The sequence below is a fragment of the Mustela erminea genome, chromosome 12 (genome assembly GCF_009829155.1).
Source record: "Mustela erminea isolate mMusErm1 chromosome 12, mMusErm1.Pri, whole genome shotgun sequence".
Classification (NCBI taxonomy): Eukaryota; Metazoa; Chordata; class Mammalia; order Carnivora; family Mustelidae; genus Mustela; species Mustela erminea.
Window position 1 is genome coordinate 28,442,869 of NC_045625.1, and position 144,179 is coordinate 28,587,047.

Here is a 144,179-nt window from a genome sequence, read left to right on the forward strand (position 1 = left end):
GTGATATCTCATTCTAGTTTTAATTTGCATTTCCCTGATGGTGTTTATATTTTTCATGTAAGTCTGTGATCCATTCTGAGTTAAATTTTATGTAATTTTGTGGGGTTTAGGTCAAGATTCTTCTTTTTCCTGTTCATATTCAGTTGCCCCAGTACCAGTTCTTGAACACATTGTACTCTCTTCATCAAGCCGCTTTTGTATCCTTTTCAAAAATCATTGTGTGGATCTATTTCTGGGTTCCTTATTCCACAGATATTTTTTAATGGTATTTAAGATTATATAAGGTGTGCAGAGGCTACTGAGGTGAGTCAGTCATAATCTTTTCTTCAAAGTGCTGAAGGTGTTAGAAGAGTGGGGAATTTAATCAGATGTGCTACAATGTAAAAGAGACTGAGCTTGAAATGTGTATCAGTATATTTTTGGGTACAATGGAGGAAGGCCAAGTGTAAGTGGGAATTACCAGGAGGATACTAAAGATGAGGTTAAAAAGAATAATAAGTCAGAGGATAAAAAGAGAAATCATTTCAGGTACAAGAAGAAGCTAATGTGTATAGATGCTTTAAGTATGCAAATTTTTAGAGGTTTGAAGTGGTCAGGACATTTGGAGAATGGCAGTTTGGTATGGCCTAAGCATAGGGTCCAGAAGGACCTGCTGAAAGATGAGTCTGGAACCATTAAGAAGACAGATTATGGAAGACGTGTTTAACATTATAAAGGCTTTGGCCCAAATGAGATATTAAAAAAAATTTTAAGGTGGAGAGTGATGTGATCAGTAGAGAAGCAACTATTATGTGCTTCATATTCCTTTCTTAAAAATCAGTTATACCATATATTTGTGTGAGCCCCTGCACTCTCTTTCAGTTTTTATAAATGGATTACTGAGGCCTTGTACTTTTTGATTCCCTTTATAGAAATGGAATTCTGTCCATAGCCATGAAAATAAAGGCATTGTAACTCCTAGGTAAGGGAAGAAAGGGATATTGATTCAGATGCAAAAGAACAAGAAATTTTAGAATTATAGTCATTTAAAAGAATATTTTACATAAAATCAGAATCTAAAAGCATTTACAAAAATGAAATCCTATTCTGTAATTAGCAACCATGAACCAATCCTTGTAAAGTTACTGAATGGTTCTATTTTGTGGTATATGGATTAAAGTATCTCCTTTGTAATTTTGTTCTTTTTCTTGACTAGTGTATTAATGGGTCTTATTGAATATAACTAATATTGATGCATGTAATTTTAGAAAATTTCTTTGTAAGGCTCTATTTTCATCCTTATTGTGCATGAAGTTACATTTACTTATTTGTGTTAGATCATTTACTGTAAAATGCTCACAAAGGCGCTTTTTCTCAGGTTTCAATGAAATATTCAATTTGTCTAATTTAAAGTTATATTTTGGCTTTGTGGGGCATAAAAACAGGTAAATATAATAGGGGTACTGATCATGGCCAGACCCTATTTAACAGAAACTACAACAACACATGCAAAAAGTTACAAGTATTATAAAAATATCATGCTATTCCTTAGACCTGAGTAAAATTAAAAGACTCTTAGAAAATTCCCATGATTAATAAGAGATAAATTAGCTTAGAGTAATTGTATGGTAGATGTGTGGATAACTACCCAGCACATGCTAGTTACTCTGAGGATGATATTTTGGTACAGTCATCCATAAAACTATCTATAGTATTGGGTAAAATTTATGCTGATAACATGACTGAAATATTTAGCATTTACTGACTACTGAATAAGTCATAACTTTGATTAGAATGAATTTTATATACCTGGTTTTTGGATTTCCATTCTCACATGTATTTTTAACTTTGTTATTACTGCCTCCTTTCTTTTAGATTTTAGACCTGCTCAAGAACAGCAGCTTTAAATATTGACTCTACATTTGCCTCATTTTAGGTGTTTGGTCTTTCCTCTGTTTTGATCCATCACCACTGGATTCTGACGACACATTGCTATTCTTTACCTACGCAGGTAGCTGGTCCTCCTCAATATTTTCTACTGGATCATCTTCCCCTCTCAGACCTTTTCAATCTTAATACTTCTCACAATTGTTGTATTCCTGGTCAATTTTTTGTCTCATTCTGGTTTCTCTCTCTTGGTTTCATCCATTTTCATTGTATTAACTATAATAAATATTTTGTTGTTATATTCCAGACCCTGAGCTTTAAGGCCATGTATATAATTGTTAATGAACAAATAAGAGATGATACTTTAAAACGTCACCATTGGCAGCTTAAATAGAATTTTTCATTCACTAACTGCTGTGATGTTTTATGAATAAAATGGATCACAACAATTTCACAAGAATCATTTTCTTCAAACAAAGATATAAACCTTAGGAGTACTCTTATTATCTCATTCTACACACCCAAATGAATTAGGCTGTGTTTGTTATTGTTTAATCAAGAGAAGATTGAGATGCAGGCGTGATGGTAGCAGCTAAGAAATCCTCTGACAATTGGTTTCAACTTTATGAAACCATCATACAGACTGTCAAGTTTAAAAATTCTAGTATAGTTAATGTAGCATGTTATGTCAGTTTCATATTTGCAAAATAGTGATTCAACAACTCTGTTCATTACTCAGTGTTCATGATAAGTGTAGTCTTAATGCCCATCACCTGTTTCACCCATTCCCCCCTCCCCCACTCCCCTTCACTTCCACCTTCCATTCTGGTATCCAGCAGTTTGTTCTCTATAGTTAAGAATCTATTTTGGGTTTTTTTTTTCTTTCTTTCTTCATTTTTTTTTTCTTAAATTCTACATGAGTGAAATCATGTGGTATTTGTCTTTCTCTGATTGGCTTTTTTAACTTAACATTATACCTTCTAGACCCATCCATTGTTGCAAATGGTAAGGTTTCATGCCTTCTTATGCCTGAGTAATATTCCAATATACCACTTCTTTCTCCATTCATCTGTTGATGGACACTTGGGTTGCTTCCATATCTTGGCTGCTATAAACAATTCTGCACTAAACATAGGTGTGCAAATATCTTTTTCAATTAGTGTTTTCATTTTCTTTTTCAGATCCCACCAAAGTGGGATTACTGGATCATATGGTAATTTTTGATTTTTTGGCAAACCTCCATACTGATTTCACAGTGGCTACACCAATTTACTCTCCCACCAACATGCATGAGGGTTCCTTTTTTCTCCACATCTTCACCAACACTTATTTCTTGTGTTGTTGATTTTAGCCATTCTGACACGTATGAGTTGATATCTCATCGTGGTTTTGATTTACATTTCCCTGGTGATGACTGACCTTGAGCATCTTTTCCTGTATCTACTGACCATCTGTTTGTCTTCTTTGAAGAAATGTCTGTTCATATTTTCTGCCCTCTTTAAAAATTAGATTACTTGCTTGTGTGTGTGAGAGAGAGAGACAGAACACAGAGATAGAGATAGAGATATGTATAAATTCTTTATATATTTTGGATAACCCTTTATCAGATGTATCATTTGCAAATATCTTCTCCCAGTCTGTAGATTGGCTTTTACTTATGTTATTGATTCCTTCACTGTGCAGGGAAGCCTTTTATTTTGATGTAGTCCCAATAGTTTATTTTATATTGTATTTCCCTTGCCTAAGGAGACATATCTAGAAAAATGTTGCTATGACCAACGTCAGAGAAATTGCTACCTGTGTTCCTTTTTAGGGTTTTTGTGCTTTCAGGTCTCACATTTGGATCTTTATTCCATTTTGAGTTTACTTTTGAGTATGATATAAGAAAGTATACCAGTTTAATTTGTTTGTGTGTAGCTGTCCAGTTTTTCCAACATCACTTGAAGAGACTATCCTTTTCCTACTGGATATTCTTGCCTCCTTTGTTGACGATAAGTTGACCATACAATCATGTTTTTTTTCTGGACTCTCTATCCTGTCCTATTGATCTATGTACATATTTTTTGTGCCACTAGCATACTGCTTTGATTACTATGACTTTGTAGTAATCTTGAAATATGGGATTATGATACTTCTAGCTTTGTACTTCTTTTTCAAGATTGCTTTCATTATTTGGGGTCTTTTTTCGTTCCGTACAAATTTTAGGATTATTTGGTCTAGTTCTGTGAAAAATGCTCTTGGTATTTTGATAGGGATTGCATTACTTCTGTAGATTACTTTCAGTAGTGTAGACATTTTAACAATACTGGTTCTAATCCATGAGCATGGAATATCTTTCCATTTGTTTGTATCATCTTCAATTTCTTTCACCAGTGTTTTATAGTTTTCAGAGTATAGGTGTTTTACTTCCTTAATTAAGGTTATTTCTAGGTTTTTTATTGTTTTGGGTGCAATTATAAATGATATTGTTTTCTTAATTTCTCTTTCTACTACTTCATTAATTGTATATAGAAATGCAATAGATTTTTGTATATGATTTTGTATTCTGTGACTGTACTGAATTCATTGAAGAGTTCTAGTAGTTTTTTGATGGAGTCTCTAGAGTTTTCTCTATGTAGTATCATGTCATTTGCAAATAGTATCATGTCATTTGCAAATAGTAGAAGTTTTACATCTTATCAATATAGATGCCTTTTATGTCTTTTTGTTGTTTGACTGCTGTGGCTAGTACTGCCAGTTGTTGAATAAAAGTGGTTAGAATAGACATCCTTGTCTTGTTCCGCATCTTAGGGGGAAAGCTGTAAGTTTTTCCCTATCAAGTATGACGTTAGCTGTGGGTTTTTCATAATGGGCTTTATAATGTTGATGGATGTTCCTCTAAACCTCCTTAGTTGAGTGGGTTTTTTTTTTTTATCATGAATAGATGCTGCACTTCATCAGATGTTTTTTTCTTCATATGGAAATGATCATATGGTTTTTATCCTTTTTCTGTTGATTTGAGGTATGTTGATTTGCAAATATTGAACCATTCTTGCATCCCAGAAATAAATTTCACTTGGTTGTGGTGAATGATTTTTTAGATGTATATTTTTGGATTTTTTTTTTTTTGGCTGGTTTTTGTTTAGAATTTTTACATCCAAGTTAATCAGAGTTATTGGCCTATAGTTTTTTTTTTTTTTTGGTCTCTTCCTTTATCATTTTGATATCAGCATAATGCTAGCCTTACAGAATGAATTTGGAAATAAGGAATAGTTTGAAAAGAATAGGTGTTAACTCTTTTTAAATGTTTGGTGGAATTCATCTGTAAATGATCTTTTCCTGGACTTTGTTGGGAGTTTTTTGATTACTAATTCAGTTCCATTGCTGGTAATCTGTTTGTTCAAATTTTTAATTTCTTCCTGATTTGGTTTTGGGAGGTTTTATATTTCTAGGAATTTACCCATTTCTTCTACATTGTCCAATTTGTTGGTATATAATTTTTTACAATATTCTCTTATAATTCTTTGTATCTCTGTGGTGTCAGTTGTCATTTCTCTTTCATTTCTGATTTTATTTACTTGAGTCCTTTCTCTTTTATTTATTTTTATTGAGTCTGGCTAAAGATTTATCAATTTTATCAATCTTTTCAAAGAATCTGGTTTTATTAGTCTATTGCTTTTTTAACTTTCTGTTTCTTTTATTTTTTCTCTAGTCTTTATTAATTCTTTCCATCCTCAGGCTGAGAATTTGCTTTCTTTTTCAACCTCTTTTAGATGTCAGTTTAGGTTGTTTATTTGAGATTTTTCTTGTTTCTTAGGGTAGATCTGTGTTGTTATAAATTTTCCTCTTAGAATAGCATTTGTTGTATCCCAAAGATTTTATACAATTATGTTTTCATTTTCATTTGTCTCCATGTATTTTTTTTTATTTCCTCATTATTACCTGGTTAACCCATTCATTGTTTAGTAGAATGTTATTTCACCTCCATGTATTTATGTTCTTCCCAGATCTTTTCTTGTGGTTGATTTCTGGTTTCATAGCATTGTGGTTGGAAAGATGCATGGTATGACTTCTTTCTTTGTGAATTTATTGAGACTTGTTTTGCAGTCTGTTATGTGATCTATTATGGAGAGTGTTCTGTGTGCACTGGAAAAGAATGTGTATTCTGCTCTTTTGGGTGGAATGTTCTGAATGTAGCTATTAGATTCATCTGGTCCAATGTGCCTTTCAAAACCACTGTCTCCTTGTTGGTTTTCTGTTTGGTTGATCTATCCATTGATGTAAAGTCTGCTGCTGTTATTGTGTTACTATAGATTACTTTCTTGAAGTTTGTTAATAGGTGCTTTATGTATTAGTGTTTTCCCATTTGGGGTGCATATATATTTACAATTGTTGCATTTTCCTGTTCAGTTGGTCCCTTTATAATTATATAGTATTCGTCTTTGTTTCTGTTACAGTCTTTGTTTTAAAGTCAGTTTTTTTCTGATAACTTTTGCTACCCTGGCTTTCTTTTCACTTCCATTTGTGTAATAAATTCCCTTCTATCCCTTCACTTTCAATCTGCACATATTTTTAGATCTGAAATAAGTCTCTCCTAGGTAATATATAGATGGGTCTTGCTTTTTTTTATCCGTCCTTTCACCTTGTCTTTTGATTGAAATGTTTAGTCCATTTACATTCAAAGTAATACTGTTAAGTATGTACTTACACCATTTTGTTACTTTATGATTGTTTTTTTATAATTCTCTGTTCCTCTTTTCTCTTATGGTTACTGGCTTCCTTTGTAATATATTTGGCTTCCCTTTTCTTTTTTTTTTTTTGCATATGCCTTACAGTTTTGGTTTGTGGTTACCATTAGATTTATATATAACATCTCTTGCATATAATAGTTATATTCAGTTGATGGTTGCTTAAATCTGAAACTATTTTTTACTCCTCTTTCCTCCATGTTTCAGGTAAATGGTGTCATACTTCACATCTTTTTATTTTGTAAATTCCTTGGCTGGTTTTTATAGATATGCTTAATTTTATTGATTTTGTGCTTCCTACTTTTCTTACTCCTACTTGGGGGCAGTGCACTTTTAGTGAGTTAGGTATTTAATGTTGGCACTGCAGTGGTTCCAGCAGGTGTCCTGGTGTCTAGGCTGGGCTGCTCTGGACTAAAATCTTTCCCACTAGCTCCTTTGTTCCTGGAGAAGTCTCCCAATGATCCCTGACCATCCTGCACAGGCGTTGAGATTAGTGAATGGATTTCCCATATATCCCAAGCATTTTTTAAACTGTTGCATCTATGCTGTATCTCCATGGGGCTGTTTGTTGTGCTGCCTATTTAAGTGTGAGAACTATGTTTCCTATCACCCTCCCAGTTCTTCTAGAGCCAAGCTTGCTGACTTTTAAATTTCCAGGTGTTAAGCCCTGCTGATTGTATGAACTCATGAAATTATGCCTTTCTGGTTTTCAAGGTGCAGTGTTATAGGGATTCATCATCTCTATGCAGTTTCCTTGTGCCTGGAGCATTTAGTGTGAGGGTCCCACCTCCCCCAACTATGCCCTTGGCATCCATCCTTCCTGCAAATAGTCCCGTGGGTCTCTTTACCTTCTTCTCTCATCTCTGCCCTTCCTGCCATCTTTGATGTGGCTTCTTCTCTACATTTAGCTGTGGAGAGTCTGTTCTGACAGTCATTGGGTCAATTTCTGGGTTATTTACATTGATGTTGGTATTACCTCGTTGTCTACAGGGGACGAAATGAAGTTAGGATCCTCCTGCTTTGCCATCTTCCCAGATGATCATTTCTTTAAAAAACATTTTTTTTTAAATTGATGGTATCATACATACAAAAAATTGCACAGCTCCTAAGCCACAATATGGACATCTATCTGTAACTTTGTCTCATATAAAGAAATAAAATATTATCAGTCTCCCATTAACTCCCTTTTTGCCCCCTTACAATTACTAGACTTTCTTCCTGTTACTGTTTTTTAAAGTAGAAAAGAAATATGTAAACTTGAGACAGCAGTTAGAAAATCCTCAGACAGCTGGTTTCAACTTTTTGTGCCCTGCACATAGGTCATCATTAATTTTGACGTGCTGATTGCACATCATTGTTGAAGGTTCAAGCTCACTGGAGACAAAAGTAACTTCAGAAACAGAGTTATAATTTGTCCTCATCAAAATATATGCGTGTTTTTCCTTGAGAAAGTATATGTAGAGCAAGGAAGTCTGAAATATATTACTAGGTCTCCATTAGATTTCTGTGTCGGCTAAGGAGTGTGAAGAAGTAGTTGTGGTTTTGGACATGCTGTTTCTAAGGAGAATGCTTAGGTTGTCTCATGAATTCTTATGCTGAAGTACACAGTTTAGTCTGCAAAGACCTCAAATAGGCAACTCATTAGAAAACTTAAGGTAAAATTTTGTTCTGGGGAATGATGCATTTTAAAACCAGAGTTTGTAGGTTGCAGTTAATTTTGAAATGGTTCTGTTGCTAAGAGTATATGCTCAAAAGAAAAGGACAATACATGTGGTCTGGTTACCTGATTGTTCCATGTGATGCTTGTTTTGTCAAGATAATAAAATATATTTTAATATTTTCTAATGGGGGAAAAATAAACATTATGCTTACCCATGTAGGCCACTCCTTCCTACTATATATACTTAGTAACACATCATGTTTGTCAAGCAGAAGACAAAATCTGATCATGAAGTTCTGAAGGTGACAAATCTAACACTGGATCTCAAGTGGTATTTGAAGGTCTAGAGATCTGAGAGGTTTTACATGTTCCCAAATGCAATCAGAAAAGTCTGGGTTGAGTCTGCATAGAGAACACAGACAACGATATCGTAAGTAGAGGAAAGGTATAGAGGCGCAGGGCACATTTCAGTTTTATAACAGTCCAGACTCCTCAGTGTCTAAATAACACAAATCTTCATCATAGTAACAAAAGACTTTTCAAATTTTGAATGAAAATTTCTCTTCCTATCATAACTGCCACTGCACTCCCATGTTTAGGAAACACACTAACCATAAGAACCTGTACTTCCTGTACTCTCTACATTATGAATACGCTAGAGTAGTCCTTGGATGATTCTGAATAGATAGCTGTAGTGGCTAAACTTTATTCTTTAAGCATTAGAAAGTATTAACAGATTTCACATTTATAAACTATACATTCATTTGTGTGTTTAAGGGAGTTTCATATGACAAACATTTGAAAATTAACCATATATTATTATCTATCTGACCTACTTTACAGAGAAACTTTCTTTAATGAGAAAATTGGGGGATTATAGTATGTGCCTTGGTGATACATATATAATTTCTACAAGAGAGGCACATAATGTGTGAACCTGATAAAAGAAAATCTCCCTTATAATACTATAAGTACTTATGATTCCTCAAGCATTACGAATCCTTATGTTTCTAGAAGTACTGTAAGTAGTTAAGTTTCTCTACAAGCACTCTGTTTCTGGAGAATATAATTCTGGCTTGGAGGGGGCAGAATAATGCTTCTATCCCATGGCGTAGTCAAACTGTGCGACATATCTACAACAGTCTATTTACTCCTTACAGACTTGTAAGACACATTTTCAAAAGTATATAGCCATGAGTGGAGCCTCAAAACATGTTTTTAAAAAACTTTGTCTTCGAGAATAGTTGTGAACACTTCCAAAATCATTTATTTCATTATTTAAAATACTAAATACTATCCTAGGAATTCATATTGCACATTTTATTTGCACATTTTTCCTATATGTTCATCAGAGAAGAGAAGTTAATGGTGAGTTCAACTATGAAAATATGTAGTTAGCTCTTTTATCTTGATGTAAATAGTTTAGAAAAGACTAATTTGATAGCTAAGCGTGGGAAAGGATTAGGAGAGGTAACGGATATAAACTTTCTTTATTAAAATGAACACTATGCAAATATTCTATTTGTCTTTTATTTTAGCCAGATTAGCTGATGGTTGATTGCTTTTTTTCCCAGCATCTTAATGAACAATTTTTAATATAATTCTCTATCATTCTCAGTATTTAAGGAAGAATTACTTTTTCAAAATCTTCTTATAGACCTAAATTATAGCTCTATAATAAACTGAAAGTAGAGTATCATTTATAGAAAAATAATTGTTTTTAATCTTTATTTTTTTTAATCTTCATTTTCCCATCTTTTATGTCTCACAAAGCAGTTGCCTAGTGCATGACTTTTAGTTATCCATTCAATCAATTATTAATTATCAAACATTGCTCAGTTGCTCTTTAGCAGACTTTGCACTGTTGTCTGCATTTAGTCTATGACATTTTGTTGGAAATATTCCTTGGGTACCACCTCACCTGTGATTGGTACTGGGTTGTCTATGTGCTGTTTTTCTGTCATACAGCATTCGGACCTACAAGTGATACCTCTGAGGAAACCAGGCTTTCCCCCTTGCTCTCTGGCCAAACAGCTACATAGTCAATTAAAGCTTTTCCCTCCCACATTTTCTGGATTTAGATGAAAGAGCACACCACAGAATGTGAGAGCAGACATTCTGAGGACCTCTAAATGGGCTGCATAGCAGAATTCAGAATAGAAAGGGAATCATCTCCTGTGAGTTAAAGTTTGACCAGTAGGAATGGGGAGATAAATTTCCCCTCCCCTAACTCTCATAGTCTACACCAAAGACTAGTTCATCCTCCTAGTCCAATCAGACAAATCCTCTTTATAAACTGTGTAAGTCATATGAGCAACCATATCTCTCATTGCTTATAGTTACCAAGTGGTAGCAAGACTGATAATGCATCACTTTGTAATGTTTCCTATCTTTTTTTGCTTACATCCTATGCCTGTTTTTTTTTAACCACTAAATTTTGAGTATTTAATGCATTGCCTAGTATACACTAAATACCCGTAACTGACAACTTTCTTAATACTGCCATGTTGTATTAATTATTTTGTGTTTATAAAGGGCCTTTCTTAATATTAAAATTCCATTGTTTCTATCTGTGTAGAGATCAGTGCTGCCAGAAAAAAATAAAAATAAACTTAGCTCACACTGAATCATAATGAATATCACTTACCATAAAACAGTGTTAGTCAAAATAATTTTGGAAAAAAGAAAAAAAGACAACAATCCGGAACTTGAAACTCTTGGGGGACATTTATTGATTTGATTTACAAAGGATGTACTAAAGCAAGCCTAAGGGCTTAAGGAAGTTTTTTTTTTCTCTTTTTTTTTTTTCTTTTTTACTCTCCCACATCATAGGGCCCTGTTCCACAAGGCAAAACTCACAGTGGTAGCTGACCCATAGAGAGGTCAATGAATTTCATCTTCTGAATTATCAGCATCCCTCATTCTTCTAATGAACTGTAACAACTGTGCAATGAATCAATTGGCTGTGGGAAGAGGATGCCCTGGGGGTGAGCAGCAGAGCCCGAGAGACTGAAATCTCTTAAATGAAATGAAGTCTGTCTTCAAAGCCTATTAATAATTTGAATAAATAGCAGTGCAAAAGAATCAGAAAATACCTTCGTGACTAAGGAAAGCTTTTTACAAGTAGTTCAGAAGCTGTATGTGAGATTTAAGTAAAGGGTAGGTTTTTATTATTTGTATGCTTGTATATATTTAGCAATACAACACTTAAAAAGTATGACTTGGAAAAATAAGTTCTTTTTTTTTTTTTAAGATTTTATTTATTTATTTGTCAGAGAGAGAGGGAGAGAGAGCAGGCACAGGCGGACAGAATGGCAGGCAGAGGCAGAGGGAGAAGCAGGCTCCCCGCCGAGCAAGGAGCCCGATGTGGGACTCAATCCCAGGACGCCGGGATCATGACCCGAGCTGAAGGCAGCTGCTTAACCAACTGAGCCACCCAGGCGTCCCGAAAAATAAGTTCTTTACAAAATATTATGGAAGGAAAAAGACTAACATTTTTTGAGTGCTATGCAAGGTACTTTGCCTGAGTGACTCTACCAAATCTACAGAATAATCGCATGAGATTAGTATATTTGGCCACTTAGGAGAATTTCTACTTTCCTTACTTTAGAAGGGCTGAACCCTGGGTTCAGTACTGTATTTGTGTGAATCCAATATCTTATTGTTTTTCCATCATATCCCATAGCTTTAGCTTCCGGTTTTCTTCTTCCTTATAATACTATGTGTATTTGCTGAGATTAGACTGAATTTTAAATGAGATTTAATATTTTAAAAATTTCCTTAATGATCTTCTTTCAGTATTGCTAAATAATTAAATTTTCATTGAAATAGTTATTTCCTCTAAGTAGAAGTTGTTTTTTTTTTTTTTAAGATTTTATTTATTTATTTGACAGAGATCACAAATAGGCAGAGATGCAGGCAGAGAGAGAGGGGGGAAGCCGGCTCCCTGCTGAGCAGAGAGCCCAACACGGGCTTGATCCCAGGACCCTGGGATCATGACCTGAGCTGAAGGCAGAGACTTTAACCCACTGAGCCACCCAGGCGCCCCTCCTCTAAGTAGAAGTTTAAGAAAATTAAAGAAAAATAGAAATATTTAGAAATATATTTAGAAAACACTTAAAAACCTATTTAGAAAAGAAAAATATTTGGAAAAAATTTTTAGATCTAGAAATTTGCTGGATAGCTAATATTTCTGCAGTCAGAAAATACAGTCCTAGGGCACCTGAGTGGCTCAATGGTTAAGTGTCTGCCTTCAGCTCAGGGTCCTGGGATCAGCCCAGCATCTAGCTCCCTGCTCAGCTCGGAGCACCCTTCCCTCACTCTCTCTGCCTGCCTCTCTGACTACTTGTGATCTCTCTCTCTGTCAAAAAATAAATAAATAAATAAAATCTGTAAAAAGAAAAGAAAATACAGTCCTAAATTACATCATTCGTTTCTATTTAATCCTTTTCTGAGATACACATATGGGTCTTCAGAACCACTGAGGTAAGAGCAGCATGCCTTCAAATATATCTTGGCTTCCAGTTTGTATCTCCATTCCTCACTCTTCCCATTCAAATGGGTAGAAACTTGTGAGGCCACATACTTTTCCTAGTCATTCTTGGGTACCGGAAGTTGTGTAATTATTGTAAATTGCTAACATGATCTCAATTTAGTAATAAAAATGTTTTACTTATGTCATAAAAACTATGAACTTGTCTGAACTTCTCAGCAAAGTTTTGCTGCAGGCTAGACTTCTTATTAATTGACAATATATGTTGTCAATTAGTAAGGGTATAATTAGTACCCTTCCTATTAAGTGTATAATTATATACTGGTAAGTATATAATTCTCTCCTTCTTTACTATTTATGGGGAAAGGGGGAGGAAGTAGAGGTTAGAAGGGCAGGGGATTTCTTTATTAATATTGTCAAAAAATGCTTTCCTATCTCTGGGTTTAGAAGTTGTTTAAATTTCACCATTTCCTAAATGGGTAATCTTATTGGTACTTTTGAGAAGCTCCACCCTTTCCAACACACCGAGTATTCATGTTGGCAAATCCTGTCCAGTCTGGCAGTTGCTTGCTACTTTCTCATCCTATACACTGAATAGGTAGCTTCTAATTCCCATATCACCCTTTAGGTAGTTCTCAGGGCATGAGTAGGAAGCTTTGGTCCTACATGCCCCACAGCTGTTCCACAAGATCCACTCAAGCATTCTTCTCCTGAAATATTGCTGCAAGTGGAGGTAGATTCCAAAGCACCAACCGCTCCCTTTTGTTCTGCCACCATAGCCGAGAGCCCATCTCTCATCCTGGAGATTTCCCAAGAAGACTTAAAATACCTGTTCAGAGTATATTTCCTAAAGGCGAGGCAAGATATCAAGCTCTCCAAATAATCTCATTAAATCTCTTTTAAAGAAGGGTGGGACTCACTGTACAACAGCACTTTTTTCACCAAATAGATCTCCTTCAACGACTTTCTCATTTTCTAGCCATATAACAACGTAAATGCTCATGAAAACAAATAATCTAAATAAATCCTCCAATACTTTCTTGTGGTAGCCCCCATGAAAATCTGTCACTGAGTTGCTTTGCAGTTTGATATTGGCTAAATATTTGTATCTTATTCAAGTTTCAAATTTTAACATTCTATTATGATAACATAGATTTATCTAATGTCTGCATTTGGATGATGTTAGACATAGCCAAATTAATATGAAAACAGGTAATTTGCACTTCCTCTTTCTTCTGAGTATCAATAAATGTTTACATGCCCATTTATCTAATTGTGAAGTAATGACTTCAGATACACTGTATTTTTCCTTCCTATAACCCACCCCATATGTAACCTATCAGCAATTCTTTTTTCTTTTAAGATTTTATTTATTTATTTGAGAGACAGAGAGAATGAGAGGGAAGAAGGTCAGAGGGAGAAGCAGACTCCCATCGAGCAGGGAGCCAGATGTGGGACTCAATCTTGGGACTCTGGGATCATGACCGAGCCAAACGCAGTCGCCCAACCAACTGAGCCACCCAGGTGCCCTATCACCAATTCTTATTCAGACTACCTTAAAAAGATGTAATGAAATCTGTCCATTTCTCCATCTCCAGTGCTTCTACCCTAACCCTCTTTCATTGCTTCATTAGATGACTATAATAAAATAAATATTTTAGAAAAATATTTATTTGAGAGAGGGAGAGAGAGAGAGAGAGAGCATGAGTGGGAGGGGCAGATGAAGATAGAGAAAGAATTTCAAGCAGGCTCTGCTCTGAGACCAGGGCCCCATGTGGGGCTTGATCTTATAACTGAGATCATGACCTGAACCAAAACCAAGAATTCAGTGCTTAACCAACTGTGCCCCTGAGGCACCATTGTATTAATCTCTATGCCTCCACTTTTGTCACAATCTTCCCGTCCTCTTAGAATTAACTTACATCATCCAGAATGACTTTTTTTTTCTTACCATAGCACATACCCTCCCCAATGTCCATCACCCAGCCACTCCATCCCGCCCACCCTTCTCCCCTCCAACAACCCTCAATTTGTTTCCTGAAATTAAGCGTCTCTTATTTTGTCTCCCTCTCTGGTTTCATTTTATTTCATTTTTCCCTCCCTCCCCCTATGACCCTCAGTCTGATATGCTAATTGAAATAAGTCAATCAGAGAAAGACATTTTTCATATGACCTCACTGATATGAGGTATCTGAGAAACCAGAATGACTTTGAAAAGTAGCTCAGATTATATAATTTCTGTGTTTAAAAACTTTTGAGGTTTGCTCATCATCTTTGTGTGATAGCATAATAAAATCAAAGTTAAGAATACCTTCTATGACTAAACACATGAGCATCTACTCAGCTTCATTTTCTACTTCCAATCATACTACCTCATTTTCACTTCCGTAAAAATGCCAAATATTTCCTTTCTCAGGGCCTTTCACCTGCCATTCTATCATCGTGTGCATTTTCTTTCTGGATTGCTATTAATGCTGAATCCCATTTATTAAGTCTCAGTTAAAATGACATCACTTTTAAAAGACCTCTGATTATCTGAAACAAAACACCTTCTCAAAAAGCAATTACTCCCTACTACATCACTTTAATTTTTCTTTCAAAAAAAGCCTAATACACTTATAAGGAATTTTGTATATTTTTAGTTTACATTTGTTTTCTTTCCCTGTAAGTCAACATTAGATCTTCAAAGAAAAGAACCAGTGCTCTCTTACCTACAATTGCCTTTCTAGTTATAAACATTTCCAGTTGCAAACATATAATTCATTCATATTATAAAGCCTTTTTTACTTTCCACGAATATTTCCTATGGATAGTTTTAAATACTTGTTTTTAAAAATGTTATTCAGTAAATTGTTTGTGCATTGACAGATCTGTAATGATCATGTACTGTTCAATATTATACTAGGCATTTTATGTACAAAGGTAAGTGCAATGAGAAAGACACACAGATGATCTGACAATAATAAGTACATATATGAATGGTAGCTGTGTGGCAGAAAGGATATAGCTAGGAGGTAGTTAACTAAAGCTGATTTCTTTAGAATAGGCTTCAAAACAAGTTTTGGTTAAGAGCTTTCAAGGCAAAAGAAACTCAATAAATCAAAGGCTTGGGGCTAAATAAAGGCATGTGGGTATATATATATATATATGAAAGGAGTTAATATGATGGACAGTTATGGGAGAAAATGTATGTTGAGATATTGAACTTAAAATGACAAGGTATTAAATTATGGAATATTTAAATGCTAATTACATCTGATCACAGTTACCTTCTGAAAAAATTTAATTTTTTAAGAAGATTTTATTTATTTATTTGTCAGAGAGAGAGAGAGGGAGAGCACTCAAGCAGGGGGAGTGGCAGACAGCGGGAGAAGCAGAATGACACTTAGTCGCAGGGCACTGGGGTCCATGACCTGAGCTGAAGGTAGATGGTTAACCAATTGAGCCACCCAGGCATCCCTGAAAAGATTTAATTTGAGGCTTACAGATCATCAATAATGATCCACATCTGAAGAGTATTTCAATAACCCAAGTAAGAAATGGTGAAGACACCAACTAAGGTATGAACATGGATATGGATAGATTCAGGATGGAATTCTAACAATAAAAAATTTCAAGTGAGGTGATTATTAGGCTACAGGAATGAGGGAGAAGTGAAGGGTGACTCAGTTTCTGATTAAAGGGTAAAAAGATCCATAATGAGAGGGGGAATGTGTTTAAATTTGATCAGGTTATTTTTTACTGATTTTAGTATGGTTGACACATAAGTTAATTTTGAAGTGTCTGAAAGACATCAAGATTGAGATGTGCAGCAGGTGAGGGGTAGCTATTGAAGGTAGAGATTTGAGAGTCATTGCTATTATTTTGAAGACTTAGGTGAGTTGGATTGGGTAATCAAAGGAAGTGTGTTTGACTTCTATGTGGTAAATAACCAGTTTGAAATTTTGATGTTGAACTTTTAAGTCACCAAAAATGGTGATAGAATCTGAACTGAATGGAAAAACTATGAGCAATTTGACAAACTCTTTGATTAATGAGGAGTACCTACAAGTCCTAAATCAATAGATGACGCAGATGAGAACATTATAGTACAGGATAATTTCCAAAGAAAAAGCAGTATTGTTAGAAACATTTTGAAGATTAATAGTCTGAAATAAACTATGTTTTAAGCATTTTATCTCTAATTTAAAAACCTGCAATCTGCAGGGTTGAATTAGTGAGAAGTTTATTTTTTAGAGGATTGTCAAGAGGTTTCAGGAGAGGACTACTAGCTTTTTTGTGGCAATTTAGTATTTTCTAGGAACAGTTTGAGGTAGTAAGCATGCTGTTTATAATAAAAAGAGCCATGTAAAATAGGGTCAAGAATATAACTTGATTAAGTAACTGACTCCAGGTTTTCAAATGGACCTGTTTTCATCATTTTGCATTCAGGTTAACTTAGGGTGAAGCCTGTGGTGGAGTGATGGTAAAGCTAGCAACTCTACCCATGTTTTTTTTTTTTTTTAATTAATTTTTTATTTTTTATAAACATATATTTTTATCCCCAGGGGTACAGGTCTGTGAATCACCAGGTTTACACACTTCACAGCACTCACCAAAGCACATACCCTCCCCAATGTCCATAATCCCACCCCCTTCTCCCAAACCCCCTCCCCTCAGCAACCCTCAGTTTGTTTTGTGAGATTAAGAGTCACTTATGGTTTGTCTCCCTCCCAATCCCATCTTGTTTCATTTATTCTTCTCCTACCCACTTAAGCCCCCATGTTGCATCACCACTTCCTCATATCAGGGAGATCATATGATAGTTGTCTTTCTCTGCTTGACTTATTTCGCTAAGCATGATACGCTCTAGTTCCATCCATGTTGTCGCAAATGGCAAGATTTCATTTCTTTTAATGGCTGCATAGTATTCCATTGTATATATATATACCACATCTTCTTGATCCATTCATCTGTTGATGGACATCTAGGTTCTTTCCATAGTTTGGCTATTGTGGACATTGCTGCTATAAACATTCGGGTGCATGTGCCTCTTTGGATCACTACGTTTGTATCCTTAGGGTAAATACCCAATAGTGCAATTGCTGGGTCATAGGGCAGTTCTATTTTCAACATTTTGAGGAACCTCCATGCTGTTTTCCAGAGTGGCTGCACCAGCTTGCATTCCCACCAACAGTGTAGGAGGGTTCCCCTTTCTCCGCATCCTCGCCAGCATCTGTCATTTCCTGACTTGTTGATTTTAGCCATTCTGACTGGTGTGAGGTGATATCTCATTGTGGTTTTGATTTGTATTTCCCTGATGCCGAGTGATATGGAGCACTTTTTCATGTGTCTGTTGGCCATCTGGATGTCTTCTTTGCAGAAATGTCTGTTCATGTCCTCTGCCCATTTCTTGATTGGATTATTTGTTCTTTGGGTGTTGAGTTTGCTAAGTTCTTTATAGATTCTGGACACTAGTCCTTTATCTGATATGTCGTTGGCAAATATCTTCTCCCATTCTGTCAGTTGTCTTTTGATTTTGTTAACTGTTTCTTTTGCTGTGCAAAAGCTTTTGATCTTGATGAAATCCCAATAGTTCATTTTTGCTCCTGCTTCCCTTGCCTTTTGCGTTGTTCCTAGGAAGATGTTGCTGTGGCAGAGGTCAAAGAGGTTGCTGCCTGTGTTCTCCTCAAGGATTTTGATGGATTCCTTTCGCACATTGAGGTCCTTCATCCATTTTGAGTCTATTTTTGTGTGTGGTGTAAGGAAATGGTCCAATTTCATTTTTCTGCATGTGGCTGTCCAATTTTCCCAGCACCATTTATTGAAGAGGCTGTCTTTTTTCCATTGGACATTCTTTCCTGCTTTGTCGAAGATTAGTTGACTATAGAGTTGAGGGTCTATTTCTGGGCTCTCTATTCTGTTCCATTGATCTATGTGTCTGTTTTTGTGCCAGTACCATGCTGTCTTGATGACGACAGCTTTGTAATAGAGCTTGAAGTCCGGAATTGTGATGCCACCAACGTTGGCTTTCTTTTTCAATATCCCTTTGGCTATTCGAGGTCTTTTCTGGTTCCATATAAATTTTAGCATTATTTGTTCCATTTCTTTGAAAAAGATGGATGGTACTTTGATAGGAATTGCATTAAATGTGTAGATTGCTTTAGGTAGCATAGACATTTTCACAATATTTATTCTTCCAATCCAGGAGCATGGAACATTTTTCCATTTCGTTGTGTCTTCCTCAATTTCTTTCATGAGTACTTTATAGTTTTCTGAGTATAGATTCTGTGTCTCTTTGGTTAGGTTTATTCCTAGGTATCTTATGGTTTTGGGTGCAATTGTAAATGGGATGGACTCCTTAATTTCTCTTTCTTCTGTCTTGCTGTTGGTGTAGAGAAATGCAACTGATTTCTGTGCATTGATTTTATATCCTGACACTTTACTGAATTCCTGTATAAGTTCTAGCAGTTTTGGAGTGGAGTCTTTTGGGTTTTCCACATATAGTATCATATCATCTGCAAAGAGTGATAATTTGACTTCTTCTTTGCCGATTTGGATGCCTTTAATTTCCTTTTGTTGTCTGATTGCTGAGGCTAGGACCTCTAGTACTATGTTGAATAGCAGTGGTGACAATGGACATCCCTGCCGTGTTCCTGACCTTAGCGGAAAAGCTTTCAGTTTTTCTCCATTGAGAATGATATTTGCGGTGGGTTTTTCATAGATGGCTTTGATGATATTGAGGTATGTGCCCTCTATCCCTACACTTTGAAGAGTTTTGATCAGGAAGGGATGCTGTACTTTGTCAAATGCTTTTTCAGCATCTATTGAGAGTATCATATGGTTCTTGTTCTTTCTGTTATTGATGTGTTGTATCACATTGACTGATTTGCAGATGTTGAACCAACCTTGCAGCCCTGGAATAAATCCCACTTGCTCGTGGTGAATAATCTTTTTAATGTACTGTTGAATCCTATTGGCTAGTATTTTGTTGAGTATTTTCGCATCTGTGTTCATCAAGGATATCGGTCTATAGCTCTCTTTTTTGGTGGGATCCTTGTCTGGTTTTGGGATGAAGGTGATGTTGGCCTCATAAAATGAGTTTGGAAGTTTTCCTTCCATTTCTATTTTTTGGAACAGTTTCAGGAGAATAGGAATTAGTTCTTCTTTAAATGTTTGGTAGAATTCCCCCGGGAAGCCGTCTGGCCCTGGGCTTTTGTTTGTTTGGAGATTTTTAATGACTGTTTCAATCTCCTTACTGGTTATGGGTCTGTTCAGGCTTTCTATTTCTTCCTGGTTCAGTTGTGGTAGTTTATATGTTTCTAGGAATGCATCCATTTCTTCCAGATTGTCAAATTTATTGGCGTAGAGTTGCTCATAGTATGTTCTTATAATAGTTTTTATTTCTTTGGTGTTAGTTGTGATCTCTCCTCTTTCATTCATGATTTTATTTATTTGGGTCCTTTCTCTTTTCTTTTTGATAAGTCGGGCCAGGGGTTTATCAATTTTATTAATTCTTTCAAAGAACCAGCTCCTAGTTTCGTTGATTTGTTCTATTGTTTTTTTGGTTTCTATTTCATTGATTTCTGCTCTGATCTTTATGATTTCTCTTCTCCTGCTGGGCTTAGGGTTTCTTTCTTGTTCTTTCTCCAGCTCCTTTAGGTGTAGAGTTAGGTTGTGTACCTGAGACCTTTCTTGTTTCTTGAGAAAGGCTTGTACCGCTATATATTTTCCTCTCAGGACTGCCTTTGTTGTGTCCCACAGATTTTGAACCGTTGTATTTTCATTATCATTTGTTTCCATGATTTTTTTCAATTCTTCTTTAATTTCCCGGTTGACCCATTCATTCTTTAGAAGGATGCTGTTTAGTCTCCATGTATTTGGGTTCTTTCCAAACTTCCTTTTGTGGTTTAGTTCTAGCTTTAGAACATTGTGGTCTGAAAATATGCAGGGAATGATCTCAATCTTTTGATACCTCTACCCATGTTTTAAAGCCAAATCTATAATCCTAATCTATAGATTTAGAAGTTTAGGAAACCCTCCCTCATAGATTTATTCTATATCCTTTGCACAGAAATATATTTGGTGTAATGGCATATAAAAAGAATTATTTATTAATAAGAATCATAGAATTATAATACCAATAAAATTATCACTATCCTAACACTTTTATTACAATGAAAAAAGGTTAGTAATTTCTGCATAATTTTTTCTCTCACATGACAATTAAAGTCCCTAATAAAAAGGCTTATTGTCCAAGTATTGTCATGTGACTACCCCCTTGGGCACAGGAGAAGAGGACATATTTTGTGTAATCTTATTTTTTTTAATTTGGGGTTAAATTTGCATCATTTAAAATTAACCAAACAATTCAGTGATATTTATACATTCACAATGTTGTACAATCACCATTTCTATTTCTAAAACATTTTCATTGCCCCAAAATATAACCCCATACTTAGTAAGCTGTTACTCCTCATACTTCCTTTCCCATTGACCCTTATAACCAGGCATTTGCTTTTTGTCTGTAAATCTTTAGAGACATCTCTGTTATAACATGTATCAGTACTTCATTCCTTTTTATGGAATTATATTTCTTTTATTTTAAGGGGAGAGATGGGGTAGAGGGAGAGAGAGAATCTTAAGGAAGCTCCATGCCCAGCACAGAGCCCGATATGGGGGCTCAATCTCACAGCCCTAACATCAGACCTGACCCCAAATCAAGAGTCAGATACTTAACTGATTGAGCCACCCAGACTCCCTGGAATAATATTTCAATATGGAATAAATTTATGGAATATTTTTCCATTGGATGTATATATTATAATTTCTTTATCCTCTCATCCATTGATGTACATGGGTTTTTTTTCTCCCCACCACTGGCTATTGTGAATAGTGCTGCTATGTACAATTATCTGAGTTTGTATTTTCAAATTTTAGGATAATATATCTAGGAATGGAATAGCTGTGTCATGTGCTAATTCTGTGCTTAACTTTCTGAAGAATTACCAAACTGATTTCCACAGTGGTTGTGCCATTTTACATTTCCATCTGCAGTATGCAATGATTTCAATTTACCCACATACTTGCCAAGACCCATTGTTTTCTGGGTTTTTTTTTTTTTTTTTTTTTTTTAGCTGTGAAATAGTATCTAGTCATTTTAATTTGCATGTCCCTAAGGACTAGTGAAGTTAAGAATCTTACCATGTGCTTATTGACCATTTTTTTCTGTATCTTCTTCAGAGAAATGTCTTCAGCTGTTTGCCAGTATTTTGTTTTGTTGTTGTTCTCGTTGTTGAGAACAGGACGTCTTGCATGCTGCCAACAAAGGGGTGCATGCAAAGGAAAATAAAATGTTCTTATCTAAATGAGAACATTGGATTTTGAACAACCAAATAAATTGTGCCATAATATTTTTAGCTTTCCTGCCTCATTCAAGAGAGGATCTATTTTGGTATTTATTGCACTGAATTTTTTTCTTTGAATTTAGGGGGTGTTAAATGTGAGGGCCAGGTATGCTTCTTTGTTGTACTACATATAGTGTAATATTTATTGATTTGTTGATTTAACAATGACTTGTTAACTCAATTTGTTGGTCACTGAGTATACCTTTCATAAAATTATATTATCAAGTTGCTGAAACTCAGAATGTATGTGTCCTCTTCTATAATATCTCTTTCTGTGTTGAAGTAGTGATTATGTAATAAATCAGAAGTAAGCTTCCAGAAGATCAGTGGTTACACTTTAACAACTAGTTATTGGCTATTCGTAGGATACACTTATTTGGAAGAATCTTGTTGGAAAAAAAATGAGGGGTCAAATCATGATATTTCATATAGTCCACATAATACAATTCAGGTAGACAGAGCATTGAGTTAGAAGGACTCCAACCACATCACTTACTGAGTTGTTCTTGAGCACTTAAAAGTGAATTATGAAGGCCTGTTTGGAATGAAGAATGTCTTAATAGTGTGCATTTATATTTGATCAGTAGGAAAGACTTTGAAATGTGCGTATGTGGCAAGCACAGAAAATATAACACTTAAATGGACTTAAACATTTCTTTTTTTTTTTTTTTAAAGATTTTATTTATTTATTTGACAGAGAGAAAACACAGGTAAGCAGAGAGGCAGGCAGAGAGAGAGAGGAGGAAGCAGGCTTCTCCCGGAGCAGAGAGCCTGATGTGGGGCTCGATCCCAGGACCCTGGGATCATGACCTGAGCCGAAAGCAGAGGCTTTAACCCACTGAGCCACCCAGGCGCCCTTCTTTTTTTTTTTTTTTTTAAGCATTTATTTATTTGTTTGACAGATAGAGAGTACAAGTAGGCAGAGCAGCAGGCAGAGGGAGAGGGAGAAGCAGACTCCCTGCTCACCAGGGATCCCGATGTGAGGCTCAATCCCAGGACCCTGGGATCATGACCCAAGCTGAAGGCAGCTGCTTAACCAACTGAGTCACCCAGGTGCCCCGGACTTAAACATTTCTTACAGTGAATTTTGCAGCTTGTGAAACTACATTTTAGTCACCCAGGAAGAGAATACTTAATCCATTAGTTGGTTTTTTTTGTTTTTTTTTTTTACACTATGTATGTTCTCTCTGTGTACATGAGTGAATGAAATAGACTTGCGTGTTCCTTCTGTGGCTGTCATTATTAGCCTAAATAGAGCCAGGCTAATGAAAACAATTTCATGTTTACTGTCAAGGTAAAATGCAACTGATGATGTAGTTTTAATATGCTTGTGGCTATTTAAAAATGAAGTATCTCTCAGTGAATCTTAGTATTCCAGCCTATGGTTGAGATAGAAACCATTTTTTTATTCCCAACTCCATGTCTGACCTTAAATATGTTACAAATAATTCCAGCAATTGGATAATGCCTGTGAACAAGTGGCTAATGTCCCTTATCAGTTGGTAAATTAGCATAGTGTGCTTGTGTGAAAATTTTTGTTTTCCACCTACACATTTATTTGTTCAAACAATTACTGAGAAATCTCTTACTCCCTAAATGGAGAAGCAGCAATGAAAGCATGGTTTTTTGAGTGTGAGAGGTCCACATTTGAATTCCTATTCTTAAGTTTTTGTAGCTTTGTATCTTTGACAGATTATGTAATTTCCTCAGTCTTCTGTTTTTATATATTTGACTAGTAACTTAACTTTCTACCTACAAGATATTAATAATTTCCCTATTATTCATTATTCCTACATGGAAAACTACTTTGGGCATAAGGGCAACTCTCTTAAAAGTGGCTCATGCTATTAGAATGCTAGTGATTTAAATTATTCAGTCTGACAGAATTTCATTGGGATTTTAGTCTCTTCTGTCTCAGTTGGAAGGGCAAATTCAGTTGACCAAAAGTTATATACAAAAATGAACAAAGACTTGGAACTCTAAAAATTTTTATTTAGTTCATTATAAATAAACTACGGAATGTAGGTAACATCTGGAGGTGCTTGAAGCAACATCTATTCATATTTTGGATGCTTGCATATAGTTTTTATTTATTTGTTTGTTTGTTTTTGAAGATTTTATTTATTTGACTGAGAGAGAGATCAGAAGTAGGCAGAGAGGCAGGCAGAGAGAGAGAGAGAAGAGGAAGCAGGCTCCCTGCTGAGCAGAGAGCCTGATGCTGGATGCTGAGATCATGACCTGAGCCAAAGACAGACTTAACCCACTGAGCCATCCAGGAGCCCCCATCTTTTTTTTTTTTTTAATTATTAAAATATAAAATGTTATTTACTTCGGAGGTACAGGTCTGTGATTCATCATTCTTGCACAATTCACAGCACTCATCATAGCACATACCCTCCCCAATGTCTGTAATCCAGCCACCCTATCTCTACCCCTCTAACCCAGCAACTCTCAGTTTGTTTCCCGAGATTAAGAGTCTCTTATGGTTTGTCAGTTTTGCATTTTCCAGCTTTTTACTATTGCAGAATCAAACTCTTGCTGGCTATTTCAGGTGATATGATTCTACCAATATCTACTTAAAAATTTTATAATATTTGGAAGTTTGCTTCTTGCCCATCTAGTCTGAATACAAGTATTGTTTAACCTAGAATGTTCTTTTATGCAGTTTTTAAATATTTTTATTAAATTAAGATAACATTTTAAAAATCAAGACTTTCCCAGTAAAGATCTGATCTTCTTCATTTCTTGGGAAAGTGACCAGAAGATTTGGAAACATTGGGCCAGCATTCAGCTGGAGCTGAACTGTAATTACACAGTTTAGACAAAATAAACACTTTCTTGTGCAACAAAGTACCTATCAAATTTTTGCTTCCTTGATAGAGAAATTGAATATCAATTATAATTCATCAAATTTGTTATTTTTCTTGGATTAAGTAAATATTTCCCTATTTCTTTTTTTTTAAGATTTTATTTATTTATTTGACAGACAGAGATCACAAGTAGGCAGAGAGGCAGGCAGAGAGAGCGAGCAGGAAGCAGGCTCCCTGTGGAGCAGAGAGCCTGATGCAGGGCTCGATCCCAAGACCCTGGGATCATGACCTGAGCTGAAGCAGAGGCTTTAACCCACTGAGCCACCACCACCCTCCCTATTTCCCTATTTATATGTCCAACAAAGAAGTTTAAGTGAAAAATAAATTTAGAAGCGCTAATGATTTCAAAAAGTGGGAGAGACTATTTCTTTGGGAAATATGTATTTTTCTTATAATTTACAATGAAAACAAACTATTCAGCATTAAATATGTATCTTTTACCTTATACCCACTTTTACGTCTATAGGTAGTGGAATTTGTGACCTCTGGTTTGAGATATCCAACAATAGACATACTTCTGAATCTCAATTTCTATTATTTCAATTAGTTTTATTTCCATTTAACAGCAGAAATGGGGTTTATCAGTTTAACCCAGTTTTCAAGTTCGGAATGTCAGAGGAATGCATCTGCCATAGAAAATTAAGAAGTGGTCTTTCAGTACTTAATGGCCTAAGAAACTTAATCTGTTTACCCAATCACTTGACTTACTGTCTAGGCTCTTTCTTTTATACTCTTTCTCTTTCTCTTTTCTTTCTCTTTCCCTTTTCCTTTTCCTTCTTTTCCTTTTCTTTTTCCCACTGAGGAATATCAAGTTGAATATCTTATCCCTGCAGACTTCAAATGAAATCAGGCTGTCTTTTCTTTCAAACATAAATCCAATAATTAATATCTAGTCATCAGTCTCTTATATGGCTTGTTTCTTGAAAACTGAAAACAATAATTGAGTTTAAAATGCTGTACCTAACATTTCAGGGTAATACATGGCAAATACAGTGGAGAATCTTTTTCCATCACTGTGAATTTTGTAATGAAAATCCACTTAAGTGAGGGTCTATCAATTTGTAGTATATTATCTCATTCTAGTTAAGACCAAGCTTCATTGAGGACATGCCTACCCCCCTACTCAGAATAAATTGCATCTTGGCAGTGCAATTCTTTTAAATAAATATTTTCTCTTTTAATTTTAAATAAGCCTTTACCATCTGTTCTGTCCATTAGTTATAAATGCCAAAGTACATAACTTAATATTTTTTTAAATCTTATTTTACTTTTTCAGTGATCCAAAATTCATTGTTTATGCACCATAACCAGTGCTCCATGCAATTCATGCCTTCTTTAATACCCACCACTGGCCTCACCCAACCTCCCACTCCCCTCCCCTCCAAAACACTCAGTTTGTACATAACTTACTATGATGCCATTTATAAACTGTAGACAGAGAAGTAGCTTAGTACTTGGTATGCTTTTGTTCTTAATTCTACAAAAAATTTGTTTTCTTTTTCTCATGTCTCAAATATAATGGAAGATATTATTCTGTACTGACATCTAGAAGTCTTTCCCAGCAAAAACAGAATGCAGGAAAGAAAGAATGATTAATCTGAAAGACTTAACCAAAGCATATCTGCAGAAATGTGATGTACCTAGAGGATTATAATCATATTAGGCAGATGCAATACAGATTGTGTTGTAGCCAAGACTCTTGGTAAAGGAAACTCAATTTGTCTTCTAAGAGGGACAAGAGATTTTTCCAAAGAAACCAAGAATTAAAGATTGCGTTCATCCTGTCTACATCTTTGATAAGCTGTATATTCCAGGAGCTTAGCAAAAATTACCTATTCTTTTTCATTTCAAATTGAAGATCCTAGGAAAAGTCACCAAAGCATTCCTTTTACTTTCATCAAAATGTATCACCTGCCATATTTCTGATAGATTATCCATTGTTTTAATAAGTTCTTTAGAAGGACCAACTCTGTATCCAGAACCACTTTTAATCTGTTATTTTTAAGAAGTATAGAAATATGTAGTGACATATTCATTTAAAGTAATGAAGTATGTGGATAACATATATTCCTCGTGGAAATCAAGCTTGATTTTTACAAACTGCCTACTTCATTCTGACTTATGAAATGAAAGTACTGGAGTAATATTTTAAATAATTCTTAAAGAAGAAAAGAAGGTAGGAAGGAAGGGATGAAAAATATTGCTATTTACTTAACCTCAACCCCATACTTTTCAATAAATACTAAATTTTTAGATAGGTGTTACTATTTATTGTCTATGTTTCTGTGTCATTATTATTTAAATTAGCATTGGAAGAGGAATCTAAGCAAGAAGACCTACTACAAGAAGATATGTAAAGAGAGTGAACGCAGAAATTCTGAAGGAGAATTAAAAGAAACACTATATTGACCTCCAATAAGCAAAATGAAGTTTCCTCTCTGTTAGAATCAGAAAATGATGATCCACAATCATGTAGGGGGCATGGCAGACAACCAGGCACAATAACAAGGTTTTATTATTTACCCCAAAATGGCAAGGAGATAATAATTATGTTGAATAAGTTAAAAAATGTTTTGAACTAAACTTAAATCATGTTCTGTGTTTATCCAGTAAAATGGATACTTCTCTTTATTAATAGGGTTGTAGATTAGCACAATCAAATGAAATTTTAGGCATCTTTGGATTGAAAAAAAGTCACAAAATATATTCTAGATAGTCTAGTCTATTCTAGTCTACTAGACAACTAGTCTAGTCTAGTGTAGTAGACTAGAATAGTCTAGTCTATTCTAGATAACAGATGTTTACCTACCAGCAAATGAATTCTGAATACAGAAACATTGCAGGAATTTCTAGTTATGTTTGTTCATCCTACATATTTTCTGTAGACTTTATGTATAACATGTGATGTTGATTAAATTCAGCATGACTCAGTAATGACCACATATTTCAGATATTCTCAGGAGCTCTGATAAATGGGAATATGACTTCCAGAAATATATCACATTACTGGTTACTTTTAAAATCATGCAATAAATTCTATGTTAGCATAAAATGAAAACATTTATAATTATTAACTCAATATTAAGAATATATTTTTTCTTATATGAATTTTACTAATGATGTGAAATTAATGGTCGTTATTACTTACAAACGTTTATTATCAGTTCTTCATTGTAAATATTCTTCCTTTTGTTTTCTATGTTAGCTTTTTCAGAAAATCCTGAATTTACCCTGCTGCTCTAAAACATTTTTTTCTCTCTGAGAATGTAAAGAAGTCTCTATTATAAGATCCTGCCATTTTGTTTCTAAGTGCTTGTCTCAGAGATTTAACCCTAAGTTCCGCTAAGAATACTGCTCCTTCCCTCTATCCATACTCACTTGCTTCTATGTGGTCCTTAGACCAACCCAGGTCTTTTAGAATCCTTTCCCAAGATTTTAAACCAGGAACTAGGAAAAATAATCTTCTCTCAGATAGGTAGCCGCATTTGTGAAACTAAAGAGCCCATAGTAACCATGTAGAAAAGTGTACAATGACTAAAGAGAAAGCCACTTCATAGAAAGAGCAAGCTGTGAGACTGAGAAAGAGCATTCTTAGAGTTTAAGTACTTTACCATGTTTCCTTATATTTAATCAATATTTGCATCATGAAAGTTCCAATTCAAATTTATCTTTTCTAATCCTAAACACAAAACATTTCTCTCCTCTGTCCTCTAAAAGAGAATATTACATGGTGTTTAAGACCTTGAATGGAGACATTAGACAAATATTGTCTTTGGGAATACCAATGATAATCCTGCTTACACAAATGACATTATATGTCATGGATTGAGGGTATCATCAGGATATTTACTTGCTCAAAAATATTTCTTCAATGCTGTCTTTGGAACATTGGGTCCTGGTTTCTGAGATGGCTTAATAGATTTGTCTAAAAGTTACTTTTCTATCTGTTAATCCTGCTAACTTCATACTGCCATTGCCAAGGCAAAGAATATTTACTTAACCAGATTAGATCCTCTCTGATTCAAAAGCCTACAGAGAAACATGTAGCACTAACTATGAAAGATGAAACTGTTAAAAAAAAAAGCATATTACTTAAATAGATCGAAGACATGTAGTGTAAAAAACTTTTCCACTTATTTTTTTCCTTAAAATTTGTTTTTGTTATATAAAAAAAAGAAATTATGGAAATAAGAAGGACGAGTGAAAGGTTCTGAATTGGAGGATGAGACATGTGGTTTTTTTTTTTCATATTAACACAGTTATTTAATATCTGAGTGTCAGGTAAATGGGAACAGTAATTTGCTCTACCAAAAAACATGGTTTTGTTTGTAAAATCTAATGAGAACAAATTTGGTGAAAGAATTTGGTAAGCTATAAAAGATCGTAGTGGAACCTAATTTTACTTGTTTTGTTATATTATGGAATATATTATGACATAAAACCGTATCTCCCTTAGCACTTTTAATTCATATTGAAATGTTATGTAGCCCTGCCTGAAAATCATGAATAAAAATAACTGACTAGTACAGTTGCTGTTATTATAGTCTTCAACAGAAAGATTATGCATATTCAGAATTTATTTTTTATTCTAATTTAAAAAATGATTTACAATGTCCATGTTTTTTTATTTGCTTTGCTATGAAAATTTCAAACCCAGCTGTTTAGGTTATTAAAGGAACTAATTGCTCTTTCAGTCCTTCATCTCTCATTTCTGCTCCTGTGTAGCAATTCTTAGGTTTTTATTATTACATTTATGGTCTCTTCTTAGCAACTGGGAAGGTTCCCAAAGATTACCGAACCATGGCATGTAAGAGTATTTTAAGAATCTATGTATCTTAGGACTTTTTGAAATTGTTCATTTTATGGATTGTGAAAGGTAATTCAACACAACATTATGAATCCATTTAATTTTACGTTTCTCAGAAGTTCTTGGATTATGAGTCATGCAGGAAATCAAAACAACTCAAAATCTTGCCTTAAGTGTTAATTATTTCCCACATTTGTCCTTTGAATGTGCAAAGCACTGCAGAATATCTGAAGCCAACCTGGGAGCAAAGAATTATCATTTTTGCTTTGTTATATTTTGTTTTTCCTAATAGAAGTTCAGTTCCTTAGTTCCTGTGATTTGTCATGCTGGTTCTTGAACGTGCTGTCTAGAAACTATTCACTTTCACCACTACTTCATGGTGCCTCAGGCTTTATTCATCTTCTTTCACTGGCTAGGTGACTTATATAATGTGAATCCAGATTCCAATTCTTTGTATATTGCTGACCAGTGTGACCTCTAGCACTTATGAGAATCTATAGTTCAAAGAAGGCCCTCAAATAATATTTGTCAGAAAGATAAATTTGAACATAATTCTGATTAAGAAGGAAAAAAATGTAATCTAGGAAAAAAATTCTCAAAGGTGACCTAAGGAAAAGATAGTGTCTAGAAAACCATAAATAATATTTTTCAAAAGTATACAATAAGCAAAAGAGTAAATGAAAACATAGTAGGCTTAAAATAAAGCAACCATTTTAGGTTTTGGGGTTTTTTAAGATTTTTTTTATTTATTTGGCAGAGATCACAAGTAGGCAGAGAGGCAGGCAGAGAGAGAGAGAGCAGGGGAAGCAGGCTCCCTGCTGAGCAGAGAGCCCAACTCGGGGCTCGATCCCAGGACTCCGGGATCATGACCTGAGCCGAAGGCAGAGGCCTTAACCCACTGAGCCACCTAGGTGCCCCCACCACTTTAGGTTTTAAAGTTGGAAACTGACAAACTGGATTACAAGTAAATTTGGTAACTGGGTATCAGGAAAATTGGAAGTTTTCTCACAGTTTATTTTCTGTTTCCTGCAGAAGAAATAAATATTTTACCAGTAGTGTAAGGCTAACCCAGAACAGTAACTTTTAAGCAGATGTCTTGATATATTACTGTGCTGGTAATCAAAGGAAAGAAAGTGGTGGGAAAACAGTACCTTTCCAGAAATATCACATAAGCTTGAAGTCTGACTGATTTGTGCAGCAGTATGTAAGGAGCAGCTGTTACAGATTGGAGTATATTATACAACTCAGTGTAATATCCAGGAATTGCAAGGTGGTACAAATAATTTTTTGAAAAGAAGACTAAAAACTTCATGCCCAAACTGCTTAAAATCCAGCTTAATTCTCAAGTAATATACCCTATTGAGCATCAGAATTTGGGAATATTGTTTTTCTGCATCAAGCTGAGAATGTTATGCAAATGCAGCAAGTATGGTCTCAGAGAAAGCTCTCTAGAGACTCACTAAGAATGATTCAATGGTAAAGACCACAGAGTGGTCTTTACAAAGTAGTCTATAAGTAAGAAAATAAACATTTGAAAAAGAATACCTAATTGATCATATTTCTATCAAAAATACTGACCAAAACCCAGCTATCGTACATCCAAAAGTCTTTTCATTTGTATTCTTAGATAAAGAAAGGTCATTGTCTTGTTCATTAATCCCATTAGTGTGGGAAATCATAGTCAGGAACTCACAGGATATTAGAGAGGCAGGGAAAACATGCAATATTGCATGCATAGCCTTTAGAACTGAACATGGCATACTATGCCTGAGGGCATATCAACTAGTAGTAGATGTAGTAGTGATACAAATGTTAGGCATAGCTAAAAAAGGAATCAATTTGTATCATAAACCTGCTTTCCAATGAAAACAGAAAGAAATTTTATATCTATATCTATCTATCTATATGAAAATTGTTAGAGAATAAAGCCTAATTAATAGAAATCCTTTTCTCACAGAAAAGAAGTATTGGTGAGGACACCATCATTGAATGTATGCCTTATGGACTATTTCTGATAATATATTTTTCTGATTTTAATAGCTTGCTGCAGTTCTTTTTATTTGTATCACTTTCCATTTTTTATTCAAAGAAGTACCCTCAAATAATCTGTGTGCCATGGGAAGTATTTTGTCGTTAAGCTAAAACCAATAATGCAAATCTGATGCACTTTTACACTATATTAACTAAGTATAGATATTTTAATACCCTTTAATATTCTGTTTCTAAAGTGCGATACAACCTAAAACCATAGGAAGTTAGTTATTTAAGTTACTAGGGTTGAAAGAAGTACAGCTTATAAACTGCAAGTAGGAATAGAATTCACATGATGGGCAGTATGTTTTGGGACTCCATCACAGTATGAGTCTCTCCCAGTGCAGGGATCTTCTACATCCTAGAACATTCTATTGCCAAAGCTAAAAAGACCAGAAACAACATGCATGTGGTCAGGTAACCTAAGCTTGATCAATTTGATTCCACCTCCCAAATTTTGATAAATCAGTGCAACAATAGACAAATACCTTAAAATTCATTCTTCTGCTGGTAATAGTGATGTTTCAGTAAGTATGCCATTCTTACTCTCCAGTGGTGGAGTCATAGAATCAAGTTGTTCCTGAGTTATGTTCTTGGAATTCATGAAATTCATGAATTCATTTGTCTGCATATTCTTTCTTGATTTTTGTGTTTTCTTAGATGAATTTTCTAGCACTTTCTTGTTTCTGTGAGCCATTCCATAGCTTTCTAAAAAATTCCATTTCAGACAGTTATTACGGACATCCAGAAGTTTGCAATAGATAATGACACCCAGAATGAAGGAATTTGAGTGCTTTGGTTATCTCGCATATTTGAAGCTACAGGTAGCACAAATTTAATAATCAGAGTAAATAAAAGGATACATAATACATGATAGAGGAATATCCAAATAATCATCTATGTATTTATTTGGAAATAATTTCCCAATAAAAATAAGTGGTTAGGGCACATTGGTGGCTCAGTGGGTTAAAGCCTCTGCCCTTCGGCTTAGGTCATGATCCCAGGGTCTGGGATCGAGCCCTGCATTGGGCTCTCTGCTCAGCAGGGAGCCTGCTTTCCTCTATCTCTCTCTGCCTGCCTCTCTGTCTACTTGTGATCTCTGTCAAATAAATAAAATCTTAAGAAAAAAAAAAAGTGGTTAGAGAGAGAATTGCCAATTCCATACAATATTACGACAAGCAAAAGGAGTATCAGAGTGAGATAGCCACAAAAATTGGAGTTGGATAGCTTAAAAAGCAAAAACAGACAGACTGACACACACACACACACACTAAAACAAAACAAAACAAAACAAAACAGTTCAGACAATTAATAAACTGAGGCACCAAATGAATGCTTCAAACTTTCTATTTCTATCCAAGATTCATCTCTTGCACTCTGATGTTGCAAGTGGAAGTAAGTTATGAGACTGATTTTTCTCTCTATTAAAAAATTGTAATGTCCTGAATGTAGGGAATAATAAGGTAGATAAGGTAAATTCTCCTCTTGTTGTGGCATTATATTTATTCTTCTTTATCTCTGTAACTGTATCTAGAATTAAATTCAGACATGTTGGGAGTGGAGGAGCAATTCTAAAACATAAAAGAATACATAAAAAGTATCTGGAAGATTTTTAAAATTTATGTATGTAACATATATTTAGAACTTGTGTGGGGATAGATTTTGATGGTGCTTGACTAAGAAGAGAAGAATAACATTTTGAATCAAGCTGGTTTTGTTAATGGAAGTACATTTATCAGAATTTCTGAATTAGTTTCGCCTACTCAAGCAATGAGTTATTGTAATTTTTGTGCACTTACTGGTTGAATATTGGATGAAGTGGCAAGTAAAGTTGAGGTACCAGAATTTTCTTTATTTTATATTGGGAAGTGACTCCAGTGAGTTAGGGAAATAGAAATGATGTATGGACTTTAAATATGTAACTCACCTATTTGCCTCTCTCATCCTAGAGAACTCCATAAACAATTCCTCTAACAAAGTCTGAAGAAATGTATTGGTGTGTAGGGAATGCCCAATATCATTCCCAGATTCAGTGATTCACTGTGAGGACTCGCAGGATTCATGACGTTCAGTTGTACTCATGGCTATGATTTATTAGAGAGAAGGGATTAAAAAAAAAAATCAGCATAGGGAAAATGTGCATGGGAGGAAAGTCCAGAGGAAACCAACCTCAAGTTTCCAAGAATCTTATCTTGGTGGAGGCCCATAGGGCATGTTTAATTCCTTTAGCAAGGTGTTATGACAGCATGGAGAAAGGTTGTCCATCAGGGAAGCTCATTAGAAAGTCACTGCTCAATGTTTTTATTGGGACCTGGTCATATAGGCACCCTCTTCTTAGCAAATCCCAACATTTCAGACTTCAGAAGTAAAGCAGGTGTTCAGCATAAACCATATCATTTATACAAACCATCTAGGCAGAGTGAGGCATTTTTATCAGTACTAGGAATTGTGAAAGCCCTTCTAAAATCCAAGTCCTGGAATCTAACCAAATTCCAACCGTACATGTAGGTCTTTCTTTTTTTCTTTTTTTTTTTTTTTTTAAGATTTTATTTATTTATTTGACAGAGAGAAATCACAAGTAGATGGAGAGGCAGGCAGAGAGAGAGAGAGAGAGGGAAGCAGGCTCCCTGCCGAGCAGAGAGCCCGATGCGGGACTCAATCCCCGGACCCTGAGATCATGACCTGAGCCGAAGGCAGTGGCTTAACCCACTGAGCCACCCAGGCGCCCCTATGTAGGTCTTTCTAAGGAAGGCAGTCTCAGGCCTGCTATGTTAACTTTTTGCAGCCCAGTTAATGAGAGAACAGCATTTTTGAAAAATGTTTGAATGTCTCTGTTCTGTAGTTTTGCCTTCTGATGTAAGATTCTATAGTTGAGAAAGGACCTCTGATTTCAGTGAGGGTGAGAGAATAGCAGCGTGCCAGATGGAAAGTAGAGGCACTTAATTTCTACTTGTTCAGAGGCCATATGAATATGGGTTTGGTTACACCAAATGATAAACATGTTAAACAAAACAGTCTAACCCTAGCAGATCTTTCTTCATTACAATTGTTTACAGTGTCCTTAGGAATAAAGGAGATAAACAGATAAGGTGCTACTTGGAATTCATAATCAAAAAAGGCCAAGAAATATTTTCAGTTGCAGTGAGTCTGATTATTGAATCATCAAAATAGCAAGTTTCAAACTTTCAGTAGTTACTAATTCTAGGCATTTGTAAATAAAGGGAGACTGGGTTCACCTAAGGAACCATAATATAATCAAATCATAGATGCTCTGATTCTCCCTCTTATCATGCCCTAAAGTGATCTGTATCTCTTTATCCAAGTAACAATGTACACCATAAAGGAACATATAAAATTTGGGGAATTTTAGATAGTTGCTATGGTAGATTGCAACCTGCACATCCCCACGTACTCTCTTATTCATATATATTTGTAAATTCCTTATTAGAGTCTGTAATCTTGTAATCCTTGTAGTAATGTGTGTATGTGTGTGCATGCGTGCGTGCGCACACGCACGCTATTTTAATTGAACTCTGAGTAATAAACTTGTTCCAAGATAATAATGGTTTTGGTACAAGTTTGTCACTGAAACACACCAGGATATGTGGAAGAGGCTTATGATGGGTAAAAGAATAGTTTTTAAACTTGTCAATCATGCATTAGGGCCAGTGGATTCTGTCCATTAAAATGCCTTCCATTCATGAGTAAATAGTAAGGATACATCTTAACTAACAACATCCTCATACTTCTTGTTGTTATGGAAACTAATGACTTTAAGAAAGACCAAATGGAAGTTTCTGGAATAATTCTGTGTGTCAGTATTGAGTAAGAAACAACACTACATTGCTGTGGGAATCACACATCATGAAACTAGCAAATTTCAGAAGTGACAATCCCTATTACATTACCATTTAACTCTTCAGTTTGGCTGAGACAAAAGATAAATTTGTCCTTAAGAATTACTCAGCTTTATCATGAACTTAATTAGGTGGTTTTCCAATTGCAACTACTATCCCAAATGTGCTTTCCTTACTAAAGCAAATCAATACAGCCCCTGGCATCTGTTATGCTGTTATTGATCCAGAGATAACTTTTTCCCCCCAAACCAGTAAACAGCAAACATAAAAAGCTTTCTGCCTTCACCTGGCAGGTACAGCAGCTCAGTAAGTTACTTCTGAATCTTAAGCCACCAACTAGTTTTAAAAAAATCTTGGAAGACAGGAAAAAGAAGTTCTCTTTATTAAAGAAAAGTTCTATCCAAGAATATGTGACAAAGTCAATGAAAATACAGATTTTCTTCCTTGCTAAACTTTCTACAAGTCCAGTGATTTGCAGTATACCGGGGTATCCCTTTCAAAGGTATAGATAAATGCATCATAGAACCAGTCTTACTAAGAATGAGTTAAAATACCTAGTGAGTTTAATAAAAATTTGGGTGTAATAGGGATGCGATGTACGGCATGACAACTATAGTTGAATTTTGGAACTCTGAAAACAAATTATATAAAATACAATTTAAAAAAATACTGTATCACATATTTGAAACTTGTTAGGAGTAAATCTTAAAAGTTCTCATCACAGAAAAAAAATGTGCAACTATGTATGGTAAGGTATGTTAACTAGACCTACTGTTTGGATCATTTACAGTATATGCAAATATCAATTTGTGTTATATACACAAAGCTAATATAACAGTGCATTGCCTATTATACCTCTGTAAAACAAATTAAAAATGAAAAAAAATTGATGAATTCAAATTACTTTTGAGTATGCTACCCCAGTTCATTTAGTTGTCACTGAAAGTTTTTTCCATTTAAATCCTTTACCTAGCAGTTAGGTTTCAGTTTGAGCAATCTGATATTCAGCTTTATGACTCAGCAGATCCACTGATGCACACAATTCCTGTAGCAGAAAGGAGTGGTTTATTTAGACTATGGCAAAACCTAATAAGAGAATCACTGTAAAGGCCTCAGTTCTTTCCCTTTGTTCTTCCTTCTTCCCTCCCATCCTCCGTCTTTCCCTCCCTTCCTCCCTTCCTCTCTTTCTTCCCTCCCTTGCTCTTGCCCACTCCATTCCCCTTCCTCCCTCCCTCCCTTCTTTTCTTCATTCCTTCCTTCCTTCCTTCCTTCCTTCCATTAAAGTCATTCCCTCTTTAATAAGTAGTGATTCTCCTTTTAAGAAAGGCCATTTAGGGACACCCATGTGACTCAGTTGATTAAGCATCTGTCTTAGTCTCTGGTCATGATCCCAGGGTCCTGGGAGGGAGTCTCACAGCAGGCTCTCTGCTCACAAGAGCCTGCCTCTCCCTCTTCCTCTGCTGTGCCCTCTGCTTGTGTTTGCTTTCTCTCCCTCTCTCTTTCTCAAATAAATGAATAAAATCTTAAAAAAAAAAAAGGCTTTTTATCTGTTGCTAAGCCCTCATGAAGTTTGAACATCTGACCATGGACAAGTGAACATGCCTCCTACCAAGCTGTGCATTACCAGCTAGGTGGTATCTGTCCATTTAGCCTTCAGGCAGTTGTGCCCTACAGCACTCTTTTTGTCGAGTTAATATACTTTTTATGACACTAGACCCAAAGATGTTCTGAAAGCTTAAATTATTTGCGGGTAAAAATCTTACTATCCCCAGCACTTTGGTTTCACTTCTTCTCTGTCCTCAACTCACACTTAAGGATTCATGTGGATGACTTATAAATAATTGAACAAGTTGGAAAATGAGAGGCTGATTTACAAATGACTTTATTGGTTGTAACAGCCAAAAGTTCACTGCTATGCCATTAGATCCTCATTCAGAATTATCCTAAACATATACAGAGAAGTTCTTTTATTGTGAAAAAATCTTTAATCAGGAAATAGCATTGCCTCTGCTTGGAAGATGAGATGGCTTGAAATAAGAATCTTCAGGGATTCAAGGAGAGTCAGCAGTTTTTTGGGCTGATGATCAGAGATTTGGGAGGAAGAAAGTTGAAGAATTAGTGATAAAGATGTTTCAAAAAGAAGTAAATGGCTGGATCTCACAAAAGTGGTAAAATAAGTGTTTTATATACATATTCATTAGATGTCCCACTCTGAAGGTGGTTCTTGTTAGATGATAAGAACATCTATTTGTATAAATATCAGTGATCTCTGAGTAGGTTAAAACAGAAATTGCTACATATAAGAGGAAAAAATAAAAGACAGTAATATAAAAAAATTGGAATTATATTTTTCTAATGAAGACACCTTGAGCTATGCAGACCATGACTGTTACAGGAGCTTCATTTTCATGAATAAGCTATTTCCCTTTTATTTTTCTGTATCACTGTCTTATTAAAGTTCCTTCCACTTTCATGTTCAGCTCATGGCAAAGCATTGTTACTAGAGCTCTAGGCATCAATTTTGCATGCCAAGGGACAGGAGTGAGGGAAAGCTGCAGTACAAAAGGACCCAAATATCAGCTAAGCCATGTTGTGGAAATCTTTCACAGTACTTTTATTTTTGTATCCCTGATCAGAGCTTAGCCATGTGCTTTCACCTGGATGAGGGACAAAGAAAGCTTTTAGCTTTTAGATAAAATTTGGATTCTCTTATTAAGGGTGAAAAAGCAAAGGTATAGTCAGTGGAGAAAAACAGCCCTATGACAGGCTGTTTTATTTGCCATCCCTTGGCTTGATCAGTGTCTTGATTTGAAAAGAAAAATCTATTTTGGCCGAGACAGATATATGTATAGAATCAACGACATGGATATACCCACTGCAAAGACTTGCTTATCCTATAACTTATCTATGCCTTACAGAAGTTTACAAGAATAAAGTGATTAGGGTAGTATCGGTATTAAGGTATATGCTCTTATTCATCTGTTCATATATGGTTAATTTCTTCCTTTGCCAAAGTACTCAGGTCTGGGAACCATGAGGTTAGAAGTCTTGGATGACTTCTGTTACCATCATATCCAATCACTTATAAGTTTCTAATCCTTACTTTCTGGAGTCTATTGATTTTAATTCTACCAAAGGATACAGAAAAAGTTTCTAATAAATTAGAGATGTTACCTCTATATATCAAATTGTGTGACTGGGCTTTATAGTGGGCCAAGGGAGACTTCTGTAACATAATTGTAACATAATTTTTAAATTGTAACATAATTATGTTACCTCCAGAAAGTACATTGCAGATGCTGTTAAGGTAAGGAATGCCTATGTGGTCCCAAGATAATCAAATGTTTTTGATTTAAGAGGGAGATAGGAGAGTAAGAGAGATTTGAAGATTTTATACACCTAGCTTCAATGTTGGAGAAAAGGAACATAACCCATGGAATCAAGAGTCCTCTAGAAGACAGAAAACCAGAAATAGTTTTTTCCCTAAAGCTTACAGAAGAAATGCAGCCCTGCCAATACCTTGATTTTATTACCGTAAGATGTGTTTCAAAACTATAAAATAATATTAACTTGCGTTGTTTTAAGCAAATAGTTATATCAACAATAGGAAATTAAAGCATACTGTTTGGTCAAAAACTTTAAAACTAATGTTGGTTGAATGGAAAGGAAACTTGGAATGCTAACAAAGAAAGAAACTTTTGGAGGTGATAGGTGTGTTTATGGCATAGATTGTGGTTATGGTTTCATGGATGTATACGTACCTCCAAAGTCAGCAACCTGTATACATTAAATATGAACAGCTTTTTATATTCCAAAAAGAGACCATTCACAGAGTTGGGTTTAAAAAATAAAAGAAATTTAAAATACAAATTATAACCATGTAGCTAGTTGTAGAAATGAATACTGTGGCCTCTATTTACTGTTTTTTCTTCGGGGAATCATACATGTATGTATTTTAACTGATTTTGTATCGTTTCCTATTCTTTTGCTTCTTTTTTAAATAGAGGACTTTGGTGGTGGTGAAATGTGTGTGTGTGTGTGTGTGTGTGTGTGTGTGTGTGTGTCTATATATGTTATGGGATATAGAAGCAAAAGGATGCCTGAACTATTTATTTTACCTGGAGATCTTGGTTTGGAACTGATTGGTGTAGTAGCCTAAGGAGATTTTGGGTGAGGTCTTTAGGAATGTGGAGGATTCCAACATCTGTTGTTTGAGGAAGGGTTGCATTATGTTGATTGAGAACAGATTAAATCAATAGAGCCAAATATCCAAAGGGGGCATGGATATATAAATTAAACTTGATTAGTCTGAAACTTCCACTTGGAATTTCTGTTTGGAGTGAAGGACACAAAAGAGCAGGGGTATCTTAGGAATTATTCACAAGGGAGAAGAAAGTTAACATTATCAGAGGCCGAATCCATTCTTCTGTGACAATAGTAACTTAACCCTATGGTTGAGCTCATGATACCGACTGTATTTTTGGCAACATAACTTCCCTTTTGGATTTTATATTTATGTGAGTATTTTTTCCCCAGGTTTTCCATAGATGCTGTAAATTATTTCATATTCTTTCAATAAAATGTGGGGTTCTTTTTTGTTTTGTTGTTGTTGTTTTGTTTGTTGTTGTTTTTGTCTTTTTTGTTGTTGTTGCTTATTTATACTATGCAGTGTCAACTTTTATATCGAGAGAGATAAGTTTAATTTAGATAACATGACTATTATTAGGTCATGTCATATATCTTTCCCTGAGTCAATGATATTTCCAAAAGTTTTACCATGTGTTAATTGAAATACAACATAATATATCTCAGATCCTTTGCTCTTAACCCTATGGATTTTGAATGAATAGAATGGCTAAGATCATCTTTCAGGTTCTGAAAGTAGAGAAAGGAACTCCTTAGATAAATGGCATAGCTCATTGACAAGGGTGGACATCATAGTTTACATAAGAATTGACATTTTGATTTATTTTGTTTTATCAACATTTCTGCATAGGTACATTTGTCTGATAAACACTGTTAAGCTCTGGATCTACTGAAAACAGTCACTTTCTATAAAAGTAAGACTGAGGTACAGATTTAGGCTGTGCTGGTTCAACATAATAATGCTTTCTAGGAAACTTTTTAAGTAGCCAGGCTTAGTCTTTTCAAAATGTTTGTTTTCCTTTTTCTTTTTTTTTTTCTTTTTCTCTTTCTTTTTTTTTAAAGATTTTAGTTATTTATTTGAGAGAGAGTGATAGTATGAGCAGGGAGAGGGCCAGAGCAGGAGGGGAAGCCAGAAGGAGAAAATCTCAAGCAGATTCTGTGCTGAACATGGAGCCTGTGGTGGCTGGCTCTTAGGATTCTGAGATCATGACCTGAGCTGAAACCAAGAGTCAGGTACTTAACTGGCTGATCCACCTTGAAATGTTTGTTTTCAAACTTTGAGGGTAGGGATATTAAAATATTCTAGCATTTTCTTTTTCTGAGATACTTATGGTCTAAAATACTGTGGAACTCAGAGGTGCCTGGGTGTCTCAGTCATTAAGTGAGATGATAGGACTTAGGTCGTGATCCCAGGGTTCTGGGATCAAACCCTGCATTGGGCTCCCTGCTCAGTGGGAAGCCTGCTTTTCCTTTCCCACTCCCTCTGCTTGTGTTCCCTCTCTTGCTGTGCCTCTGTCAAATAAATAAAATCTTAAAAAAGTACTCTGGCACTTAGTATCTCCAGGCCAGCATTTCTCAAATTTTGATCTCAGGACACTTACAAATTATTGAGGAATACATGATTTATTGTATGTCTGGGTAATCTATCTATCTGTATATATCTATAAATCTATCTATCTATATAAACATATATATATGTTTATCATATTAGTTAAATCTGATAAATATTTAAAATATAATAATATACAAATAAACATTCCATTAGTTTCCATAGTGATAATGCCACATATCATGTAACCTTTGGAAGTCTCTTTTGTACATGTATGAGAGAAAAAGAGTAGAAAAGGAAAACCATGCCTTAGTATTATTATGAAGATAGTTTAATTTCATGAACTCCCTTGTTTCAGAGACTCATTAAGAGTCTACAGACCACATCCTGAGAAACATTACTGTAGGCATTTGTAAATACAAGTCTGCATGTTTCCAGGATTTTGCAGAAGCTCAGATATTTTATTTAGGCATTAACACACATCTGAGTGCATTTGCTATGTCTCGATCTTGTAATAAATGCTTTTTGTATAAAATTTACCCTTATTTTATGGATAAAGAAATTGGAGCTCAGAAAGGCAAGCAGTTTGTCTAGAGTGATAGTATTGGTGTATTTCAAACTTAGTCTCTCTAATTCCTTCTAACAGAGGTGTTGCTGTTTTCACTCTATCATCGTTTAGCATTCCAAAAGAAATAAAGTTCAATAATGTGTATTGGATTATAGTTTACAAGGAATTAATATTAAATTTGAAAATATATATTAACTTAGAATATAGATTATTTTTGTTAGCAATTCACTGTACCCTCATGGACATTTTTTCTATTCGTCTTTGAGAATTTTGACTAATGTCCTAAAAATTCCAGTGGCAAATTTTTGTATTTATATTGGTAGAATGGTATTTCCATGAATGATAGGATGAAACGAGATTTCCAGTTTTGATTTTCATTTTCTTATTTTATAATGAAATGTGAGGCTTATCTTTTTTAAAAGGATCATCTTTGGTAAAAAGAAGAGAAAAGCTATTTTGTCCTTTATGTTTTTTGTAGACTTAGAGTTATGTAATCACCAGGGGTTTCTGTCAGGAAAGAAAGTTTCAAGCAGTCGGCCATTTCGATAAGTTTCTACTTTCTCTGGAATTTTGAGATGGCTATGACCCTCCAAGAAAATGGAAACATTATTGGCACCTGATATTTCCACCGTTAGGGATCAAATCACTAAAACATTGATCACACTGTATGCTCACAGTGTGGGCAGCTTCTTGCTAAAAAAGTCACTTTAATTGCCTTTCTTTTTTGTTAGACCAATAAATAAATTCACATTGGAAATATCTTGAGCTCAATCAGCCACCTGGGTGGCTCAGTAAGTTACAAATCTGCCTTCAGCTCAGGTCATCATCTCAGTGTCCTGGGATGGAACCCTGCTTGAGGTTCCCAACTCAGCAGGTAGTCTGCTTCTCCATCTTCTTATGCTCCTCCCCACCCCCACCCCTGCTTGTACTTTCTCTTTTGCTCCCACTCTCTCTCTCAAAAAAAAGAAATGGAGTTAGAATTCCAGCTCTAATGCTTGATGGCTAGGTTATCTCGGTTGCATTAGTCCTTGTAAAATTCAGGTCAGTTCAGAAAACACCATCTGGAGTGTTATGTACATTATCATGACATTATTATAAGCACTGGAGATAGAGACATGAGATGAGACAGTTTCTTTCTTTGTTATTATTTTGGTTTCAGTATTACTGTAGTGGATTCAAAGAAAAGACATACATAGGAACCTTTGCACCATAATTGTCTCATTTTTTTTTAAATTAACATGTAATGTTTTATTTACTTCAGGGGTACAGGTCTGTGAATCATCAGTCTTACACAATTCACAGCACTCACCATAACACATACCCTCCCCAATGTCCATAACCCAGCCACCCTACCCTACCTCCCCAGCCCTCAGCAATCCTCAGTTTCCTGAGATTAAGAGTCTCTTATGATTTATTTCCCTCCCCAGTCATATCTTGTTTCATTTTTTCCTCCCTACCCCCCATAATTGTCTTACTATTTTTAATTAATCATCTGTAATAGTTAATTACATTTTCCTTTAGTGGCTAACATTTTTTAGTGGTTAATACATTGTTTTTCAGAATGTTAAGAAACCTCTAAGTTTCACTTTAACTTTACTATTTACTATTTAAAATTATCATATGAAAATTCAAGATAAAAATGGGCACTGTGTGCATATACCAGTGTGATTCTGTACATCTATTAGCAAACTTTTAAAATGTGCAGAAAACACGAGTGACTCATTCCAGGTAAACCAGTTAGAAACATTTGTCTTTTTGTATTTTGCTTTGTGATAATTGTAAACAGCTCTTACAAGTTATCTTTAATTTCTGTTTTATAACTTCTGTGGTAAGATGTGTTTAACTCCTATGTCACAGTCATTTTAGAAAAAAAAATGCTTTATTGTTTTATATGGTGTTCATAGAATAATAATAATAATTCTAATATAGGAAATCCAATAACTCAGACCCTAGGTAAAAAATTATATATCCTAGTTATATATCTATAAACATTTATATGAATCCATTATCTATCTGTTAATTTATATATTTAGGAAGAAAATACACTCATATTTACATGTTCTTCTGTTACTGTGTTTTCAACCTGGGAACCATGTCTGCTTGTTTACCAATGTATCTTATCCTTAGAACTAACACATAGTAAGCATTCAATATATGTTCATTGAAAAAAAAATGGATAGATGGATTAATAAATGAATGTAGTTAAGAGAAAAAGAGTGTTATGGAGAGGACAGAAAAGAAAATTTTTACTGGGGAGTTTTTTTTTTTTTAGAATAGGTGTTATTTGAACTGATTCTTAAAGAAAGAATGGGAATGCATACATTAGGAAAAGATGAAAGAGAAATTGTTCTGGGTAGAGAAAATAGAGCAAGCAGACTATAAAATAGAACACATAGATTTGGGGGCATAGCCTGGAGTCCAGTTGGGAAAGAACAGAGGAATCACAAAAGGGAAGAGTGACAGATATGTTCATAAAACTATGATTGGGGCATATATTAGCTTATTTTTTAATGTTTTCACAGAATGAGATTTTTTTCCATAAGTGATAAAATATTAGTCATTAGCTGAAGACAAATATGAAGTTCAATATTCTTTTTTTCTCATTGAACTTGTTTTAATGGGTCTCAAAATCCTGTGACAGATTTTTGGTCAAGTTGTTTCCATTAAAAAGTACTAAAATCAGTATTTTTGGAAACAATTTCACCAAAATGATTTCACTTGTATGTGAAATTTAAGAAATGAAACAGATTCATGGGGAGTCCTCTTCTCCCTCTGACCTTCTCCCCGCTCATGCTCTCTCTCTCACTCTCTCTCTCTCTCAAATAAATAAATAAAAATATTAAAAAAAAAAAAGAAATGAAACAGATGAACATGGGGGGGGGGAAAAGAGAGAGGGAGGCAAACCATAAAACAAACTCTTAACTCTAGAGAACAAACTGAGGGTTGCTAGAGGGGTGTTGGGTGGGTGGAAGGGTTAAATGGGTGATGGGTATTAAGAAGGATACTTGTGATGAGCTCTGCATGTTGTATAGAGGAAATGAATCAGTAAATTCTATTTCTGAAACTAATATTATAATATATGTTAAGTAACTGAAATTTAAATAAAAACTTGAAAGTACATAAAAAAGTACTGATTATAGAACTACTAACTTAAAATTGCCACATATGCACAAAAAAGCCCAAATGGTCCACAGAATATTCTCCTTACAATGCGTTTTTATCATTAACCAGTCATTTACTATTAAAATTAAATGGCCAATTGACACAAACAGTTCTGACACTGTTCTTCCACTACTGATTAAGACTGGGATGGCAGGTATTGGAGATAATATTCATTTAGGCTTCTGAGCTTTCTGGGCAGACCTGATGATCTTGCCAGCTCCAGCTGCATTCTTATCTACTGCTTTGGTGACACCCAGAGCAACCGTCTGTCTCCTGTCACTAACAGCAAAACATTCTGGAACAAGATAGTCAGAGAAGCTCTCAACATACATAGGCTTGCCAGGAATCGTATTAGTGATGGCAACATCACCAGATTTCAAGAACTTGGGGCCATTCCAGCTTTTTTCCAAAATAACAGTCACCTCCTTGAGCTCAGCAAGCTTGCAGGCAGAGTGAGCTGTGACAGTACAGTATAGGTGCGTATCTAGCACTGATTTGGCTTGGATGGTTCAGGGTAATCACTTGAGCTGTGAAGCCAGCTGCTTTCACTGGTGGGTCATTTTTGCTGTCACCAGTCATATAACCATGATGAACATCTTTGACCAATACATTCTTGAAATTGAAGACCACATTGTCCCAGGGAGGGCCTCACTCAAAGCTTCATGGTACATTTCAATAGACTTTACTTCAGTTGTAACACTGGAGCAAAGGTGATCAAAATGCTAGATTTAGGAACACTTGTCTTCACTCAGCTCACAGGGGCAGTATCTGTGCCACCAATTTTGTAGATGTGCTTAGCGGGCAGAATCAATGGCTTGTCAGTTGGATGAGTTGGTGGCAGAAATGCAATCAAGAGTTTCAAGCAGCATGATTGCTTCAAGTAGCACTGGCATTGCCATCCTTATGGGTGACTTCCCATTCCTTGAACCAAGGCATATTAGCATTTGGTTCCAGTACATCGTCACCATTCTCACCAAGAAATTGGCATAATTGCTACTGTGTCAGGAAGATAGCCAATTTTCTTAAGGTAGGTACTAACTTCCTTAATGATGTCCTTGTATCTCTTCTGGCTGTCAGACAACTCAGTGGAATCCATGTTGTTAACACCAACAGTTAATTGTTTCACACCCAGTGTGTTACTCAGAAGAGCATGCTTAGGGGTCTGACCATTCCTGGAGATACCTGCTTTTAATTCACCAACACCAGCAGCAACAATCAGGACAAAACACTCAGCCTGAGCCCAAGGTGTGCCTGTATTCAATTTTTGATAAAGCCTCTGTGTCCTGGGACATCAATAATGGTCGCATAATACTTAATGGTCTCAGATTTCCACAGGAAGAAATCAACAGTGATGTCGTGTTCATTTTCATGTTTAGATTTCAGTTTATTCAAGACCCAGGCATACCTGGAGTCCTGACCTGTCTCAGCAGCCTCCTTCTCAAATTTTTCGGTAGTTCTTTTGTCCGTCCCACAACATTTGTAGATCAGATGACCAGTAGTGATAGACTAGCCAGAATCTACATGTCCAATGATGACAATGTGAATATGAGTCTTTTCCTTTCCCATTTTGGTTTAGGTTTAGTGGTGGTTTTCACAACACCTATGTTCTTGTGGCAAACCAGTTGTGAAAAAATGAAGTTCAGTGGTCTAATAGAGAACCCCCTAACTAGCTTTTGTTTCTTCACTTAAAGAGTAAAAGGACTGGTCTGGCTATGGCCATTTCAGCTTTAAAATAGTATTAATATATCATTATTATTGGACCCAAAACCATATGATCTAAAATGTTAAATTCATTCTTTTGCAAAATTTAAATGGCTACTTGTATCTACTAAGTGGTTTTCTACAATATTTTTTATAATCACTAGTATATGACCCAAGTTAGGTTTTTAGTCAGTTATTAAGTAATATTTCTATAAATAATTCAATTTTATTACTTATCTAAGAAGTTTCCTCAGATCTATGGGAAGATTATGAAAAATTATTTTTCTGGTCATTATTACTAATAGGTATATTAGGGTATATCTATTTTAAATCCTTTTTAGAAAAAGGCAGATCATAAATAAAAGCATAACAGGGCACCTGGGTGGCTCAGTCAGTTAAGCCCGACTCTTGGTTTTGGCTCAGGTCATGATCTCAGGGTCCTATGATCAAGCCCCATGTTGGGCTTGATGCTCAGTGTGGAGTCTACTGGTCCCTCTCCCTCTGTTCCTCCCCCTACTCTCTCTCTCTCAAATAAATAAATAAAATCTTTTGAAAAATAAATGAAAACATAAGAATGGATACATAACTTGTATTTTAGCACATAATATTTATGCACTATTCATAAATTAATGGTTTCCAAGACCATATGTAACTTATCTAATTAAATAGCTTTAGACTGCTATAATATTTGAAAAAACATTTATATTTTAACAGTATTAACTTCTTCCTGACTGAAACGTTTATATCTTCATTGATAGCTGCATGACTAAGCACAGCACAGAGTTTGTATCAGATTCCACAAAATTTTAGGAGCAATTTTGTTATTCGCATTTCTTATCAAGATTGAAGACAGTTTCAAAATTTAATACCTAATTTTACCAAATATCAGTGACAAGTTGGGGTCTTTTCTTAGCCTCATATCAATTCTTCCCTAAAGTAAAACCAAGCTCTTGGATACATCTTATCCAGCCTCAAAGTTAATATCATATGTAGTCATGATACTATTCTCAAAATTAAGATAATTGAGATAATATTATTAACATTGATAAAATACTATTAACCAAATACAAAATTTATTTTGACTTCACTATTTTTCTTTTCTTTCTTTTTTTTTTTTTTTTTTTTTTTTTTTTTTTGGTCTTCCATGATCTAATCCAAAAGCTTGTATTGCATTTTGTTGTCCTGTCTTCTTAGTTGCCTCTGGTTTGTGACAGTTTCTCAGTCTTTAATCGTCTCTCATGACATTGACATTTCTGAAGAGCATTTGACACTTTGGGAAGTATTTTGTAGATTGCCATCCAGTTTGGGTTGGATGTCTAATGTTTTCTCATGACTATGTTGAAGTTCTGAATTTTGGGAACAAATAGAAGAGATGGACTCTGCTGATATGAATGGATCACATCAGCAGTTACATGACTTTCTGGCTTATTATGCTGATATTAACCTTGGTTAAGGTCGTGTCTTCCTGGTTTCTTCACTGCATAGTTATAATTTTCCCTCAGGTAATTAGCAATATCTGGAGGAAAATAATTTGAGGTTATACAAAGTTCTACCTCTCTTTATAATTTTACCTACTAATTTTGACCTACAACAATTATCACTGTGAGGTTCTAATCTTATTTAGTTCCATTTATTAAAAGAATTCTTCTGTAATTATATATCTTTTCTTTATATTCCTATGCATTCAGGCTTATTTGTTTTAATGTCAGGGTTACTATGCAAAACTATCATTGTTTCTCAAACTGTGTTAGCTTTGGCCACTTGGAGCTCTTTCACATTGCTTCTGTGCCCCTTTGACATGGCATCATCATTGTCATCGTCTTCTTCCTTTATTAGTTCTTTATCTCTTGGCATGTAAAGACCTTTCTGGTTTATGTTGTATTTTTCTTTATCTTTTCCTTGGAATCAGCTACTTCTCCAAGGGTACCTGGTCTCTTTTACTGGGGCTGGTATTTAGAAACAAGATCTGTGCACTAGTTCTCTAGTTTAACTAGCTGCTACCTAGGTATCACTGCTCTAGGTCCTCTCATTGGATAGAGTCAGGAAATGTTTTTCCCTATTGTATTTCTTTTATATATACACATATTTTTAAAACCTGTGAAATCATACCAAACTCAAAATAACTAATAAGCCCAAATACCTGATAACTCCAAATTGAATCCAAAATTTCAAGATTTATTATATCATTCTCTCTTTGTTTATTTCTAACTTCTTCCATTAGCAAGAAACCTGGCTTTAGTTTTCTACAATATATGTATTTTTTAAATTTTATTTAATTTTTTCAGTGTTTCAGGATTCATTGTTTATGTACCACACCCAATGCTCAGTGCAATACACACCCTCCTTAATACCCACCACCATGCTTGCCATCCCTCCACCTTCCTCCCTTCCCAAACCCTCAGGTTGTTTCTCAGAGTCCACAGTCTCTCATGCTTCATCTCCCCCACCGATTTCCCTCAATTCAATTTTCCTTTCCTTTTCCTAATGTCCTCCATGTTACTCCTTATGCTCCACAAGTAAGTAAAACCATATGGTAATTGACTTACTCTGCTTGACTTATTTCACTCTGTGTAATCTCCGAAACTCCCATCCATGTTGATACAAAAGTTGGGTATTCATCCTTTCTGATGGCTGTGTAATATTCCATTGCATATATGGGCTACATCTTTATCCATTCATCTGTTGAACGACATCTTGGCTTTTTCCACAGTTCAGCAGTTGTGGACATTGCTTCTATGAGCATTAGGGAACATACAACATTTCTTTTACTACATCTTTATCTTTGGTGTAAATACCCACTAGTGCAATTGAGGTCATAAGGTAGCTCTATTTTTTTTTTTTTATTTCCAGCATAACAGTATTCATTATTTTTGCACCACACCCCGTGCTCCATGCAATCCGTGCCCTCTATAATACCCACCACCTGGTACCCCAACCTCCCACCCCCCGTCCCTTCAAAACCCTCAGATTGTTTTTCAGAGTCCATAGTCTCTCATGGTTCATGGATGGAACTAGAGCGTATTTTTAATATCTTAAGGAATCTTCACTCTGTTTTCCAAAGTAGCTGCACCAACTTGCATTCCCACCAACAGTGTAAGAGTGTTCCCCTTTCTCCACATCCTCTTCAACACTTATTTCCTGTTTTGTTAATTTTGGCCATCCTAACTGGTATTAGGTGATATCTCAGTGTGCTTTTGATTTGAATTTCCCTGATGGCTGTTGATGATGAACACTTTTTCATGTCACTGTTAGCCATTTGTATGTCTTCTTTGGAGAAGTGTCTTTTCATATCTTCTGCACCTTTTTTGACATGATTATCTGTTCTGTGTGTATTGAGTTTGAGGTATTCTTTACAGATCTTGGATATCAACCCTTTGTAGTGTCATTTGCAAATATCTTCTCCCATTCCGTGGGTTGCCTCTTTGTTTTGTTGACTGTTTACTTTGCTGTGTCGAAGCTTTTGATCTTGATGAAGTACTAAAAGTTCATTTTCGTTTTTGTTTCCTTTGCCTTTGGAGACATGTCTTGAAAGAAGTTGCTGTGGCCGATGTCGAAGAGATTACTGCCTATGTTCTCCTGTAGGATTCTGATAGATTCCTGTCTCATGTTGAGGTCTTTTATCCATTTCAAGTTTATCTTTGTGTACAGTATAAGAGAATGGTCGAGTTTCATTCTTCTACACATAGCTGCCCAATTTTCACAGGATCATTTATTGAAGAGAATTTTTTCCACTGTGTATATTTTCCTGTTTTGTCAAAAATTATTTGACCATAGAGCTGAGGGTCCATATCTGGGCTCTCTGTTCCCCTGATGTATGTATCTGTTTTTGTGCCAGTACCATGCTGCCTTGGTGATCACAGCTTTGTAGTAAAGCTTGATATCAGGCAACATGATGCCCCCAGTTTTGTTTTTCTTTTTCAACATTTTCTTAGCAATTCAGGGTCTCTTCTGGTTCCATACAAATTTTAGGATTGATTGTTCAGCTCTTTGAAAAATGCTAGTGGAATTTCGATCATGATGGCATTGAAAGTGTAGATTGCTCTGGGCAGTATAGACATTTTAATAATGTTTATTCTTCTGATCCATGAGCATGAATGTCTTCCATCTTTTTGTGTCTTCTTCAATTTCTTTCATAAGTGTTCTGTAATTCCTCAAGTACAGATCCTTTACCTCTTTGGTTGGGTATATTCCCAGGTATTTTATTGTTCTTGGTGTTACAGTAAATGGAATCGATTCTCTAATTTCCCTTTCTATATTTTCATTGTTAGTGTATAAGAAAGCAACTGAGGGGGTGCCTGGGTGGCTCAGTCAGTTAAAAAAGCAACTGATTTCTGTACATTAATTTTGTATCCTGCCACATTACTGAATTGCTATATGAGTTCTAGTAGTTTGGGGAGTGGAGTCTGGATTTCCATATAAAGTATCATGTTATCTGTGAAGAGAGGGAGTTTGACTTCTTCTTTGACAATTCGAATACCTTTTTATTTCTTTTCATTGTCTGATTGTTGTTGCTAGGACTTCTAGTACTCTGTTGAACAACAAAGGCATGAGTGGGCATCCTTGTCATGTTCCTGATCTCAAAGGAAAGGCTGTCAGCTTTTCCCCATTGAGATTGATATTTGCTGTGGGTTTTTCATAGATTGAATTTATGAAGTTGAGGAATGTTCCCTCTGTCCCTATACTGTGAACAGATGCTGTGTCTTGTCAAATGCTTTTTCTGCATCAGTTGAGAGAACCATGTGGTTCTTTTGTCTTCTCTTACTGATTTGTTCTGTCACATTGATTGACTTGCAAATGTTGAAACACCCTTGTATCCCATGGATAAATCCCACCTGATCATGGTGGATAATCTTTGTAAAGTACTGTTAGATTGTATTAGCTAGGATCTGGTTGAGAATCTTGGCATCCATATTCTTCAGGGATATTGGTCAGAAGTTCTCCTTTTTGGTGGGGTCTTTGCCTGGTTTGGGGATCAGGGTAATGCTGGCTTCATAAAAAGATTCTATAAGCTTTCCTTCTCTTTCTTTTTTTTTTGAAACAGCTTCAGAAGAGTAGGTATTGTTTCTTCTTTGAGTATTTCATAGAATTCCTCAGGGAATCTGTTAGGTTCTGGGCTCTTGTTTTTGGGAGGTTTTTGATCAGTGCTTCAACCTCATTACTAGCTATTGGTCTATTCATGTTGTCAATTTCTTCCTGTTTCAGACTTGAACTTTATAGGCTTCCAAGAATGCATCCATTTCTTCTAAGTTGCTTAACTTATTGGCATATAGCTGTTGATAATAGTTTCTGATGATTGTTTCTATGTCCTTGATGTTAGTCTTGATCTCTTCTCTTTCATTCATAATTTTATTAATTTGGGTTCTCTATCTTTTCTTTTGGATTAGTTTGGCCATGGGTTATTAATCTTAGTAATTCTTTCAAAGAACCAGCTTCTAGTTCCATTGATGCTTTCTACTGTATCTCTAGTTTCTATCTCATTGATCTCTGCTCTAATCTTGATTATTTCCCTTGTATGTGGGGCTGGCTTAATTTGCTGTTGATTCTCCAGTTCTTTAAGGTGTAAAGACAGCTGGTGTATTCTGGATTTTTCAGACACCAGGGAGGGAGGTTTGGATGGTTATGTATTTCCCCCTTAGGACCACGCTTGCTGTATCCCGTAGGTTTTGGACTGAAGTGTCTTCATTCTCATTGGTTTCCATGAATTTGTTTAAGTTCTTGTTTGATTTTCTGGTTCATTCAAACATTCTTGAGCAGAATGGTCTTTAGGTTCCAAGTGTTTGTATTCCTTTCAAACTTTTTCTTGTGGTTGAGTTCCAGTTTCAAATCATTGTGGTCTGAGAATATGCAGGAAATAATCTCAGTCTTTTGGTATTGGCTGAGCCCTGATTTGTGACCCAGTGTGTGGTCTATTCTGGAGAAAGTTCCATGTGTGCTCGAGAAGAATGAGTATTCTGTTGTTTTAGGCTGTAATGTTCTGAATATATCTATGAGATCTATCAGTCCAATGTGTCATTCAAAGCTCTTGTTTCTTTCTTGATTCTTTCCTTAGATGATCTGTCTATTGCTGAGAGAGGCATTTTAAGATCCCCTACAATTAATGTGTTCATATCATTATGACTCTTTATTTTGATTAACAGTTAGTTTATGTAGTTGGCTGATCCCATATTAGGGGAATAAATATTTACAGTTGTTAGATCTTCTTGGTGGATAGACACTTTAAGAATGTTGTAGAGTCCTTCTGTATCTCTGACTAGAGTCTTTAGCTTAAAATCTAATTTATCTCATATGAAAATCGCTACTCCAGCTTTCTTTTGAGGCCCGTTGGCATAAAGAAGTTGCTCCATCCCTTCAGTTCCAGTCTGGATATAGCTTTAGGTTCCAAATGTGTCTCTTGTAGACAGTGTATGGATGAGTCCTGTTGTTTTATCAAGTCCGCAACCCTGTGAAGAATGGGATCAATCAGGCCATTCACGTTGAGAGCGATTATTGAAAGATAAGTTTTTATTGACATCATGTTGTCTGAGAAGCCCTTCTTTCTATAATTGTCTCTGTAAATTTCAGTTCTATGTCACTCTTGGGTTCTTTCTTCTTTTCTAGAACCCCCCCCTTAATATTTCTTGTAGTACTGTCTTGGTGGTCACATACTGTTTTAAACCTTGCCAATCTTAGAAGCTCTTTATATCTCCATCCATTTTGAATGTCAGCCTTGCTGGATAAAGTATTGCTGGTTGCATGTTCTTCTCATTTAGTGCCTTGAATATGTCTTGCCAGCCCTTTCTGGCTTGCCAGGTTTCTGTGGACAGGTCTGACGTTATTCTGATGGACCTTTCTCTGTACTTAAGGGATCTCTTCCCCCTACCTGCTCTCAAAAGCTCTTGTCTAAAATTATGATTTGTCAGTCTCAAAATCAAGTGCCTTGAGGTTTTTCTAGATTCTTTGATCTTGGTGGGGAGGGTTCTCTCTACAACTAGGACACAAGTGCTGGTTCCATTACCCAGAGTGGGAAAATTTTCAGACAGAATATGTTCTACTATATCTTCTAGTGTTCTCTCTTTCTCTACCCCACTCAGGGATCCCAATAATTCTGAAGTTGGAACCTTTCATGAAGCCATTTATTTCCCTAATTCTGTTTTCATGGCTTCTAAACTGTTTCTTCCAAGCCTCCTCCTGACCTTTTTTCTCTATCAGTTTGTCCTCTAGATCACTAATTCTGTCTTCTGCCTCAGTTACCCTAGCTTTTAGAGTATTTAGATTGATTGGATCTCATTGATATCGTTTTTAACTACTTCCTGGAAGGCTTTCACTTCTGCCCTTAGAGAATCTATGTTGTCACTAATCGGTTTTTGTTTTTTTTTTTTCCCCAACCTAGCCATTGTCTGGATAATTGTTACCCTGAATTCCCTTTCTGACATACTGTTTATGTCCATATCCAATAGTTCTGATAGAGAGGGAACAGTTTCTGAATTTTTCCTCTGTTGGATGTTCCTCCTCCTAGTCTAGTTGGTGAGAGGTGGTTGAGGGGATGTGTAGCTGAATATATCAACCGTGCCTAGGCAATGTGCACCCTGGAAAGTTTCAGAGCCATTGAAGTCACCACCAAAAAGAGCAAAAAAAGAATAAAAGAGAGAAAAAAAGGGAAAAAAAGAGAAAACCTAGGCAAAATTAGCCCCCTAAATAAGATTTATAAGGTACATAAACAAAAATGAATAAATAAAATGATCAACAAAAGTAAAAGACAAGAATAGAAAAGAAAATACCAACCAAAATGAACCCCAAGAATAAGATTTATATGGTAGTAAAACAAATATACAGAAACACTAACAAAAGAATAAGATAGGAAGATGGTTTTAAACCCTCATAATGGGTGGGGAAGTTTATGTTGGTTCTTCCTGGGTGAGTCTTGTTTGGTTTTTGTTTGTTGGTTTGTTTTTTCCATTTTATTCCATTTTTATTTTATTTCTTTTCAGTGTTTCAGCATCTGGGTTAATCTTGTTATCTTTGTTAAAAGACTCAACTTTCCAGAGATACAGGGAAATTAAAACTGGTGTGTGTGTGTGTGTGTGTGTGTGTGTAGTATTGAGTAGGGAAAAAGGATTACCATGAAGCTTATATCTATATGTATTGAAAAAAGAAAAAGAAACACTGATATATGTATGAAAAAAGTTAAAATTCAATTTAAAAATGTATTATGGAATATGTTGTGTAAAATCTCTAGTTGTAATGGCAAGTAGGTTAAAAAATTAAAAGAACAACAATTGTGAGAACAAATTTAAAAAAAAGAAAAAAAGTTGTATCTATGAAATATACAGGTTTTGGGGCAATACTGAGAGCTTAATATATTGTTTTCCCCTGATGTTGGGGTTTTACATTTTATGAGGACCCTGTGGTGGTTTTCCTCTTGTTCTTTTGGCTTGTCTTCCGGGGGCAGGGCCTGCTGCATTGTTTTTCAGTCAGTCCTGCTTGGATTGAGTTGCTCTGCTCCTTATCAAGGGGCTTGGCTCTGTGGAATCCGGTTTTTCAGGCTTTTGTTCTCTGGCAGTTTTTGTTCTTTGGCAGTGTTTTGCAGCTTTTCAGAGGTTTAGTGGAAAGCAAACCCTTGCACCTAAACCTCTGCCTCAGAGCGAAACCTCAGTCTGCTCCCCTCTGGGTGGTCCAGAACACACAAACTCCCCTTCTGCAAACTCTGCTGAACCCCGTAGCCTCCCACAGGCAGTGCGCACCCCCAGCCACCATCTCTGTGGTTACCCAAGACCCTCACTTGTCTCTGCACCCCCATGCCACTAAAACCATGAGTGATATTGGTCTGGGTGAGCCCGAACCCGGGTGGCTGCTGTTGCCAGGACTGCTGTCTGGGCTCCATGCCTATGCTCAGTGCACTGCACTTGGTGGATGTGCAGGTCATGGAAGGCTGTGGGCTGGGTACCGGGACTTGAGACCATAAAGGGTTCTCTCAGTTGTGGGATGGGTGCGCTCAGGCCCCAGGGTTGTGGAAGGCTGCAGGCCCAGAGACTGCACGTGGACATCCACACTAGGCTTTCTCAGGTACCCGAGAAGTGATGTAAGCACTAGGGCTCAGGGACCACAGATTGCCCCCCCAACTGGGGTTCTCTCTGGCATGCGTGGTTGCCAGCAGTGACTGTCCTGGGACAGTGGGCTTAGGCCTGTGCCTGTAGCTGCCCAATTCTACCAGTAGCCCCTTAAGATTCTTATTTTGCTCTTTTTGAGTGCTTTTAATGGGTCTCCAAATTAATGCTTGTCCCCAGTCACAGGGCACTTTTGTATTGGGGTATTATTACTTTCCAATGGGTTGCTTCTGGTGGCTCCCTCCTCCTCCTTTTTATCCTCTGATATCAGTCCAAGCATTCCCACGTCTCATTACCTCTCCATTGATGTCTTCTGACCCTGTAGAGGTTCAGAAGTGTTTAATATTACATTTCAGGCTGATTTCATGTGTGTTCAGAGTGTTCTGGTAGATATTTAGTTCACTTTAGGAGACTGGATGAAACAGGGTCTCCTACTTCTCTGCCATCTTGCCCCTCCTCCCTACAATATATGTGTTTATTTGTTGTATATGTAAGGTGCAGTTGAACCTTGAACAATGCAGGGGTTAGGGGTACTGACCCTCCCACTCAGTCAAAAATCTTTGTATAACTTTTGACTATCTCCCCAGAACTTAGAGCCTATTGTTGAACAGCTTACTGTTATGACCATCAGTCGATCAGCACATATTTTATATATGTATTATATACTATGTTCTTATAATAAAGTAAGCTAGAGAAAAATAGTAAGAAATCCATAAAGATACTTTTTTTTTTTTTTTACAGTACTGTGCTTTATTGGGAAAAAAAAAATCGGTGTATAAGTGGACCCATACAGTTCAAACTAGTGTTGTTCAAGGGTCAACTGCGTATTTGTATAAGTTCATTGTGCTCAGTTATGGCAGAAATGAGGGCAATGACTGGCCGCTGGTAGCTGTATAACAGATGTCAACAGTAATAGGTGCTAAGTACATTGGGATTCTATGTTAAACCAGTGGGTTCAATTAAAAGATTATTTGACTTCTTGACTTTTTAGCTGTTTCTTAGCTCAGTAATTAAACAGCACCTAATGGCTTTAAGATTTTTCAAAGTCCAATAAAAATGGAAACATGTATCATTTGTAACCAAATTCTAATAATTAGTATTAGTATAAGTATACCTCTAATAAAGTTTGCATTTGAAAGCATGCTTTTCTTATTCACCAGGCAATATTTAATAATAATATTGATAATAATAATAGCAAATTTGTGTAATACCTCACAACTTTTCAAAGCACTCTAACATATTCAGTCAGTATGTTGGCAATGGAAAGAGACAGAATAATTATGTTAAAAAACACCAGGTTCCAACATTGGCCAAACCCTAAGCTGATATTCACCAATAAGCACCAGTGTGACTCAGGGATTGACATCTACTTTGATCATTGTGTTTCTGGATTAGTCAGGGTTGTATCAGAAAAGCACAACCAGGGGTGCCTGGCTGGCTCATTAAGCGTCTGTCTTTGGCTCAGGTCATGATCCCAGGGTCCTGGGATGGAGCCCCACATTGGGCTCCCTACTTGACAGGAAGCCTGCTTCTCCCTCTCCCACTCCCTCTGCTTGTGTTCCTTCTCTCGCTGTGTCTGTCTCTGTCAAATAAATAAAATCCTAAAAAAAAAAAAAAGAAAAAAAGAAAAGCACAACCAGAAGAGTCTGGACCTCCATACACATGCTGGAGTCCATGACTGTGAATAGAAACTCATGTCACTTCTCATTTCCTCTGACCTTGATGGTATGGTTGTCTTGTAGGAGGGATCTTCCTTTTGGATCTAAACCCATAGACCTGGTCCTAGAGTCAGAGAAGAGAAGGAGAGCCCAGAGGAAAGCTCTGCAACTACCTCTGGCCAAAAGGAGAAGCAAGCAGGTACGTGACAATGTGTGTGAGCTATTAAATGGCTGCTGCTTCACTTCTGCCTTTCACAGAAACCTCCCATAGATAGAAACATATAAGAAAAGGTATTTTAGGAAATGTCTAGTCAATCTACTGCTTTACAAAGCCCCCACATAGTACCTATTTGTCCTTCTGCAAATTTTAAGATTTTTTTTTAGTTTATACAAAATTTAAAGCTAATAAAATTAGAATGCCATGATAAGCATTAAGTTTATGAAGTATGTAAAGCATATACCAAGTATTTCTGTAGTTTTTTTAGTAATAATAAATCTTTTCCTTAAATCTATAGTTGACATCAGTCATTTCTTTCACTGCCTTTTGTAAAAGTCAAGAAAATTATAACAATTAAAAGCTTTTAATTTCTATCAAAAGTAGATATATACAATAAGTATATTTTAAAGATGAAGTTGAGAAAAACCTCTATGGAAATTATTAAGAATGAGAAAGAGAAAAGTTGATACTTCTATTTTGTATACATAATTACATAATTTCTCAAACATAAATTCTTTGTGTATATATGAGTATACATTTACAAATATTTAATTCTTAATTTTAGGTTATGTGCATTATGAGATTGAAGATTAAAATATGTAATATCTACCCTGAATACTAGTTGGAAACCAGATAATATCCTCCATTTCTTCCCTCTTCCTCCTCCTCCTTTCTCCATCCCATAGAAACTCGATATTACTTCTAGATGTGAATGGGTATAATATATGAAGTTGCTAACTAGTTCAGTTGCTTCAGTTTTGCACCAGAGTTATTCTGAGTTAAGATAATGCTAAATAATAAAAATGTATGCACTTTTGCTTTACATATGCACCTGCTTTTATTTAACTGGCATTTTTATTTAAAATGAAAAATCAGTCTACGGCCATACCACCCTGAACACGCCCTATCTCATCTAAAATGAAAAATCAACAGTTATCTGATTATCATAACATTTAAGTATCTGTGTGGTTTATTGTCTTTTGAAATAATATCAAAATATACCCTATACCATTAATCTTTTATATTGAAATATTGAGCATTACCTGTTTATGTTTTACTACTCTTTTTTGTTCATCAAATTATTATGTCAAAAAGTTAATGTTCTTATATGCAAAGCTCATATAAAATGGTAAGAACACTACTTTGGCAATGTCAGAAAAACGAACTTCAGTAGAAAATTCACAGGGGATTTTAAAATATTAAAAATGGAAAAAATATTTCAACCTTATTTATAATAACTTAAACCATATCAAATTGCTAGTCTTGTATATCAAAATCAGGCTATATTGATAATTTAATGTTTTATCCTAATAGTTTAAGATGTTAAAATGAAATGGAGAGGAATTTTATTTGATTGTTAAAATACCAACTATAAATAGTAACATGACTAATGCTGAAAATGACAGGGAGTGGTATTGCATTGACTGTAGTGAACACAAACAATACTACTTTTCTGAAAGGAAATTTGTTACCTTGTTCCAACAAATTAAAAATAATAATTTAGTCAGAGAACAAGGCAGGATATGGTATGTATTGGGAGATAGCCTGGATTCAAAGCTTTAGTTGGCCATTTATTTTCTATTTATCTTGTATGGATTTCTTAACCTCCATGTGTTTCCACTTTCTCATCTGTAAAGAAGAAAGAATTGTGAGAATTAAATATGAGCGTGAATATGAAAAAAGTAGCACAGTACCTCACATATAAGTGATAAATTATTGGCCACACTCTAAATGAGCAGCAATGAAAGAATGTTTAACTAAATCTGAGTTTGTATACTAAATGAAGTAATAAGCAGCCCACTGTACTTAGATCATAACGTATTTCTAAAGAAACAGAATAATCCTTTATATGAAGCACAGTAAAAGCATGAAATAATATTGTATATATAATATGATTTCAATATGGAAATTTTATTCTAAAGATTAATAGATTTAAAAGTTTCGATTTGATTCAGACCACTTTGAATGCTACAAAAAATTCATACACCAAAATTTTGTAGATGTACTAAAAAGATAAATATAAAAAAATGAAGTCATAACTAGAAGAAACTCTAGTAAATATTTCTATTAGAGTGATGTATTAGTCTGGATTCCTCAGAGAAACAGAACCAATAAGAGGCAATATGTCCTGTTACATATGTAGAATTATTATAAGGAATTGACTCACATGATTATGGAGGCCAAAAAGTCCCGAGAACTGATGTCAGCAAGCTGGAGAACCAGGAGACCCAACGTTAGAGTTACCAGTCTGAGTCTGAAGGCCTGAGGAAAGGAAAATTGATGGTATAAGACTTATTCCCAAGTTATATTAGAGATTAACAAGGCTGTAAGAGAAAGGGAAAAGCTGTACTCTTGGTATGTGCTATACTTGTTTTTTCCATAGGGATAGCATGGGCTAAAATATTTTTAAAACCTTAGATCTCTGGATCTTATTAATTAGGATGTATATTTCACTTGGGAAAAATACCTAACTGTCTATCTGTGATAATTTATAGGGAAGTATGATCTAAAAGTCTCTTATATTTAGATTATCTGGCATTTCAATTTGTTTCTTACCCTGTTCTCAAGGTAACCATATTTAGTTTGTGGTTATAAATCCAATTCATAAGGCAGTCTGTCATTCTTATTACATAGTGGGGCACCATTTTTTTCTTACATTATTTCAATAAAGAAGTATACACTGAAGTAATTTATTAGTAAAAACACCTTACATTACACAGGGTTGGTTTATCATATTAAAAGTTTAACATTATTTATTAACATAATTGCTTATTTTATAGATAAAATGAATGACTAGTATTAATGTATTAATAGTGGTTTCTTAGGGCCATTAGGGCTGCGGTGACAGCCCTATAATACTAGAGACTGGGTGGCTTTTACATAGCAGAAATACATTGCTTACCATTCAGGAGATGGGAAGTCCAAGATCAGGATGCTTGCATGGTCTGGTTGTAAGAAGGACTCTCTTCCAGACTGCAGATTACTGATTTCTTTTTGTATCCTCCCATGGTAGAAGTTGGTGAAAGAGGTCTCTCAAACCTCTTTTATAAGGCTACTTTCTCATTTATGAGGTTTCTGCCTTCATGACTTAATTGCCTTCCAAAGGCTCCATCTTCTAATACCATCAGTTTGGGGGTTAGGATTTCAACATATAAATTTGGGAGGAACACAGATATTCAGTATAGCAGCAAGTACGTTGATGTGTTCTTACATGACTAACTATATAAGTTGTTCTTGAACATATAGCCATGCATAAAGGTGGCCGCAAAATCATCTATTTTGGTATGCAAGTTTGAAACATTCAAAAAATGTTATTTTTTTGTAGATACATTTTTTTAACATTTAAAATATTTTAATTTAAAATAATGAAATCATTGGCTTACTACTAAGGCTGAACCTACCTTAGATAATATACCTTGTGGATATTTAATTTGTGATAAAGGCTCTAATTTGTGGTAAAAATGTATATTAAAAATATAATTTTGCAATATAGAATATACTAATCTGTATAAACCCATAGTGTATAAATGAATTTAGTGGGGGTAATTTAACCAGTCTTTCTTTTTTTAAAAGATTTTGTTTAGTTATTTGACACAGAGAGAGAGAGATCACAAGAAGGCGGAGAGGCAGGCAGAGAGAGAGGGGGAAGCAGGCTCCATGCTGAGCAGAGAGCCCAGTGCGGGGATCATTCCCAGGACTGTAAGATCATGACCTGAGCTGAAGGCAGAGGATTAACCCACTGAGCCACCCAGGCAACCCTAACCAGTCTTAAAAGTCAATTTAGAATGTTATGAAACTAGATGCTACGTACAAGAACATAGTAGGGAATTAACCTTTGCTTTGTAGAAATGTCCACATTGTCACATGCATTTAAATATATAGAATGCATAAAACAGTTTGACTTAATATATAGTAGTATTTCTTAAAATAAAATAATTGAGCAGGATTTGGATCTCCTTGGCTCCAGCTATTCCCAGGAATACCTGATTGATCATTGTGGTAGAACTGACTGACCACCAGAAGGCTTTGCACCCTGTTATTACAGGATGGGAACTCATGTTCTGTCTCTTCTGTGCTTTTTCATGTGACTGAGTTTATAATGAGTGGAATCTGAACTGCAGTGATGTGCATCAGTTATAGTCCTTGAACAATAGGGTTCCTTTTCATTCTCCCATGGTCTTTTTCTTTCTGGCTAATCTTGGTGTGCACTCTGAGACTGATCTTGAAATCTGTGCATTGAAGATGGTAGTCTGTCAACTTAGATGCCTGAATGAAAGCATGGATATAGGTAGTCCAAAAACCTGGTTATTTTCTCAGGGAGATTTTTGGTAGAGGAAATGATTTTCTGTGATTGTATATGTATGGGATGTTAAGCCACTAAAATTCAGTGACTACACAGATTCTGCTTGTATTTTGTAGGCATCAATTAGACAATATTTATTGCTGTTAATTGTTTCAGATGTTGAAAGGACTACACACAAAGGAGTTGTGCATTATAACTACTAATGGTTTGTGGTTGCATGTGCACACATCTACACGTGGACACTTGAAGTTATTTTGAATCCCACCAAATCTGACTGATAAAGTTCTAAACGCTGGATAAATCTGTTGTAGAAGCAAATCCCAGAGCTTTAGGGAGAGTCAATGACTGGAGAGTGAGTCTCCAGTCATTCTAAAGCCTTGTAGCCAGATAATTAAGCAGATGACTACCTAGAATTTTAATTGTTATGTTATAATATGCTGTATTATACTGTAATAAGCTCTGGAGATACAAGTAAAAACTCATCTCTGTTCTGCACATGGGAAAAATTAGTACTCTGTGGGAAAGTCTAACATGGGAACCAAAATATTGTGAATAGTATTCTCAATAGTAGAGATAAAGTGAAAGACTTTTCCATAAAGGGGGATTAGAACAAGTACCGATTAAGGAGACAACTGTGTCTTATGTTTAGGGAACACTACTTAGATGCCTTTGCAAATGTAAGGAAGTTGGGTAAGGTCAAGTTTGAAAAGATAATTCAAGTGAGGATATAGAGAACTTTCTTTAAAAAAATCTTTCATTAGGTTTCACGTTTTAAACATGCAAATTATCCTTTGGGAAACAGCCTTTAAAGTAAGGTATACCAATTCTTGAAAGGTAAAGGTGATTGTAATTTAAGAGTAGGAATTTCTGGGGAGCAAAAAGAAATTTATAAAGGTAACCAGCAAACAAGATAGTCCCTGTGATTCACAACGATTTGAAGGTATCTGGTTTAAAGATACACATATTTTTGCAGATTCTTTTCTAAGTTGACAATGTACAGAACAGTTAAAATTAACATTTTAGTTAATTATGTAAGGTATGTGACTGTAGTCCCTTCTTAATTGTCAAATAAATCCTAGATCAAAATATGAGTTAAAGGGAAGAGGAAATACAGAGGTGAGAGATTGTATTTTCCAAAAATGGCTATAAAGGGGTGCCTGGGTTTCTCAGTGAGTTAAAGTCTCTGCCTTCAGCTCAGGTCATGATCTCAGGGTCCTGAGATCGAGCCCTGCATCAGGCTCTCTGCTCAGCAGGGACCCTGCTTCCTCCTCTCTCTGTCTGCCTCTCTGCCTACTTGTGACCTCTGTCTCTGTCAAATAAACAAATAAAAAAATGGCTATAGAAATATTTATGGTCACACTTGCTTTTCTGAAATAATGCCAGTCCTCCATCAATAGATTGAGTCTACTTTTCCTTCCCTGTGAATTGGGTAGGCTTGTGATTCTTCCACACAATGGACTGTGGTGGACATTAGGTTAACATGAGTTACAAGGCTACACTTTAAAAAGAAAACAGCATTTTTTCATGCTTTCAAACTCACACTCTCTTGATATTTACACTTGGAACCTAGTCATCACATCCTGAAGAAGTCCATACCATAACATGTGGAGAGATAAGATGAAAAAGCCTGTTTAGAAATGAGGCACTCATCAGATATCCAACATCATCGTCCAGTTGTATAAGGGAGTTCTCTTCACACAAATCTGTCTCCTATTCTTTGAGTCTTTTGTTTGAGTCTCCAGTCATTCTAAAGCAGAATCAAGTCATCTCTGCTGTCTAAAGAGTACACCTGTAGAATTCATAAATGTAACTAGTGGTTGTTTTACTTCATTGAGGTTCAGTCTCATTTTCTTCACTTGTTACATGACCTGGAAATCAGAAGTCAGACTGTCCTTTTTCTTTCCTTCTTTCATCTGACTTTTATATTCAGTAGAGGATTTGGGGAATCCACAATGACATTCACAAAATGAGGCTTTCATTTTTTAACTTAATGTATTCATCAATACATTTTATAAATACATAAAGCTTTTATAATTTGAAATCTTTAAAATTACTTTTAAAATTTTCTTATTTTTCTCAATCTTGCCTTCTTCATTTTATTTATATATTTGGTACATTAGTTATCTATGTCTATGTAAAAAATTACCACAAACTTATGAGCTTGAAATTACACCCATTTATTATCTCACAATTTCTACAGGTTAGTGGTTTGGTACAGACTTATGTGGATTTTCGACTAAGGGTATATCACAAGACTGAAACCAGGCTACATACTCATCTGGAAGCTTAAGTAGCGAAGAATCTACTTCCACGCATCCTGATGTAACAGGCAAAATCCATTTCTTTGCAGTTGTCTGATGCATTGCAACTTGTATATTCTAAGTCAGCAACAAAGAAAACAAGGATTTATCTCTGCTGATTTGAATCTCTGATCTCTATACTCTGTTTTAAAGGGCTTCTTTAATTAGGTCAGGCCCACCAAGGACAATCTCCCTTTTGAATAACTTGAAGCTACATGTCTACCCAAATCAAGAAAAAGAAATTACAGAAAGGCATGGATACTAGGGTGTGAGAATCATGGGGCCCAACCTAGTGTGTGTCTTCCATAGTAGGCAAATAAATTCTTACCAACATTTCATTCTCAGTCAAGACAAATATCTTTGTTTCTTTGACAGATTATGTAAAACTTTATTTTGCCCAAAGACCCCATATTCCTTAACATTATATCATCATCATGAGTAATACTAGTCTAAATTTCATGAATACCAAATAGTTTTCCATTCAAACTTTATAAAAATGAATAATAATTTAATAAATATAATTGAAAGTAGAAACTTCTCTGTCATTAGGTGCTAAAAATCTGAACTCAAAGTCTAGCTTGGATCTACCCACTGTGTGCCTTTGTAGAAAATGTTTTACCTCTTAGAACCCCAGATTTCTTAGCTGTAATTAGCAGATTTTATTTCTGTGTTTGAGTAGATGGATTCAAAGCAATCTTAATTACAATTTTAGGGTTTTTGAAATCTGGTGTGTGAAATACATTTATATGTATATATAATGTATGAATATATTTTATTCATATATGTACATGCATGTGTATATGTATAAATACATATATTTTTTCTATCTCCAGGAAAAGCTTCTAACCTAATATATCTTTATTTCATTGAGTAGTTTCTCATTATTATATTCTGCCAAAATGACATCACATTCTGTCTTCTATTTTATTACCATTTCATGCTGAAAAGTATAAACATAGACAATAAATCTTGTCTATGTTTCAGGCATAACAAAATTACCTTTCTTTTAACAAGTCCTACTCTAAAGATCAAAGCATTTAGATACTTTACAACTTCTGTAAGTCCCTTGTCTACTTAATTATAATATGAAGATTGAGAAATTTTATATTCAGTGACTAAGCCAATTATATTAAGTATAAATAAAAAGTATATTTTGAAATGCATTTATACAATGCACAGAATCTATAATTTGTGTTAAGAAAAACATGCACTTTTTAGTAGTTTTAATAGCCTGTAATTACAAAGGAAGCTACTTTGTTACTCCAAGAAGCAATCAGAGAGAAATGATAGGAAATGAACTTTGAACAGAGAGACATAGTACCTTAGAAAACCAATAGGAATTATTAAGTGAAAACAAAAGTTTCTTTCTTTTTATGGAAACTACTGTAACAGAAAACTCTACCAGGACAATGTGATTGAATCAAAGATGAGAAAGATGACTGAACAGAGGTAATAATTCTTTATTTCATAATGTTCTCTTCAATAATGAAGATGTTAACAATGGCTGGATCTACAGTTCTGAGTTCAATCCACTGTTACTTAGTTAGCCTGTATCAGTAGGGATAGCACAGCTAGGTGGAGGGTTGACATCTTCATCCTCAGGGCTTGACTTCTTGAATAGGAAGATGAACCCACAGCAGAAATATATATCCTCATAAAAATACCCCAGGATTGTACAGCATTAGGCTTAGGATGCATGTGGTAAACTTAATTAGGAGTCAGGAAATTTACATAAGGAGCTGTGTGAGAAATAATTGTATATGTACAGTTGAGTGAACTATTCTTTACTGTATATGCCTTATACTAGAGCCAGGATCTGTATAAGTGTCTCCAAAACTCTTTTACCCTTTAATATCAAAGGAATATAAGTTGTATTCAATAATCATATGACACAGATGCCATCAAGATGGAAGCAGTTTCTACAGTATATTTCAATCCTTGGTTGTATCCCCAAAATATGTCTCAGTATACTGACCGTAATTCCAGCAAGTAAAATAACATGACCTCCTCATAGTTGAACTCAGTAAACAAATACAATTTGACTCAACAGTGGAAGGGTATTTTTAAAAGAAGAAGAATAAAGAAGGAGAGAGAGAGAAAGAAAGAAAGAGAGAGAGAGAGAGAGAGAGAGAGAGAGAGAGGAGAAGGAAGGACAGAAGGAAAAAAAAATCCCTTTGTTCACCAATAGGAATTACAATATGGGGCTTAGGCCTCTAGACTGAGTCTTTTCTCTATATCAGAGCCTTAAAACAGTTGAAGTGGAGCTGTTGTGACCCAGCCTGTGGCTGAGGCTCAAATTTGCTTCACAAAAGTATTTTCGTATGTTGTCATATGTTTGGAAAACTATTTGTTTTATGAGAGTACATGAAAGAGCTAAAAACAAAATAAAAAATAAAGAGGCACAACTATAAGGCACTTCTCCAACCAGTGTGGAAAGATTGAGACTGATTTAACCATTTTTTTATACTAAACTAATGGTAGTCATTACTTTGCAGTTGTATTGCTTTTCAGTTTATAAAAGAAATCTGCTAATGTGAAACTATTTTAAATTCTTCACTGCCACAATTAGCTCATTTTAAAGAGGACTATAATGTTTCTTATCTGAGATTTGGACATTTGATCACATGTTTATAAAGAAGTAGGAATTTTATATTCATTTTGTTTGCCCTTTTACTGAGTATTAATATCGGTTTCATAGTCATCATGAAGATAGATAATAATAATCATATTCTTCTTAAGTTATGAAATAAAACTTGCAGAGGTTAAACCATCTACCTATAGTTTTACAGCAAAGTGCTTATAGGCAGGACATATTTGTTGAATCAATGAACAAATATTTATGAGCTGAAGTCATGGTTTAATGCAGGGCCTGGCTATGTGATTCATGTTCTTCAACTATAACTCACAGTTGACATTTTATACATATTTTAAATAATTGCTTATATTCCCTTAAGATCAATAACTACCATTAAGAATATTCTTCCATTTAAAAAGAACAGTATCGTCAACGAATGGTATTGGGAAAATTAGACAGCCACATGCAGAAGAATGAAACTGGACCATTTCCTTACACCATACACAAAAATAGACTCAAAATGGATGAAAGACCTCAATGTGAGACAGGAATCCTTGAGGAGGATTTTGACCTCAGTCACAGCAACTTCTTCCTAGAAACATCACCAAAGGAAAGGGAAGCAAGACCAAATTACCGGGATTTAATCAAGATCAAAAGCTTTTGCACAGCCAAGGAAACAGTCAACAAAACCAAAGGAAACAGTTAACAAAACCAATCGACATAATGGGAGAAGATATTTGTAAATGACATATCAGATAAAGGGCTAGTATCCAAAATCTATAAAGAACTTATCAAACTTAATACCCAAAGAACAAATAATCCAATCAAGAAATGGACAGAAGACATGAACAGACATTTCTGCAAGGAAGACATCCAAATGGCCAACAGACACATGAAAAAGTGCTCAACATCACCTGACATCAGGGAAATACAAATCAAAACCACAGTGAGATACCACTTCATACCAGTCAGAATGGCTAAAATTAACAAGACAGGAAATGACAGATGTTGGCAAGGATGTGGAGAAAGGGGAACTCTCCTACACTGTTGGTGGGAATGAAAGCTGGTGCAGCCACTCTGGGAAATAGTATGGAGGTTCCTCAAAAAGTTGAAAATAGAGCTACCCTATGACCCAGCAATTGAACTACTAAGTATTTACCTTAAAGATAAAAATGTAGTGACCTGAAGGGGCACCTGCATCCCGATGTTTATAGCAGCAATGTCAACAATGACCAAACTATGGAAAGAACCTAGATGTCAATCAGCAGATGAATGGATAAAGATGTGGTATATATATATACAATGGAATACTATGCAGCCATCCAAAAAACCAGTATCTTACCATTTGCAATGATGTGAATGGAACTAGAGGGTGTTATGCTAAGTGAAATAAGTCAATCAGAGAAAGACAATTATCATATGGTCTCTCTGATATGAGGAATTTGAGAGGCGGGGTGGGGGGTCATGAGGGGATGGGAGGGAAAAATGAAACAAGATGGGACCAGGGAGGGAGACAAACCATAAGAGACTCTTAATCTCAGGAAACAAACTGAGTGTTGCTTCAGGGAAGGGGGTGATTGGGAGGGATGGGGTGGCTGGGTGATGGACATTGGGGAGGGTATGTGCTATGGTAAGCACTGTGATTGTGTAAGCCTAATGATTCACAGACCTGTACCCCGAAACAAATAATACATTATATGTTAGTAAAAATACAAAACAAAACAAAAACCTTCCATTTAATTCACAGGATGTTCAGATGTTGGGTACTTTTTCACCACAACATTTCTGCTAATACATAGTATAGGGAATTTTGCATGTCTGAGTAAAGCCATGAATTTCATTATAAAACTCACTAAGATTCTCAAGCATATCTGAGACCTAACAAATGCCATGAACATTTAGGATGATTTCTAAAGTATATTTTACAGTAAGCCTTTTAGAGTAAAAAATTTCTCAAGGAAAATATTGAAGAGCTTACTGTCTAGTTTATTAATTATTAGTATTATTATGTACTTCCAGAACTTGTTTTGTGTGTTATGTAGTTATTTGAATGAAGCATTAATCATGTCAAACAGTTGAAGATAATTATAGTAGTAATTTGCTTTTAGTTCCCACATATTAATCTTTACTTTAGAGCTTATATGCTGAGTAGATGATTTTGGAATCACCTTAACATTTGTGGGGATTAGAAACCACAATAGAAGTTTGTGCAAATGAATGCACTGAAAGTTTTGTGTGGTGGTCATTATAGCCAAATTTCATCTCCATTCTCTTGGCTGCACTTGAAGGTAGGATCACAGACTTATGTCTACACAGTAGCAGAAGAGGCACTTCTGAGAGAGGCCTTCTTATGCTGGCTACAATCTAAAAATCTTTTGGTAAGACCAAATGGTTTTGTTTTGTTTTGTTTCTTGAAGGAAAGGATTCAGTGTTGAAAATGAGTTCAGGTGGGACATTGCTAATATTTTTTTTACCTTTTCTTTTAATTGAATTATAATGGACACCGAGTGTTAGATTAACTTCAGGTGTAAAGCATAGTGATTTGACACCTTATAATTATGCTCTGCTCACCACACGTGTAGCTACCTTCTCTCAGCATACAACACTATCACAATACCATTGTCTATATTTCCTATGCTGTACCTTTCATCCTTGTGACTTATCTAATGGGAGACCTATATCTCCCACTCCCCTTCATACTTTTTTTTTTTTTTTATTTCCAGCATATCAGTATTCATTATTTTTGCACCACACCCCGTGCTCCATGCAATCCGTGCCCTCTATAATACCCACCACCTGGTACCCCAACCTCCCACCCCCCGTCCCTTCAAAACCCTCAGATTGTTTTTCAGAGTCCATAGTCTCTCATAGTTCACCTCCCCTTCCAATTTCCCCCAACTCCCTTCTCCACTCTAAGTCCCCATGTCCTCCATGCTATTTGTTATGCTCCACAAATAAGTGAAACCATATGATAATTGACTCTCTCTTCTTGACTTATTTCACTCAGCATAATCTCTTCCAGTCCCGTCCATGTTGCTACAAAAGTTGGGTATTCATCCTTTCTGATGGAGGCATAATACTCTATCCCCAGGGGTACAGGTCTGTGAATCACCAGGTTTACACACTTCACAGCACTCACCAAAGCACATACCCTCCCCAATGTCCATAATCCCAACCCCTTCTCCCAAACCCCCTCCCCCCAGCAACCCTCAGTTTGTTTTGTGAGATTAAAAAGTCACTTATGGTTTGTCTCCCTCCCAATCCCATCTTGTTTCATTTATTCTTCTCCTACCCACTTAAGCCCCCATGTTGCATCACCACTTCCTCATATCAGGGAGATCATATGATAGTTGTCTTTCTCTGCTTGACTTATTTCGCTAAGCATGATACGCTCTAGTTCCATCCATGTTGTCGCAAATGGCAAGATTTCATTTCTTTTGATGGCTGCATAGTATTCCATTGTATATATATATACCACATCTTCTTGATCCATTCATCTGTTGATGGACATCTAGGTTCTTTCCATAGTTTGGCTATTGTGGACATTGCTGCTATAAACATTCGGGTGCATGTGCCCCTTTGGATCACTACGTTTGTATCCTTAGGGTAAATACCCAATAGTGCAATTGCTGGGTCATAGGGCAGTTCTATTTTCAACATTTTGAGGAACCTCCATGCTGTTTTCCAGAGTGGCTGCACCAGCTTGCATTCCCACCGACAGTGTAGGAGGGTTCCCCTTTCTCCGCATCCTCGCCAGCATCTGTCATTTCCTGACTTGTTGATTTTAGCCATTCTGACTGGTGTGAGGTGATATCTCATTGTGGTTTTGATTTGTATTTCCCTGATGCCGAGTAATATGGAGCACTTTTTCATGTGTCTGTTGGCCATCTGGATGTCTTCTTTGCAGAAATGTCTGTTCATGTCCTCTGCCCATTTCTTGATTGGATTATTTGTTCTTTGGGTGTTGAGTTTGCTAAGTTCTTTATAGATTCTGGACACTAGTCCTTTATCTGATATGTCGTTTGCAAATATCTTCTCCCATTCTGTCAGTTGTCTTTTGATTTTGTTAACTGTTTCCTTTGCTGTGCAAAAGCTTTTGATCTTGATGAAATCCCAATAGTTCATTTTTGCCCTTGCTTCCCTTGCCTTTTGCGTTGTTCCTAGGAAGATGTTGCTGCGGCAGAGGTCAAAGAGGTTGCTGCCTGTGTTCTCCTCAAGGATTTTGATGGATTCCTTTCGCACATTGAGGTCCTTCATCCATTTTTTTTTAAAATATTTTATTTATTTATTTGACAGAGAGAGATCACAAGTAGGCAGAGAGGCAGGTAGAGAGAGAGAGAGGAAGCAGGCTCCCTGCTGAGCAGAGAGCCCGATGCAGGACTCGATCCCAGGACCCTGAGATCATGACCTGAGGCGAAGGCAGCGGCTTAACCCACTGAGCCACCCAGGCGCCCCAACCTTCATCCATTTTGAGTCTATTTTTGTGTGTGGTGTAAGGAAATGGTCCAATTTCATTTTTCTGCATGTGGCTGTCCAATTTTCCCAGCACCATTTATTGAAGAGGCTGTCTTTTTTCCATTGGACATTCTTTCCTGCTTTGTCGAAGATTAGTTGACCATAGAGTTGAGGGTCTATTTCTGGGCTCTCTATTCTGTTCCATTGATCTATGTGTCTGTTTTTGTGCCAGTACCATGCTGTCTTGATGACGACAGCTTTGTAATAGAGCTTGAAGTCCGGAATTGTGATGCCACCAACGTTGGCTTTCTTTTTCAATATCCCTTTGGCTATTCGAGGTCTTTTCTGGTTCCATATAAATTTTAGCATTATTTGTTCCATTTCTTTGAAAAAGATGGATGGTACTTTGATAGGAATTGCATTAAATGTGTAGATTGCTTTAGGTAGCATAGACATTTTCACAATATTTATTCTTCCAATCCAGGAGCATGGAACATTTTTCCATTTCGTTGTGTCTTCCTCAATTTCTTTCATGAGTACTTTATAGTTTTCTGAGTATAGATTCTGTGTCTCTTTGGTTAGGTTTATTCCTAGGTATCTTATGGTTTTGGGTGCAATTGTAAATGGGATGGACTCCTTAATTTCTCTTTCTTCTGTCTTGCTGTTGGTGTAGAGAAATGCAAATGATTTCTGTGCATTGATTTTATATCCTGACACTTTACTGAATTCCTGTATAAGTTCTAGCAGTTTTGGAGTGGAGTCTTTTGGGTTTTCCACATATAGTATCATATCATCTGCGAAGAGTGATAACTTGACTTCTTCTTTGCCGATTTGGATGCCTTTAATTTCCTTTTGTTGTCTGATTGCTGAGGCTAGGACCTCTAGTACTATGTTGAATAGCAGTGGTGATAATGGACATCCCTGCCGTGTTCCTGACCTTAGTGGAAAAGCTTTCAGTTTTTCTCCATTGAGAATGATATTTGCGGTGGGTTTTTCATAGATGGCTTTGATGATATTGAGGTATGTGCCCTCTATCCCTACACTTTGAAGAGTTTTGATCAGGAAGGGATGCTGTACTTTGTCAAATACTTTTTCAGCATCTATTGAGAGTATCATATGGTTCTTGTTCTTTCTGTTATTGATGTGTTGTATCACATTGACTGATTTGCAGATGTTGAACCAACCTTGCAGCCCTGGAATAAATCCCACTTGGTCGTGGTGAATAATCTTTTTAATGTACTGTTGAATCCTATTGGCTAGTATTTTGTTGAGTATTTTCGCATCTGTGTTCATCAAGGATATCGGTCTATAGCTCTCTTTTTTGGTGGGATCCTTGTCTGGTTTTGGGATCAAGGTGATGCTGGCCTCATAAAATGAGTTTGGAAGTTTTCCTTCCATTTCTATTTTTTGGAACAGTTTCAGGAGAATAGGAATTAGTTCTTCTTTAAATGTTTGGTAGAATTCCCCCGGGAAGCCGTCTGGCCCTGGGCTTTTGTTTGTTTGGAGATTTTTAATGACTGTTTCAATCTCCTTACTGGTTATGGGTCTGTTCAGGCTTTCTATTTCTTCCTGGTTCAGTTGTGGTAGTTTATATGTTTCTAGGAATGCATCCATTTCTTCCAGATTGTCAAATTTATTGGCGTAGAGTTGCTCATAGTATGTTCTTATAATAGTTTGTATTTCTTTGGTGTTAGTTGTGATCTCTCCTCTTTCATTCATGATTTTATTTATTTGGGTCCTTTCTCTTTTCTTTTTGATAAGTCGGGCCAGGGGTTTATCAATTTTATTAATTCTTTCAAAGAACCAGCTCCTAGTTTCGTTGATTTGTTCTATTGTTTTTTTGGTTTCTATTTCATTGATTTCTGCTCTGATCTTTATGATTTCTCTCCTCCTGCTGGGCTTAGGGTTTCTTTCTTGTTCTTTTCCAGCTCCTTTAGGTGTAGGGTTAGGTTGTGTACCTGAGACCTTTCTTGTTTCTTGAGAAAGGCTTGTACCGCTATATATTTTCCTCTCAGGTCTGCCTTTGTTGTGTCCCACAGATTTTGAACCGTTGTATTTTCATTATCATTTGTTTCCATGATTTTTTTCAATTCTTCTTTAATTTCCCGGTTGACCCATTCATTCTTTAGAAGGATGCTGTTTAGTCTCCATGTATTTGGGTTCTTTCCAAACTTCCTTTTGTGGTTGAGTTCTAGCTTTAGAGCACTGTGTTCTGAAAATATGCAGGGAATGATCCCAATCTTTTGATACCGGTTGAGTCCTGATTTAGGACCGAGGATGTGATCTATTCTGGAGAATGTTCCATGTGCACTAGAGAAGAATGTGTATTCTGTTGCTTTGGGATGAAATGTTCTGAATATATCTGTGATGTCCATCTGGTCCAGTGTGTCGTTTAAGGCCTTTATTTCCTTGCTGATCTTTTGCTTGGATGATCTGTCCATTTCAGTGAGGGGAGTGTTAAAGTCCCCTACTATTATTGTATTATTGTTGATGTGTTTCTTTGATTTTGTTATTAATTGGTTTATATAGTTGGCTGCTCCCACGTTGGGGGCATAGATATTTAAAATTGTTAGATCTTCTTGTTGGACAGACCCTTTGAGTATGATATAGTGTCCTTCCTCATCTCTTATTATAGTCTTTGGCTTAAAATCTAATTGATCTGATATAAGGATTGCCACTCCTGCTTTCTTCTGATGTCCATTAGCATGGTAAATTCTTTTCCACCCCCTCACTTTAAATCTGGAGGTGTCTTCGGGCTTAAAATGAGTTTCTTGGAGGCAACATATAGATGGGTTTTGTTTTTTTATCCATTCTGATACCCTGTGTCTTTTGACAGGGGCATTTAGCCCATTAACATTCAGGGTAACTATTGAGAGATATGAATTTAGTGCCATTGTATTGCCTGTAAGGTGACTGTTACTGTATATGGTCTCTGTTCCTTTCTGATCTACCACTTGTAGGCTCTCTCTTTGCTTAGAGGACCCCTTTCAAGATTTCCTGTAGAGCTGGTTTGGTTTTTGCAAATTCTTTCAGTTTTTGTCCTGGAAGCTTTTAATCTCTCCTTCTATTTTCAATGATAGCCTAGCTGGATATAGTATTCTTGGCTGCGTGTTTTTCTCGTTTAGTGCTCTGAAAATATCATGCCAGCTCTTTCTGGCCTGCCAGGTCTCTGTGGATAAGTCAGCTGCCAATCTAATATTTTTACCATTGTATGTTACAGACTTCTTTTCCCGGGCTGCTTTCAGGATTTTCTCTTTGTCACTGAGACTTGTAAATTTTACTATTAGGTGACGGGGTGTGGGCCTATTCCTATTGATTTTGAGGGGCGTTCTTTGAACCTCCTGAATTTTGATGCTCGTTCCGTTTGCCATATTGGGGAAATTCTCCCCAATAATTCTCTCCAGTATACCTTCTGCTCCCCTCTCTCTTTCTTCTTCTTCTGGAATCCCAATTATTCTAATGTTTCATCTTATGGTGTCACTTATCTCTCGAATTCTCCCCTCGTGGTCCAGTAGCTGTTTGTCCCTCTTTTGCTCAGCTTCTTTATTCTCTGTCATTTGGTCTTCTATATCACGAATTCTTTCTTCTGCCTCATTTATCCTAGCAGTGAGAGCCTCCATTTTTGATTGCACTTCATTAATAGCTTTTTTTTATTTCAACTTGGTTAGATTTTAGTTCTTTTATTTCTCCAGAAAGGGCTTTTATATCTCTCGAGAGGGTTTCTCTAATATCTTCCATGCCTTTTTTGAGTCCGGCTAGAACCTTGAGAATTGTCATTCTGAACTCTAGATCTGACATATTACCAATGTCTGTATTGATTAGGTCCCTAGCCTTCGGTACTGCCTCTTGTTCTTTTTTTTTGTGTTGAATTTTTCCGTCTTGTCATTTTGTCCAGATAAGAGTATATGAAGGGGCAAGTAAAATACTAAAAGGGTGGCAACAACCCCAGGAAAAAATGCTTTAACCAAATTAGAAGAGATCCAAAATCGTGAGGGGGGAGAAAGGGGATAAAAAGAGGTTCAAAAAGGAAGAAAGAAAAAAAAAAGAAAAAAGAAAAAAAAAAGAAAAGAAAAGAATTAAAAAAAAAGCAAAACACCTAAGAAAAATGTAAAAAAGAAAAAATATATATATTAGATAAACTAGTAAAAAATCGTTAAAATAGAAAAAGGTAACAGTTAAAAAAAAAAAAATTTTACCCGAAGGCGAGAAAAAAAAAACCAAAAAATGAAAAAGAAAAAAATTAAATTAACTGCAAGACTAAAAAAAAATCACAGGGAAAAAGCCATGAGTTCCGTGCTTTGCTTTCTCCTCCTCTGGAATTCTGCTGCTCTCCTTGGTATTGAAACTGCACTCCTTGGTAGGTGAACTTGGTCTCGGCTGGATTTCTTGATGATCTTCTGGGGGAGGGGCCTGGTGTAGTGATTCTCAAGTGTCTTTGCCCCAGGCGGAATAGCACCGCCCTTATCAGGGGCCGGGGTAGTAATCCGCTCGGGTTTGCTTTCAGGAGCTTTTGTTCCCTGAGCGCTTTCCGTAGAGTTCCGGAGGACGGGAATACAAATGGCGGCCTCCTGGTCTCCGGCCCGCAGGAGCCGAAAGCCCAGGGCCGCACTCCTCAGTGCGCCCTCAGAGAACAGCGCCCAGTTACTCCCGTCTGCCTGACCTCCGGCCGCGCTCCGAGCTCACCGAGCCTGCGACCAGTTCAAGGTAACACCGAGCTGTGAGCTTACTGTCGGCTCTGTCTCTGTAGCCGGCTTTCCCGTTCCAATACCCGCAAGGTCTGCGACACTCAGACACCCCTGATCCTTCTGTGACCCCGCGTGGGCTTCGCCCCGGTTTAGCCTCTGGAGCGATGTCCCTCAGCGGAACAGACTTTTAAAAGTCCTGATTTTGTGCGCCGTTGCTCCGCCGCTTGCCAGGAGCCGGCCCCTCCCCCCGGGGTCTATCTTCCCGTCGCTTTGGATTCACTTCTCCGCCGGTCCTACCTTTCAGAAAGTGGTTGTTTTTCTGTTTCCAGAATTGCTGTTGTTCTTCTCTTCGATCTGCCGATGGATTTTCAGGTGTTTGCAATCTTTAGATAAGCTATCTAGCTGATCTCCGGCTAGCTGAAGCAGTCTCAGCCTGCTACTTCTCCGCCATCTTGACTCCTCCCCAGACATAGCATTTCTAAAATATCTTGAATGCAGGGACAGCATAGTACTTTTATTTTTATTTCCACATACCAATATTTGGTATTGATAAATAGATACCCAAAAATTGTTTCAATTAGAGTATGTAAACATAAGAATAAACAAATGGAAGGTGTGCCTGGGTGGCTTAGTTGGTTAGGTGTCCAACTCTTGGGTTCAGTTCAGGTCATGATCTCATGGGTCTTGAGATCTAGCCCACATTAGGCTCCATGCTCCATGGGGAGTAGGCTGGAGTTTCTTTTCCTTTGGCCCTCCCCCCCACTCGCAGGAGCTCACTCTCTCTCTCTTTCAATAAATAAATAACTCTTTAAAAAAGGAATAAAAATTGACATGTAATTTAACTGTCCCTTCTCAGGTTTCTAAGTAAATAAATCTGTTCTCAAGCATTAGAGTACAATCCAATGTTATGCTTCCAATTTGTAAATTTTGGCAAAGTTCACGTTCTAATTTTTAAAGTTTATATTAAGAGCCCTGGTTATCAGTTCTGCTTGACTTGATTTGGACTTCAACCTAGTGAAAAATAACAATACTGTCATGATGTTTCAATTAGACCTAGACACATTGGTAGAAATAATAGTAAAGTACATTTAAAATATGTGTGAGGGAATTGACTTCTGACTGATATTATTTCACATCAATAGGTGATGATTATGAAATGAAAGACACTGAGGATAGTTTTTTTCTTATGAACTTTCTGACCTACTATTAGGAATAAAAGTTAAAGTTATTTCTTATTTAAAGATGCATTACTAAATGAAAAATACACTCATACATATATGCACAGGAACTCACTTGGCAGTACTTACTATTTATTTTTAACCTCAGAAATGAGTCTTTATGCTATACATGCCCTTGGTGACTTTACATCATCTTAAAGAGGCCATAAAGAAAGAAAGTGCCTACAGCAGGAGACTATAAATTAGTGCTCATAGGGTCTACAGAAGCACCAACTTTAAACATGAAATTATAATCTTGAACTTCATTTTTCTAGTTATTATCAGCTGTTATTAACAAAAATATAATTAAAATCCTCTATGCATCTTAAAGTTTTATCTCAGAAGCCCAATAACAGGGTTACTGAATGCTGAAATACAGTATCCTTATAGTCAAAATTTCAGCAACTAACAATCTAATTAAAGATGGCCACAAACACCTATAGGTGACTTGTCAGAACTAAAGTCCCAATTAAGTAATTTGTATCCTGGTCTTTAAAATTGGTAGTCTCTTTTGACTTATTTATGTATACTTGGATTTTACCTAGGTAAGAGTTTTTAAATAGAAGAGTAAATAAGCCATATGCATGGAATGAATTGATACATTTATAATAGCAAAAAATAAAAAAAATCCAAATATCCATATATCCATCAATTGGGCATTAAGAAAATTCTACCTAATGAAATATTGTACCTCCTTTTTAAAAAATTTTTTTTATTTTTTATAAACATATAATATATTTTTATCCCCAGGGGTACAGGTGTATGAATCACTTCACAGCACTCACCATAGCACATACCCTCCCCAATGTCCATAATCCCACCCCCTTCTCCCAAAACCCCTCCCTGCAGCAACCCTCAGTTTGTTTTGTGAGATTAAGAGTCACTTATGGTTTGTCTCCCTCCCAATCCCATCTTGTTTCATTTATTCTTCCCCTACCCCCTTAACCCCCCATGTTGCATCTCTACTTCCTCATATCAGGGAGATCATATGATAGCTGTCTTTCTCCGCTTGACTTATTTCGCTAAGCATGATACCCTCTAGTTCCATCCATGTTGTCGCCAATGGCAAGATTTCATTTCTTTTGATGGCTGCATAGTATTCCATTGTGTATATATACCACATCTTCTTGATCCATTCATCTGTTGATGGACATCTAGGTTCTTTCCATAGTTTGGCGATTGTGGACATTGCTGCTATAAACATTCGGGTGCACGTGCCCCTTTGGATCACTACGTTTGTATCTTTAGGGTAAATACCCAATAGTGCAATTGCTGGGTCATAGGGCAGTTCTATTTTCAACATTTTGAGGAACCTCCATGCTGTTTTCCAGAGTGGCTGCACCAGCTTGCATTCCCACCAAAATGTAGGAGGGTTCTCCTTTCTCCTTATCCTCGCCAACACTTGTTGTTTCTGGACTGGTTAATTTTAGTCATTCTGACTGGTATGAGGTGGTATCTCACTGTAAAACCCAGGACTTCTTGAGTTAAGGTAACGTATGGGAATGCAGAGAAGCCATGGCTGTTAGAGATCCCAAAGCAGAATAGCTGAGAGGAGAAACCTCAGAGAGAACTCTGGAGACATGCAAGGGCCCTGTCTGAGTTTTTCAGCTGAGTATAATTAATGGATGTAAGTTAGAAAACTGTCTGAGGCTGGGAAAAGAAATAGGCAAAAGGAATGGGGAAAGCAAAGTTTAAACTTCTCTCAAAGCTCAAACACAGCTGGGAAAATTTCATTTCTCACTAACAAGAGTGGAAAATATCATTATTCATGGGACATTGGGTAGAATAATTGGAGGATTTTACCTAAAATTATCCAAAGACCATTGGTCTTAGCTAAGAAATCTTAACAATAAAACCAGAAAAGGATTTCCAAGCAATTTAACTTAATTCCAAACTAAAGTTAAAGAATATTTATAAAAATATAATATATCCAGCTCCCAAGAAGAAAAAATTCTTAATATCAGACATCCAAATAAGAAAAATATCAGGAATGCAAAGATGCAGGAAAGGTGGACCCATAATGGGGAAAAATCTGTATTAATAATCTTTCAAGTACATTCATAATAGAACTAGTACACAAGACACCATAATATTATAAAAATATTTTTTCTAAGTTCACAAAGGTTGAGAGAAGATTATATATCAAGTAAAGGACATGGGAGAAATAAAAAGGCCCAAATAAACTCCTAGAGATAAAAAGAAAAATATTTGAGATAAAAAACATGCTAGACAGAATTAACAGCAGATTAGACATTGCAGAAGGAAAAGTTAATTTGAAGGCATTGCAATGGAAACTATCCAAAAGAAAGTGCATTGAGGGGGAAAAGGTCCACCAACAAAAAAGTGAACTGAGTTTCAATGAGTTTTGAGACAATATCAGATTGTCTAACATAAGTGTTACTGGAGTTCTAAAGAAAAGGGAAGAAGACAGAAAAAATTTGAAAATATCTGATTAAAAACTTTTCCCAGTTTGATTAAAACTGTAAAGCTACAGATGTACAAAGGTCAAAATACTCCAACTACAAATACACAATAAGACTACTTAAATTTGTATTCAAAAGATCTTTTAAATATTAGTGAGAATACTACCTTAGGCATAAAAAGGCTGAAAGATTTTATCATCAACAGCCTCTTTCAGATAAATGGAAAGAAGTCTTCTAGGCATATAATGTAGGGGCATCTGGATCTATATGAAGGAATGAAGGAACAACAAAAATGATAAATATCTGTGAAAATGTATTTAAAATCTATTTTTCTAATTTTAAAAATCTTTTAAAGATAATTTGCTTTTTGTTTTTTTAAAGATTTGATTTATTTAATTGGGAGAAGAGAGAGCATGAGTGTAGGTGGGGAAGAGCTGAAGGAGAAGGAGAAGCAGATTCTCCATTAAGCAGAGAGCCTAATGCAGAGCTTGATCCCATGACTCTGAGATCAGGGCCTGAGCCAAAGGCAGGCGCTTAACTGACTGAGCCACCCAGGTGTCCTGATAATTAGCTATTTAAAGCAAAATCAATAACAATATAAATGGAGTTTTTATTTTATATTATTTAGAAATAAAATAAATGAAAATAACAGCTCAAAGACTAAGAAGGGGCCAGGAGTTTAGGTGTAGAAGTATATTAAATTTTGTATATGACACATAAAGTGGTATAATATGATAGAAAATGTGCTAATGTAAGTTAAAGATGTTTACCATAAACCCACTAAAAACAAAAAATAAGAAAATTAGCTAATAGACAACAAAAGAGAAGTAGTTTAATTTTAAAAATGCAATTAATATTTTAGAAGAGGTAAACAAGAAGGAGGAAGGGAGCAAAATCAGACAGGATAAATAGAAAAAAAAACGGTTTGGTGAACTTAAAACCAGTGATGTCAGTAATCACATTAAAAAGGTTAATGAATCAAACATCACAACTAAAAAGAGATTATATCAGATTAGGTAAAAGTGCAAGCTCCAAATAAATGATGGTGCTTCTAAGAGTATTTTAGTGTAATTAAATTAAATATAAACAAATAGTTTAAAGGAAGTAGATTTTTTTTCACTATACCATCTGATCATATTAATCAAATGTAAGCTAGGATGGTATATTAACAATGGATTAAAGTAGATTTAAGAGGAAGATCATTATCAAGTTCATTTCTTACTGGAGAAAAGGGTCAATTCATGAAGAGGACATAAAACTCCTAAGCATTTCTGCAACTCGTCAGAGAGTTTCAGTATATATGTAACAAAATATTTTAAGGAATAGACAAATCCACAATTATAGTAGATTTCAACACTTCTCTTGAAAAATTGTAGACCAGGGGGACAGAATATCAGTAAAGGTTGTAGGGGCAAATACAAATAAAAAATAAGAGAAGTTTAATTCTCCCCGTTGAAAATAAGAGAAGAGATTTCCTGACCCTTTCCAACCTTTAGTTTTAGAACGCTTGTAAGTTTTTTTTTTTTTTCAAATGTGTGTAAATCTTTTTAAAGGCTAAAGAAGCCTTTTGTCTGAGACTCCAGGTTTCACTACTAAATCACACTGAGCTCTTATCCTGGGCAGACACCCTCGCCTTTTTCTCTTCCTGCTGGAAGGTGGGTAGCATTTTAACAGCCTAGGAATGCCTTTCTCTAGGACCAGAGAACCAACTTTTAGAAATGTAGTCATCAAGAAAGATAGTGCCCCCTCTCTCTGTTTCTGTGGAAGGTTAGGTATCTAACTTAGGCAGGTACTTCACCAGAAGTTGCAAAACTACTTCTTGTCATAAAGATATAAAAAGTTTATTTTTCCTTTAGAGGGCTAGCTAGCAAACATCAGTGGCCATCCCAATTGCCAGTTGAAATTAGGAAAAAGTCTATCTGACAAAAGCTGTCAAGTCCCTTACCTGAGGAATAGTTAACATGTAATTTTTGAACATGTATGTAATAAGTTGTATCTGCTTGACTATATACAGGGGTAAGATTTCTTTCTGTCTTTGCAATCTCTTAGGGGATTGCCTGTATGGTACATTATACTCTAATGCCTACTCTAAGATAAACTGAACTTTGATCTCACCATGCAGTATATACTAAGATTGACTCAAAATGGTTCATAGATGTAAATATTAAAAAAAAAAAATCATTGTAAAAGAAATCATAGAAATAAATCTTTGAGGCCTTGAATAGGCAAAGATTTCTTAGACATGATACCAAATGCATGACCCATAAAAGAGAAAAACAATGATTAACAGAATTTCATCAAGATTAAAATCTTCTGCTCTTTGAAAGAATGCAAGACAAGCATCAGACTAGGAGAAAATATTTACAAATCATATACCTAACAAATGATTCGTATTCAGAATATGCATGACTTTCAAAATAGAAAATACATATCTTTGAGTTCATGTTAATATAAATACATGATTGGCTGCTGCTTACTCAAAATAAAAAGAGGAGAACAGACAAATCTCCATGCAAAGAATCCTAAATAGTTTGTGTTGATACCTCTTCCTCAAAGGTATGTGGGCTGTACTATATTGACTTTGTTCTAAAAAGTACAGTATGGAAAGGGAAGGAAAGTGTAATTTCACAGACAGACATTACCTCAGTCAGATGATTAGAGTTAACATAAAGAGTAAAAAATCATGGTGACAGAATGTCCTTCTGATACGTTATTTAAATGGTAATTTAATTCTCTTATTTTTTTTTCCCCAAAATCTGAAAATCAGTCTAATCATGAGATAATATCAGAAAACCCCCAATTGAGAAACATGCTACAAAATACCTGACTGGTACTCTTCCATACTCTCAAGGCCATTAAAAGCAAACTTAATGATATTGTATGGTATACTTGAAATTTGCTAAAATGATAGATCTTAAGTTTTATTACTATAAAACAATAAAGAGAAACAGTAACTGTGTGAGGTAATGTATATGTTAACTAGTTTGATTATACTCAGTATTTATCAGCTTATACGGATATCAAAATATCAAGTTGTGTCCACCTTAAATAAATACAATTTAAGGAGATAAGAAAACTAAATGTGGAATCCTGGCTAGAAATCTGGAACAGAAAAAGAACATTAGGTGGAAACTAAAGAAATATGAATAAAGCTTGGATTTTAGTTTCTACTAGCAGTATGGGTTCTTTAATTTGGTAGATGTACCACACTAATGTAAGATGTTAATAATAGGGGAATCAGAGTGTGAGGTATATGAGAACTCTCTGTATCACCTTTGAAATTCTTTTGTGTTTCTAAAACTTTTTATTTTTAACAGATTTTATTTATTTGATAGAGACACTGAGAGAGCACAAGCAGAGGGAGAAGCAGAGGAAGAGGGAGAAGCAGGTTTCCCCCTGAGCAGGGAGCCCAATGTGGGGCTCTATCCTGGGACCCCAGGATCATGACATGAGCCAAAGGAAGATACTTAACCGACTGAGCTACCCAGGCGCACCTCAAACTGTTTATTTTTTAAGGTTTTATATACCCTTCCGTATGATACAAATATTTTTTTACTAGATATTCACCAAATATAGATGAAGGTATATGTTAATACCAAAAAATTTATACACATTTTAGCTACTTTATGTGAAATAGACAAAAACTAAATAACACAAATGTCTATCAACAAAGGAATGGATATATAAAATGTGGTCTTCCCATACAATGCAGTACAAATCAGCCAAACAAAGGAATCAACTATTGATACATGCAGCAATATGAAAGAAGATGAAAATAATTATGTTGAATGAGAAAGTTCAGAAAAAGCATTTTACATACTGTATGATTGTATTTGAGGGAATTCTGTAAAATATAAACTAATCTCTAGTGACAGAGCAGATCAGTAGATGCCAGAAGTCAGTGGGGTAATAGGAAGGAAGAGGAATGGATTACAGAAGATTGTGATACAGGCAGACTGAGTTCGAGGACCTAGAGGGGTATCCCACAGAACCAGCCAAGAGAGTCTTTGGCTTCATGCAGGAAAAAAGTCAAATGGAGCCAGAGAAAGTGAAAAGAATTTATTGAGTAGTGTAAGTGACAGGTAGAGAATTATAGAGAGAGTGTCTGGAGGCTCAAACAGGAAGGGAGAAGGAATCTTGTCCTTGCTTGGAGTTAGGGGTTTATATTTGAAAACGTGTCTAGGGTACATGTTCATTTAGGAATCTAGGGTAGGGTCTGATCAAAGCTGAGTGAAAGGTGAGTAATGGATATTATTTTAGAAATCATGAGGGTAAGTGCCGTTGATACCAGTATCAGCTGAAGTCTGTTTGAAGCTAATCTGGAACATGTTTGGGATCTGCCTCTTCTTAGATGTTATCAGGTATTGGGGGCCTTGGATAAAACTCAAAGAATGATTTACTTTCTTGCTTTCCCATGAAGTGGAAACATAACTTCTTTGACTGATTCAGAGGTAAAATATAGAACATGAGTAAATAGGGCCTCACAGAAAAACAGAAATGAAGCCTTTCTAAAATGGGGTGCCTTCAGCTTCTCTGCTTCAGTGGCATGGAAATTTCAGAAGGTTATGAATATGTTCTTTGTGATAATGGTTTCACAGGTATATAGATACATCAAACCTTATAAAAACCTTTAAAGATGTGAAATTTATTATAAGTTAGTCATACTCCCTATAAGTCTATAAAAAGTAAAACTAGGGAGCTGATAAAACTCACAGTAAGAGCTGAGAATATAACTATATAAATAACTCATAATTTTATCTCAATGAGTAGTTGTTTAAAGTTTTATTCTCCCAAATTTTTACTGACTGTATGTTATTTCACCCAGATTAAATGGATAATTTTTGCCTAGTTGTTTGGACTAAAGTTTTTATTAAAATTACTGTACAAAGGGCAACTCTATGCAAATTTGACAATCTGGAAGAAATGGATACATTCCTACAGATGTATAAACTACCACAACTGAACCAGGAAGAAATAGAAAACCTGAACAGACCCATAATCAGCAAGGAGATTGAAACAGTCATCAAAAGTCTCCAAACAAACAAAAGCCCAGGGCCAGACGGCTTCCCAGGGGCATTACCAAACATTAAAGAAGAACTAATTCCTGTTCTCCTTAAACTGTTCCAAAAAATAGAAATGGAAGGAAAACTTCCAAACTCATTTTATGAGGCCAGCATCACCTTCATCCCAAAACCAGACAAGGATCCCATCAAAAAAGAGAACTATAGACCAATATCCTTAATGAACACAGATGCGAAAATGTTCACCAAAATACTAGCCAATAGGATTCAACAGTACATTAAAAGGATTATTCATCACGCCCAAGTGGGATTTATTCCAGGGCTGCAAGGTTGGTTCAACATCCGCAAATCAATGTGATACAACACATTAATAAAAGAAAGAACAAGAACCATATGATACTCTCAATAGATGCTGAAAAAGCATTTGACAAAGTACATCATCCCTTCCTGATCAAAACTCTTCAAAGTGTAGGGATAGAGGGCACATTCCCCAATATTATCAAAGCCATCTATGAAAAACCAACCGCAAATATCATTCTCAATGGAGGAAAACTGAGAGCTTTTCCGCTAAGGTCAGGAACACGGCAGGGATGTCCATTATCACCACTGCTATTCAACAGTACTAGAAGTCCTAGCCTCAGTAATCCAACAACAAAAAGAAATTAAAGGCATCCAAATCAGCAAAGAAAAAGCCGAACTATCACTCTTCACAGATGATATGATACTATATGTGGAAAACCCAAAAGACTCCACTCCAAAACTGCTAGAACTTGTACAGGAATTCAGTAAAGTGTCAGGATATAAAATCAGTGCACAGAAATCAGTTTCATTTCCATACACCAACAACAAGACAGAAGAAAGAGAAATTAAGGAGTCAATCCCATTTACAATTGCACCCAAAACTGTAAGATACCTAGGAATAAACCTAACCAAAGAGGCACAGAATCTATACTCAGAAAACTATAAAGTACTCATGAAAGAAATTGAGGAAGACACAAAGAAATGGAAAAATGTTCCATGCTCGTGGATTGGAAGAATAAATATTGTGAAAATATCTATGCTACCTAAAGCAATCTACACATTTAATGCAATCCCTATCAAAATTCCACCCATTTTTTTTTCAGAGAAATGTAACAAATAATCCTAAAATTTATATGGAGCCAAAAAAGACCTTGAATAGCCAAAGGAATATTGAAAAAGAAAGCCAAAGTTGATGGCATCACCATTCCGGACTTCAAGCTCTATTACAAAGCTGTCATCATCAAGACAGCATGGTACTGGCACAAAAACAGACACATAGATCAATGGGACAGAATAGAGAGCCCAGAAATAGACCCTCAACTTTATGGTCAACTAATCTTCGACAAAGCAGGAAAGAATGTCCAATAGAAACAAGACAGCCTCTTCAACAAATGGTGTTGGGAAAATTGGACGGCCACATGCAGAAAAATGAAATTGGATCATTTTCTTACACCACACACAAAAAAAAATAGACTCAAAATGGATGAAGGAACTCATTGTGAGAAAGGAATCCATCAGAATCCTTGAGGAGAACACAGGCAGCAACCTCTTCGACCTCAGCTGCAGCAATGTCTTCCTAGGAACATTGCCAAAGGCACGGTAAGCAAGGGCAAAAATGAACTATTGAGATTTCATCAAGATCAAAACCTTTTGCACAGCAAAGGAAACAGTTAACAAAACCAAAATACAACTGACAGAATGGGAGAAGATATTTGCAAACGACATATCAGATAAAGGGCTAGTGTCCAAAATCTATAAAGATCTTAGCCAACTCAACACCCAAAGAACAAATAATCCAATCGAGAAATGGGCAGAGGACATGAACAGACATTTCTGCAAAGAAGACATCCAGATGGCCAACAGACACATGAAAAAGTGCTTCACATCACTCAACATCAGGGAAATACGAATCAAAACCACAATGAGATATCACCTCACACCCGCAGAATAACTAAAATTAACAAGTCAGGAAATGGCAGATGCTGGCGAGGATGCGGAGAAAGTGGAATCCTCCTACACTGTTGGTGGGAATGCAAGCTGGTGCAACCACTCTGGAAAACAGCATGGAGGTTCATCAAAATGTTGAAACTACAACTACCCTATCACCAAGCAATTGCACTACTGGGTATTTCCCCTAAAGATACAAATGTAGTGGGCGCCTGGGTGGCTCAGTGGGTTAAGCCGCTGCCTTCGGCTCAGGTCATGATCTCAGGGTCCTGGGATCAAGTCCCGCATCGGGCTCTCTGCTCAGCAGGGAGCCTGCTTCCTCCTCTCTCTCTGCCTGCCTCTCTGCCTACTTGTGTTCTCTGTCAAATAAATAAATAAAATCTTTAAATAAAAAAAAAGATACAAATATAGTGATCCGAAGGGGCACATGCACCCGAATGTTTATAGCAGCAATGTCCACAATAGCGAAACTATGGAAAGAACCTAGGTGTCCATCAACAGATGAATGGATAAAGAAGAGGTGGTATATATACACAATGGAATACTATGCAGTGATCAAAAGAAATGAAATCTTGCCATTTGCGACGACGTGGATGGATCTAGAGGGTATCATGCTTAGTGAAAGAAGTCAAGCGGAGAAAGACAACTATCATATGATCTCCCTGATATGAGGAAGTAGAGATGCAACATGAAGGGTTGGGGGGTAGGAGAAGAATAATTGAAACAAGATGGGATTGGGAGGGAGACAAACCATAAGTGACTCTTAATCTCACAAAACAAACTGAGGGTTTCTTGGGGGAGGGCTTTTGGGAGAAGGGGGGTAGTGTTATGGACATTGGCGAGGGTATGTGCTATGGTGAGTGCTGTGAAGTGTGTAAACCTGGTGATTCACAGACCTGTACCCCTGGGGATAAAAATACATCATATGTTTATAAAAAAATAAAAATAAATAAAGATGAAAAAAAGAGATGTTAACTAACTAGAAATTAAATAAAAACTTGAACAAAATAAAATTAAAAGAAGGAAAAAATAAATAAATAAAATTACTGTACAAAGGAATTGACTTCTCCAAACATATTTTTGAAGCAGCTGTTAGTTACATTTTCCTGTTCAACAAACAGAATCATTTTTCCAGTGAACTTAACTTAAAGCACATTAATATTCATAATATATCTGGAAATTGTCACAGTAGTCATTCCTTCCACTTAGACATTTTATTTTCCTGTTAAAATGCAAATATATTATCTGGGAGGATGACACATTAAATCATTAGCAACCATTAGAAATATGGTTCAATTAGCTCAATAGTCTGTCTCTACTCCTTGAAAGAATTAGGAAGAGTTAATGGTATTAGGGAGTCAGTACTCAGGACAGGAAGTAATTGACTTTGAAGAATCAGCTCTCCAAAAGCATCCTGGTAAATAGCCAAATGAGAGGCATCAGAGTACCGGATTACTTATCGAGGTTACAAAGGAATGAGGAACTAGTAATAATCTTAACTAAAACATCCTTGCCCTTGGTCTTAAATTGTTTTTGGTATGTTTAGAAATTTAGACATTCAGGCAATTTCATGGTTGGTCTTTTTAAAAGTATATGCTTTAAAAAAACTATAGAATTTTTAAACATTTGAAAGCATGATTGTTATTTCAAATCTATAAGTTTACAAAATGACGTCCATGATATAAATATTATAGCTGCTAGGCTGTAAGTATTCTGGCAATTTTATGTTATAGGGCTAAAAAAATGTGCTTATGACATTTTAGATTTGAGGCATTATCATCATTCTCTCAGCGTATTTATGGAATGCTTGTTCTGCTCCAGGTAATAATGGGGAAATAAACTTAAAAACAAAATTTCTATTTCAACCATGTTTGATTGGGGAGTGTATAATCTAGGATATCTAATCACATATCAGATCTGAATTACAAAATGGCCTTAAGATATATTTGTTATTAACATATGAGATGTATTATTCTATTGAATTTCAAATCAATTTAATATTTGGTAGAGGAAAATATAGTCTCTAACCACAAAATCTGCAAAAGACTGACTGAAGCAGTAAGAAATAAAACATCTAGCAGAGGAAATGTAGGATTCCTAAAGGTAAAGATAATTGGATAATTGATTCTAGTTTCATTTTTTTCCTACCTCAGGCTTCTGCATTTACTCTGGGATGGAGAATTACATTTTGAGAAGCCTAAGAAATTAGTTGTAGGAAGTGATTTGCACCTCATTGATAACACATGATTACACATAGGTACTGTCAAATGTGTATATATCCCCAGTAAGATTTTTAGGATAGACAGGAATCCATGAAATTAATAAGATCATAGGTAAAACTTCAGATGATGACAATAGAAGGTTTTATTTTAAATGAATTAATATATATTTAAAATTTCTAAATATGTATGGGCCACCTACGTGGCTCAGTAGGTTAGGCATTGAACTCTTGGTTTTGACTCAGGTCATGATCTCATGAGTCCTGAAACCAAGCCATGTACGGGGCTCCAGGCTCAGCAGGGTCTGCTTGAAGATTCTCTTCTTCTGCTCCTTTCCCCATTCATGCTCTCTAAAATAAATCTTCAAGAAAAAAAATAAAATTCCTAAATATTTATATATGATAGCATGTGTGAAATTTGTCAACTTTATTAATATGTAATTGAATAAGCTGAATCACTAAAGGCAGCAAATTTCATTTGAAGCAAAGGAAAAAACATTATATATTAATGTTGAACATAGCATATGGGATATAGCAGTGCTTAACAAGTCTAGAAAATACAAGGTGGAGGAAGATTAGGGGATGACTAAATTAAAGAATACACACAGGCACACGTGTGCATGTGCATCTACAAATACATACATATGGATATACATTTGAATATTGTAAGGACAAATATAAATTTAAAATAAAAGACTTAAATTTCCCTATTGAATTAAGAGATTTCTTTCCCATCCATTTTCTTGGAGCATCTACTTTAGAAAACTTATAATTAAGTACTTTTCCTTCTTTGAAATCAATGTAAGGGCTCCTGTGTGGGTTGGATGTTAAGCTTCTGCCTTTGGCTCAGGTCATGATCCCAGGGTCCTGGGATGGAGTCCCACATTGGGCTCCCTGCTCAGTGGGAAGCCTGCTTCTCTCTCTCCCACTTCCCCTGCTTGTGTTCCCTCTCTTGCTGTGTCTCTCTCTGTCAAATAAAATCTGAAGAAGAAGAAGAAGAAGAGGAGGAAGAAGAGAAAGACTACGAGGAAGATGATGAGGAAGATGATGAGGAAGACGACGAAGAAGAAGACGAAGATGATGAAGAAGACGATGATGATGACGACGACGACGAATAATAATAAGAAGAAGACGACGACGATGAAGAAGGAGAAGAGGAAGAAGAAAAAGACGAAGATGAAGTTGAAGAAGAAGAAGACGACGAAGAAGAAGACGAAGATGAAGATGACGAAGAAGACGAAGAAGAAAACGAAGACGACGAAGAAGATGACGAATAATAAGAAGAAGACAATGACAACGAAGAAGAAGAAGATGATGAAGAAGAAGAAGAAGAAGGAAGAGGAGGAGGAGGAGAAGACGATGATGAAGAAGAAGAAGAAGACAATGAAGATGACGACAAAGAAGAAGAAGACAAAGATGAAGGAGAAGAAGAAGAAGACGATGAAGAAGATGACGACGAAGAAGATGAAGAAGAAGACAAAGACAATGAAGGAGAAGGAGAAGGAAGAAGAAAGAAGCCGCCACCAATGTAAATCCTTTTGAAAAATCAGATAGGCATTTTGTCAGCTTTATGACCCAGAGATATCTTTTTCAAGACCAAAGAACTATTTCTTTGATCATAAACATCTTTACATTTTTTTTTCAAATGTAAGCATCAAAGGAGATGGCACACCTGTCTCACGGTTTCTGCAGCAGGGGCTAAGCCTAACTTCAATAGACATCATGCTTCATGTTGTAAGACTATCTCTTGCCATCAAGACATGAGAATTTTTTTTTCCTCCTGGATAAAGTCAATTCTCTAAGAGATGGTCAGCCCAATTAACAGATAACTTAGAGTGAACTCTGTGTGACAAAAGTTGCTTTCAACCTCTTGCTTGAAGACTAGTCATTGTGTCTATTGAGGGTGTAATGGGTTGTATCCGTCTGGCTATGTAAGAGTGAGAGTGGATTTCTTGTGATGCACATTATTTCATTTCTGTCTAATGCTTTTTCAACAATATACACATTTTCTCTAATACTTTTGTGGAAATGATTTATGTCTTGATAAAATTTTGTTCTTAATTGTATTTCCCCCATAATATGCATATACATATACAATATATGTGTGTGTTTATATGTACATGTGTATATGTACTTATGGCCAAATTTTTGCCCTGATGTCACAATTATATATTATAGGTATTTATATATTTTAAACTTTAAAAGATTCTGATTAAACAGAGAGAGATCTAGGAGAAGTTTACTTTTATCCTTCAAAAACCCTGATTAAGAACTGCATTTTGGGTGTCTGGCTGGCTCAGTCAGAGGAACATGTGACTCTTGATCTCATGATTGTCGGTTTGAGCCCAATGCTGGGTATAGAAATTACTAAAATAAATAAATTTTTAAAAAGATTTTTATTTATTTACTTGACAGACAGAGATCACAAGTAGGCAGAGAGACATGCAGAGAGGAAGGAAAGGCTCCCAGCTGAGCAGAGAGCCCAATGTGGGGCTCTATTCCAGGACCCTGAGATCGTGACCTGAGCCAAAGGCAGAGGCTTTAACCCACTGGGCCACCCAGGCCCCCTAAAATAAATAAGTTTTTAAAAGCTTTTTTAAAAAATATATATATTTTGTATTCCTGAAGAATTATGAAATCTAAATATGTAAACTATGCAACATGATTTTAAATGTAATTATAAATATGTATTGCTGTGTATGCATATTTAGAGCTACATGATGTTAGATCTAATGATAGCATTTTAGTATATATATAGGAAGATCTGGGGACAGCACTGTAAATTATTAGGGACTATTTCTTTCAGGTGATTCTTTGGTTTTATCATATTTTAAGAACTAACAGGGATAAGTGAGAGATTTTCCCTTGTCTTCATGTATAAAAATTACAGAAATATACTAGATATTTATAAGAAATCTAGAGATGGTTTATTCTGTGGAATGAGTCTCATGCTTCCTAGAATTTTCCCGGTTTTTAAACCAGTCATATAGGACTTTATCCTGAAGATTTAGGTACATGTGTATATATGTAGATTGTGTGTGTGTGTATGTGTGTGTGTGTTTTCAAGTAAGTTTAACCTGGGCCCTAGAGAACTCTTAGTTTTGAGACCAAGATATTTCCTCCTCTCAATGAATTTTTTTTTTTCTTTTACAAATTATTTTAAGGGGATGCCTGGGTCGCCGAGTTGGTTAAGTGTCTGCCTTCAGCTCAGGTCTTGATCTCAGGACCTGATTGAGTCCCACATCAGGCTCCTTGCTCAGTGGGGAGCCTCCTCCTTCTGCTTGCCACTTCCCCTGCTTGTGCACACACTCTCTCTGACAAATAAATAAACAAAATCTTAAAGAAATTATTTTTATTATTGTTGATGTATCCATTATCTACAAGTTATTTTCCCTGGTCTTACACTTCTAGTTTTCTTATTATTTTTAAAATTTTGTCTGCACATTCATATATATTTATCCAGATCAGTCTCCTTTCATTTATCTACAGAATATAGAGTTGTAAAGTAATGAGTTTTTCTCCAGAAAGTGTTTCATTTAAAGCTGCCAAAGCAATTTTTTAGTATTCTTATTTTTAAAATTTTAAAATTCTGTTTCTTGAACATGTGTTCCAACAGTTCTATTTAATTACCTGTGCTTTGTATTAGTTTTGACTGATACTCTCTCTAGACGTGGGCCCACATTAATGGTTTGGCCTACCCCCTCTCCTCCCTCCCTCCCTTTCTACTATTCTTCCTACCTTACTTTCAACTCAATTCATCCCAGTATCCTAAGAAGCAAATGGAATCAATTCTTTGGTTAGTAAAGTGCACAATGGCATCCACACCTGTGAGTCTGTAGTGTAACAATTGACACAATACCTATCCTTTGCATAGGCATCTGGAAAAATCATCCCTGCTCTTGGATCTCTTTCTGTTCCCCTTGCATGATCGTCATGGAGAATTCTGCCTAACTCTTTAATCTCTTGGCGCTTTAGAGGACCTGACTTTCACACAAGGCCAATATGGATTTATTCCCAATATAGATCCACAGGCTCCTTCGGGATTCACAGATCTCTGGGAAACAAGTGCTACCAGGGTTCAAAGATTTTCATTTCATTGCCTACTTTTCTCAAAGGGGGAAGTAATTCTATAGCACTTTTATAATTGGGTCTTTTTTTTTTAATTCACTCTACCAATAACTGACTTTTAATCAGTGTATTTAGGCCATTTACATCTAATATAGTTATTGATATAGTAGAGATTTAGTCTCCTGTTTTATTTTCTGTTTTCTCTTTGTTCTTTCTGCCTTTGATTTGTGTTTTCTGCTTCCTGCCTTAACTTTGGGTTACTTTGGAATGGATGTAATTTTTTTTTGTTGTTTTAAGTACATATCTTTGTATAGATTTTTTTACATTGGTACTCTTGGTATTATATTCTCTATGTGTAACTTCTCACAGTCTGCTGGTATCAACATTTTACCAGAATGAACAAAGTATACAAAGTACAAAGTTTATCTCATTTTATGTTCCTTTACCTTCTCTATTTATCATATAATTGTTTTAAATATTTTCTCTACATTAATTAAGAAGTGTATCAGATGGTATTATGATTTTTGCTTTGACCATCAAACATAATTTAGAAAATTCAAAAGGAAAATAATCATGTGTATATTTACCTACTTACCCAACCTTTTACTGTTCCTTTTGTTCTTTCTTGATTCCTTGTGTTCTAGGATTCTGTAGTGACTAGATAATGGCTTTTAGACATGTTTTTAGGTAGGTCTGATATAACAAATTCACTTAGTTTAGTTTCATCCCTGTAGGAAATTTTCATCAGATACAGAATTCTGGTTTGGCAGTTCTTTTCTTTCAGCATTTAAAATACTTAGTGCCACTTTATTCTGAGTTCCATAGTTTCCTATGATAAATCCACTATCATTTGAACTGGTTCCAGATTAGGTATCACTCTTCTCTGGATGTTTTTGAGGTACTTTCTTTGCCTTTCATTTCCCAACTGTAACTATAATGTGCTTTTAGTGACTCTTACCGTGTTTATTCTAATTAAGCCTATTTAGCTTCTTAAATCTGTAGATTTATGTTTTTTTGCCAAATTTGGGAAGTCGTATTCTTCATTCCTTCAAGTACTTTTTCAGCTTCACCCTGTTTCTCTTATTTTTGCTGGACTCCCAATAAAATAAGTGGTAAATCTTTTATTATACTTCTCACAGGTCCCTAAGGCTCTGTTCATGTCTTTTTTTTTTTCTGCTCTTATTCAGATTGGGTAATCCCTTGTTCCATCTTTTAGTTCACTGGTTTGTTCCTCTCTGTGCTTCATTCTACTATTTAAGCCAATACTGAATTTGTGTGTGAGGGGAGCAGTATTTTTTAGTTTTACAATTTCTATTTAGTTCTTCATGTCTTATACGCCTACTGACACTATTTCCTTGCTAAAACTTTCTTTCTTTCTTTCTTTCTTTTTCTAATTTGTGTCAAGTATTTTGATGATTAGGTCACCTAGGTGGCTCAGTCAGTTAGGCATCTGCCTTGGGCTCAGGTAATGATTCCAGGGTCCTGGGATCAAGCCCCATATTGGGCTCCTTGCTCAGTGGGGAGCCTGCCTCTCCCTTTCCTTCTGCCTGCTGTTCTCCTGCTTGTGCTTGTGCTCTCTCTGTGTGTGTGTCTCTGTGTGTGTGTCAAATAAATATATAAAATCTTTTTAAAAAGTATGTTGATAATTGCTTATTGAAACATTGTTATGGTGGCTGCTTTAAAATTTTTTTTTTGCAGTTGCAGTTTTCCTCATTTTCAATAATATAGGTGATTTTTTATGTGGTGGATATTATAAGAATCTGGAACTTATCCAAAGATTCTTTGAATCTGTCTTTCTCTGACACTGTTTTATCAAGGAAAGGGAGGAGGATAAAGGCCAGTTCCTTAGTCTCCCTTTGTTGACACTTGTATGTGTGAGGGCTCCTCATTACTGCTGTGGGAGATTTGGCTCCTCTCTAGACCTCTGCAGTTATTACCCTACTGAGAAAGATAGGAATGCCTTGTTAATGCTTCTTGTATGACTTCAGCTGACCCTATAGGGACCTTGTTACTGCTTGGTGGTGGTGGTGGAAATCTTGACTCTACCAATAGGTCTCCTCTGAAACCAACTCATCAAACACATAAAAATATTGTAAATAGACAAAGATAACTTTTCCTGTGTGGTTTCTTCTTTAATCTTTAAACTGGTAAATTATTTCCTTTATTGAATTTCAGATATTCCTATTTCCATTTTTATATTTGATATACCGTATGTAAAGATATTTTAACTGTTTCATCTACAGTATATTTTAATAAAAGCTGAGGTATGAGTCTCTAAGTTTTATTTGAAAGCTCTTAACTACCTACCCCAACACATTTTATGGAATAGCTATTTTCACTCGGTTATAATGCCTTTTAAATTAGGCTTAAAAACCTCGTATATGTACTAGTTCTATTTTGGTGTTCTCTCTGTCTAGCACATTGTAGACACTTGTTTTAATCTTTCTGCTTCATAATTTATATAGTGATATTACTTACACTGTTCTTGCCCAATAATTGTTTCCCTTCTGAAAAATATTCTCTAATTCACTTTTCAACTATATTTGTAACTCTAGAAATCCAAGTTTTGCATGTGGTGTTGACTAATATGAGGAGAGGAGTTTGTTACTATATGTGGGAATGAATATCCTAGCTTCTGATCAGGTCTTCTCTGACAATACCCCACTGGGGAAGTAGATGACTCAGTACAGCCAAGCAAAGGTGAACATCTAAACTCCCCAGCTGGTCTTTGCTGAGAATGCTGGAATGGAGCCATATTTGTGTATAGAAATTATAGTCTAAGATTTTTCTGTCTTGATAGGTTATCCCTTTCCTGGTCTTTGAGTTAGAAAGAGAGTTTTATTGGGATTTTTTTTTTGTTTGTGTCCATTTGTGTTTCTGGTTTGCCAGCTTCTTCAGGTCTAAGTATGGGATATTTGTAGAAAAATGAAAATCCAGGAAACTTACCATTGTGTTGTTTGCTAGGTTCCACAGTTCTTAGTCTGGTCTTCCTTCTTCTTTACAACTTTCAGAGCTTTATTACTACTGTTTTATATACAATATGCAGGGATTTAAGTTGTACTTAGTGTGAAGAACAGAGAAACAGAAGTCTAAAATCTATCTTTTTGTCAGAGGAATTTGATCTCTTCAAAATAGAATTTTTATACTGCTTAGTGTTTTTATACTTGCTGGGAATTATTTCAGTGCACTTGGTGTTTATACCTAATATTACCTTTTTATGAACTGTGAACTCCTTTGTGTGTGTTGTATATGTGTTTAAGTACATGTGTTTTGGAGAAATAGAATCCAAATTTCTGATTAAATGACTTGCCATCATCCAACAACATTTTGACTCATCTAGAGAATGTTTCGTCTTAAGTATAAACTACTGTTATCTCAACTTCCAACATTTTAAACTGGGCTTTGGGACCATCATAAGTAAATTTTTGTTATTTTAAGTTCATTTTTATGCTTTTTCTAGTCCTTTCCTTTTGACACAGTCAGCATGCCAATTACAATCTAGAAACTCCATGAAAAGGACTGGTTTAATATACCATTTAGCTGGATGCCTCAGTTGGTACAAGGTTGTTCTCCTTTCTTTTCTAAGGAATCAATATATAGTTTATGATACTTTTAATAGGGAACAAGTAAACTGAATGAGATTTTATATTAATATAAGGTTATGGTATTTTCAATATTTTATACCAGGAAATTTCATTGGTTATGTCTTTGAGTTATAACCCAAATAAAAATGTTTCCTGGATTATGTTAGAAGTTACGTGGTTAAAAAAATAGATATATGAACAATATTTAAGTAAAAGCAGTACTCTAGAACTGACATGCTTGGGCAATGACCAAAGAGTGTCTCATTCAGTAACTAATTCATTCAAAAAGACATTTACTGAGCACCAGGTATACACTCACCATTAAATTAAACATGGATAAACTGCTAGAAATTATAAGGAAATCTTCTCACTGTTCAGATATGCAGAGGGATCGATCACACCTTAAACAAATTTGGGAACAGCCTCTATCTAACCACTGGTAGTAGGTTTTATATACCTATTGTAAGGATATATTAAAAGGCAAATGTATGCTTATTTTCATGAAGTTTAATTTTAATTACATTCTAAAAATGAAATTAAAGCATTTTTCTTTTCTACCTGCCATTCTTCTAATTTAATTGAACTGTTATACCTTTACTTATTTGTATATTTTTATAATGGAATTTAAAATGCTGTTATTAACTTTGTAGGAAAATTATTTTACAATCATTAAATATATTTAATGACTTTTAGGATATAGTGAAATATGGTTTCTGATTTAATAGCACATATTTATTGATCATTTTTATGTATCAGTTTTTCTCCTAAATGTCTTAAATGTGTATCACACTTAATTATTATAACAATACTATAAAAAAACCATGGTTGTCTCCGTTTTACAGAAAATACCTCATTTCTGTAGGTTAAGTAACTTGAGCAATGTCCAACAGCTACTAAATATCTAAAAAAGCCAACCTATGTTTGTCTTATCCTAATGTTTAAATCTTTAAAAGCCATAATATACAGTCTAAATACCAATCCAAAGGAATTACCATGGGGCTTTGTTAAGGCAGTTTTAAAGTATTCACTTTTAAGTGGAAAAATGAAGTTCTAGGGTATTAGACATAGTTATAGTTTGTCCTTCAGTACAGGTTAGATTCTTATTTACCCCAGGTCATGTAAAATATCTAGAAATAAAAACCAACCTAGAGCTATAAAATAAAAAGTGACCTTTAAAATCCAATATTACAGACAAATAAGTTTTGCCTCTGGAGGCTGTTGAAGGACAAAACAGGAATAGGAAAATGCACTCTCATTTCCTAGTACACATACCACTTTTCTAGCCAGGGCAGCCACTGGAATTAAGGGCTTAGAGCTGCTGAAATTAGAGTGCATTTTCAGCATTTCCAAACCTCTATACATGTACACCTATAAACAAACAAACAGAAACCAGCAGCTTCTAATTGTGGTCTTATGATGAAGAGGGTCAGTATGAGATTCCCTAATATGTTCTTTTGTCTGTTCTTTCTGCAATCCTTTTACCTTCTGAAACCAACCAACCAAACAAACAACAAAGATTTAAGTTTCAAGAATAAAAACCTTGGCATTACAAGAAGTCTAATTGGACTAAGTACTGTGAGCATCATAATTGGAACACACAGAGAAGCTGCCATCTATATGTTGAATCCTAGTGTAATTAATGCAGTTAAGGTGTGTCCCATATAACAGTTGAGATTGCTAACAGAGGAACCATTGCACATTTGCTATAGTTACCTCAACATATTGAGTAAAGATACTCAAATTGTCTAGCTCAGAAACTAGATATTAGTAGGCAATTGAAAATGATCATACTTGCAAATTTAAGGCACTTGTCTTTAAATTTTAGTTCCAGAAAGTCTGGGGTGACTCCCAGGGATGAACATATTTAACAAACACAACAACTGGTTCTTAAGCAGGTGTTAAAGAACCACACATCTAGAGCAGGGAATAGACAGATAACTTTCCTTTGCTTAAGTATAGCCAGATATATTTTTATAACCACATCATTAGATTTTTACAAATTAGGAGTTTTGGGCCATTAGATAAATTTTAATTATGAAATCATAAAACCCCATCTAGAGACCATCAATACTGAGATGATTAAGTTAAATAATCATAGACCTATTTGATAATTCCAACTAATTATAGATTTGTTTATAGAGTGTGGACATTAGGAAATGTCTAGAAGTTATCCCACATAAACCCCAGTAAAATGGAAAGCCTTATTATAAATATACTCATTGTGTTCAGCATAACTTCTACTCTGTCACTTGAGGTAAATGACAGTGCTAAATCAATATGTTAAAATATTTTATTGAAAGCTGCCACCAGATGGAGAGGAATCATGAAGGTATAGGACCTGGGTTCAGATGGTATTTGTGAAATATTTGAAGATTCTATAATTGCTCCTTGAAATATAGTGAAATTCTGTTCTAAACTGTTTAGCCCCACTTTCATTGTAAGAAGACTTATTTGCACTGTTTCTTTTTGAAGTACTGTGTCTACTTATTTAACAACCAAAACTATAATCAGTTTTCTCTAGCTGTCATAACACTTGTGACTGATTTTATTGTTGACTTCTATCAACATTGACAAATGTCATAAATATAATATTTGGCAAAACAGACAAGTTATAGAAGAATACATACAGTATGAAAAGATAAATGTAAATGTAAAAGAGTCAAAACTACATCTTATGTTGACTTATGATTAATATGGATAGTTTATTCTCATTATAATAAAGTTCCCTGCAAAAGATGGGTTAAGAAATACTAAACCATCGGGGTGCCTGGGTGGCTCAGTGGTTTAAGCCGCTGCCTTCGGCTCAGGTCATGATCTCAGGGTCCTGGGATCGGGTCCCGCATCGGGCTCTCTGCTCGGCAGAGAGCCTGCTTCCCTCTCTCTCTCTCTGCCTGCCTCTCCATCTACTTGTGATTTCTCTCTGTCAAATAAATAAATAAAATCTTTAAAAAAAAATAAAAAAATTAAAAAAAATTAAAAAAAATAAAAAAGAAAAAAAAAGAAAAAAGAAAAAAGAAATACTAAACCATCGCTCCTAGGAGAAATACAAAGTTGGGTTCCTGTGAGTCTCTTGTCATAACATTTTGGCAGTCAAGCAATACCATAATCTTCTTATGTTTTATGTGTTTTTTTTTTAAAGATACCTTATTTAATATACATTATTATATTTCATATACATTATTTTAATGTGCATAAATATATAATATACATATTAATATACGTTGTTGATTCATTAACATTGAACTCACTGCTAACAATACTATAACTCATGTAGAAAGTAACTTATCTAATGCACATATTTTCTCCATAAGATATTTCACCATCTTCTATGCTTAGAAACACTGAATGGCACTTCAGTACTATTCTTAGGGGTCATTTTAAAAAATGAAATTACTACTAAAAAACACAAACATGAGAAAAATTGACACTAAATAGGTAGTAAAAGGGACACATTTACAGTATGAGAACTGAAATCCAAAATGGAATATCATCTTGTTCTACCTCACCTGGGAATGTATTTTCACCAGCCTGCATTTGGCTCTAATCAGCCACCAAAGTGCTGTGATACTTGATTTGGGGATCACAAATAATATAAATTTTATGTTTTTGCAAATTTGGAAGCTATGAATAGTGAGGGTTAACTATATATGTAAAACAATCAAGAATGCAAGGAAATGATTATTAGAAAGTTAGGGGTCTTTTCTCTAAGGAGACTGAGATTTGAAAAGGCATCCAAGGGGTTATGAGGTTCTGGCATTATGCTGTGTATTAAACTATTACAAATTACACAGTTTCCTCATTATTACTGTGTAAACTGTACATCTTTTTTAGTTTTGCGTATATATAAAAGTTTCAAAATAGAAAAGAATAAATCAAGCACCTTAAAACATCATGAATAGACAAAGCTTTCATACTTTTCCAGTGTGATTTCTTCTGTAATCTTTAAGTTAGTGAATTATTGAAGATTCAACTACTCCTATTTCCATTTTTATATTTGATATAACATATAAAGATATTTTAACTGTATCATCTACTATATATATGTATATATATATATTTTTTTATAAACATATATTTTTATCCCCAGGGGTACAGGTCTGTGAATCACCAGGTTTACACACTTCACAGCACTCACCAAAGCACATACCCTCCCCAATGTCCATAATCCCACCCCCTTCTCCCAAACCCCCTCCCCCCAGCAAGCCTCAGTTTGTTTTGTGAGATTAAGAGTCACTTATGGTTTGTCTCCCTCCCAATCCCGTCTTGTTTCATTTATTCTTCTCCTACCCACTTAAGCCTCCATGTTGCATCACCACTTCCTCATATCAGGGAGATCATATGATAGTTGTCTTTCTCTGCTTGACTTATTTCGCTAAGCATGATATGCTCTAGTTCCATCCATGTTGTCACAAATGGCAAGATTTCATTTCTTTTGATGACTGCATAGTATTCCATTGTGTATATATACCACATCTTCTTGATCCATTCATCTGTTGATGGACATCTAGGTTCTTTCCATAGTTTGGCGATTGTGGACATTGCTGCTATAAATATTTGGGTGCACGTGCCCCTTTGGATCACTACGTTTGTATCTTTAGGGTAAATACCCAATAGTGCAATTGCTGGGTCATAGGGCAGTTCTATTTTCAACATTTTGAGGAACCTCCATGCTGTTTTCCAGAGTGCCTGCACCAGCTTGCATTCCCACCAACAATGTAGGAGGGTTCCCCTTTCTCCGCATCCTCGCCAGCATCTGTCATTTCCTGACTTGTTGATTTTAGCCATTCTGACTGGTGTGAGGTGATATCTCATTGTGGTTTTGATTTGTATTTCCCTGATGCCGAGTGATATGGAGCACTTTTTCATGTGTCTGTTGGCCATCTGGATGTCTTCTTTGCAGAAATGTCTGTTCATGTCCTCTGCCCATTTCTTGATTGGATTATTTGTTCTTTGGGTGTTGAGTTTGCTAAGTTCTTTATAGATTCTGGACACTAGTCCTTTATCTGATATGTCGTTTGCAAATATCTTCTCCATTCTGTCAGTTGTCTTTTGATTTTGTTAACTGTTTCCTTTGCTGTGCAAAAGCTTTTGATCTTGATGAAATCCCAATAGTTCATTTTTGCCCTTGCTTCCCTTGCCTTTGGCGTTGTTCCTAGGAAGATGTTGCTGCGGCTGAGGTCGAAGAGGTTGCTGCCTGTGTTCTCCTCAAGGATTTTGATGGATTCCTTTCTCACATTGAGGTCCTTCATCCATTTTGAGTCTATTTTTGTGTGTGGTGTAAGGAAATGCTCCCATTTCATTTTTCTGCATGTGGCTGTCCAATTTTCCCAACACCATTTATTGAAGAGGCTGTCTTTTTTCCATTGGACATTCTTTCCTGCTTTGTCGAAGATTAGTTGACTGTAGAGTTGAGGGTCTATTTCTGGACTTTCTATTCTGTTCCATTGATCTATGTGTCTGTTTTTGTGCCAGTACCATGCTGTCTTGATGATGACAGCTTTGTAATAGAGCTTGAAGTCCGGAATTGTGATGCCACCAACGTTGGCTTTCTTTTTCAATATCCCTTTAGCTATTCAAGGTCTTTTCTGGTTCCATATAAATTTTAGCATTATTTGTTCCATTTCTCTGAAAAAGATGGATGGTACTTTGATAGGAATTGCATTAAATGTGTAGATTGCTTTAGGTAGCATAGACATTTTCACAATATTTATTCTTCCAATCCAGGAGCATGGAACATTTTTCCATTTCTTTGTGTCTTCCTCAATTTCTTTCATGAGTACTTTATAGTTTTCTGAGTATAGATTCTGTGTCTCTTTGGTTAGGTTTATTCCTAGGTATCTTATGGTTTTGGGTGCAATTGTAAATGGGATGGACTCCTTAATTTCTCTTTCTTCTGTCTTGCTGTTGGTGTAGAGAAATGCAAATGATTTCTGTGCATTGATTTTATATCCTGACACTTTACTGAATTCCTGTATAAGTTCTAGCAGTTTTGGAGTGGAGTCTTTTGGGTTTTCCACATATAGTATCATATCATCTGCGAAGAGTAATAACTTGACTTCTTCTTTGCCGATTTGGATGCCTTTAATTTCCTTTTGTTGTCTGATTGCTGAGGCTAGGACCTCTAGTACTATGTTGAATAGCAGTGGTGATAATGGACATCCCTGCCGTGTTCCTGACCTTAGCGGAAAAGCTTTCAGTTTTTCTCCATTGAGAATGATATTTGTGGTGGGTTTTTCATAGATGGCTTTGATGATATTGAGGCATGTGCCCTCTATCCCTACACTTTGAAGAGTTTTGATCAGGAAGGGATGCTGTACTTTGTCAAATGCTTTTTCAGCATTTATTGAGAGTATCATATGGTTTTTGTTCTTTCTTTTATTGATGTGTTATATCACATTGACTGATTTGCGGATGTTGAACCAACCTTGCAGCCCTGCAATAAATCCCACTTGGTCGTGGTGAATAATCTTTTTAATGTACTGTTGAATCCTATTGGCTAGTATTTTGTTGAGTATTTTCGCATCTGTGTTCATCAAGGATATTGGTCTATAGCTCTCTTTTTTGATGGGATCCTTGTCTGGTTTTGGGATGAAGGTGATGCTGGCCTCATAAAATGAGTTTGGAAGTTTTCCTTCCATTTCTATTTTTTGGAACAGTTTCAGGAGAATAGGAATTAGTTCTTCTTTAAATGTTTGGTAGAATTCCCCCGGGGAAGCCGTCTGGCCCTGGGCTTTTGTTTGTTTGGGGATTTTTAATGACTGTTTCAATCTCCTTGCTGGTTATGGGTCTGTTCAGGCTTTCTATTTCTTCCTGGTTCAGTTGTGGTAGTTTATATGTTTCTAAGAATGCATCCATTTCTTCCAGATTGTCAAATTTATTGGCGTAGAGTTGCTCATAGTATGTTCTTATAATAGTTTGTATTTCTTTGGTGTTAGTTGTGATCTCTCCTCTTTCGTTCATGATTTTATTTATTTGGGTCCTTTCTCTTTTCTTTTTGATAAGTCGGGCCAGGGGTTTATCAATTTCATTAATTCTTTCAAAGAACCAGCTCCTAGTTTCGTTGATTTGTTCTATTGTTTTCTTGGTTTCTATTTCATTGATTTCTGCTCTGATCTTTATGATTTCTCTTCTCCTGCTGGGCTTAGGGTTTCTTTCTTGTTCTTTCTCCAGCTCCTTTAGGTGTAGGGTTAGGTTGTGTACCTGAGACCTTTCTTGTTTCTTGAGAAAGGCTTGTACCGCTATATATTTTCCTCTCAGGACTGCCTTTGTTGTGTCCCACAGATTTTGAACCGTTGTATTTTCATTATCATTTGTTTCCATGATTTTTTTTCAATTCTTCTTTAATTTCCCGGTTGACCCATTCATTCTTTAGAAGGATGCTGTTTAGTCTCCATGTATTTGGGTTCTTTCCAAACTTCCTTTTGTGGTTGAGTTCTAGCTTTAGAGCATTGTGGTCTGAAAATATGCAGGGAATGATCCCAATCTTTTGATACCGGTTGAGTCCTGATTTAGGACCGAGGATGTGATCTATTCTGGAGAATGTTCCATGTGCACTAGAGAAGAATGTGTATTCTGTTGCTTTGGGATGAAATGTTCTGAATATATCTGTGATGTCCATCTGGTCCAGTGTGTCATTTAAGGCCTTTATTTCCTTGCTGATCTTTTGCTTGGATGATCTGTCCATTTCGGTGAGGGGAGTGTTAAAGTCCCCTACTATTATTGTATTATTGTTGATGTGTTTCTTTGACTTTGTTATTAATTGGTTTATATAGTTGGCTGCTCCCACGTTGGGGGTATAGATATTTAAAATTGTTAGATCTTCTTGTTGGACAGACCCTTTGAGTATGATAGTGTCCTTCCTCATCTCTTATTATAGTCTTTGGCTTAAAATCTAATTGATCTGATATAAGGATTGCCACTCCTGCTTTCTTTGATGTCCATTAGCATGGTAAATTCTTTTCCACCCCCTCACTTTAAATCTGGAGGTGTCTTTGGGCTTAAAATGAGTTTCTTGGAGGCAACATATAGATGGGTTTTGTTTTTTTATCCATTCTGATACCCTGTGTCTTTTGACAGGGGCATTTAGCCCATTAACATTCAGGGTAACTATTGAGAGATATGAATTTAGTGCCATTGTATTGCCTGTAAGGTGACTGTTACTGTATATGGTCTCTGTTCCTTTCTGATCTACCACTTGTAGGCTCTCTCTTTGCTTAGAGGACCCCTTTCAAGATTTCCTTTAGAGCTGGTTTGGTGTTTGCAAATTCTTTCAGTTTTTGTTTGTCCTGGAAGTTTTTAATCTCTCCTTCTATTTTCAATGATAGCCTAGCTGGATATAGTATTCTTGGCTGCATGTTTTTCTCGTTTAGTGCTCTGAAAATATCATGCCAGCTCTTTCTGGCCTGCCAGGTCTCTGTGGATAAGTCAGCTGCCAATCTAATATTTTTACCATTGTATGTTACAGACTTCTTTTCCCGGGCTGCTTTCAGGATTTTCTCTTTGTCACTGAGACTTGTAAATTTTACTATTAGGTGACGGGGTGTGGGCCTATTCTTATTGATTTTGAGGGGCGTTCTCTGAACCTCCTGAATTTTGATGCTCGTTCCCTTTGCCATATTGGGGAAATTCTCCCCAATAATTCTCTCCAGTATACCTTCTGCTCCCCTCTCTCTTTCTTCTTCTTCTGGAATCCCAATTATTCTAATGTTGTTTCGTCTTATGGTGTCACTTATCTCTCGAATTCTCCCTTTGTGGTCCAGTAGCTGTTTGTCCCTCTTTTGCTCAGCTTCTTTATTCTCTGTCATTTGGTCTTCTATATCACTAATTCTTTCTTCTGCCTCATTTATCCTAGCAGTGAGAGCCTCCATTTTTGATTGCACCTCATTAATAGCTTTTTTGATTTCAACTTGGTTAGATTTTAGTTCTTTTATTTCTCCAGAAAGGGCTTTTATATCTCTCGAGAGGGTTTTTCTAATATCTTCCATGCCTTTTTCGAGCCCGGCTAGAACCTTGAGAATTGTCATTCTGAACTCTAGATCTGACATATTACCAATGTCTGTATTGATTAGGTCCCTAGCCTTCGGTACTGCCTCTTGTTCTTTTTTTTGTGTTGAATTTTTCCTTCTTGTCATTTTGTCCAGATAAGAGTATATGAAGGAGCAAGTAAAATACTAAAAGGGTGGCAACAACCCCAGGAAAATATGCTTTAACCAAATTAGAAGAGATCCCAAATCGTGAGGGGGGAGAAAGGGGATAAAAAGAGGTTCAAAAAGGAAGAAAGAAAAAAAAAAAGAAAAAAGAAAAAAAAAGAAAATTAAAAAAAAAAGAAAACAAATAAGAAAAATGTAAAAAAGAAAAAATATATATATTAGATAAACTGATTAAAAAACGTTAAAAAAGAAAAAGGTAAAAGTTAAAAAAAAATTTACCAGAAGGCAACAAAGAAAACAAAAAATGAAAAAGAAAAAAATTAAATTAACTGCAAGACTAAAAAAAATCACAGGGAAAAAGCCATGAGTTCCGTCCTTTGCTTTCTCCTCCTCTGGAATTCTGCTGCTCTCCTTGGTATTGAAACCGCACTCCTTGGTAGGTGAACTTGGTCTCGGCTGGATTTCTTGATGATCTTCTGGGGGAGGGGCCTGTTGTAGTGATTCTCAAGTGTCTTTGCCCCAGGCGGAATTGCACCGCCCTTATCAGGGGCTGGGGTGAGTAATCCGCTCGGGTTTGCTTTCAGAAGTTTTGTTCCCTGAGCGCTTTCCGTAGAGTTCCGGAGGACAGGGAATACAAATGGCGGCCTCCTGGTCTCCGGCCCGGAGGAGCCGAGAGCCCAGGGCCCCACTCCTCAGTAGGCCCTCAGAGAACAGCGCCCAGTTACTCCCGTCTGCCTGACCTCCGGCCGCGCTCCGAGCTCACCGAGCCTGCGACCGGTTCAAGGTAACACCGAGCTGCGAGCTTACTGTTGGCTCTGTCTCTGTAGCCGGTTTTCCTGTTCCAATACCCGCAAGCTCTGCGACACTCAGACACCCCCGATCCTTCTGTGACCCTGTGGGACCTGAGGCCACGCTGACCACGCGTGGGCTTTGCCCCAGTTTAGCCTCTGGAGCGATGTCCCTCAGCGGAACAGACTTTTAAAAGTCCTGATTTTGTGCGCCGTTGCTCCGCCGCCTGCCGGGAGCCGGCCCCTCCCCCCAGGGTCTATCTTCCCGTCGCTTTGGATTCACTTCTCCACAGGTCCTACCTTTCAGAAAGTGGTTGTTTTTCTGTTTCCAGAATTGCTGTTCTTCTTCTCTTCGATCTGCCGATGGATTTTCAGGTGTTTGCAATCTTTAGATAAGCTATCTAGCTGATCTCCGGCTAGCTGAAGTAGTCTCAGCCTGCTACTTCTCCGCCATCTTGACTCCTCTCTCTACAGTATATATTTTTAAAGATTTTATTGATAGAAAGAGAGAGAGCAAGAACGGGAGAGGGGAGGGGCAGAGGGTAAGAGGGAGAAGCAAATTCCCAACTGAACAGGGAGCCAGATGCAGGTCTTGATCCCTGGACTCTCAAATCATGACCTGAGCGGAAGGCAGACTGTGCCACATAGGCATCCCTCATCTACAGTACATTTTAGTTGAAGTTGAGATGTGAGACTTGAAGTTTTATTTGGAAGCTTTACACCAACACATTTTATGGAATAACTTTTCCAGTTGGGTTATAATGCTTTTTAAATTAGGCTTAAAATCCTCATGTGAGTTTTAGTTCTGTTTTTGTGTTCTGTCTAGCACACTGTAGACACTTGTTTTAATATTTCTGCTTCACAATTTTTTTAAAAAAGATTATTTATTTATTTGACACAAAGAGAAAGATCACAAGTAGGCAGAGACACAGGCAGAGAGAGAGAGGAAGGGAAGCAGGCTGCCTGCTGAGCAGAGAGTCCGACACTGGGCTCGATTCCAAGACCCCAGGATCATGACCTGAGCTGAAGGCAGAGGCTTTAACACACTGAGCCACCCAGGTGCCCCCTCTGCTTCACAATTTATATAGTGATCTTACTATTCTTGTCCAATAATTTTTTTCCATTCTGAAAAATATGTTCTAATTCACTTTTTTCTATATTTGTGTACCTTATCACATATGAAATACTGTAATTTATAATACAGTCCTTTATATTATATAAAACTAAGAAAAAAATCCTCTCAACTAAACCAGGACATCCCTTTAATTGTAAAACACACTCCAGTTTTAGAATTGTTATCATGTAAAAAATTGTGCACTGTCAAATCAATGAAATACAGTATTTTCTATGTGAACTTCAGAATAAATTTGTGTTCCAAAATATACTCCAATATTGGTAGATGTGTGTTAAAGCAATAGTTTCATTTTAGAAAAAAATTAATAGTTTTTAGGTCTTCTATCTTGGAATATAGTGTGAAACTCCACATTCTCATCTTCTCTACTTAAATTTTCTTAAAAAATGGATCTAGATGTAGCACATTTTATTAAGATTATTCTAATGCATTTATTTGACTCTTGTATTCTACAGTTTAGTGTGTTTTCATTATATTCTTTTTTTCCCCTGGTGTATAAGAATGCTATTGATTTTCTAATTTTATCATCTCATATGCCAGTTCCTTGTTTTGTAACTCTGTTGTATTTTTCTTTATTCTTTTGTATATGATACTATTATCTGAAAATGATGATAAATCTCACCTCTTCCCTACATTTGTGGTCTTTTTTATGTTGTAGTTTAGTACATGTATTACCAGATAAATTCGTTTAGTTTTTTAAGCATTTGTTATTTGCTTATATCTGACTAACACATGTTTACTGGTAATTTGTCAAGGGTACAAAGAAGAAAATAAAAATCATGTATCATTATATTATCCAGAGATAATTATATACTTTTTATAAAATATAATACTGCATATACTATTTCATGATATAATTTTTTACCTAATATATTGTAAAATTTTACCCATGTAATTGAATAATCTTCTGTGATATCATTCAAAATCACAGTTTAACCAGTCTTCTATTTTTGGGCATTTGATGTGTTTGATTTTTTTTTTTATTTGACTGTAGTTGACATTCAATGTTATGTTTGTTTTAGGTGTCCAACATAGTGACTTAGTAATTTTGTATATTATGCTGTATTCACTAGAAGTATAGCTATTTGTCCCAATATGTCACTATAACAATATCATTCACTAATTTGAAAGCTATATGCATCCCCATTATTTATTGCAGCATTGTTTATAAAAGCCAAGATATGGAAGCAACATAAATGCTTATCGGTAGACAAATATATATTTATTTATATAAATATATATAAAAATATATATACACGTACATACATATATACACACACATACACACACACACACATACCCTATATCTTCCTTATCTATTTTTATCATGAATATATACATATATATGTTGGAGTATTATGCAGCCATAAATGCATTTGGTGTTATCCTTCTCAAATCATTATTCTCCATTGTTTATAAAATTAAGTGCTAGCACTTTCCAGAACTTGGTAACTCTTAGAATTATCAACTAGTAGGGCACCTGGGTGCTCAGTCAGTTAAAGCTTCTGCCTTCAGCTCAGGTCATGATCTCAGGGTCCTGGGATGGAGCCCTGCCTCAGGCTCTCTGCTCAGCAGGGAGCCTGTTTTCCCCCTCTTTCTCTGCCTGCCTCTCTACCTACTCGTGATCTCTGTCTATCAGATAAATAAATAAAATCTTTAAATAAAAAAAGAATTATCAACTAGGAGAGATGGTGTATTTCTCATTGATATGTTTGCATTCTCATGTCCAGTTCTGTAATGATAAAAGATGCACTTTAGAAGATATAGCCTCTCATTTTCAAAAATTTTTCTCCTACATTTTTAGAGGCTTGTAAGAATCCCTAAGAAAAATTTGAACTTTTTTTTTCAGCTAAGTGAGTGGGCCTAAAGTCTGAGTGAACCCCACAACTTTGTATTCAAATTTCTATATACCCACACATACCCTCAAGTGTCAAATTGAAGTCATTAAGATTTTTAACTCAGGGAGTTTATTTTTTCAAAATTTGAAGTTGAGGAATAATTCTTGGCCCAGGATCGAGAAAAATAAAAATGATGAAAGGACCTGCAGTAATATTCACCATTATGTTTTCCAGTATCTGTGATAAGAGACCACACTTTTAGAAGCTGAAACACAGAAAAAAAATACTCTTCATACCATACTAAAATGCTCTTTTTGAAATCAAAGAATCATAACTTGGGGTTGTTTATGTGATTCTTTCTTGCTTGCACCTCTTTATATTTTATTCTAAAAAAATCAACTTTAGGGCGCCTGGGTGGCTCAGTGGGTTAAGCCACTGCCTTCGGCTCAGGTCATGATCTCGGGGTCCTGGGATCGAGTCCCGCATCGGGCTCTCTGCTCGGCAGGGAGCCTGCTTCCTCCTCTCTCTCTCTGCCTGCCTCTCTGCCTACTTGTGATCTCTCTGTGTCAAATAAATAAATAAAATCTTAAAAAAAAAATTTAAAAAAAAATCAACTTTAATTTTTAAATAAGTTATATCTTTCAAAAGTTTGATATGAATTATCATACAAAACTTCCTTTATATTTGGCAATTTTATTTTTAGTGTCATGTTTCAAGTTTTTATTTAAATCAAGTTATACATGTTTATTTAAACCCAATTTTCCTGAAAGTACAGGACCCCGAGTCCTACCTTTTCTTGATGTTCCACAGGGAAGAACAACCTTATAAATCAAGTTTGGGGCACCTCAGTGGCTCAGATGGTTGAGCGTCTTCCTTGGGTTCAGGTCATGATCCCAGGGCACTGGGATTGAATCTCATATTGGGCTTCCTGCTCCTTGGGGAGCCTGCTTCTCCCTCTGCCCCTCTGTCTCTCATGAATAAACAAATGAACTCTTTTTAAATCAATCAATCAAACAAGTTTGGACAAGGAACCACTTGACAATGTTAGGAGATTTGATTGCAAACTTAACGCAGTCCCTCATGAACTCCTGAGCTACCATGAATTCCTAATGGTTGCACAACAGACAACTCCAGACCCTGGAACCAACAGTAATTAATGCCTCTGCAGTCCATTTTCTCCAACTTCACATCAATGCTCAATCTTCTCTGTCTTCACAACTCTAGTGGCAGTAACAATATACAAATATATTAGTAAGACAACAAAGCAAAACACTACTTTTTAAAATTTATTGGCCCTAAATTTACCTAGTCCTTCTCAGGCAAAGTAAAAGCCTTTTTTTTTTTTTTTTTTTTTTTTTTAAATTTTTCCAGGATCGTGGAAAAAAATGTTTCCAGAGAATACAAATAGCAGAACCAAGAAAAAGAGACAAGAGAAAATGGCCTGGAAATTTTCTAAAACTATGCACATTTCCACTAATTTCATCAGAATTCATGGAGTAAGGAATCAAATGCCCGTTTGATTTCAAAAAATCATTTTTATATTTCTTTTGAAAAATATACATATTCATATCTTATAAATGGTTTTTGTTGCATTCCAGTTATTAGTACTGTGGAGGAGAGCTTAGCTGTGATACTCTCCTTATTAGCTACCTTCTGGTTTTTGTCAGTATTTCTTTTCTTGATGTAGTTAGTTCTCATATTGATCCAGAACATTTTACAGACCATTTACAGTCAACTGTGGATTCTTCTTTTTCTGTCAAAGGAAGGAATATGCAAAGAATTAGGGAATCTCTGCCCACACTTTTTCACGTTCTTACTCTGTCCTCATTCAATTTCTTCATCCATGTGGGACCACTGATGAAAGCTGTTAAAAGCTTTTATGGAGGGATTATGATGTTTCAAAGTTACTGAAATTAGATAATCTGTGCATTAATTAAATGAGGACACATTGTACTGCAGGTTGAGAATTCAATCTAATTTAATACACTTACTGTTTATACTCATTTTTGGTGCCAGAACAAATTCAAGTAAGTTTACATAAATGTGTGTTAGAGACCACCACCAACAACTACAACAAAAACCCCAAAATAGGGGATTGTGAAATACTCTACTACTCAGTAATAAACAGTAAACCAACATCTTTCTTTTTCTACATAGAGAATTTTGGTTTCCTATTTGGAGTCTGTTCCTCTTTAGCAGTTGTGATTGTCCTCCAGTAGAAATTGTGTAGCTCTTTCAGTATTTTTAAGAACAAAAAATATAATATTATCAAAGCACCAGCTATGTTTACATAAAATGCAAGAAGTGCAAACATATCTCGAATCAAATATGACCACTCTAACTTCTTTTATATATGGGCCAAGTTTCTCATAAAATGGTATTTCTGAAGCCAAAGTGTTCTCCTAGAGAATAATATGAACTATAATCTAGGGTCACATTTTTATTAACAACTAAGATTGATAATAAAGTCCTTATAATATATGGGGGAAAGAGAGAGAAAATGAGAGCTGAAAGATAAGATTTTCTTGTATTGTAATTTTGGCAGAATGCCTGCCACTTGCTGCTAGTTGTTTGGAGTTTATAACCTGTGAAATTAAAAGTAAATTGGGTTTGGGAGTTAGGGAGCTGTACTATTTAAAAATTTAAAAAATGCACATGCATTATTTTAATTTAAAATTATTCTACCTTTTAGAAGCAGATGTATTAGTAGAAACTAGAGTTTGTCATTGTGTCTTAACCATATTGACACCAGCCACAACTATATCAAGAAAATCTCTTTAGTACTTTGGATCTTCATTCCTCATGATAGTATCTACTAGCCCAAAGATAGAGCTTTAGCTCAAATGTTCTCTTGAGGACACTTCAAAATCTAAATCTTATGTGTTAATTGCAGCATTATTTACTCATAAAAATGATATAACCCAAGTGTTTTCAAATAGGAATTGATTCAGTAACTCATGTTTTCAGTTAGCAAAATGAATGAACGTACTGTATAGATTTTGACATCAAAAAGAAAACACATTGTGTCATTAATATTAGTCGTCATTTAGGAATGAGGTCAGACTTTTTGGAATGAGAAGAACTTTTCTTTTATAAATCTCATACTATATGTGTATTTAATAAAATACATGTATTTAATAATCTCATACTATATATGTATTTAATAAAATACATGTTATAAAATGTATGATTGTGTAATTAAAACATATGATAAAATGATACAATATAAATGCAAAGTCTCAATCTGAGGAACCTTATGTCATCTCTATTATATGTCTATGGACTTCACTCCTGAGAACTTTATCATGAACCAAATGATGCATCCATTAGCCATTCCCATCATTTTACCCTCAGAGAAAAACAAACTACCAAAGTTAAAATAAGAATATGTTTCCATTCATACTTTACTTTTTTCTAGCTTTTGCATCTCTTAACATTTAACTAACCTTCACAATTGCAGAATAAAATGCTTTTATTTGATAATTTTTCTGCTACATTTGGAATTCACTGAGAAATATTTGTAAAATATGGTTGAGAAACAGAATAAAGGGAAAAAGAATCTGGATAGCAAATATTTTCCCACCTACTATGATGGACATCATTAATGGAAAGTCTATAAATCAGACTTACCTATTTGGAGCAACTTCCAACACAATGCCCTGGAAGAGGGGGAAACAAACTAACAAACAAACAAACCCATAACAAAAAACCCCACAGTGAAATCTCATCTACCAGAAAATAAGAGTGACCAAATCCAAGAACTCTTACCTCTACACATAGGTTTTGCTTATCAAAAATGCAGCTGACTGTGCATTCTGAGTTTTTTTTTTTTTTTTCGGTAGCCTATACTGAGAAATCCTAAAACCCCTATGATTAGCTTGCCTGCAGAGATCACGGACTATGTTATACAGACGTCCTCTCTTAAGACTGTCCACCTAAATGTACCTGTTCTCATAGTTTGATCAGGCTTCCATGGTCCTCAGTATTTATTATTAAACACACTAATAGCAGCTGTACCTGCAGTTGTATGTATAAGTTTTGTTGTTCTAAATGACTCTTCCCCCTAGTTCCTGATGGGCTTTCCTAAAGGTTTGCAGAACTAAGGAAACTTCTTAATTAAGAAGGAGCCACTTACTGAGCAGAACAGAGGCAGAGAATGCTGAGTAGAGAAATGAATTTGGTCTGTTTGTCTCTGGCCTATTTCACTTTGCCAAGCTACTAGAAAGAAGGAAAATTTGCTTCAGTACCCTTTATAACATTCTCCCATTATGCTTTTTTCTCTCAAAATGCATCTTGAAAAAAAAAATGCATCCTGATTAGCATTACTTTACTTATAAACCCAGTACAGCTCTACTCTTCTTTAAAAGTGAAAGTCCAAAGACCTTTATTTTTCTTTATTAAGCTAATATTTATTAAGGACAAAACAAAAACAAAAAAACAGTGTGCCACAAATTGCTTTAGAGTATGGGGAAGAAGAGAGGAGCTGAACTTCTGCTTGAAAATAACTCAGTTTCCAAGAACAAGTCACGATATTAGCAGTATTTTTTGTTGTATTTCCATTAATTTGTTTGAATACCTGGTTTTACTCTCCATCAAATTATGTGACAAATAACTCTTGAGTCATCAAGAATTGTCTTCTGTAATTTAGATTATGGGTGAAGAGTTTTAAAACTATTATTTCTAGATATAAAAGAGGAAACTTGGTATAGATTTTTACATGATTTCTGAAGATTTAAAAACCCTTATAAAAGCTCTTTAAAATAATGCTTGATTAAATGCTTTCCTAAAATGATACTGAATTAGTAGAGATTGATAAAGTAAACTAGTTTTGAATAAGAGCATGTGCCATTGAATGGTAATTTTAAACCACTGGCACTAAAAAGAGTTATTTAAAAATACTAGTGTAGCCATGATTTGACACCTGATTAATTTGCCTTTGAATTTTAAGGTCCGGTTTTAACAGGAATGACTTATGATTATGACTTAACATGAGAGATTATTAATCTTCCAATATAATGGATTTTGCCTTATAGTTTTAGAAACAACTTTGGATTATTTATTTTCTCTGAAGAAATGGATGTAGTTTGAAATTAATGAGTTGTCCAATATCTGACCTATTTGTGGGCACCAGGGGAGATGTATATTTTTGTCCCTTAAAGAAGATCTAATATTAAAGGACTATTTTTTAAATTTGGCATTGGCTGGGGTTGGTTGGCAGATGCAAGAAAGTAATTTTAGGTAAAAAAAATTTCACACGTGCAACTACTTTAATAATAACAGAATGGAAATTTATTGTTTATAAAGTACTTCCTTATACATTATATTTTATATTCACTGTAATAGTGAAATAAGTGTCATTACTACTGTGCAAATTAAAGAGTGAAAAAAAAATGAGTCTCAAAAATGTTAAATAACTTACCAAAGCATAGATGGATTGGTCTCAAATATATAATTCAAATTCGGCTATTCTGACTCCAGATTCCATCTCTCTTTCAGTGAATGGATATATATGAGTTTTATACAGTAAATCATATCTTTGTTGCTCTTGTTTACTTACTCCAATAATCTTTATCTCCAATAAAGGTACATTTTATGGAATTACAAAATGTAGCTTTATTCAAATAATTTTATATGTTAATCAGAATATAAGGTCACTTGGGAAAAATTAACAAGACATTTAAAAATGTAAAAATGGTTTAATGTTTTCAGAGAAGGATGAAAAATATAGACCACAGGAACCAGAATTTTTTTTCTTTACTTTTATGCCACTTCCTATTCTGTTTGACCATGTGTCAGGGTATCTTAACATAGAACCGAAGGGATACATAGACATCTCTTCTAAGACTCTAGGATTTATATTTATTATCGCTTTTGACTGACTCATAGATCTCTAGCTTGTGTTTTCCTAAAATTACAATATCATGCAGAAATTCATAGAGAAGTTAATTTTCTCGATTAATTTTGTGTTGATATATGTTACATAAAATTCGTAAAATGAGGGAAATTAGTCCCTGAAAAGCTGTAAGCTAGTTGAAACTCTAAATCTACAGAGGCACATTTTTTCCCTTTATTTTTGTCATCGTAATAGAAAGTATGGAGGAATGGTCAAGGTAAAAAATTCCATACTGTATGGTGACTAACATAACATAATAAAAAAATAAAAGGCAATACTTTAGGCAAAAGAAAAATCAGTGTCATAATAACTTTGGGGTATAAAACTAAATTGGAAACTATTTACTTTTCTTTGTAAGAGGAAAAAATATCTGTAATTCTAGGCTGTACTAATGGAGATAATACATGAAAGGAACTTAATACAGGCACTATAAATAGTGATATTACCACTGTCATTATTGAAATATCTTTCAATATTGAATCCACCCCTGTAGCCCTAAGGTAAAATGTTTGCCAGAAGCAATGCAAAATATTAATAGGATTTCATCATTTTGTTTCTGCTCCTCCTATTGCCTCTCCCTGTAATGCTTGTTTCAGTGCCCCCTGAACAATCTTACTTCCTTTTCTCCTGTAAGCCTCAGTACAAAGTAACCTAGTGTAGCCTCTGACTCTGAAGCAGAACATTTGACCACCCTATCTATGTCCCCATAACAATTAAATACCACCTCTAAAATTCCTTATTTTTTCATGTTATTAGTATTAATTTATATGTGTCTCTCCACTGTACAAAGCAAGACCTATCTTCCTTATTTTTGCACAGAGATATAAAAGCCAATAAAAATGCAAAAAATTATATACAAGTATACTACTTCAGCACTCATATCCATAAACATTTTAAGTGCTTACTGTCCCGGGAATCATATTAGGTGCTGGGGATGTAGTAATTCACAAGAGTACTCATCCTCAAAGCATTTTGCATTCTATTATGGGAAGCAGATAATAAGCATAAGCATGCCAACACAAAAGTACAGTGGAATTAAGGATATTTTTCAGTCATATGAAAAGAAAGTAACACAGGATAATTCATGACTCTTTTATGCTAGTTTTTCAAGGAGGGAAAAGATATCCTGAAGAAGTGATAATTGAACTGAGTCCTGGATAATGAGAAGAAGTCACTTAACTATTTGAAAGATCTGGTGTAACAGGGTCTGAGGCAAAGATAACAGCTGATAAAAAATGTAAGAAGTTGAAATTAGATTTTTTGAAACAACAAATTTTTAAAAAGCTATTAGAATTATCTTTTATTCAAAATTAATTTGTTTTAAATACTTTTCTAAATGAAGTCTTCATAAATGGACATATTCAACAGGAGAGTATCATAAATAAGGAAAGATTTTATAAGGATATTTTATATATTTCTTCTCATTCTCAAAAAGAATGTTAAATAGTAATTAGCATACAAAGATTTGGTGTCCTTGATCTAGATAATGGTCAGTGGATCCAAGGACAATAGTAAGAAACACTGATAGTGCATTTGGAGCAGCTGCTCATTTAAACATTGGAAACAAGTGATAAAAAACCCTCAACTTATTATAATCTTATCTAAAGGTACATAGTAAAGCTCTGAAGAGAATAATGAAGAAAAAGCCATTCTTATTAATCAGAGATATGCTGTACAAATGACGTAAAATTTTAGAGTAAGACACAGTTTTATAACTTTCAAATCACAGTCTTGATAATCCCATAGGTGTTTTGAATATTATGCCTATTTGAACTTGAAGGATGGAAGGTGGCATCTATATTGGAAATTTGAGTTTATTACAGATGTTAACTGTCTTATATTTTTTAATTTATTTTTTATTTATTTTCAGCATAACAGTATTATTTTTGCACCACACCCAGTGCTCCATGTAATCTGTACCCTCTATAATACCCACCACCTGGTATGCCAACCTCCCACCCCCCGCCCCTTCAAAACCCTCAGATTGTTTTTCAGAGTTCATAGTCTTTCATAGTTCACCTCCCCTTTCAATTTCCCCCAACTCCTTTCTCCTAACTCCCCATGTCCTCCATGCTATTTGTTATGCTCCACAAATAAGTGAAATCATATGATAACTGACTCTCTGCTTGACTTATTTCACTCATTAAACACCATTTTAGATCTCTACCTTTTTTAAAGTTTTATCTTACTCTTTTAAATTATTGAGATAATTATTATGATTTTTGTCCCTCCGTGTTTCCCTTATAAACCCAAGGAATACACACTTATGAACACTTCAAATTTCCAAAACAAGATGAAAATGAGAAAAAAAATCTAATGTCTAGATGGCTCCTATAGTGAAAACTATAGGAGTTATCCAATAGGGATAACTCAGTTATCCCTGAGTTATCCAAGACATTTCATTTGATCCAAATGTATGTATACTTGATCATTGTGAAGAGTACGAGCATTGATGAAAGGTATTGATTCCACAAATCACCCATTTTTGTGTTTTTCAGTATTTTATTAAAATAGCATATTTAACCACTGTTAACCAAGAATACTTTAACTTCATCCCTCCACTGCTCCCCCAAATACACACCACAACACAGTAATGATTTCAAATATCCTTGATCGTGATAATCAACAGAAGTATTTCCAAAGTCAAGCTTGCAACTAAAAATTAGACCTTGGAAAAAATCTGAATTTAAAAAAAATATGAAGCTCTCAAACAGAATTCTTTTATCTGCCTGAATAATAAATTCTGGTATGTCGCCCACCTGACAATAATGCTAAGTTGTTTTTTCTTTTTTTGTTGTTGTTCTTTACACATAGTATAATATCTCATTTATAAGTACCCACTTTTATAAATAAAATTGGCATTTCCCACTCCATTTAATGTTCCTTTTCAGCTTCACCAAAAAAAAAAAAATAGTAAATTAAACTGTCATTGACAGTTTGCTATTGTGAATTGCTATGCTCTCATAGCAAGATAAAAAATGTGAAAATATGCAAAGATTTGTGGGCAAAGAGGGAAAATAGAAGAAGACAATAATACTGTAGAAAATCTGTCCTTTTTCTTTTGTACTCTTCCTTCTTGGAATCAGCTATTCTTATATAAGAATTTATTTATTTATTTGGGGAAAAGAGAGTATGGGAGGGAGAAGCGGACTCCCTCATGAGGAGGGAGCCCAATGTGGGACTCCATTCCAGGCATAACCTGAGCTAAAGGCACTTAACCTACTGAGACATCCAGGGACCCCTGGAGTCAACTGTTCTGATACATATTTTGCAAATCACTGTCATTCCTTTAAAAAATACACATGATTAAATATTCTCCATTTCTCTTAATCAGAAAATAAATTAAAATATTAAGTCAATGTTTAAACAATTTTAAGTCTATAAAGGACTAGCAAATAGTAATGGCCATGTTTTTATCTCAATCTCAAAAGTTAAGTCAAAACCAACTTTGTTCACTCTAATTCTACTATTTTAAGAATAACTTAAGAACAGGCACCATTCACACTCATTTCAACATTCTAGCCTCTAAATGAGCTATACTTTAAGAAGGTGTTAAATTTGTGGTGTAGAAAGTATGTATTAAAAAAACAGATTAAAGATATGAGGTTGCCTATAGGTCTAAGAATCTGAAGTAGAAAGATTACAAGATTATGAATAAAAAGTTTTAAAATTTAAACTTTTTCAATTATAGATTTTGTTATTGTCATTTTGCTATAACAAAAGGAATATAGTCAGTGATACTGTAATAGTATTATGTAGTATCAAATTGTAACTACACTGTGGTGAGCATAACATGTGAATAGAGAAGTTGAATCCTGTGTTGTGTACCTGAAACAAATGTAACACTGTATGTCAATTATTCTCAAAGAAAAAAAAAAAAAAGGCTTCAGAAAAATATATTTTTAAAACATATAATTCCAGGGGCACCTGGGTGGCTCAGTGGGTTAAGCCACTGCCTTCAGCTCAGGTCATGATCTCAGGGTCCTGGGATAGAGCATAATTATGCTCTGCTCAGCGAGGAGCCTGCTTCATCCTCTATCTCTGCCTGCCTTTCTGCCTACTTGTGATCTCTCTCTCTGTCTCTCTCTCTCTCTCTCCCTGTTAAATAAATAAATTAATAAAAGCTTAAAAAATTAATTCCATTAAGAGTGTACGTCAATGCCTTTGTGGATGCCAATATATACAAAAGCTTTGCAATTTTATATATCCTTTGTCTCAGAAATTCTATGACTAAATATTTATCTTAAGGAAATAATCAAGACCATTATAGTACTTTACTATGGTAATAATTGTACAGACATGGAAGAAAACTAAAAAACACTGTATTACAAACTTTAAACAGATGAATTTTAAGCTATGTAAACTTTATCTCAAAAAAGCCTAAAAATAAAGATACAGGAGATATGACAGGATTTAAATTTGAACTTGTAGAGGTGAAAACTATGATTTCTGAAATTATTCTGAAAAATACACCAGATGTGATTAATGGCAGAAAACATTGCAGAAGAAAATAAAGGATGAATTTGAATACATAGTGATATGTACTATCCAAAATGTAATAAAGAGTGGAAAAAGATTTAATAAAAGTACAGAGCTACACTGAGCATTAAAACAACTCAAAGTAACAAAAAACACATATTATTAGAATCCCCAAATAAATGTGGGGTACATAAAAACCTATATGAAGAAATTATGGCCAATATTTTTTCTGAATGGGAAGGAAAATTATACCTAATGAAAATATAGATCTTGGAAATAAAGAGCACCATAAATGATGACACATGGTTAAGATTTTTCTTGTTATTCAAATCTCTTTAACAGTTGGTTGAACATTAAAAATGTGAAGCATGTATAGGTATATACAGAATAAGATTATGAAAATAATAGTACATGGGTTGGCAGAAGAGGAGTGGAAATACACTACTGTAAGATTCTTACACATTTCATGAAATGGTATAATATTACAATAAAGTAGACTATAAGGTAAAGATATATACAATATACCCTAGAATAACAACAACTAAAATAAAGAGCTATATAGCAGATAAGCTAAAAAGGTTAACATTAAAATAGAAAATCAATTCAAAACAAGGCAGAAAAAAGAAAAAACCAAATTGGTAAAGGAAAACAAATAACAAGGTGGTAGATTTTCAATCAACAATATCATAAATCAAAAGTAAAGCAAATAAGCCCTTTTTAAAAAATACCCTGACAAACTGCACATAACATGTGACTTAATTACAACTAATCAGTTGTTTCTGCTCAGGATGTTTAATCTTGAAGAAGTCATGCATATGTTCAGAACCAGAGATAAAAATCTGACAGCTGAGGGGCACCTGGTTGGCTCAGTGGGTTAAAGCCTCTGCCTTCAGCTCAGGTCCTGATCCCAGGGTTCTGGGATTGAGCCCTGCATCAGACTCTCTGCTCGGCGGGGAGCCTGCTTCCCTTCCTCTCTCTCTGTATGCCTCTCTGACTACTTGTGATTTCTATCTGTCAAATAAATAAATAAAATCTAAAAAAAAAATCTGACAGCTGAATTTAGCATTAAGAGTTATGTGGACGAACCTTCATTGTCAGTGGGTCCCCAGGTAATGGCGGAGTGTTGACTTGCCTTTGTATCATGTATGGTTGTCCCATGTAAATAGTATCAAATTGTCTTACTTTATTGGTTTTCACTAGAACTTGGTTTTTAAAATCTATTTATTTGATTATGTGAGCTATTCAATATTATTCTAACAATAGGAATATGTTGATTTTTGAGATCAATAATTACTGATTTAAAATCAAATGACACATTTTCAAATGCCTATAAAAACCAGCTCAGTTATATTTTAGTCTCAAAATGCAGAAACAAATCCTAATTAAGTTAAGCAGTAAAATTGGATAGAAGAGTTTGCATTATGACAGTAGGAACAAATAAGCACAAAATCAAACTAATAATTTAATTAATATATAAGAAAATTATTTCAGTTTGTAATAACTCAGAGATAAATATATGGATAATGGGATAGAAAATGATGGGGTTGTTTCATATGGTAACTTCTTTAGCTTTGGTGGTCAAGGATTTAAGCAGTAAATGTTGGAGTGAAGATAGAACTATTGAACAGGGCTTTGAAGGATGAGAGACAGACATTTCCTCTTGGCTAAAGATTAATCTGCCTTCAGATAATTAGTACTGAATACAGAGTAATAAATAACTATTTTTTTTCTGGCTATAGAATAAAATATTTCCCTTTGTTTCCTTGTTAGATTACCCCATAAAATAAAAATCCTTAGTTCCACATTGTGTACCAGAGCAGTTATACTGTTACTCATACCAGTTGTGTATAAAAATGCCCATATCTGGGGCACCTGGGTGGCTCAGGATGTTGGGTGTCTGACCCTTGATTTCAGCTTGGGTCATGCTCTCAGGGTTGTGGGATTGAACCCTGAGCTGGGCTCTGTGCTGGGCATGGGGCCTGCTTGGGATTCTCTCTCTCCCTCACCCTCTTCCCCTCCCCCACTAAAATAAATAAATAAATACCCATATCCATGAGCACTCCAGTATTAGGAAATAACTTTTTTGCTATGGCTCTAATCCTTGTCAGTCTCAAGAGGGAAAATTTTTATGTTAGGATATTTAAAACTATTTGTATTTTTCACTTTGGAAGTTCCATTTTCTTATCATAAATCCAGTTTCTTTAAGAATTTTATTTAGGGGCACCTGGGTGGCTCAGTGTGTTAAGCCTCTGCCTTCGGCTCAGGTCATGATCCCAGGGTCCTGGGACCGGGCCCCACATCAGGCTGTCTGCTCAGTGGGGAGCCTGCCTCTCCCCCTTTCTCTCTGCCTCCCTGTCTATTTGTGAGCTCTCTCTGTCAAATAAATAAATAAAATCTTTTTTAAAAATTTCATTTAACTGATTAATTTGTTTTTATATATAGAATGAGAAGAATTTATTTTCAAACTCTACATATATTCCCCATCCCCCAACATTCATTCAGGCTTCTCTCACACCCCCTCCCATACCCTAATTGTATATAAGAATGTCTTCAAACGCATAGTTGGTATCACTGCCTTAGTATACCTCCTTCATTGTTGGAGAGTGTCATATCTTCCAGATATTTCCAGGACACTAATACGTGACTAATTTCTAATTTAAAACTGCTAAGCAAATAAGTTAGTTGTGCATTCAGGATATCAACTATAATATTAGTTAATTCTACTGGTGATGATAAAATTACAGGAGCTATTTTTAAATAAGGTGAAGTGAACTTAGACAAGTGCATCATTAAATTATTTTCATTTTGTAGAAATGATTAACTTTTCTAAAAGCATGGAAACATGAAGCCTTGATATTTTAATATTATACATTTTCCTTAATCTGTTTATGAAGCATAGTTCCTTCTGGAAAATAAGAAGGTAAAAATTACATCATATCCTTTTGTTTTTCCTGACAATGTAGATGATCAGAAGATGATAATAACCTAAGATTTGGAGTCCAGGAGAGTTGCCATTCCACTTAAACCTCAAGTCTTCTTCTAAATCAGGCAGCCTTTCCCAGAAAACATAAATTGGAGGTTCAGGCTCTTGTGCAGCTCTAAACAATACTCTTCAAATATCAGTTTATTATTCCTTATGTATATATCTTTTCCGGGAATCCCTCATGAGAAGTGATGACTGACAAAATAGAAATCTGATATTCTTAAGTCCCTATTTATCAAAATCCTATCAACTTAATTTCCAAAAATATTCAGTCAGGGAATTGTAGGATGATACAGGTTTATAAGTACCCCTTTGTCTTAATTCAGACAGGATAATCAATAAGGAAGGTTGAGACTTCTGGAGATATATAAAAGTACCTGTCAGAATCAGACCTGCAGAACAGTTCCAAATGTTGGACGGGACCATGAAAATGGTGTATAGACAGTAGTGTAATTTGTAGCTTCCATACATCTTTGTGTCACTCAGTCTGTTTTATTTGACATCCATCTTCACAGTGGTTGAAGAAGACCTGGAATGAAAAAAGTAAGATATGCCAAGAGAGTCAGGAGCTTCTTAATCTGTTTTATAACTGTGTAAAGACTGGACATAAAGATTGATTTGTCAGTGCTTTCTGCTTCAGTAACTGAAGATCTCATGTATCTTATCTTGGAAATTTCTTTCTTCTTTGTATTTTTTATTAGATTTGTACTAATCCTTCCTAATTGTCTAAGGTTTGAGTCTGCCTTACTACACTATAATTGTAGCTTACATTTACCCATGTTGGTTCTTGGCTTCTCATGCCTGAATGCCTGATTACAAATTCTAACTATAGAGTTCCCTCCTATAATTATGCCAAGAGATTCCTGTATTTAGGAGACATTGATAGAGTGAGCTATGGCCACTGGACAGAATTAGTTGATGCTATGTTGGCCTATTAAAATTCCATTCTATTGGTTACAACATTCACCCAGCATTTAATATTGTTTTATCACATCTACTTTCCAACGTGCACTTGGAGAATTGCCTGCATTTATTATATTGTTAAGCTTATATATAAACTTTACTCTGTGTTTAGGTCACAAAATAGAATACATAGACAACATTTTTAGGAATTGAAGGCTAAATGAAGCCTGAATGTTTTCCCCTGGGTATGGTTAGTCACATTGTTTTTCAATATCTTTGTTCTTTACTTATCCTATAAAGTGAATTATTTTCTTTACTGGGCTATCATTCAATAGCATTCAGTAATATATTTGAGATACTTTTAGCATTATGCTTGTGAAGTGTGTTATAGTATCTGAAACTTGATATACTTTATAAAATCAAGCCAGCCATCTTTTTTGGGGGGGTAATAATCTACTTTTATTTACCATGTACCTATTATATTATATTCTGGTTTGAAAGTCTATGGAGCTTATTATTCTTAAGACATTGTCATGATTGATATAAAATCTAATGTCTTTTTTCTTAGAAAATTGTATTTACTATTCTGTGCATGCATCCTTTACAAAAGTAATTCTGGCATATTTCTTTAAGAAACAAGGAAAAGTAAGGTATTATACCCTGGCAATACTTCAGTGCCTATCCGTTAAATTGTATAAAATAATAAATGACTGTAAACAATCAATTAGGGATCGGGTTTTAAATAAAGAGTTACGAGTGGCCATAAATAATTGTTTGACAGATTTTTAAGAATATACTAAGAATTCTCCAAAGTAGCATCCAGAAGATTCCAGGGTCTTATATAAAAAGGCACTGCCCAGGACTAACATCAGACAATTTTGGCCTAGAATTTGGGAGACTAACCATTCCAGTTTGCCTAGGTCTTAGTTCCTAAGATGTGTACTTCTGGTTTTAAAACAGAACATCCTGGGAAACCTAGGATGTGCTGGTTATCCTGCCTGGATGCTAAGAATAAATTCAGTGAACAGCATGTATTTTAAGAAAGCCAACACTATGTGAAGAAGATAAAACAAGTTAAACCAATTGTAGATGTATAAAACATCCAGAAGACAGTTTCAGAGTAACCCTATTTAAAGCATAAGTAATTCAATAAGGGATCATCTTCATTAAATAAAAGAGGAGGCTATAGAAAATAATTGTTGATTTTTTAAAAATTAAAAGATGGGCTGAAAAACAAAGGCTAAGTAGTGTTGGTAAAGACTAACATAAAGGACTTGACTAGAATGTAACACATGAATATAAAAAGTTGGAAGGTCTGAGCGGAAAAGGCATTATAAAATTTTCTCAGTTTTCAAAGGTAAAAAGTAGAGAGTATAGAGAAGACAATAAAAGTAAAATGTATATCCTCTTCTTAAATAAATAGTACACATAAGAAAACCCCATAAGACATATTTTCTGTGAAAAGCATACCTCTAAAACTTTTTTAAAAGAAAATAAAATACACTATTGGGAAATACTGGACATATGGGATTAGGAGAAAAAAAGATATGCAAAAAGCAAATATAAGAAAAGATAGATTTATAATATAAATATTTTGAGATTGTTTATGCCAAAATGGGAAAAAAGGGCAAATGAAGACACTTTGGTCCAAAGCCTATGGAATACAGCAAAGGCAGTCCTAAGGGGGAAATACATAGCCATCCAAGTGCCCATCAAAAAATTAAAAAATCCAGAATGTACCAGCATTTTTACACCTTAAAGAATTGGAGAATCAACAACAAATTAAGCCAACCCCACACACAAGAAGAGAAGTAATCAAGATTAGAGCAGATATCAATGAGATAGAAACTAGAGATACAGTCAAACACACCAACAAAACTAGATGCTGGTGTTTTGAAAGAATCAATAAGACTGATAAACCATTGGCCTAACTCATCCAAAAGAAAAGAGAGAGGACCCCAATTAATAAAATTATGAATGAAAAGGGAAAGATCATGACTAACACCAAGGAAATAGAAACAATCATCAAACTATTATCAACAGTTATATGCCAATAAGTTAAGCAACCTAGATGAAATGGATACATTCCTGGAAATGTATAAACTTCCAAAACTGAATCAGGAAGAAATTGACAACATGAATAGACAAATACCTAGTAACGAGATTGAAGCAATGATCAAATACCTCCCCAAAAAGAGCCCAGGACCTGACAGATTCCCTGGAGAATTCTACCAAACATTCAAAAGAAATAATACCTCTTCCCCTGAAGTGGTTTCAAAAAATAGAAAGAGAAGGAAAACTTCCAGACGCTTTTTATGAAGCCAGCATTACCCTGATCCCCAAACCAGGCAAAGACCCCACTAAAAAGAATTTCAGACCAATATCCCTGATGAATATGGATGCCAAGATTCTCAACAAGATCCTAGCTAATATGATCCAACAGTACATTAAAAAGATTATCCACCATGACCAGGTGGGATTTATTCATGGGATGCAAGGGTGGTTCAACATTTGCAAATCAATCAATGTGATAGAACAGATCACTAAGAGAAGAGAGAAGAAACACATGGTCCTCTCAACTGATGTAGAAAAAGCATTTGACAAGACACAGCATCTGTTCCTGATTAAAATGCTTCAAAGTACAGTGATAGAGGGGACATTCATCAACTTCATAAAATCTATCTATGAAAAACCCACAGTGAAATATTATTCTAAATGGGGAAAAGTTGACAGCCTTCCCTTTGAGATCAGGAACACGACAAGGATATCCACTTTCACCGCTCCTGTTCAGCATAGTACTAGAAGTACTAGCAGCAGCAGTCAGACAACAAAAAGAAATAAAAAGGTATTCAAATTGGCAAAGACGAAGTCAAACTCCCTCTCTTCACAGATGACATGATACTTCATATGGAAAACTCAAAAGACTCCAACCCCAAACTACTAGAACTTATACAGCAATTCAGTAATGTGGAAGGACACAAAATCAATGTACAGGAATCAGTTGTTTTCTTATACACTAACAATGAAAATATAGAAAGGGAAATTAGAGAATCAATTCCATTTACTATAGCACCAAGAACCATAAGATACCTGGAAATAAACCTAACCAAGAGTAAAGGATCTGTACTTGAGGAACTACAGAACACTCATGAAAGAAATTGAAGAAGACACAAAAAGATGGAAGACCATGGATCAGAAGAATAAACATTGTTAAAAGATCTATACTGCCCAAAGCTATCTACACTTTCAGTGCCGTCCCAATCAAAATTCCACCAGCATTTTCCAAAGAGCTAGAATAAACAATCCTAAAATTTGTATGGAACCAGAAGAGAACCCGAATTGCTAAGGAAATGTTGAAAACGAAAAACAAAACCGGTGGCATCATGTTGCCTGATTTCAAGCTTTACTACAAAGCTGTGATCACCAAGACAGCATGATACTGGCACAAAAATAGACACATACATCAGTGGAACAGAGTAGAGAGCCCAGATATGGACCCTCAGCTCTATGGTCAAATAATCTTTGACAAAACAGGAAAATATATACAGTGGAAAAAAAGTCTCTTCAATAAATGGTGCTGTGAAAATTGGGCAGCTATGTGTAGAAGAATGAAACTCTACCATTCTCTTACACCATACACAAAGATAAACTCAAAATGGATAAAAGACCTCAACATGAGGCAGGAATCTATCAAAATCCCAGAGAGGAACATATGCAATGACCTCTTTGACATTGGCCACAACACATCTTTCAAGACATGTCTCCAAAGACAAAGGAAACAAAAATGAAAATGAACTTTTGGGACTTCATCAAGATCAAAAGCTTCTGCACAGCAAAGGAAACAGTCAACAAAACAAAGAGGCAACCCACGGAATGGAAGAAGATATTCACAAATGACACTATAGACAAAGGGTTGATATTTAAGATCTATAAAGAACTTCTCAAACTCAACACACACAAAACAGATAACCACATCAAAAAGGGGCAGAAGACATGAAAAGACACTTCTCCAGAGAAGACATATAAATGGCTAACAGACACATGAAAAATGTTCGTCATCATTAGCCATCAGGGAGATTCAAATCAAAACCACATTAAGATACCACCTTACACTAGTTAGAATGGCCAAAATCAACAAGACAGTAAACAACAAGTGTTAGAGAGGATATGGAGAAAGGGGAACCTTCTTACACAGTAGGTAAGAATGCAAGTTGGTGCAGCCACTTTGTAAAACAGTGTGGAGATTCCTCAAAAAATTAAAAATAGACCTACCCTATGACCCAGCGATTGCACCACTGGGTATTTACCCCAAAGATACAGATGTAGTGAAAAGAAGGAGCATCTATGTACACCAATGTTCATAGCAGCAATGGCCACAGTTGCCAAACTGTGGAAAGAACCAAGATGCCCATCAGTGGATGAATGGATAAAGAAGATATAGTCCATATATACAATGGAATATTATGCCTCCATCAGAAAGGATGAATTCCCAACTTTTGTATCAACAGAGACAGGACTGGAAGAGATTATGCTGAGTGAAATAAGTCAAGCAGAGAGGGTCAGTTATCATATGGTTTCACTTACTTGTGGTGCATAAGGAATAACATGGAAAACATCAGGAGATGGAGAGAAGTGAGTTGGGGGAAATCAGAAGGAGAGATGAACCATGAAAGACTGTGGACTCTGAGAAACAAACTGAGGGTTTTGGAGGGAAGGGAGTGGGGGGGTGGTTGGATGAGCCTGGTGGTGGGTATTAAAGAGGGCACATATGCTTGGAGCACTGCGTGTGGTGCAGAAACAATGAATTTTGGAACACTGGAGGGGAAAAAGGCACAATGGGAGAGTTTACAAAGAAATGCATATAAATGATGATTAGTTAGAAAATAGGTGAGGAACACTGCCTACCATACCTATCAATAAGAAGAGATGAGCAGGGGCACCTGGGTGGCTCAGTCTTGAATTGTCTGCCTTCAGCTTAGGTCATGATCCTGGAGTCCTGGGATGGAGCTCCATGTCTGTCTCCCAGCTCAGCAAGAAGCCTCCTTCTCCTTCTCCCTCTCGCCCTGCATGTGTTTTCTCTCTCACTGTCTGTCTCTCTGTCAAATAAATAAATAAATAAATCTTAAAAAAAAAAAAAAAAAGATGAGCAACCCAGAAGAAAATGCAAAAGTACATAAAACGTAGTTTACAAAGGGAAGAATAAATGTCCATTAAAAACTAGATCAGTGAGTATTCCTTGGACCATTTAGAATACATTTCTCAGTCTTCCTGCATAAGAAATTTTTTCCAGAGCACTGAGTTCTGGCTGGTAGACTGTGGCAAAAAGTGATATATACTAATTCCATTCCTGCTTTATTAAACCTCCCTACTTGTACCCTGCATTCTCTTTCCCTAGTGACTGAATACAGAAGACATTTTGTATACAGAGGAGTATGAGGCCTTAAAATGAAAGGCATATAGATCCCTTAATGTCTACAGAGATCATACCCTCCTTGTAAGACTGTTCTGTACTGTGAGGTAAATTAGAAAGATAGTTTTACTGTATAAGACAGAAATCTTTGGTTTGTTATAGCATTTAATTTCTCCCGACTCCTGCCAAATACTAAAAATTGTTGAAATTCTCCAGTACAGTAAAATACCTTCTATGTGAAGGTTTGGTACATATTGTTTATGGATACAAGTGTATGAAGGAAAACATTAATAGGAAAAATACACACCAAAAACATTCATGGGAAAAATAACTATAGTATAGTTGCTATCTCTGCAGAGAAAGGGGAAAAAGATTGCAGAGTGATTTATCTGAAAAGATACATGCAACAAATATGGTAAAATGTTACATTTATTTATCTGTCCAGTAGATGTAAGGGTATAAAATGTATTTTTAATATTTCAGGTGCCTAAATACTTTACTAATAAAGAAAACATAATAAAATAAGAGTTTCAGTAAGTAAGCATAAATAAATTTCTGATAATTTGTTAGATTGAAGAAAAGTATGAATATATGGTTTGAATAATTTCATCCAATAACAAACAGAATAAATTTTGTTGCCTAGATTTCATATATGTATATGTAGTTAGAATTTAGTCTTTTTATTTTTTAATAAGAACAAGAGATGTTTTGGTTATATTAAGGACATATACTAAGGATATATATGGACAAATTAAAACTTTATTATATAAAATTGTAGATATTCTACCAGCTTGTCTCAATCCCTTGATTCCTCTACTTCTTTAACTTAATATATACAGGAAGTTAAAATGAGATTAGGGTTTGAACTGGTAGAAAATCAGTTTGAAATTTAGAGCTCTTATAGTATTTGTGAAAGCTTTTTTGTTTAGGTCTGGTATATCCACCCTTCCTCTAGGATATTTCCTCTTTCTGTACACCAAATGAAATTCCTCTACTCTATTATATTTTTAGAAGTATTTTGGACTTAGAAATCATGGTTTGATTTCTGATATTAAAAGTTTATTAAGCTCTTGTTTATTTATTGGATACTCTGGTGTATTATAAATGGAAACACTTCATTATTTTGTTCATTAGCCAGAGTGTATAATAATATAAATAAATACATTACATTTTGGCATATATATAATTCTTTAGATATCAGTACTCACTGTTTTTGGACAAACTGATATAAATGTTTTCACATTTATATACCTAAAGATCTTGATAGTGGGTACTACATAACTATTTATTACTTGCCTTTAAATCTCTGCCTGGCTATTAGCTGAGAACTTTTATTATTTTTTTCATTTCATTATATTTTGTTTTATTTCTTTTCAGTGTTCTAAAATTCATTGTTTATGCACCACACCCAGTGCGCCATCCAATATGTGCCCATTATAATACCCACCACCAGGTTCGCTGAGACCTTTAAAATGTACCAGGTACTTAGATGACTAGGTGGCTCAGGCGGCTAAGCATCCAACTCTTTTTTTTTTTTTTTAATTTTTTTTTCAAGATTCCATTTATTTGACAGAGATCACAAGTAGGCAGAGAGGCAGGCAGAGAGAGGAGAGGAAGCAGGCTCCCCGCAGAGCAGAGAACCTGATTCGGGGCTCGATCCCAGGATCCTGGAATCATGACCTGAGCTGAAAGCAGAGGCTTTAATCCACTGAGCCACCCAGGTGCCCCTAAGCATCCAACTCTTGATTTCAGCTCAGGTCATAATCTCACGGTTGTAAGATCAAGCCCTGCATAAGGCTTTGCAGTGGGTGTGGAGCCTGCTTGAGATTTTATCTCTCTCTCCCTTTGTTCCTCTCCCATCTCTCCTTAGATGTGTTTGCACTCTTTATCTTTCTCTCTCTAAATAAATACATACATACATAAAAATAAAATATACCAGGTTTATAACCTTGTAATAGTGAAGTCAGTGTGCACTTGATTTTTAGTATTTGTAATCGATTTATTCACAATCCAATAAAAAAACACAGCTTAATTTTAAATACCTAAAAGATGGATGAACTTTTTTTCATAGTCCATATTATTTGTAGAATAGAAGTACAATTTTATTTAATATTCTCTTATCTGATTCTCAGTGCTTCATCTTATTCTCATTGCCTCCTGTATATTTATCCTGAATTATTATCCTGAAGAGATTCTCAACTATGGAATTTCCATGTGGAAATGTGCACTGCCTGGGTAATTACTGTTAAGCACATTTCTCTAGCTCTGGATTTCTCTATTTTAAAGAGGTACAATTGTGAACAAACTTTTATTCTTATTAAGGTCTTTAACTTTCTACACATTTGTTAGCCAGAGAAAGTTTTATCCCATTTAGCATGTAGTGAAAATATTACTAATTCAGGATAAGGACCATTTACAGAACCGGTTAAGAAATTGCCAGAAATCTTATTCCAGAGAAAGATTGAAACAAGTTCCAAAAGAATTTCAGAAACTCAAAGGCAGTACAGAATTGACATTTGGCAGGCAATGAGAACTTAAACAGTCTTAGGATCATTAATATGACAGCTGCCTTTCAAAATATACCCATGCCCATAACCAAATATCAGAGCTTTCTTTGATGCTGTTGGTAGAGTCCAAAATTAAAAATTGTGTGTAATATATGGTTGGATTGTTGCATGATTGATGAGAAACAGTATTTGTAGTTGGTTTTTGTTACATGAAGTTCAAAAGCATAAACTTTAAAAACATAAACAAGAGAATAGGTGTTATTTCTTCTTTGAAAGTTTGGTAGAATTCCCCAGGGAATCCGTCAGGTCCTGGGCTCTTGTTGTTTGGGAGGTTTTTGATCACTGCTTCAATCTCGTTATTAGATATCAGTCTATTCAGGTTGTCGATTTCTTCCTGGTTCAATTTTGGGAGTTTATATTTTCCAGGAATGCATCCATTTCATCTAGGTTGGTAACAGTTATTCACATATAACTGTTGATAATAACTTCTGATGATTGTTTCTACTTCCTTGGTGTTAGTTGTGATCTCTCCCTTTTCATTCATAATTTTATGAATTTGGGCTTTCTCTCTTTTCTTTTGGATTAGTGTGGCCAGTGGTTTATCGATCTTATTGATTCTTTCAAAAAACCAGCTTCTAGTTTCATTGATACGTTCTACTGTATCTCTAGTTTCTACCTCATTGATCTCAGCTCTAATCTTGACGATTTCCCTTCTTATGTGTGGAGTTGGTTTGATTTGTTGTTGATTCTCCAGTTCTTTAAGGTGTAGAGACAGCTGGTGTATTCTGGATTTTTCAATTTTTTTGAGGGAGGCTTGGATGGCTATGTATTTCCCCCTTAGGACCGCCTTTGCTGTATCCCATAGGTTTGGGACCGAAGTGTCTTCATTCTCATTGGTTTCCATGAATTGTTTCAGTTCTTCTTTGATCTCCTGGTTGATCCAAGCATTCTTAAGCAAGGTTGTCTTTAGCTTCCAGGTGTTTGAGTTCCTTCTGAACTTTTCCTTGTGATTGAGTTCCAGTTTCAAAGCATTGTGATCTGAGAATATGCAAGGAGTAATCTCAGTCTTTTGGTATCGGTTGAGTCCTGATTTGTGACCCAGTATGTGGTCTATTCTGGAGAAGGTTCCATGTGCACTTGAGAAGAATGAGTATTCTGTTGTTTTAGGGTGGAATGCTCTGTATATATCTATGAGGTCCATCTGGTCCAATGTGTCATTCAATGCTCTTGTTTCTTTATTGATTTTCTGCTTCGATGATCTGTCTGTTTCTGAGAGAGGGGTGTTAAGATCTCCTATGATTAGTGTATTCATATCAATATTACTCTTTATCTTGATTAACAGTTTTCTTAAGTAATTGGCTGCTCCCATATTGAAAGCATAGGTATTTATAATTGTTAGATCATCTTGGTGGATAGTCCCTTTAAGGATTATGTATTGTCCTTCTGTATCTCTGACTACAGTCTTTAGTTTAAAGTCTAATTTATCTGATATGAGAATCGCTACCCCAGCCTTCTTTTGAGGCCCATTGGCATGAAAGATGCTTCTCCATCCCTTCACTTTCAGTCTGGGTGTATCTTTAGGTTCAAAATGGGTCTCTTGTAGACAACATATGGATGGGTCCTGTCATTTTATCCAATCTGCAACCCTGTGCCGTTTTATGGGCACATTTAGGCCATTCACATTGAAAGTGATTATTGATAGATACGTTTTTATTGACATCGAGTTACCTTTGAAGTCTTTCTTTCTGTAGACTGTCTCTATATTTCTGTTCAATGCTATTCTTAGGATTTTTCCTCTTTTATAGAACCCCCCTTAATATTTCCTGCAGTGTCGGCTTGGTGGTTGCTGTTTCAAAAAATTGAAGCAGAAGGAAAACTTCCAGACTCTTTCTATGAAGCCAACATTACCCTAATCCCCAAACCAGGCAAAGACCCTACCAAAAATGAGAATTTCCGACCAATATCACTGATGAATATGGATGCTAAGATTCTCAACAAGATCCTAGCAAACAGGATCCAACAGCACATTAAAAAGATTATCCACCATGACCAGGTGGGATTCATCCCTGGGCTACAAGGATGGTTCAACATTCGCAAATCAATCAATGTGATACAACAAATTAATAAGAGAAGAGAGAAGAACCACATGGTCCTCTCAATTGATGCAGAAAAAGCATTTTACAAAATCCAGCATCCGTTCTTGATTAAAATGCTTCAAAGTATAGGGATGGAAGGAACATTCCTGAACCTCATCAAATCTATCTATGAAAGACCCACAGCAAATATCATCCTCAATGGGAAAAAGCTTGCAGCCTTCCCGTTGAGATCAGGAACAAGACAAGGATACCCACTTTCACCACTCTTGTTCAACATAGTATTAGAAGTCCTAGCAACAGCAGACAACAAAAAGAAATAAAAGGTATCCAAATTGGCAATAAAAACACAAACAAGGAAACACTCATTTGAGATGTTCTGAAATGATGAGACAGTTGTTTCATAACTTTTCATCCCCTGCAAAAGAAAAAAGCTTTTGCCCTCACTCTGAAGAACAAGGCTGGGGTAATCACTGATCAAAAACTAACTTCACGGGGTGCCTGGGTAGCTCAGTGGGTTAAGCTGCTGCCTTTGGCTCAGGTCATGATCTCAAGGTCCTGGGATCGAGTCCCGCATCAGGCTCTCTGCTCAGCAGGGAGCCTGCTTCCCTCTCTCTCTCTCTACCTGCCTCTCCACCTACTTGTGATTTCTTTCTGTCAAATAAATAAATAAATAAAAACCTAAAAAAAAAAAAACTAACTTCACATCATTGCTAAGGATTTTATTTTAGGGTTTTATTGTGTCTGTAATGATATGTAATAAAATAGAAAAGCTGGCACTGGTTCTATAAACAACAGAGAAGAGAAACTTATATTTCAAAATATAGGCTCAAATGTTGGTGAGAATGTAAAATTGTGCAGTCCCTATGAAAAACAGTATGGAGATTCCTCAAAAAATTATGATTGGAATTGTCATTTGATTCAGAAGTACCATTTCTGGGTATATATCCAGAAGAATTGAAAGCAATGTCTCAAGAGTTGTAGCACCACCTTTCACAACAGCCAAGAGGGAGAAGCAAACCACGTATCCCTTCATATATTAATGGATGAACAAAATATGGCATATATATATACATGCAGTCTTAGATAGGAAACTCTGTCACATGCTACAACAAAGATGAACCCTGGAGACATTATACTAAGTGAAATATGCCTATCGTAAAAAGACAAATACTGTATGATTCCATTTATATGAGGTCTTTACAGTAGTCAGATTGATTCATAGAAGAAGGAAGTTGAGGGGAGCTCGTGGAGAGGAAATAAGGTGTTGTTTAATGTGCATAGACCTCTAGTTTTGCAAGATGAAAAAGTTGTGGCAATTGGTTGCAAAATAATATGAACATATTTAACATTATTGAACTGTATGCTTAAAATTGATTCAGAGGGGAAGCCTGGGTGTCTCAGTTGATTAAAAATCTGCCTCTGGCTCCGGTCATGATCCCAGGGTCCTGGGATCAAGCCCAAGGTCTAGGCTCCCTGCTTGCGGGAGGGGAGAGGAGCTTGCTTCTCCCTCTTCCGGCTGCTTCCCCTGTTTGTACTCTTTTTCTGTCAAATAAATAAAATCTTTTAAAAAAATTGGTTAATATGACAAATATTATGTGTATTTTGCCACAACTAAAAAAAAAATATGGACCCATTTCTACTAATCACATTTTTGGCAGTAATAAAGGAGGATATCCTCGAACTAAAAAGATGTGCTACGTTTTCTGAAACAGTATTTGAGAGGTACATTCAAATAAATATAGAAATATGAATTCCAATATGTAGGTAGAACTGTAGGTCATAAAGTCTGCAATGATAAGAAAAACAGCAAGCCACTCTCTGAAGTATGGTAACAATTTTGTGAGCCAGTCTAGTTCTAGTTCTTACTAGTTTCTCTCTACAGCCATTCTGAGATTGCAAACACCTAGCATGTAACACATTAGGTTTCATTTAGGGGGAAAAAAATCAAGTAGACCTTTACTTTATATCACATACCAACACAAATTACTGTTGGGCTAACTATTTTAATATTAAGCCTGGAATAAACATTTCTGGATGTAGAATATTTCTAATAAAAAGAAGGGAAATGAAAAATCAAAAGTTTAATAGGTCAGAACACCTAGAAAATAAATCCTCTAAGTTTTTTTGGGGCGGGGGGACTAAGTAAAAGAAAATTAGGAAAAATACAGATAATATAAGAAAATTTCCATATTCTTAATATACATAAGATAATTAAAAATGAATAAGCTAGTATTCTTCAATGAGAAAAATAATAGATTATTCACAGAAGAAATAGAAATTATCAATAATAAATTATGAAGAGTTCACCTGAAATACAAAAAAGAAAGGTAAGCAAATGAAAATAGCAGTGACTTTTCATTTTTTGCTTAGCAAGTGTGCAGATATTTAGAAAGAATATAATGTGCTGATGCTATATGGTGAAATTGAAATTCTCTATATTACTAGAAGGATCTTAAGTTGTATTGAGAGCCTCAAAATTACTACATTATTTGATGGTGCATTTTTTATACTTTGTAGATTCTGAGCAAGGAAAAAATCAGAATAGTGGAAATTATTTATATGTAATGAAATTTAATGTATCATAATTTATAATTACAAAAATTACCAAATTACTTAAAAATTGGAGTGGCTCATTTCTATGCCAGTGAAATGAAATTTTATGTAGGCTTAATAAATGTTTTTGAATAACATTTTATTTAAGAAAAAGATGTTATGATCATAAGAGTATATATGTCACAAATACATAAAAATAGAAAAAAATTAAAATTATTGTAGTATACTTTATGTTTTCAATGGATGGTCATATTATGTTATTTTTTTATATCTTTTATATTTTCCAAGAATATTACATACACAATATTTTATCATAAAATAATTATTTGGAACACTATTAAGTAATATAGAATTCGGAATTAGAATATGCTTGATATACTGAAAGCTCTACATTGAATTTTGTATTCTTATTGTATATAATGTGTGAACTCCAACAATATCTTCCACTTTCTGTGTTGTCTTATGCTGATTGGTATTTCTGAGGTACACATAAACCTTCGGTGTTACATTTGATTTTCATGGAACATCCTATTTTCTCATCTTTCAACACAAGGAGGTGACTACTTAAAAGATGATTTGAGAAAAGTAGAAAAGAGTTAAAACGACACTGTGCTTGAATTCTAAGCAGTGTGACCAACTATCATCTTAAAGTATTTATGGGGTAGGGCTCCAAGGAGATCAGTAGACCTAGAAGGAGAAAGAGATAAAAATAATTGTTTTGTTGAAAATGAATTATTAAGGTAAGTCCTAGAATTCTGGTGTTTAATTGAGATTGATCTAAAAATTCAAGCAAGACCAACTTGTTATCAATAGAAATTGATAATTAGAATTCTTTAATTTATCTCCCTCGTATTCCCAAGCAGAGACTTGTTCCTTTCCTCTGGGCTATTATAGGGTCTTTTATATTTTCTTGTCATTAATTGGTTTGCATTTCTTTCTTCTCCACTGGACTGTAGATTTCTGTAAAAATAAAATCTATGTCTTACTTGTCTTTGAGTTCTATCACTTAGGACAGTGCTTAGGTCAAAGCAGATGACCAGTCAAATGTGCTTCTTAAGTTCCTTTTGTTTTTCCTTCTCCTAAGTAATATTACTGAGGAATTCTACATGCCATACCTTGTAATAAATATTTAATATAAAATATGTCATCTAATCATCATATTGAACCTATTAAATTATTACTGCCCCTTCCATTTACCAGATTTGTAGGGAAGAAAACAAAAGATCAGCCTGGGCAAGAAAATTGCACAAACATAAACTTATAAGCAGACATATGAAAAAAAAAAGGCATATGAATAAAGATTTTAGTGACCTAATGTGAACTGTGAAGGGATGGAGTAGATAAAATTTGGGTGCAAATGATACCTTCCTTGTTTTGAAGAATATTTTAACATATTTTCTATAGTGGTTATTATCTAAAATTTACTTTGAAGGATTTTGACATCTTATGTAAATTAGGCATCTTATGTAAATTAGGCACCATTAGGCATCATTAAATTTTGGCAAGATTTGTGATAAATGCAGGTAAACTCAAACTGTCTGTCCCCTACCAATATGGCTGACAATTTAGATTAAAAAAGGTCAGACTCCGTTAACTGAATGAGTCCAGTTTTTTCTTGATAACTTAGATTATTTTATAATTTGCATGAAGCTATTTAGATGAAAATAACGTGGAAATGATGTTACTGCTTTTGATTCTTAATATTTCAAACAAAATTAATTTCGTTTCACTTAAAATTTTAAAACATCTTATGACATCTAGTAAATGAAATAACATCGAATCTTTTTCCCCAAATAATATCATTGATACTATTGATCTTAAGCTCTAGAAACTGAAATTCATATGGCAATGTTAATATGTCATAGCTTGCAATTTGAGTCCATCAAAAAAAATGCTTTGAACACATTTTTTTTTTCCATAAATCAAAAACTGTGCTCTGAGGCACAGTTGTAACTTTGGATCAACGTGCACAGCTGAGCAAACATTTTCTAATGAATTTCATTAAGAGTTCAAATCTGCTTTAGAGATGAACTAAGTGGAAAATGTAGCCCTTGAAGAAATAGGATTAGAGTGCTTCTTCTCTCTCCATATCTTCTTCAGGAAACTGGTTCCACAGAGCGTTTCCTGGGCAAAATGCCTCTGGCTTATAGGTCAATCCAGCTGTGCCCTACATTTATCCTACAGCTCAACCTCTTAGAATAATGAGAGGTTTCTAAAAAAGAATGCTAATATAGCCTTCAAATCACATTACCTTTATTCATCTAATAAATAAAGCCACACTCACAGAATATTTTTCTTTTGTCTTCTGTTACATGGTTATATACAGTTTGTTAGTAATTATTTTGTTGTAGAATAATTTTAGATTTGCATACTTTTTCCCATATGTTCAATGCCTGGTTTCTCCTCTGATTAATACCTTACCTTAGTATTTGTCATAATTAATTAACTGATGTTGATATATTATTATTAAAGTTATACTCTTTTAGACCTTTTTCTTTTTAAGATTTTATTTATTTATTTGACAAAGAGATAGTGAGAGAGGGAACACAAGCAGGAGGAGTGGGGGAGGGAGAAGCAGGCCTCCTGCTGAGCAGGGAGCCTGATGCGGGACTCAGTCTCAGAACCCCCAGGATCATGACCTGAGCAGAAGGCAGATGCTTAATAACTGAGCCATCCAGGCAAACCACCTAAGTTTTTTTCTTAATGTTCTTTTCTGATTTGAGGATTCAGTCCAGGTTATCACACTGCATTTATTTTTCATGTCAACATTCTTGGGATCCTTGATGACCTTGATGGTGTTTTAGGAGGTCTGATCAGATATTTTATAGACAAAACATTGTACTGATATTTTTCCTGATGTTTTCTCTTGTGATAAGAATGGGATAATATGTTTTTGGTGGAAGACCACAAAGGTAAATAGACACTTTCATGTCCTAACAAGGGTAATAATATTAATATTTTATTACTAGTGATACAAATTTTAATCATCAAACTTGAGATAGTATTTTTCATGTCTCTCCACTATAAAGTTAGTTTTTTTGTTCTCCTTTTCCATAATGTATCTTTTGGAAGAAATTCATTATATGCTGTTGGCCCACACAGAAGAGTAGAAAATTTTGTTTTATTTCCTTGAGGGCAAAGTATCTACATATATTATTTGGAATTCTTCTGTGGGAGATTTATCTATTTCTCTCATTTATTTGTTTATTCAAGTTTTTATATTAGCATGGACTCATTTATTTATGCTTTGGTTTATTGTCCAATATTACTTTGTGTATTTTGCCTTTTAAATTATTAAAGTTTTGGCTTTTGGAACTCTTTCAGTTGGCTCCTGTAACCTTTTGACATACTCTATTGGGTTTTTTGTTTTGTTTTGTTTTGTTTTGAGTATTTTCTTATTTTCTGACACAACAAAGTGTGCCAGACAGGTTCCTCTTGTATATTTTATGGCCCGTCCTAAAGCCAACCATTTATCTAAGGAACTCTGTTTGTTTGCTTGTTTGTTTTTTAAAGATCTTATTTACCTGAGAGTGAGTGAGAGAGAGCAAAGAGAGGGAGAGGCAGAAGCAGACAGCAGGCAGCCTGACACAGGGCTTGATCCTAGGACCCCAGGATTGTGAACTGAGCTGAAGGCAGATGTTTAACCAATTAAGCCCCCCAGATGCCCCAAACTCTGTTTCTTTTATTGGAAAAAAAGAAATAAAAACCAAGATCTGTGTGTGCTATGGGTATGCATTGCTACTATAGTGTTACTTCTAGGCAAGGGAGTCTGTATGTGTATGTAAACACATACACATACAAACATACATATATGCATTTCTATATGTAACCATCTATATATATTATTATTTTTTTTAATTTTTTTTTTAAAGATTTTATTTATTTTTCAGAGACAGAGGGAGAGAGCGCGAGCGAGCACAGGCAGACAGAGAGGCAGGCAGAGGCAGAGGGAGAAGCAGGCTCCCTGCCGAGCAAGGAGCCCGATGTGGGACTCGATCCCAGGACCCTAGGATCATGACCTGAGCCGAAGGCAGCTGCTTAACCAACTGAGCCACCCAGGCGTCCCATATATATATTATTATTTTTAAAATATTTTATTTATTTATTTTTAGGGCATGTCCAAGTGGTGGGGGAGGGGCAGAGGGAGAAGGAGAGTGAGAATCCCAAGCAGGTTCCAACCCATCACAGAATAATATGTAGGACTTTACCACCCCAAGACCATCATCTGAGCCAAAACCAAGAGTCAGATACCCAACCAACTGAGCCACCCAGGTACCCTCATATATATATATATATATATATATATATATATATGAGAATTCCTGTTGCTCATCTTTCTTCCAGTAAATGACAGTTGACACTGTTGCCTTCTTTTTTATCCTCCTTCCTTTCCTCCTCTTTGTTTTCCCTCTCCTCCCCTTCCTCTTCTTTTTTTTTTGGTGTTATAAACATCCTTAATGGTTATGCAATGATTGCTATTTTAGTTATATTCCCTAATGACAAATATCTATTCGTATAATGTTTATCATTTTTATAATTTCATTTTTGAGATATTGTTCAGATCTTTTAAATCTTAAGAGTTCTTTGAATTATGAATTTGTTTTGCATGTGGACACTTAATTGTTCTACTACCATTGATTGGAAAGACTATACTTTATGTGTCTTGTCTTTACTAGTATCACACGCTCTCAATTAACATAGTTTTGTAATAATTGTAGCTTTATAGAAAGGTAGTTTGAGTTCTTCAGCTTTGTTACTCTTCCATGTTATATTGGCTGTTCTGGGTCCTTTGCATTTTCATAAATATATTAGAATTACTTTGTTGATATCCAAAAAATAACTGCTGGAATGGATGAAATTGTTGTTAAACCCATATATCAAAACTGACATTTAAAAAATATTGAATCTTCTAGTCCATGAACATGATATATATCCCTCCACATATTTAAACATTTTTTGGACAATGAATTTTTGTTTTATTTTGAGATTCCCACATAGAGGTCCTATACAGTTCCTTATATTTATACCTGGGTGCACATATGTGTAAATATGTACTTTTAGGGGCACCTGGGTGACTCAGTGGGTTGAGCATCTGCCTTTGACTCAGGTCATGATCCCAGGGTCCTGGGATCGAGCCCTGTATCAGGCTCTCCATTCAGCAGGGAGCCTGCTTCTTCCTCTCTCTCTCTCTCTCTGCTGCCTCTCTGCCTACTTGTGATCTGTCTGTCAAATAAATAAAATCTTTAAAAAAATATGTACTTTTGGAGGATATAGTACTATAAATATTATTTAGAAAAATTTTTAAACTCCTGCCTTTTATTGCTGTTACATAGGAAACAATTGATTTCCATACCAACCTTGTATCCTATTACCTTGCTATATTCATTTGGTCCTAGGAGGTTATTATTGTTATATTTCATAAATTACTTGGGATTTTCTCTACATACAATCATTTGAAAATAGAAACATATTTACTTTTCTTACTATACTAGCTAGAACATATATGGTGTCTTCAATAAGAGAAATGAGATAAGACATTCTTTCCTTAGTTGTTCCTCATTTTAGGGAAAAAGTATCCAGTTTTCATAATAAAATGTGATTTTTGCTTTAGATATTTTGTAGATGTTCTTTATCAAATTGATAAAGTTCCTTTCTCTTGCTAAATTGTTGAATTTTTTCATGAATGGGTTATTGGATTTGCCAAGCATTTTTCCTATGTCAATTGATATGTTTATGAAATGTGATGAATTTTACTGACTGATTTTTGGATGTCCAAATAATTTTGCATACCTTCAATAAGATTAAAAGTTGTGGCTGTGTTGTAATCATCATATATGTTATAGGATTTTTATCTGCTAATATTTTTGGAGGGTGTTCTGTTTATGTTCATGAGGTACATTTGTCTTTAGTTTTTCATTATAATGTCTTTATTTGGGTAATATTGACTTCATAGAATGAGTTAGAAAGTTCTCATTTTGCTTCTCTTTTCTGGAAAAGATCCTTAAATGTTTGATAGAATTTACCTGTGAAACTATTGGGGCCTGATTATACCTTTTTTGGAAAGTTATCAATAATTCATTTAATGTCTCTTTTTAATACAGGGTCATTCATATTATTTGTTTTGTTTTGTTTTGTTTTGTTTGCAAAAAAATATGTTTCCTTCAGGTAATTGGCACATTTTGTCAAAATTATTAATTTTTGGACATAGAGTTGTCTGTGATATTCCTTTGAAAGTCTGTAGGATGAGTAATGATGATCCCCTTTTTATTTATTTCTTTTTTCTTTTTTAAATTTTTCTCCCCACTGAGCAAGGAGCCCATTGTGGAACTTGATCCCAGGACCCTGCGATCATGAACTGAGCTGAAGGCAGCCTCTTAACCGACTGAGCCACCCAGGTGTCCCTATTTCTTTTTTTTAAAAACAACTTTCTATTAATTAATTTGTGGTGGGGGCAGAGAGAGAGAAAGAGGGAGAGAGAGGTGGAGAAGGTCAGAGGGGAAAGAGGGAGAGAATCTTATGTAGACTCCATGATGAGCACAGACCCAACATGGGACTCAATCGCATAATCCTGAGATCATGACCTGAGCCAAAATCAAGAGTTCTATGCTTAACAGGCTGAGCTACCCACCCCTTTTTTAATTTATGATATGCTAATTTGTGGCATCTTTTTTACCTTTTCAAATAAGTGCTTTTGTTTTTGTTTTTTTAATTGATTTTCTCTATTTTTTCTACTTGCAATTTTAGTGATTTTTGCTATATATTTTTATTATTTATTTTCTTCTGCTATAGGTTTGAATTGCTCTTCTATCTGTAATTGCTTAGCATGGAAGCTTAGATTATTGGTTTTAGATCTTACTTCCTTTCTAATGTATAAATTTACTTGTAAAATTTCTCTTATATACTACATTCATAGCAAATGTTGGTAAGCTGGTTTTTTAAAAATTTTCACTCAATTCAAAATATTTTTAAATTTCTTTTGAAACCTCAATCTTAAGGTTTTTTTTTAAACTTAAAAAAGTATGTATGTAAGTATGTATTAAAAATGGGCTCAATGCAGGCTTTTAACTTATGAAACTGAGATCAAGACCTGAGCTGAGAAGACCCAGGCACTTAACTGAATGAGCTACCCAGATACCCACAAAACTTCTTTTTTTACTTACATACTAATTATATGCATGTTGTTAATCTCCAAATATTCAATGTTTTTCCTGCTATCTTTCCATTATTGATTTCTAGTTTAATTCCCTTGTGATCAGAGAACATACTTTGTATGATTTCTTTTTAAAATTATCTTGCCAAGGTATGTTTGTAGACTTGAATGTGGTCTATCTCAGGGAATATTCTATGTGAGCTTGGAAAGAATAATTCTGCTATTGTTAGATGGATAATATTATAAATGTCAGATCAGGTTGATTGCTAGTTCTGTTCAGGTCAGCTAGACCTCATTGATTTTTTTTCTACTTGATTATCAATTACTGTTAGAGGGGTTTCAGAGTTTTCAACTATATGTGGATTTCTGTGTTGCTCTGTACAATTCTGTCAGTTTTATATTACATATTCTGATGCTTTCTTGGGTTATAAAAATTAACAATTTTTACATCTTCTTGGAAAATTGACCTGTTGCTCATTATGTAATGTCTGTCTTTGTACTCAATAAGTTTCTCTGTTGTAAAGATCACTTTGTCTGAAATTAATATAACTACTTAAGATTTTCTTCAAAATTAGGGACGCCTGGGTGGCTCAGTTGGTTAAGCAGCTGCCTTTAGCTCAGGTCATGATCCCAGCGTCCTGGGATCGAGTCCCACATCGGGCTCCTTGCTCCGCAGGGAGCCTGCTTCTCCCTCTGACTCT